The sequence below is a fragment of the Gymnodraco acuticeps genome, unplaced genomic scaffold (assembly GCF_902827175.1).
Source record: "Gymnodraco acuticeps unplaced genomic scaffold, fGymAcu1.1, whole genome shotgun sequence".
Lineage (NCBI taxonomy): Eukaryota > Metazoa > Chordata > Actinopteri > Perciformes > Bathydraconidae > Gymnodraco > Gymnodraco acuticeps.
Window position 1 is genome coordinate 165220 of NW_022992237.1, and position 144179 is coordinate 309398.

Genomic DNA, 144179 nt, shown 5'->3' on the forward strand with positions numbered 1-144179 from the left:
ACGCAGCATTAAAGTGAGCCGGGCCTAATAAGGCCTAACCAAACCGAGCGAGGCCGAGCGAGGCTTGCAGTGGAAACGCGCCATAAACACAGTTCTGTACTGTTACGCTGTTGTGTTCAGTCATTGTTCTTATGTTGAACATGAATACATTTACTTTGTAAGTGATTATGGGACGTATTTCTTCTTTATATACATTTTCCTTCATACTTTATTGCCGTGAAATAGGTCTTAAATTCTATTCAAAGTGGTCTTAAAAAGGTGTTAAAAAGTCTTAAATTTGAGTTGGCGAAACCTGCAGGAACCCTGTACAATAAAAAGTCCTGCATTCAAAATGTTACAAGTAAAAGTACAAAAGTATTAGCATCAAAATATAGTTAAAGTACCACCTGCAGAGGGATCTAGATGCAGGTGTTCTTTTCCCCATAGAGACCGCCTGGCTGCACATTATCCCTTGCATAAAGATAGATTGTGGGTCCCTTATAACATGTTGTACACAGTGGAAATAAACATTCTGGTTACCTCAACATCAGGGATCTTATCCATTAAACTCCTTCTGAATCAAACCGTCACGGTAGCCTTACCTTACTGATCCCTCTTAAATTAGAAAAACACACGTTACTTTACCAGCAGAGAGAAAATGGATTATTAAATTATTAATGTGACTAATAAAGAGCAATTTGATTATTAAGTATTATTCTGTTGATCGATGTCATTACATTTGGTGAAAAACACATAATGACTTGTTTATGACTCGTTTTGTCAAAGTTTAGGACTTGACTTGACTTGAACTTGCAAAACAAAGACTTGAGACTTGACTCGGACTTGCAAAACAATGACTTGGTCCCACCTCTGCTACATACTGATATACACCTGAACATCAGCAGGAGACGACTCTTTAAAGTAGAGACACTACATACTGATATACACCTGAACATCAGCAGGAGAGGACTCTTTAAAGTAGAGACACTACATACTGATATACACCTGAACATCAGCAGGAGAGGACTCTTTAAAGAAGAGACATTACATACTGAAATACACCTGAACATCAGCAGGAGAGGACTCTTTAAAGTAGAGACTCTACATACTGATATACACCTGAACATCAGCAGGAGAGGACTCTTTAAAGTAGAGACACTACATACTGATATACACCTGAATATCAGCAGGAGAGGACTCTTTAAAGTAGAGACACTACATACTGATATACACCTGAACATCATCAGGAGAGGACTCTTTAAAGTAGAGACACTACATACTGATATACACCTGAACATCAGCAGGAGAGGACTCATTTGGTGAAAAACACATAATGACTTGTTTATGACTCGTTTTGTCAAAGTTTAGGACTTGTCTTGAACTTGCCCATCCTGACTTGAGACTTGGACTTGCAAATCAATGACTTGGTCCCACCTCTACCCTGCAGTATACAAAGTACTTCAAACTAGCTGCTCCTTCACCAGCTTTGAGAACACTTTCATGATCAATCATTATAAAACATATCATATATATTATTCTGAATGGACCAATCTGCACAACGACTACTTTTACTGTCTTTCACTATATTTTGATGATAATACTTTTCTACTTCACTTGAGGAACATTTTGAATGCAGGACTTTTACTGTAACAGAGTATTCCTACACTCTGGTACTTCTACTTTTACTAAGTACAAGATCTGAGTACTTCTACTTTTACTCAAGTACAAGATCTGAGTACTTCTACTTTTACTCAAGTACAAGATCTGAGTACTTCTACTTTTACTCAAGTACAAGACCTGAGTACTTCTACTTTTACTCAAGTACCAGATCTGAGTATTTCTACTTTTACTCAAGTACCAGATCTGAGTATTTCTACTTTTACTAAAGTACCAGATCTAAGTACTTCTCCCTCCTCTGGTCATTTGTTATATAAATACGTCCCTATTTCTATCTGTGAAGATTAGCTGTTTTTCTTTGTCTCATATCATATGATAGAAAATCGATTACCTTTGCTAAAAAACTGCAATTACTTTCATATGATTTGGTCTGAAAAGATCCCCTTCACAGTTTCTCAAAGTCTTGGTGCGTTCACACCTGCCTTTTATAGTCCGGTTGAATCGAACCCTGGTGCGTTTAGCCGCTTGGTGCGGTTCATTTGGGTCGGTGTGAACGCAGTCCGAGACCTCTTGAGTGAACTAAACAACCGGACTCTGGTCCGCTAAAATAGGTGGTCTCGGAGCGCTTGCTTGCGAACTCTGGAGCGGTTCATTGCTGGTGTGAACGCAGTCCGCACCAAAACATAGGAAGCGTATATTTACGTGTCACAAGAACGCGGATGTCTTCAAAATCTTTAGCGAAAGAGTCTTTCAAGACATCCGCGGTTGTTAGTTAAAGAGTGAAGCAGAATTAAGTGTTGAACAGTGTCGTGTAAAGTAACAATTCTCCGTCAGCTACATAAAAGTAAGAACACCTGTCGTCGGTGAAACGCCCTCCTGACTGCAGAACGTCTCTCATTGTGTTATAATGTTTTTTAACGGATGCTGTCTGATTGTATAATCATATGCGCGGGCCGCTAGTGTCTGTTGATCTCCAGATTAACAGCTGCATGAGAATAACCTGCCGATGCTCCATGGCGGAGGCCCCGGTAGAAATTGCCGGGATTTGCGTTTTTACCCCTTAATGTCTCACCAATGGTTGAACAGCATTTCCGTGCACATGACTTGTGTTTAAAGTTTATAGTCCGTTTGAGTTTTGCCCGAACGCAAACCGAACCTTCTGGAAAATGAAACAATGTAACAAACTGTGGTCTGGTGCGCACCAGAGAGCGCACTATTAGGTGTGAATGCACCCTTAATGTATGTATTTAAATAAAGTATTCCCTTTATTTTGATATAAAACAGAGAAAAACCAAGGACATCTTCATAATTGAGACATTTCTGCATTTTAAAAACGACTTTAGTGATTAGTTGATAATCAAATTAGATGTCCATTTCGTTTTCTTCTGATCGACTTATTGATTCCTCAATCCGTTATAAAGCTAAAATTAACATTTTAAATGGAAACATATTCAGATTCATCAATAACACAAAACATCTGTATATACTGAATGTGTGCATCTCTCTTCATCAGTCACTCGTTTGATCCTTGGTCCTTTATTAAAGAAACAATAAAGCACATTAATGCAGTGATCATCATCATCATCATCATCATCATCATGAAAACACATTCAAGTACTGGAGGTTAAAATCGGCAAAACCTAAATCTCATTTTTCTACGTTTTCACTCTGGAATAATACTTTTTAAAAATTGTTTACGCTGACCGACGAGTCATAACGGGTTGTTTGTCCAAGTGTCTGATAACGTCTCGTTGGAGAAATAACGTTATTGTGGCCCCAAAGCAGAGGAAATACACCGTGATTTACTTTAGAGCGAGTTAATGATGTACCTTCATGTTTTATTTGTATATTATGCTCACTTTCATCTAGTTAACGTGACATATCTAAAAGGTAGTTCTGGTGTTGAAAGCTGCAACGTGAAGGTTTGTATTTTCTTTAACGTTAGGAAACAGTGTCATTGAATGCAGCACAGCTTGAATTAGCACTAAACTCCTGTTAGCTTACAACTCACCTTGAGATCTGATAAATATGTAGAGGCAATGAGAAGTGCAGTAAACAGCAGAAAAACACCTGTAATCAGATTATTACAGAATTCTAATTACTCAATCGTCTCAATTTGCTTTCTTCTGTTTTGAGTGCATTCAAATCCAAAGTTTGGCAAAAGTCAGTGGACTTGAGTACCTGAAGAAGCTCTCATAATGGTCAAAAATGTTGAACGCTGGACACTTCTAACACTCAACAGCCGCCATATTTGATACGCAACAGAAGTGCAAATAAAACGTATTAGTGTGTTTTCACTATATAGCAAATATACACTGCACTAGACTCGTAAAAAAGCCACCGATGATTTTCTGGGGTTGATTAAGCGGTCTGTAATGATTTGGATCCCTAACTATGCTAACTAGCTAGCTAATAGCAGCCATCGTCACTTCCTGTGAGGACAAGTGTTCACAGTTTACGACATACAGAGTAGTAAGAGAAGTGTCTGAATTGAGACAACACTAGTACCCATTTATTCTGTGCACCAGTCGACCCTAAAATTAAATTCGGAGTTTAATCTCGGATCAAACGTACGTTGAAGGGTTTTCAACATGTTGTCTTTAGTGGTTGTAATGATCTGTTAAATGTCTGTTTCCTTGTTCCTTGTGTTCATGTGTCCTTGTTGATATTGCAAATGGAGCTGCTGTGATGCAAGAGACATTTCATACTTGATCTGACAATAAAGTATCATAGTATCGTATCATATAATGAGTCCCAGTGCATGTCTCAAAGGGTCTGACCGTGGTTGTAATGTAATAATAAATGTCTGTTTCCTTGTTCCTTGAGTTGATATGTGTTGATATATTGACCCAGGATCCTTCTCAGTGTCCCTGTTGGAGCTGTTTTGACTTTAACAGGATTATTATCGTCTGATTTATTTGTCGGATGTGTTGGAATACTTTCACTTCACGTCTTATCTAGCGTTCTACACATGTGTTGCTTTTAAACGGTCCATTAGTTGTTGTTGTTGTACAGCGTCGTTTGGAAACTAAAATGTTGTGATACGAGACATTTCATACTCAATCTGACATCAAATCCGATCATATAGCCTTACAAGACATATTCAAAGACACAATACCTCTAGAGATGAAAGATTTTATACTTTGGGAATTTGCCACAGACCTGGTGGAGAAATACTTATTGAACTTTCTGATCATAAATATCACACATCGGAGCAATTTACTACAAACTGGGAGAAGTGGACTCGGTTGTAAAGACATGTCCACTCCCTAATTGTTCACTGTTCTTTTATTTGATCTTAATTTCTTTCTCATCTGTTTTTTGTGTCATGATGTGTCATTGCTAGAAAGAACTATGAACAGATGTATGTCCTTCGTGTGAAGATGCAATGTACAATATGCGGTGACAATGTTTGACACTCAATGCCAATAAAAAGTCAATTCAATCCTACGATATAACTGGTCCCGGTGCATGTGAGCGTCTCTAAGCGTTCCCTCTGAGCAGCAGGTAGACGGCCGACACGGTGATGGCGGTGGCGCTGAACGTAAACACGGCGTTATAAACATTATTTGTCCTGATCCGTTCCCCCAGAGTTCTCTGAGTCTCCTCCAGACGCCTCACCAGCACCTCAGACTCCCATCGGTCCTTTTTCTCCGTTTCCTTTGTTGTTTCTAACAGCGGCTGTGGTTCGGTGTGTGGTTCAGTCTGTGGTTCAGCCTGTGGTTTGGTGTGTGTCTCAGTGTGTTTGTCCTCCAGGAGCTTCTTCACCACCATCATCCCCCCCTCCATCCTCCCCATCCCTTCCTCCATGTTCCCCAGTTGAGGCAGCAGCTTCTCCAGCAGTGTCTCTGTCCTCTTGCTGCTGATGTGGAGCTCCTTCAGGGCCGAGAGAGGCACGGAGGGAGGGTCTGATGTCGTGCGTTTGCTGTCCTGCAGGAGGACGACGTCGCGCGGAGAGAAAGCGTCGCTCAGAGCGAGTCTCAGGCTGTCGATGAGCGAGCGAAACTCGTCCTGCTGCAGGCGGTGATTTCCTGCCTGGACTTTGAGAGCTTCCTGAAGACTCTCCGGACCTTTCTGAGCCTCCAGCAGCAGGTTCTTCAGCTCCTGAAGACCAGAGGAGAGGAGGAAGAAGTGTCAGTGGAAACAACAAATACAAAGTCCTTGAGATCTGCTTTACTAATGATGCACCACTCAATCAGTCTCAAGCCGTTTTCTAGGGATGCCCCCAGATAGTCCACTAAACATTAGTTGAAAAAAAAGAAGGGAATCGGCAGATAAGCATAATAATCCTTATTACAGCGTATTTCTGGCATATTCATTAAGGTCACATGGTATTCCATATGATGTGTTACTGAGTTAGGTCACACACAGTTAGAGAGGCAATGGTCGTTCTGAATTATCAATAGATGTATTCATTTGAAGTGAGCTGACACCGAGGGTAGAGGAAGTTCAGAGAAGGTCTCAGGTTATAAAAACAGTTAACCTTTGTTAGTTAACTACTCCTAAGGATGTCATGACGATGACGTTTAAACAAGTATAGCTTTCAGAGAGACAAACATGTGACCTTTGTGTGGTAGGCTCACTAGGCTGCATGATCAAATGTGTGTGCGTTAAACATGGTTAGGGAAAATGTGTGTGTGTTCATTGCATTGGCTATATGTGCTGTATGATTGTTGCTACTGTTGGGGGGCATTTCCGCGATTGGCAGGTGATGTTGTACTCCAGATTATTACTGAATAATAATTAATCTCAACCAATGTCTGTTACATTTGGTGAGCCATAAATTGCACTAACAAGATTTAAAAAAAATCAGTGCATCTCTAGCTGATACATCTCTAAATACAAGCATATTTAATACAGAAACATATCAAAATGTATGCAAAAGGAAACAATCCTGTCATAAAGTAAATAAATCAGAACAATCTGTGAGCCAAGCCTGGACTCTGAGTGAATCAAAAAGACACAGCGAGCAGGTCTTCCCTCCCTTGCTCACAGTATGTCCGGGAGTTCATATCATAGAATACACAGCGTTTGAAGAAATAGATATTCAAGGTCCCCTATTATACTGTGTTTCATCAATATATCACAGGTCTCAGATATATACAGAGCCTGTCTCTGATTGGCTGAAACACCAAACAGATCATTCCAGCATTACCCATAATCCCCTCTGTTTCAGCACTGTTTCCAAAGTGCTGATTCTCTGCCTGTTACTTCAGATGAAAATAAGGAGCCCCTCCCCACGCCCCTCTGAGAGACATTTGGTTAAAAATAACACAATGGTGCTCTAGAGGAGATTCAGGTGATAAGGGGGGGGGGGGGTTACCTTGGTTGCTGATTGGCTAATGGTTACACAAGACAAAACATCGTGATGACATCATCAAGTGGCCAAAATCTGATCAGCTCATTTTCAGACAGGTTTTTATAGAAATGGATCAAAAAGAGAGTGAATCTTTGTTCCTGAAACTTTCAGAGTCTCTTTCCACAGAGGGGACACATGTTGATGTAGAAGAGACATGAAGAAGAGGGGACACATTTTGATGTAGAAGAGACATGAAGAAGAGGGGACACATGTTGATGTAGAAGAGACATGAAGAAGAGGGGACACATGTTGATGTAGAAGAGACATGAAGAAGAGGGGACACGTGTTGATGTAGAAGAGACATGAAGAAGAGGGGACACATGTTGATGTAGAAGAGACATGAAGAAGAGGGGACACATGTTGATGTAGAAGAGACATGAAGAAGAGGGGACACGTGTTGATGTAGAAGAGACATGAGGGAAGAGGGGACACATGTTTGATGTAGAAGAGACATGAGAAGAGGGGACACATGTTGATGTAGAGAGACATGAAGAAGAGGGGACACATGTTGATGTAGAAGAGACATGAGAAGAGGGGACACATGTTGATGTAGAAGAGACATGAAGAAGAGGGGACACATGTTGATGTAGAAGAGACATGGAGAAGAGGGGACACATGTTGATGTAGAAGAGACATGAAGAAGAGGGGACACATGTTGATGTAGAAGAGACATGAGAAGAGGGGACACATGTTGATGTAGAAGAGACATGAAGAAGGGGACACATGTTGATGTAGAAGAGACAGGAAGAAGAGGGAGACCCATGTTGATGTAGAAGAGACATGAGAAGAGGGGACACATGTTGATGTAGAAGAGACATGAAGAAGAGGGGGGACACATTTTGATGTAAGAAGAGACATGAAGAAGAGGGGACACATGTTGATGTAGAAGAGACAGAAGAAGAGGGGACACTGTTGATGTAGAAGAGACATGTAAGAAGAGGGACACATGTTGATGTAGAAGAGACATGGAAGAAGAGGAGGACACATGTTGATGTAGAAGAGACATGAAGAAGAGGGGACCATGTTGATGTAGAAAGAGACATGAAGAAGAGGGGACACATGTTGATGTAGAAGAGACATGAAGAAGAGGGGACACATGTTGATGTAGAAGAGACATGAAGAAGAGGGGACACATGTTGATGTAAGAAGAGACATGAAGAAGAGGGGGACACATGTTGATGTAGAAAGAGACATGAAGAAGAGGGGACACATGTTGATGTAGAAGAGACATGAAGAAGAGGGGACACATGTTGATGTAGAAGAGACATGAAGAAGAGGGGACACATGTTGATGTAGAAGAGACATGAAGAAGAGGGGGACACATGTTGATGTAGAAGAGACTGAAAGCAAGACATGAAGAAGAAGAGGGGACACATGTTGATGTAGAAGAGACATGAAGAAGAGGGGACACATGTTGATGTAGAAGAGACATGAAGAAGAGGGGACACATGTTGATGTAGAAGAGACATGAAGAAGAGGGGACACATGTTGATGTAAAAGAGACATGAAGAAGAGGGGACACATGTTGATGTAGAAGAGACATGAAGAAGAGGGGACACATGTTGATGTAGAAGAGACATGAAGAAGAGGGGACACATGTTGATGAAGAAGAGACATGAAGAAGAGGGGACACATGTTGATGTAGAAGAGACATGAAGAAGAGGGGACACATGTTGATGAAGAAGAGACATGAAGAAGAGGGGACACATGTTGATGTAGGGAGACATGAAGAAGAGGGGACACATGTTGATGCAGAAGAGACATGAAGAAGAGGGGACACATGTTGATGTAGAAGAGACATGAAGAAGAGGGGACACATGTTGATGCAGAAGAGACATGAAGAAGAGGGGACACATGTTGATGTAGAAGAGACATGAAGAAGAGGGGACACATGTTGATGTAGGAGAGACATGAAGAAGAGGGGACACATGTTGATGTAGAAGAGACATGAAGAAGAGGGGACACATGTTGATGTAGGAGAGACATGAAGAAGAGGGGACACATGTTGATGTAGAAGAGACATGAAGAAGAGAGGACACATGTTGATGTAGGAGAGACATGAAGAAGAGAGGACACATGTTGATGTAGGAGAGACATGGAGAAGAGGATTTTGCGTAACAGGTGACCTTTAAACAAATAGATTTTAACAATACATTTTGCTCCTCACCTGCAGGCGGACTCTGTTGATGTACGTTGACCCCATGACCCCGATCAGCGCTCCGAGCACCGACCCGATGATGGACCAGTTCTTGGTTCTCTCCGCTCTCGTTCTCTCCTTCTCGTGACTCGCCCGAACGCCCGCAGAGAACAAGGCGAACTTTTCCCGCTCCGACCCCTCTGCGTTCTCGTACGCCGTTCGGAGACGACGCTCCTCCTATCGGGGAGAAGGGGACATTATTAACAAGCTTAAAAAATGGGTTTAAAAAAATTGTAAACATGTATTTATTGATGTTTTACATTTATCACATTACACAAACGAACATTCCCCAACATTAGCCATATGGCAGATAACAAGATCATGCAAAAAAAATAAAATGGTGCAGAAATGCTAGAAATCAGTTTTAAGTACAGACCAAGAATATAATTAATAATGAATTAATAATGCAAATTAACAAATTCAACAAAAATACAATAAAAGCACAAGCAGATAAATTAACCATATTCAAAATGTTAGTAATTTAGTTTTTGGGAGAAGGGGTGGAATTAAATAAGTGTAAACTTCTTCCCACGCCTTTTCGGATGTGTAATTATGTAGATCATTTGTTTATATATCATTTGTATCAATTTGACTCTACGTACAGTATCATAATTCTCTTGTTTAATTGTATTATTATTTTTTGTATTATTGTATTACCCGTTCGAAATAAATCAAATCAAGCTTAAAAAACGACTACCTTTTTGGTTAGTCTCCAGCTGTGTTTATTTGCACGTTCAGCTCACCTGCAGCAGTCTGTGCTCCTGCGTGGCGAGCTCCAGGTAGTGAGCCTCTTCTCTGGAGACCCGGTCCAGGCGGTCTCGGACCTCTTTCAGACGGACCTGCAGAACCTCCAGGCTGCCATGAGCCTCGCGCACCATCCCTCTGGACACCATGAACGCTGACTCCGCCTGGACAAACACACGTCGTCGTACACTCAGGACCTTTCTGTTGGAGCTGTATTGTTCCCATGTCTATTATGCAAGATTAGTTTTATGTTGAGCGTTTACGTTTGAACACTGCACGTCTGAAACTGAAATGCAACCTCAATATGAAGGGATGCAGCGTTACAGCATTGTTTGGGAAAGAAAATGAAGTGAGTCAGAAGCCACAGCACCGGAGTAAGATCAGGGATTATTTGGATAAAACAGACTAAAACACCACGATGCCATAATTTGTCCATAATAACTGTAAGAAATTTGAATGAAGCTCATATAGATGAGAGCAACACCTACGTCACTTCCGGGCAAAAATGACGGCCCCGCCCACTTTTGGGGGAAAACAAAGCAGTCATTTGAACGGCGGTCAATTCAAATTCTCAAGTTTTTGTCAATCCGATCAGAAATGTAAGAAAACCGTGGATGTTTGGATCTTCAAAGAGCCCGGTTACGATGGCCAGACAGGCAAACAATTACATTAAATCATTTGAAATCGACAATCGGGCTCGATATATGGTTACATTCAAATCAGTAGGCGAGGCTGTAATTTCTCCAGCTGTTACTCTCATGAGCGAGGCGGAAAATAATAGTTGTATCATGCCAACAAGCTGCTGTGTCGTTTATTGCACCTCAAACTTTAAAACAAATCCAGAGTTCAGTGTTTCTGAACTTCCTCTAAGAAGAAAGGACAGTGACAGAAGATCTCTGTGGCTTCAGGCTCGATCGCCGTTCAAATGAAAGTGTTGTTTCCCCCAAAAGTGCGCGGGGCAGTAAAGTGACGTAGATGTTACTCTCATCTATGGACATCAATAGCCTACTGCTATATTTAACCATATATCGAGTCCAATCGTCGATTTCCAATGACTTAATGTAATTGTTTCCCTGACTGGCCATCGTAATCGGGCTCTTTGAAGATCCACAAATCCACGGTTTTCTTACATTTCTAATCGGATTGGCAAAAACTTCAGAATTTGAATTGACCGCCGTTCAAATGACAGCGTTGTTTTCCCCCAAAAGTGGGTGGAGCCGTACTTTTTGCCCGGCAGTGACGTATGTGTTACTCTCATCTAGTTACGTTGAGCTTTTCACAATTGTGTGTCGCAGTCCTATTACTTAGGGCTGAAGGTATTTCAGGTGTGTGTTTTCACCTGATTGGGACAGACCCCAGGTCATATGGTTTTTGCTTTAGCTCAAGTGTGAGTAACGCAATGTCTGTATGATCAGGCAGTGAGTTAACGTGTAGATGTGTATTCATTCTGCAGCTGATAACGAGCCTACCGATTCATCGCTGAAAATAACAATAATAAATAACTAACACCTCACCGGAGTTAAAAAAAAACACAGCAGCTTTAGTTTGAGGCTAAAGCTGCTGCCTTTTTCAGCTCTAAAACCACCGGACTCAGAGACAGCTTCATCCCACAAGACGATTAAACACCTGAACTCTTTACAGGGTAAATGCAGGAATCCTGAAGTCACATGTAAAACCTTTTAAGACCTTTTTTAAGACCCTTTCCATACATTTTAAGACCTCATCGCCACTTTGAGTTCTAACCGGTTACCTTGGCGACACACTTTACCTCACATTGACTATATACAGTATTGATTGTCCTTCCTCCTTATCTTCCAACCATTTGGACGCAGACTTGCATTTCCCCATAACGATGTTGTTTAACAACCGGCGTAAACGGGCCTTCGCGCGCTATCACGCAGTGAGCGTGCGATGTCCTGTTCAGATGACGTCAAATCCAACGGGATGCCATCAATAAACTACACAGAATCACACTACACACCTACAATGATTACATTCAGGCAGACTGTAGAATACAACCTCTTTGGACCATTGATATACTTACTGAAAACAAGCTACACAATGTAATATCTTGGAAAATGCTGTTTAATACTTTTTAATAACCTTCATTTTTGCTAAATTGATTTATCAACTTCAATACTTTTTAAGACCCCGGGGTCACCCTGCTTTAAAGAACATCCATAACATTCTGTTTGCAACTTACACATTATTTATCTAATATATCACATTCAATTTACTTGTATAAAGACTCTCCTTGCACTATTTCTATTTTATTTGTATTCTCTTGCACTATTTTATCTGTCTTATTTACTCTATGTCCTCCATATATTCATGTTGCTCTGTTGGAGGAGCCTGAGACTTCAGCTGTGCATTGCCACACCTACACTGTAGCTGCTGAGCACATGACGATAAAGCCGTGAATTGAATAAGTCTAAAACGCAGGGCAGCAATAAGACACGCACGCTGGGAGTGTTTCCCGACAGCTTCACACTGACCTCATTGACTCTGGTTTGAGCCACTCGGACCTCGTTGATCCCGACAAACTCCTCATATCTTTCCCACCAATAGTTCAGAGAGGAGCTGGCAGCCTGAGCCGACCTTTGACCCCACTGATGACCCAACTCACCTGCATGCTGGAGGAGAGAGAGAAGAGAGAGAAAGAAGACAGTTGTTTAGTTTCGTGTCATATTTTTCCGTTTCAGATGATAATGCTGTGTTTATAACAAAACTGTTAAAATAGTTTTAATACAGGCTTTCTGCAGGTTTCAACAAGAAACATTTTAAACAATTAAGGCCACATTGATTGACATTTAATACCAGGGGTGTTGAAATTAACCGTTTCTACGATGCGGACGTGGACGATTCTGCATCGATGCAGTGACAGAACATAATCGATTATAGCGTAGTAACGTTGCTTCCTGATTTTACGGCCGTGGCTTTACAATAACGTTTTCTTTTCTGTCACTTGAATATCAAATCGGTCGGTGCCGCAGAGATCAGGGAACAGACGTGACAGCGACTCCAAACACGGAGCAGTCGGCTTTATCCACCAACACAAGAACACCAGTCCAGAACCAACAGCAGAAGGACCCGCTCTGGATCACTCCGTGTCGCTGCGGCTCAGACACACAGGGATTTGTGTTTTAAAAAGATATTCGCGTTACAATCATGTCAGGTTTTTGGTGGATTTAGTCAAGTCTTGGATAGCGGAGTATGAATGTCCTCTTGCTATTTTCAGACGATACGTGTGTAAAGTTTGTGAAGGCAGGAGGAAAAAGCTTCCGCGATCTCCGTCTCCTCTGTTCCTCTAAGCCCCGCCCCCTCCCTGAAAATAATGAGTGACAGGCTGATAGTAACCTGATAGAAACTTTATTATTCACTTAATCACTGATTGAGATATGAAGCTAACTTAATCTCCTACAATAATAATAATTCCTTACATTTATTATAGCACTTTTCCAGATGCTCAAAGCGCTTTACAAATACACATTACACATATCATACATGCAATGGTCATGTACTGTGGACAATACCCACAGGAGCAAGTTCAGGTGAAGAGTCTTGCCCAAGGACACAATCATGGGATTTATGTAACAGTAAGACAGAGAATGTAAGTGTGCACCCACAAGCACTATTTTAGTTTGTATGCTGTTGTAATACTCCTGTTGTCTGCTGTGTTCAGACTCAAGTCATGTGATGCCACATTCAGGACCTTCAGTGTCCTTCTTTGAGCAGAAGACGTTGCTGGAAGCTGCAGAAGCATTCGTTTTTGAGGATGGAGCAATTTCACACAGATATAGGGAGGCTAGAGCTATACAATTGATTTAATTTGGTTTATAATTGAATGTCAAGACATTTATGTTATTGATTTCTGACACACTTTCTAAATAATAAAAAGGGAGTTCATATTTATCTGAGTGCATGTATTCATAGATGAAAAAAAAGCCCTGTGCAGTAATATAGAAAATTGAGGATGCAACGCATTGTTATGAATTGCTATTCAAAGGTCAACTCAAAGAACGGTTGAGAAACAAACAGACGTGCAATCACCGCTAAGTGCACTTTAACACAGGGGGATCTTTATGTAGCACTTCCATCTGCTTTTGCACTTCACACGTCGTAGCTGCTATATTGTACCCCCATGTGGTAAATACTTGTGTATGCTGCTATTTTGCACTTTTGCATATCATGTATTTTGTTTTTGCTATGTTTGTAAAATGTAAATGTCTTAAATGTTTTATGTGAGGGACTGCGGACGGAAAGTAGCTCAAAGCTAAATCTGGCACTGTTACGCTTGACACATTTGAATGTTTAAGTGTTCACTACAGAGCATTGTCCCTGCGGAATAAACGATTACATGAAAAAAATCGTGATGCATCGGGATATCGAATCGTGAGACCAGTGAAGATGCACAACCCTATTTAATACCCCGTTGTATTTTGCAACCTGGCAGAGGTCTGAAGGGGAATCAGTGTGAATGAAATAAGACAATGCAATGGTAATATGCAACAGCAGCCTGAAATATAAACTAGCTTAACCTATAATCTAAATGTTAGGGAAGATGTGAGGGTAGCTCGACAAATACATTCTGACAGGGGCGTACATTTAATTAAATATAGACAAAAACTTCAACAACCATCTTGATTATAAACAGTTAAAGAAGAACATTCATTTTAACACCAATACATTTTCAACCTTTTTAGGTGATATATTTATATACTTAAGACGAAGCAATCAGTTGATGTTGTATATGGTCCATAAAATATGTTTAAATCAGTTGTAATATATTAGTTTGTACCTGTAACGCAGCCAGGGCGCGCTCCTTTACTACCTCAGCGTTGCCCTTCCCATCAGGAGGGGTGGGGTTAATTGGTGGGGTTTGTGGAGGGGTGGGAGGAGAGCCAGGCTGATGGTGAGCGCTGTAGGTCCGGATCAGAGAGATTCTGCCGGGCAGGAAGAGGCGAGAAAGACAACAAGCGCCACGAGTCCGGAGGCAGATCTGAGCTCCTCTGTACCTGGAACAGTGAAGGCAGTTGCTAAATATGTCCCCAGTCTCTTTTTAATAATACAGCTGATAAGAGTCTGAAAAGTTGCTAAATATGGTGAGAAGATTCTGCAACATTTAAAATGTGACCTACTCAGAACCTGCTATATCTGAAGCCCAAAAACAATTAAGTAAGACATGGGATTTACACAAAAGCGGCAACTAACTGGAAGGACATCACGATTTGGAAACATTACTAATTAAGAAATTAAAAGAATGGCATCAAGAGAGTGCATCAATATCAATCAGCAGTTAATGTCTTCTCTGTAATTGTTATACTTAGCAAGATAAGATAAGAAGTACAGCATAAAAAGACATGGCATTATACAATAATGCCAGTTTATCTCTAACATATTCAACTGCCTGCGTCATCAATCTGTTCCCTCTGCCAAGGACAAGCGGCAAGAGGAATCAAAACAGGAGAAAGACACAACACATCGCTCAGAAAACCCTGAAGAATTATCACTGCACCCGCCTGAGGAATGTTCTGATTATTGGAGACACATGGAGGAGTCTCCACTGCCCGTCAACCCCCCCCTGTCAACGCCTTTGAGGATACTCCGTTCACCCTTTCACCCTCGCCCACCCTCCTGGGGATCGTTTGAACACATGAAGGAGATACAGAGGGTTGGCACCGATTCCTTTCCTGGAGTTCAAAGACCAAACGAAGGCGATACGCAGGGCTGGCAAGCATGTCCCTTTACCCCCGCTCCTCAACGACGCCCACCAAAATCACCGCGGAGACGCGCACCATCTCCCCCGTCTTCATCACCGTGCCTACGTCAACCACCTGCCCCCCCAGGCAGCATGTCCTCTACCCCCGCACCATCTCCCACGTCTCCATCACCGTGCCTGCGTCGGCCGCCTCCCCTCCCTTCGAGGGGGCATCTGCAGTCTCCGAAGCCTGATAAGGATGTGTGTGTACTAAACGCTGCAAACTGATATGTGCTGGGTCCAGGCTCAAGGGCGTATGGCACTCTCAACTCTTTCCAGGACATGCCGGGGCCCTGCCTGCCTGTAGCTTTGCCGATATCTGTGTTGATAGGTAATAGATTGAGAGCGGTGAATCATAGAAACAGGAAGCGCTCAAACGTTTGTGTGAGTGTATCTAATTTAGCAGTGATTCCATGTCAGCCACAGCTTGTTACAAAAAACATGACTGATAGTGTGTTTAACAAACTTAAACTAGCTTTATTAAATGTCAGGTCTTTGGCAGGAAAAACATTTTTAATCAATGATTTTATCACTGAGCACAATCTCAATTTTATGTTTTTAACAGAAACTTGGATTGAACAAAATAACAGTGCAGCTGTTCTTATCGAATCAACCCCTCCCAACTTTAGTTTTATGAGTCAGGAAAGAATGCATAAGAAAGGGGGTGGAGTTGTTATTCTGTTCAATGATTCCCTTCAATGCAGGAAGACATCTTATGGAAACTTTGATTCTTTTGAATATGTGGCCCTTCAGCTGAAATGCTCCTCTCGAGCTCTGTTCCTAAATATCTATAGACCACCCAAATACTGTGCAAGCTTTTTTGATGACTTTACTGAACTGCTGTCTATAGTGTGTATTGACTTTGACCGTCTAGTCATTGTTGGTGATTTTAACATCCATGTTGACAACCCCCAGGACAGAGGGGCTAAAGAACTGTTTTGTGTTCTTGATAGCTATGGACTGACTCAGCATGTGACGGAGCCCACGCACAATAAGGGGCACACTCTGGACTTAATTATCTCAAAGGGTCTGAATATCTCTGAGGTTGTGGTGACTGATGTTGCACTCTCTGACCATTGCTGTGTTTTCTTTGAGAGCTCTATTTCTGTTCACAAAAATGTTCAAAAAGAGGTAACCACAAAGCGATATTTAACTGAAAATACTAGGGAAATGTTTACTCAGAATTTCTCTTCCACACTTGCCCCTGCTAACATCTCAGTAAATGAGCTAGTAGATCATTTTAATTCAAAAATAAAAAATGTTATAGATGCCATTGCTCCAACTAGGTTAAAGGAAGTGTCTGGCAAGAAAATATCTCCATGGAGAAAGGCCATGACCGTGAGAGCAGAGAAAAGAGTGTCGAAAAGCTGAACGCAGGTGGCGAAAAACAAATCTCCAGGTTCACTTTGAAATCTATAAAGAGAGACTTGGCCTTTATAATTTGGAATTGAAAAACGCACGACAATCGTTCTCTGACATCATTACCAAAAACAACGCACGTGCCTTGTTTGCTACCGTCGACAGACTAACTAACCCCCCAGTGTCAGTAGCCTCTGAATTTCTATCCACCAGGGCGTGCAATGACTTTGCCTTCTTCACTGACAACATTCAGAAAATCAGACAAGCAGTCAGTGCCTCTGCATCCGGTACAGCAAATGTGTTGTCCCTATCTCCACTTAACATCAATTCAAACACCATGACACAATTCCATCAGATTAATGATAAAAACCTAGAGGACATTATTCAACTTCTGAAATCCTCCTCTTGCTGCCTTGATATTATTCCAACAGGATTTTTCAAAGATGTTTTGCCTTGCATGGCCTCAGATCTACTTCATATAGTAAACAAATCTCTTCACTCAGGTATTTTTCCACAGGCCCTGAAAACTGCAGTCATTAAACCGCTCTTAAAAAAGAATAATCTAGATGCTTCAGTAATGAACAATTACAGGCCCATATCAAACCTGCCATTTCTAGGTAAAATCATTGAAACAGTTGTTTTTCAACAGTTGAGTAATTTCTTGCATTTAAATAACTGTTTCGATGTGTTCCAGTCAGGCTTTCGTCCAAACCACAGCACTGAGACTGCTCTTGTAAAGGTCTTTAATGACATCCACTTAAACACAGACAGTGGCAGAACTTCAGTGTTAGTATTATTAGATCTCAGTGCTGCGTTTGACACTGTTGACCACCGCATATTACTAGACCGACTGGAAAACTGGGTGGGACTTTCGGAAACAGTTCTGAATTGGTTTGAATCCTACTTAAAGGACAGAAACAACTTTGTTTCTAAAAGGTAAATACACATCTGAGTTGACAAATATGACATGTGGGGTTCCTCAAGGCTCCATCTTGGGGCCTCTTCTCTTTAACATCTACATGCTACCACTGGCTCAGATAATGAAAAACAACAAAATAAGTTACCATAGCTATGCAGATGACACACAAATGTACGTAACAATTTCACCAGGAGACTATGCTCCAATTCAAACACTGAGTAAGTGCATTGAACAAATCAATGACTGGATGTGTCAGAACTTTCTCCAATTAAACAAAGATAAAACTGAGGTAAAGGTTTTTGGAGCCAAGTCAGAACGTATAAAAGTTAGCGCTGAGCTTCAGTCTGCAATGTTCAAAACAACAGATAAAGCCAGAAATCTAGGTGTAGTCATGGACTCTGACCTGAGTTTCAACAGTCACATTAAAACTGTTACTAAATCAGCCTACTATCACATAAAGAACATATCTAGGATTAAAAGACTAATGTCACAGCAGGATCTGGAAAAACTTGTCCATGCTTTTATCTTCAGTAGACTCGACTACTGCAATGGTGTCTTCACAGGTCTCACTAAAACATCTATTAGGAAGCTGCAGCTGATTCAGAACGCCGCTGCTCGAGTCCTCACTAACACTAAGAAAGTGGATCACATCACTCCTGTTCTGAAGTCTTTACACTGGCTTCCTGTGTGTCAAAGAATAGATTTCTAAATACTGCTGCTGGTTTATAAAGCACTGAATGGTTTAGGCCCAAAATACATTTCTGACCTCCTGCTAAATTATGAACCATCCAGATCTCTCAGGTCTTCAGGGACTGGTCAGCTTTCTGTCCCCAGAGTCAGAACTAAACATGGAGAAGCAGCGTTCAGTTATTATGCTCCAAATATCTGGAACAAACTCCCAGAAACCTGCAGGTGCAACTCAGACTACTTTTAAATCCAGCAAGAAGACTTTTCTTTTTGTCGCTGCTTTTAATTGAACTATTCATATCTTAGACTGCACTGTAACTTTTATCCATGTACTTTTTCTTTTAATGTTTATTTTATTAGCTTTTCTTTTTAATGACTGATTTTAAATGCCTTTTTCTTAATGTCTTTCATTTTTTGTAAAGCACTTTGAATTGCCTTGTGTTGAAAAGTGCTATATAAATAAACTTGCCTTGCCTTGCCTTACAATAAAAATTCAAAGACTAGAAAATAAACAATCCAAAATGTAAACATCTCAATAGAAATCAAATAGCATTAAAAAAACTAGAAAATATACATGTTGAATTACAAATTTGCAGTAACAAAATATAAAGCAGGATATTATATATACATAAGTATGTGAGGAATGGAATATTACATAATTAGATTGAATATAAATGTAAAATGTGCAGTGTGATTTTAAGTCCAGTAATGTTGTTAATCCTCAAATTCAGCCGTCAGATAAATCAGCTTTTTCCGATGGACGACATTTAGTAGAAGTACCTCATTGCAGCAGTCAGGAGTGCAGCTTGAAAACTGTCAACGCTTCTGTTTCACTGCTATTGAACATAATCTGGAACATGAACCTGGGAGAAAACAGTTAAATATTACACATTTATTCAGTATTTATTCAGTATTTTCTTAATATTGTATATTTTTTTAAATACTCCAGTGATAAATGTATTTACTTTAATATGTCTATATTTGCTGTTAATGTTGATTTTTTTTTTTATTATTGTATTTGTATCTTATTCTATATTTTAAATACTTTTAACTCATGTCTAATGCTTGACAACACTGCTGCTTAATTTCCCAATTTGGGATGAATACATTATTTATCTATCTACATGGCTGAGGACTTCTTATCCTACTTATCCTTATCCTATATACATATTTTAAACCAACTTTTTGACTAATTAAATATATGTTTTGGGAACATTAAGGGTTACATAAGTTTAGTTTATTTGATAAGTGTTGGATTTCAACTTTATATGTGGGAGAAAATTCCACAATTCCACAAATATGCAATTTCTTATTCATATTTTTAACTAAAAGAGAAAACCTGATTAATATGCATTTTGCACTCAAAACATGATGAAAGACTTCCCACATGGTGACCTATCATCATCAAACCACTAATACTGACTGATAAACCAACTCAATAACCAGTTATAGGATAATAATGATGTTTAAAGGGTGTAACATAATTCATATAACTTGAATAGCGATTTTCCTCCAAGGTTATCTGTCACTTCTGTGTATTTCCTGCTTCATCCCCAGCTAGCCTTTAGCTCCACGTTGTTACCAGTTACTCGCTTTAAAGTATTATACACAGAATATGTGATGGTTTCCCTCACATTACAAGGAAGTAAAGCATATACCTGTTGTCCTCAGTGTTGTCAGAGCATACATGTCACAAGGACGCCGTTTATTTGGGCTAACTCGTTAGCATTATGGATGTATAAAGAGCGGTGACGTTCATTCCTATGACAGTTGCTCGGTGGCGCGTGAAGCCAGAAATGCATCATCAGCATCCGGGTCGTTTTGCTTATGGAGCATGCGCAGTTGAGTTTCCATTGAGCCCCACCCCCGATATCCCCGCTCTCGGCTCAGTCAAGGCGAAATAACTCTTGATTCAGCTTTTAGCGCATTTTTTAAATGTTATACCCTATTGATTTAAATAACGGCGATAAAAGCGTTCGTGCTGGGTAGTTAATTTATCTAAAAAAAAATAAGACGCTGATCTACAGATGTCTCTTCCCCCAATGTAGGTCAACGGGGAAAAGTCATTTTTGGCCAACGTGACGTCACTGGGGCTGTAGTACCACAGTTTGGCCACTACGACCGTTTTCAAAAATCTGCTTCAACGGTCGGCGCTGGTGACGGTTGATTTTCATTCAGGCATATAACGGTCCTTCTTCTTCCAGTTTATAGTTCACTGTGGGGTCCTGAGAGCGCGCATTAACAACTGGCAGCAGAACACAAAACATATTTTTCTCTCCTTAAAAACTACTGCGAATCCGATTTAAAATGTCCGGAAGAGAAGGTGAGAAGTGATTTTTATCTGATAGTCATCATAAAATATATATGTATGTGTTTCTGTCAGCAGGCAGCGTATTTTACTGGGTGGGTTAGCTTGGCATGCTAACGAGAGCATGAGTCTCATGACGTCATTGCTTGCACCAAACCACGTTTAGAATATGCCGCAGTGATTAATTATGTGCTTGTTAGTCAGTGTATACATTGAAACATATATGTTTTTAGATCATATTAGAACCACTGAGATTGTCTGCAACATTCGGCTCATACATTGTGGTGTTATAGGAAATATTAATAAAACATTAAGTGGATTTTTCCTCTTTTTCTTATCGTGTTAAAATGTTGCTTTCATCTAAAATGTGTAACTCTCGCGATACTTTAAGGCAAAAGCATGAGTTGACTTCTTTCTTCACCAAACCACGTTCGAAATCTTAACACTTTAATATGTTTCTGCTTGTCAGGAAGGGTATGCATAAATTAAATGATGTATATATTTGAATCATGGCCATCGTCTGTAACATTTAGCTCATAAATAGTCTTAGAATAGTGAATTTAAACCAAATATTAAGTGTATTTCCCTCGTTTCTTATTGTGTTAACTGGCAACAGACAATTTTAATTAAAATGTAATATGTGGAACAATCGTGATATTTTAAGGCTCTGGATTCATGTCATATTAAATAGCAGGTCTTATCTATGTGTTTGTTTAACACTCAGCATTTTCTGATTCATCAGAGGACTGCAGCCGTGACAATATCTATTTATTATTCATCTTTTATAACATGTATTATCTTTGTTCCACAGGAGGCAAAAAGAAGCCCCTGAAGGCGCCCAAGAAACAGAACAAGGAAATGGATGATGTAAGTATGAGAATATAGACATTTGCATAGTTACAGCAATAGTAAAGTCAGAGACAACAAATACAACACTATTAGATAAAGGCATGCTCATAATAACATATATGTTGTGTGTGTAGGATGAAGTTGCCTTCAAGCAGAAGCAGAAGGAGGAACAGAAGGCGTTGGAAGCGTTGAAGACCAAAGCTTCAGGAAAAGGACCTATGTGTAAGACTAGAAACACATCGATGCACTACATGTGTTGCTTATTTAAGGAACCGTTTCACATAGTTTCAGTGTCTTTTACACAGTGTTTCTGCCAGACCAGGGCTGAGGGCGTCCACCCGAGAGCCGGGGGGGCGGGTGCGTCACGTGTTTTGAATTGAGCCGTCCCTTAAGTTATAGATACTATCTCTTTACGTATTAGTGATGGGAATTCCGGCTCTTTTTAGTAAGCCGGATCATTTGGCTCGGCTCACTAAGAGGAACCGGCTCCCAAGCGGCGCTTCATGTTACCACAGTTTACCACGGAGCCTCAGTTTCGCCGCTGCGAGGTTCCGGTGCTCGCAGTTCACGCGCGTGCTCCAATAGCATCCCCGGTCAAGGCTCGCCGGCGGTACACTTTCCGTCACAGGAACACGCTTTGCTGGTAGCGAAAATAATCCCACCAGAGTCCTTTGCCCCTCCAACAGAGGGATGTCCTTGCCCTTTTTCCTTTTCGTCATATCAAGCGATAAAAACTCTCGATCTTCTCTCGAATTATTTATTTTTTGGACGCCATCGGCTCGAGTTCAGGGCGTTCCGAGTTGAATAAGAGCGTCGCATGACGGCAAGAAGCCCCCCTGGCGGAAACGCTGCTTTTACAACAATACTAACATGCCATAAATACATTTAAAGTCATGTTGATGCTTAATGCCAGGGGTACACGGGATTACTCCTCTAGTTACTAGGAGTGTACAACATATCTAAACACTTACGACAATAGTGTTTTACGTTTTGTGACACTGTAGTTTCTAGATGCACTGTTAATTTATTTGGTAGTTTAATTGTGAAGATGTGTGGCAGACAGTGGCTCAGATCGAACAAAAACTAATTCTAAATATCTAATTAAACCTGTGAGAATAAACACATAATATCCCCAGATGTATGCCGCTACGTAGTCCTAATGGAAAGTACTTATTTATGTTTTAGTTACCTTTCATATTACGATTATACATACAAAATCTAAATTAGCATATTATTCATAATGTGTTATTAAGCCACCAAGAGGTAAAGACATTTTAAATAAGCTCCATCTTAACATTCTGCAATATTGAAGTAATGTTCCCATAATTCATGGGTAAAAGTAACCCTATAATGTGAGATAAATACTTACATTATCTGCTAAATTAGTTCTGTTACTGTTAAGACATATTGTCCACAATACTGTACATATACACACGTTTTAATATACGTTAGTAAGAAAGCTTAAAATGTGTTTTATGCACGATATTTCTACACCGGTTTAAAGCTAATTTGACTCTTAAAAACCTCAAATTACCTTTTTATTATGAAAACAAAATGTCTACTTTCAGCAATGTATGTACAAACTAGGGATGGGAATGATTATTCAGGTGTTCGAATATGAATCTTTTTATTGTAGTAATTTTTTTTTGGGAGCGGTGTCTAGGTTGATTACATATTATCAAATGGAATAATTCAATGTATACGACAGTGCCATAGCTAAGTGTGTTGGGTCTAGGTCTGTGTGTTGCTCCGCTCACCGGCCCCTCACAGCGGGCAGAGCTGCAGATCTCTCTCTCGCGTCCGGTTAGACTTCACTCGCGTTTATGTCCAAATCCATCAGAAAAGCAAGTTATGTTTGAAGCATGAAAGCTGTAGCCCAATAGCTGTCAACTGTTCAAACTGATCACCAGTTCAATACATTTGACAAATTCAACATGTATTTATTTATTTTTCAAAATTAAAAAACATTTTTGTAAAAATGTTTCTCTCACTTTTTTTATTTTTTATAGGATATGTACATTTCGGTTAAACGTTTTTTTTTAGGGGTCGAATATTCGAATATACATTTGCTTTCAAATTCCCATCCCTAGTAAACATAAAAATCAGCCACCATTCTTACCACTTGATCCATCGGTCATGTTAGAAGTTTTCTTACGCGCACAAATATTAACCTTTCGTTTTTTACATTTTCTTGGTTCAGAGGAAGACAGAAGATTAACCTTTATTTAACTCGAGGGGGAAATTCAGTTTCCACTCTGTTTTTATATACACACACACACCCCAAGTGTATCTAGCTGAACATGCAGCTTTTTGTTATACAACACAAATACATCCATTCATGTTCTGTAAAAAGACAGCATCCCTTATCGTATACCTTTTTTAATTGACCTGTTTTCCTGTTGTGTTTTCCCTGCAGGCGGCACTGGCATCAAGAAATCTGGCAAGAAGTAACATGTGAATCTGACGACGATGTGTGTGTGCTCCCTGTGTCGCGCCATGTGTTCGACCCGCTGAGAAGACTCCATTTTGTTTAGCTATGTAACTCAAAAACCCCCAATAAATGAAGACCTGCTTTAAATAGTGAACAGGATGAAAGTACACACTTGTTAACTCTCCAACAGCATGTAGAGTTCCTCAGTCACACACTGACCAACATCTTTACATACAGTTTAGAAATGAAGGCGTGCCGTTTAAGAAATGTTGGGGAAATGCTGATTTCCACATGAAACTAAAGCAGAAACACACACACACCACCAAGTTGTTATCTTTTTGATTTGTGTTGTATTGTAAAGAGGGAGATCCTAATAAAGTTTTTGTAATAACTACTGTGTCATTTTCATTTGTGGTGTGATGGATATCATGGGGTTTAAAGAAACATTGATATTATAAAAGCTATCAACCGGATCAATCGGCTTTCTCTACAATGATCGTTTTTATTTATAAAAGAATATATAAAAGCTTTACTTACAACATGACCTCAAGGAGAGAGTGAGCAACCACTTTTGTTTACAGTCATAAAAGATTGAATACGTATTTCAAAAGAATAATTTCTTAAAATTAATAACAAATAAAACAACTTGATATATTGATTCAGTCAAAAACTCCTGCTGATGTTCAGGTGTATATCAGTATGTAGTGTCTCTACTTTAAAGAGTCCTCTCCTGCTGATGTTCAGGTGTATATCAGTACGTAGTGTCTCTACTTTAAAGAGTCCTCTCCTGCTGATGTTCAGGTGTGTATCAGTATGTAGTGTCTCTACTTTAAAGAGTCCTCTCCTGCTGATGTTCAGGTGTATATCAGTATGTAGTGTCTCTACTTTAAAGAGTCCTCTCCTGCTGATGTTCAGGTGTATATCAGTATGTAGTGTCTCTACTTTAAAGAGTCCTCTCCTGCTGATGTTCAGGTGTATATCAGTATATAGTGTCTCTACTTTAAAGAGTCCTCTCCTGCTGATGTTCAGGTGTATATCAGTATGTAGTGTCTCTACTTTAAAGAGTCCTCTCCTGCTGATGTTCAGGTGTATATCAGTATGTAGTGTCTCTACTTTAAAGAGTCCTCTCCTGCTGATGTTCAGGTGTATATCAGTATGTAGTGTCTCTACTTTAAAGAGTCCTCTCCTGCTGATGTTCAGGTGTATATCAGTATATAGTGTCTCTACTTTAAAGAGTCCTCTCCTGCTGATGTTCAGGTGTATATCAGTATGTAGTGTCTCTACTTTAAAGAGTCCTCTCCTGCTGATGTTCAGGTGTATATCAGTATGTAGTGTCTCTACTTTAAAGAGTCCTCTCCTGCTGATGTTCAGGTGTATATCAGTATGTAGTGTCTCTACTTTAAAGAGTCCTCTCCTGCTGATGTTCAGGTGTATATCAGTATGTAGTGTCTCTACTTTAAAGAGTTCTCTCCTGCTGATGTTCAGGTGTATATCAGTATGTAGTGTCTCTACTTTAAAGAGTCCTCTCCTGCTGATGTTCAGGTGTATATCAGTATGTAGTGTCTCTACATGCTTTAATGTTCAAAAAGCTCTTTACTCATACTGCCTGTGCTGCAGCACCTCTTTTCACCCTCTGTCTGAAACCAGAGCCCAGTCTGCTCTGATTGGTTAGCTGGCCGGCTCTGTTGTGATTGGTCAACCGCTTAATCACGTACAGTATGTTGGAGCATGAGAGTTACAGATGGATGTGACCAGTGGCGGCCGCCCCACCTCTTCCCACATACAAAATAAAAAATATATTACAAAAAATATTCTTTTATTTTATTTTTAATAAACAAGGTAAATATTATATAATTGGTATCAGTAAAATGTATAATCTACAATAAAATCTCGTTTAAAATTGTGTTACGACGATGTCTAAAGTTACTGATAAGTCACATGTTTCCTGCCTGGCCTTGCCCATGTGTCATTACCTTCATATATACAGTCTATGGTCATTACCCTCTCTCGTCTGGGCGGTAAGAAAAGAGCCCTCAACCAGTGCAGCAGCAGCCACTAGCAGCTGACTGTTGCTATCTGTAAACTATGATGCCGAAACATAATTTCAGCCAATCAGCGTCGTCAAATCTGATGATCACCGGGCGCCAATGTCAGCGCCCGGTCCAGTCTGTGAGTAGTTTGGACAATAGTGACTCGTATCCGGTGGGGTGACGCAGTACGGCAGTAGTTGATGAGGATGGCTTCATGTGCAGGTGGAGTCTCCGGACCTCGGTCCCCGCCCAATTCCGTTCAAGAGCTAATCTCCAATCCTTTCGAAAGGAGAAGTTTGGGAGATAAACTGTTGCTTAAAGACCTTGGACCGCACCAACCCGATTTGTATATATGGCAGCAAGCTCGTGAAAAAGACAAAACGTATCAACGAGGCTTCTCACGTAGCTGGTACACCAGAAAGGCATGGCTAGCTGGATGCAAACAGGTAAATGCTGTCTTTTGTTTCCCATGCTTGCTCTTCAAACAGCCGGGGACAGATACGATCTGTTCAGAAACTAGACAAAAGTTAAACAAGTACAAACCACAGACTGCCTGTGTCATGGAGAATACAGTCGCTGGTTTATTTATGTCTGTATAGGCCGTTGTTGTGAGTGTGGACGGTCGGAGCATATATAACGTTAGCTTAGCCAAGCTCCATTCAGAAAACACGCATTTTAAAAAGGGTTTTTCGCCTGCCGTCTGTCTGCAGACTTGTCAAAGCATTAATTCATGGTTCTTACTAACCGGTATCAGTGTGTTGTTACTTCGGCATCATTTTGAAACGTGTATTACAATTAAATCACGGTCAAATATGTTCATCTTGTTGTAGTTGTAGCCCCCTTGCCAGCGATTCTCTCTCTCTAGTTTAGCATACTCAGCCCGACTCAGCCTGGTTGTTCCTGGCCCTAGTACCACCATTTTATGGGGCCAGAAAAACTGTGAATTAGGACCCGCTAGCCGGTACTAGGCCAAGTGGAAACGCAACCAAAAACGGGACCCGCACGGCTCGGCACGCTTAAAGCGAGCTCCGCGCTGCAGTGGAAACTCGCCATTACATCACCAGAAGTCCTAATTTAAGGGGTAATTTCTCCCAAAAAAAAATGTTTTACTCACTATATCAACAGCCCCACCAAAAATATTTTCCACCAGCCGCCACTAGATGTGACTATGTTGAGGAAGTAAAACAAAGAAGTCCAATGGAGATAACATTTTAACCTTTGTAGACCATTTACATTCACAAAAAACATAATAAGGCCTCTTTAAAGGAGTTCTCAGTTCATATTAGTGAGGGATGTGAGCAGCAGTCCAGTAAAAAGCCAACTTAAATCAGGGTCAACTTAAATTGCTTTCTTCTGGTAATGTGTGGTTTTGTTTGTTTAAATCTCATTCCCGCGGTTCATCTTGGCCACCTTCATGCGGAGGATCTGGATCTCCAGGCTGAGCTTCTCTCTCTCCAGCATCAGGTTTCCTCTCTGAAGCTCCAGCAGACCCTCGTCCTGCGAAGGAGTCAAGGGAAACAGCGGGAACACACCTGCAGAGAGAAACCAGGTGAGGAAGGGCTTGGAAGGACTTTAAAAGGTCAAAAGAGTTCATCTTCACTTAAAATCCTTCTCGTAAAATATAAGGACTGTAGAATGCTGCAGGAATGAGTCCCAACAAAACTGATATGACTCAATATTTAGCACTTCTACTCAAATTCATTGTTTGTTTTCAATGTGTTGTTTTGGTTGTTACCCTGAAATAAGTCTGTGGTTCTCACGGCATTTCGTGTTATAGTCACGAAATGTAATCTATTGATTCGTGTTCACAAACACGACTTCCCCATTTTTTTTCGTGTCACACGAAAGATTTTTAAAGCAATGTAAATGATAATAAATTAGAAGAAAAAAAAGATTTTAAAAAATACAGATTTCAGTATTCTGACAGAACGATTTTTAGACGCAATGTATTTCTATTAGTAGTATGTTTCGTGCCTGCACCAAATAACAAAAAAGATTAAAACAAATACAGATTTCAGTATTCTGAGGCTCTGAGCCATTTATTTTCCTCGCGGACGGCAAAAAAAGTCGGACATTATACTATTTAAAATAAAAACAATAATCGTGGCTTGATATTGAGTAAGAACATGTTTTTATGAACCCCACAGCTTCCGGTCTTCCAAGACCCGACCGGACAAAAAGACGTGGTGCAGGCACGAAACATACTACCAATAGAAATACATTGCTTTTAAAATCGTTCCGTGTGACACGAATCAATAGATTACATTTATTTCGTGACTCTAACACGAAATGCCGTGAGACTGGGTTGGGTAAACTGTTAACACAAGCTGAAGAGACTTTAGCTTAGTGGTGGTGACGTGAAGTCATGTGCCCGTGCTGTAGTTCCTTTATAGCCCAACATTAGCCTCCTTTAGCTTAGCAGTGGTGACGTGAAGTCATGTGACCGTGCTGTAGTTCCTTTATAGCACAACATTAGCCTCCTTTAGCTTAGTGGTGGTGACGTGAAGTCATGTGCCCGTGCTGTAGTTCCTTTATAGCCCAACATTAGCCTCCTTTAGCTTAGCAGTGGTGACGTGAAGTCATGTGACCGTGCTGTAGTTCCTTTATAGCACAACATTAGCCTCCTTTAGCTTAGCGGTGGTGAGGTGAAGTCATGTGACCGTGCTGTAGTTCCTTTATAGCCCAACATTAGCCTCCTTTAGCTTAGCAGTGGTGACGTGAAGTCATGTGACCGTGCTGTAGTTCCTTTATAGCCCATCATTAGCCACCTTTAGCTTAGCGGTGGTGACGTGAAGTCATGTGTAGGGATGGGTATCGTTTGAAATGTATCGATTCCGATTTTGATTCCGGTTCTGCTTATCGATTCCGGTTCTTATCGATTCCCCGTTTCGATTCCAAAATTGTAAAATAAAGAGGTCAAACGTTTAGATAACAAAAATATATTTATTCTTAAAAGCTTTAACTTAAATTGTTACTAAAAAATATACATGCAATACAAATGTATTGCACAATAGCTGTGCTTTATTTTAACTGAGCTATGCCTGTGGCAAGCTATTAACAGGCATTAGACTTTGCCTTTTCTTTTTCTTTTTTAGTGTAGTGGAGCCTCACTTCAGAGTGTTTACCGCTACCTATCTTTGGTGTTATGAAGTGACTGAGCTCGTGAAATGTCTACGGGAGGGCGGGGGAGCATCGCTGCGGGGCAACTGTGGACCTCTGTCGCCTGTCAGCGCAATTTATATGATGCCGTTTAAAAAAATGAAGGGCGGTGCCGGCCGTCAGCGTACCGAGCCGGCCGTCAACGGCCCGCTGACGACCGGCCGTTCTGTGATTCTCCAGGTCCGCCCTGTATTCCACCGGGTCACCGCAGCACCGCGGTGCAGACGGACCCGCTGGAATACAGGGTCTACCGCGTTTAGGAACCGTTAAGCAGAACCGAAATTGTGTATTTTGTATGGGTACCCGGTACCCGGCATTTTCTTATCGGTTCTCATCTGGAACCGAGTTTCGGTTCCCAACCCTAGTCATGTGACCGTGCTGTAGTTCCTTTATAGCCCAACATTAGCCTCCTTTAGCTTAGCGGTGGTGACGTGAAGTCATGTGACCGTGCTGTAGCTCCTTTATAGCCCATCATTAGCCACCTTTAGCTAAGCGGTGGTGACGTGAAGTCATGTGACCGTGCTGTAGTTCCTTTATAGCACAACATTAGCCTCCTTTAGCTTAGCGGTGGTGAGGTGAAGTCATGTGACCGTGCTGTAGTTCCTTTATAGCCCATCATTAGCCACCTTTAGCTAAGCGGTGGTGACGTGAAGTCATGTGACCGTGCTGTAGTTCCTTTATAGCACAACATTAGCCACCTTTAGCTTAGCGGTGGTGACGTGAAGTCATGTGACCGTGCTGTAGTTCCTTTATAGCCCAACATTAGCCACCTTTAGCTTAGCGGTGGTGACGTGAAGTCATGTGACCGTGCTGTAGCTCCTTTATAGCCCAACATTAGCCTCCTTTAGCTTAGCGGTGGTGAGGTGAAGTCATGTGACCGTGCTGTAGTTCCTTTATAGCCCAACATTAGCCTCCTTTAGCTTAGCGGTGGTGACGTGAAGTCATGTGACCGTGCTGTAGCTCCTTTATAGCCCAACATTAGCCTCCTTTAGCTTAGCGGTGGTGACGTGAAGTCATGTGACCGTGCTGTAGCTCCTTTATAGCCCAACATTAGCCTCCTTTAGCTTAGCGGTGGTGACGTGAAGTCATGTGACCGTGCTGTAGTTCCTTTATAGCCCAACATTAGCCTCCTTTAGCTTAGCGGTGGTGACGTGAAGTCATGTGACCGTGCTGTAGTTCCTTTATAGCCCAACATTAGCTTCATACAGCGATTAATTATTGCTTTCAACTTATAGCCATCATTTTGCTTTTGTGTCTATTAGTTACAAGATAATTTATATAATAAACTTCACAGATATCTTTGTAAAGCACCCTGAGGGAGGCTCTGCACCAAAACACGTCGGCAAAACAAAGAACATTTTCTAGTCCTCAAGTTGTTTTATTCACACAACAAAACAAGAAACATTAACTTAACAAATATTGTACACTTATTATTACCAGTAGTAGTATTAAAGGTACATAATAAGTATAATTGTGTGGGTTACCATCGTCTTCATCCTCCTCTTCCTCTGAAGTGTTGTTGATGGACTTCAGTCTCACCTCCACTGGGTAATGGTCGCTCACCTTCAGAGTCTGAAGATTTAATAATTGACAATAAGAAGCTGCTGCTGGATTTGGATTAACCTGCCAATACATTGCATTGAATGTCAAGTGAATGAGCATTCCTGAATATCTTTTATTGATAACCTTTCAACACGTTTTTTTGAATATTTCTGAATTGTACGACCAACTTCCTGCCTGTTCTCTAATGCCAAACTGAGGTAAGTAATTAAAAACAGCACAATAAGTAATATAAGATGATGTAATGACAAAGATAAACTCAGACCTGCTCCACGGTGAGTCTGTAAGCCTTCTGGAAGTTGAAAGGTTTTGCAGAGTTTGGAACGACGGCCTGCAGCATGTCGTCTCCGTACACCACGATCCTGCAGGACACGGAAACAAATAAACAAAAATATCAACAGGAAGGTTCCCGGGTTGTTCACTGACACTAAGATGATTCTTTTTTTAAATACATGTCAGATATGTTTTTGTCTCAATTAGCAAATGAGGCATTTTGTTATTAAATAATGTGTTTATCTGAATTTGCAGAAAATATATTTTGTGCATTTTTATTCCGTTTGTGTGTGTGTGATACTTGCTTTTCAGTGTGTGTGTGTGTGTGTGTGTGTGTGTTGTTACATGTGTGTGTATTTTGTGTGTGTTTGAATGAGTGTTACCTGTCGTGTGTATCTGTGGTACGTGTGTTGGTGTGATACCTGTCTTTTTCCTGTGTGTGTGTGTCTCTGTGTGAGTGTGTTACCCGTCTTATTTATGTGTGTGTGTGTGTTTTAACTGTCTTTTATATGTGTGTGTAACATGTCCTGAGCTAGTGAGTGATACCTGTTTGTGTGTGTGTGTGTGTGTGTGTGTGTGTGTGTGTGTGTGTGTGTGTAACATGTCTTGAGCTAGTGAGTGATACCTGTTTGTTTGTGTGTGTGTGTGTGTGTAACATGTCCTGAGCTAGTGAGTGATACCTGTTTGTGTGTGTGTGTGTGTGTAACATGTCCTGAGCTAGTGAGTGATACCTGTTTGTTTGTGTGTGTGTGTGTGTAACATGTCCTGAGCTAGTGAGTGATACCTGTTTGTGTGTGTGTGTGTGTGTAACATGTCCTGAGCTAGTGAGTGATACCTGTTTGTGTGTGTGCGTGTGCGTGCGTGCGTGTGCGTGTGTGTGTGTGTGTGTAACATGTCCTGAGCTAGTGAGTGATACCTGTTTGTGTGTGTGTGTGTGCGTGTGTGTGTGCGTGCGTGTGTGTGTGTGTAACATGTCCTGCGCTAGTGAGTGCAACCTGTCATATGCATGTGTGTGTGTTACCTGTCGTATGTGTGGTCGTTGTTGTTGCTTGCTGTGGTGTCCACGTCGTCTGCGATCAACCAGTGGAAGTTTTTGTCGCTGCGGATTCTGATTCCCTTCATTTCTCTCTTAGTGACGTAGAGCCCGTCAGCGTTAAAATCGCCGAGGATCATCACGTTCTGCAGGAACATCAACACAATGCATAATGTGGAGGAGGAGTGAGTCCTAAACCCAGAAATGAGTCAGCTTTTAGCACTTCCTGTTCCTTCTTCTGGAAGTCTTTTGTTATTACGTTTTCTATCCTGAGAAAAAGTCAGAATTCTGAAAAAACGTCCCAATTCTCAGAAATACAGAATTCTGAGAATTATTTGGAAAAAGTCAGAATGTTAGAATATTCAAAAATCTCAAAATACTAAATTCTGTTGTAAAAAAAATTATTCTGGGAAAGTCAACATTTTCAGGAAAAAAATCTATTCTAAGTAAAAATTCAAAATTGCAGAAAGTCTGAGAAATGTTTGGGAAAAAAGTCAGAATTATCAGAAAAAGTAAAAAATGTAAGAAAAATAAATAATTCAAATAATTCTGCAGATGTCTGAATATCATCAAAATGTTGATAGAAATATTCTAAATATTTGTTTCACACCGAGTTTTAATTTCTGCAATAATCCAAAGGAAAAATCCCATTGATTTATTGTGGAGGGAACCAGGAAGGTCTCTGCACCGCTCTCATGTTTATCCTAATAACTGAAACTCCACCATTGTTTGTATTGTTTTATAAACACTGTTCTGCAGTATTCAGATATTATTGATCCTCACATCAGTCCTCCACTTCTTCTTCACGTTCAGGAAAACATCGTACAGTTCGTCGAGCTCCTTCTCAGAATCGTCAGGTTTGGTGTGAACTGGGATCATCACCAGGTCCTTCAGCACTGAGAAAACAAACTATTTAGAACGACTTAAGGTCCCTTATTATACTGTTCTTCATCAATATATCACAGGTCTCAGATATACACAGAGCCTGTCTCTGATTGGCTGAAACACCAAACAGATCATTGCAGCATTACATTAAAAATATGTTTATATATATTTAATTATATCTGCAATCTTTCAAGCTTCTCTTCTTAATCCAGGTTCTGTGAATTCAAATGTAAGTAAATAAACCGTATCTATTTATTTATGTACTTTTTCATAGTCTGATAATATTATTGATTTAATTTAACATATAATAAAACCCTGAGCACTAACTTTCACTAATGAAAGCTTTCTAAAGATAATCAATGTCATATTTATAGCTTTTACTCAAACCACCACGGGCATGTTTGTCTATGATCGTACATAGGCATAAACAATACTGAGAATAAACCAAATAAAACAACAAACAAGGCAAAACAATACCCTAAAAACACACATTTCCCTAAATTCATGGATAACTTCTCTAAAAACTCTGCGTCTTGTTACCTGTGTTCAAACACCTGAACCTCAGGATGTACGGATCTCTGGCGAAAACGTCTCCTCCCTCAGTCACCTGGTCATCAAACTGATAGGAGCCTACAAGGTCAACAAGGTCATCCCTACACACACACACACACACACACGTAAATCAGCACATACTAATTATTTTCATTTTGCAACTTCAGAGATTTAGCTGGTTTCTGCCCGTGTAACTTCAAATATCTGTAGATCGCAATTTATTTCCTTTTCTAGTGTGTGCATTTAACATTTTATTCTAGATGTAATGGCTCAACCCAGTCTCACGGCATTTCGTGTTCACCAACACGATTTTTAATCTATTGATTCGTGTTCACCAACACGATTTTCCCCTTTTTTCGTGTTGCACAGCACGATTTGAAAAGCAATGTATTTCTACTGGTAATGTATTTCTACTGCCTGCAGCACGCCTTTTTCTCCGGTCGGGTCGTGGAAGATCGGAAGCTGTGTGGTTCATAAAAACATGTTCTTACTCAATATCAAGCCACAGTTATTGCTTTTATTTTAAATCGTATAATTTCGTACTTTTGTTTCCGTCTGTGAGGAAAATAAATGGCTCAGAGCCTCAGAATACGGAAATCTGTATATTTTAAATCTTTTTTTCCTTCAGTATTCTGAGGCTCTGAGCCCCATTTATTTTCCTCACAGACGGAAACAAAAGTACGAAATTATACGATTTAAAATAAAAGCAATAATTGTGGCTTGATATTGAGTAAGAACATGTTTTTATGAACCACACAGCTTCCGGTCTTCCACGACCCGACCGGAGAAAAAGACGTGCTGCAGGCACAAAACACATTACCAGTAGAAATACATTGCTTTTCAAATCATGCTGTGCAACACGAAAAAAAGGGGAAAATCGTGTTGGTGAACACGAATCAATAGATTAAAAATCGTGTTGGTGAACACGAAATGCCGTGAGACTGGGTTGAATGGAACATAATAATAATGGGTTCTGGTTACATCACATGTCACTTGTTAGACGCTTTCATCCAAAGCGACTCACTTACTCAGTACTGTGGGCAATCCCCACAGGAGCACTTTGGGGTGAAGTGTCTCAGGGACACAACGACATGCTGACTGCAGTGGGGTTTGAACCTGTGACCCCCTGATCTACAACGCACAACCCACTGCACCACACGCCTCCATACATAGAGTATGTTTCAAGTCTCACCTGTACAGGAACATGAACTGCTCTTTGTATCGTGTTCGACCCAGACGGCTACTGATCTTCAGAGTGTAGTGATGCTTCCTGTTCGCTCTGCACACACAAACCATGTTTACATCACTTCAGGGGACATTACATTGACTTACATGCATTTCCTTGAGACTTATCCTAACCTTAAAGGTGGGGTAGGCAATTTTTGAGAAACCAGCTCGAGTGCGCTAGAATTAGAAAATACACAGCCGGAACAAATCGCCACTTCCTCACAGAGCCCCTCCTCCAACACACAAGAACGCGCACATGACCAATGAGGGCACGATGAGTTTGTGCCCCGATGGAAGGCTGACAGGCAGGTCGGCCATCCAGTTACTTTAGCCGGGCCGGCTCAGATGATTGGTCGTGCTTTTTATAGTACTACGGCTTCTAGTGATGATTTTTTAATGGATTTATTGTCAAAGCACTTCAGATATTCATTGCTGTCGGGACGTTAAGAGCATTCCATGGAATATAACAACAAGTGTATCTTGAGCCAGTTTCTCAAACTTACCTACCCCACCTTTAAATCAACACATGCCCAACCCTAACCAAGTCTTCACCCTAAAATTAATGATGCCCCTCATGGGGACCTCCATTTTGTCCCCATAAGGGAGGCGAGTCCCCACACGTGACTGTGTAAACAGATTTAGGTCCCCACAAGTATAGTAATGCTAGACCACACACACACTTAATTTCTACAATTTATTTTTAACGTGTATGTGTTCTGTAGCTACTGTTGTCATATCACATATGTTTAGATTCACATTCAAAACTAACATATCATTTTTAAAGGGACAGTGTGTGGGATTTGGCGGTATCTAGTGTTGAGTTTGCAGATTGCAACAAAATGTAAATCGTTGGTGTGTTGATGAGTTGTGAAATGTAATGTGTTTTTTATTTAGTTCTCAGAGCGTTTTAAACACATTTATATCTGCTGTTCTGAAGGGGGCTTTCACATGGGTTTTGCCACTTTCTTAACTTATTTTTAAAACTGATTATTACAACAGCAAATGAACATATCTGGCAATTAAAACGAGAGTGAAATATAATTTGAGTTTTAGGGATTTAGGTAATCAATCTGCTCCAAAAAGTTATGAGTTCACCCATGGCTCACAATTAACAAATATATATGTTTTAATCCTAACAACAAACCAAGCTGTAATCATAACAATAATACATATAATATTAGTAAATATAATAATACTATGAATACATATAATAAATATAATGATAATAATAATAATAATACAAATAAATATAATAATAATAAATACAATAATAATAAATGTGATCATAATACATATACAATACAACAATTTAAAAAATACATATAAAAATAAAATAATAATACTCACTTGTTGAGAGCATCCAGGAAGGTTTTCACAGAGTCTCCGCTGATGTCCACGACCTCCAAAATCAGAACGATGTCGTATCGAGAAACGATCTGCGGAGGAAAACAGGAGGGACAGGTTTCTCTTTAAACTATTTCATTATAACATTTTACTTTCATCCAAAGTTACGACAATTTCAACCAAACTATGAAGAAACAAATCAGAACAGCAAGAATTCTGCAGGTACATTTTCTCCAAATGACCCAAACCCTTTAAAGTGCTATATATAGTATTGTGTTAATAAAAACATATTTGAAAAAGGAGAATTGTCTTAAATGGTGGGAATCTTGATTTGTTGTCACCTTGGTCAGGACTTTGAGGACATCCGGGTCGGACACTTTGTTTCTTCCAAACTTCTGGATGTTAAAAGCTGCTATTTTCATGATGGCTGCAGAGGGAGACAGAAAAAAGACAAAAAGATCAATAACGAGATATATTTGGTACTTTAGTCTGTTGGTGTTTGAACATGCACAGGCATGTTAGGATTTACTGTGTGTGTGTGTGTGTCTACCTCACATAAACCTGGCACCTCCCATATAAATGTACAATAGACAAAAATGTAAGATATGCCTGTCGTGGTTTCAGTACACGCTGTTAATATGAAATACTTCTAGGCACCAAGTTTTATGAGTCTGACTTCAAACAGCAGGTGTCTTTAATGTTTTAATGGAAGTCGTCACAGCCACCCTTAAAGTCAGTGTCCGGCATACTAAAAACCAGACTGTATATGACTAAAGCAAAGTCGAAAATAAAAAATAAATAGTTAACACACGATTGTTGAAGCAAAACTGCCCAATTGTATTTGTACCAGATTTTATACAGAATGTATTTTATACACTTTTTGTTGGATACAACTCTTTGAGCATGCTGACTTAAACACTAGTGAATTATAATAATGATCTGTTTCCCCAGGAGTATCTGAGCTTTAAAACTTGAATGTATTAATCAAGAGAAGATTAAAAACAAATGAAAGAAAATTGGCTGTGCATTTTGGACATTAACACTTGCAACGCCCTGGCTCAAGGACGGACAAATGTAGGAGACCACACATCATTCATATCCAATTAAAGTATATTTATTTAAAGAAACTAAGTTAATTATGAAGCCAGCTAATCAGTAATGTGTGTAGTGTGTGAACATGTATCAGTATATAAAGCAAAGACAAACAAACCCAGGTCCAGTAGAGCCAAGCAACCCGAGAGGAGAGAGATGCCTGCTCAGGCACCCATACTTGCAGCTGAGCAGTCAACCTAAATCAGGTGTCGGCAATCTCTCCTGATTGGGGGAGTGGCTACCAGGGACTTGAGTCTAAGGGGCCGTCACACAACTGAGCTCTTTTAAGCAGTGTAAAGCGCATTTACTCTGTCTTTACTCAAATGGTTTCACTCCTATCTGAATCCTCTCTAAACCAACTCCTGTAGAGATGAATGCTCCAACAGGTGGGAACATGTCGGACTCGTCCCAACAGGTTCACTACCCCCCCCCCCCCCCCCGTCTGCAGCACACGCTTTGCCTAAAACAGGAAAACATTCACCGACAATATTTACAGAGTCTGTGGGATATCTAACTTACAATCAGTGGGGGGAACTAAGTCATTGCATTTACTCAAGTACAAGGGATTGCTCTGACACAGTAGAGAGACATTTAAATGTAAAATAAGAGCACATAAAGAAATATATATATTTTTTACAACATTTGAGAAATACACGAAATTGTCCAAAAGGAGCACATATGAAAATATTCTTTAAAAAAAAGAAATGTTTTCAAACTGTTTAAATATATTAAAACAAAGTTTAAAAAAGGAGCAACTCAAGAAATATATATTAAACAAATGTTTATAAACAATCTAAATATACAAAAATAAATTAAATAAGAAGCATATAAAGAAATGTATATTTGTTATATATAACTTAGAATCAGTAATATTTTTGTATATCAATTTGACACTGCTTAATTTTGTATTGTATAATAATTCTCATGTTACATTTTTGTATTATTGTTTTACACATTCAAAATAAATCTAATCAAATAAAAAACAATCAATATAAACATTTGTTTTATACGTCAAAATACATTGTATTGATCACTAATCATCTATTGCAAAACTAAAAACCACTCTACTATATCTCTCTATTATTTAGTGTTGTATCAGAGTGTATTCCCTTAATCAAGACACTGACAGAATACACAGCTCACTTTCCATTTAATAAAGTCATTACCCTCACTCCGAACAGCATGAAACAACAGCCTGAGGACAGCAGCGTGACTCACTGTAATCACTGTCATGTAATGTAATGTCATGTAACATAATGAATGTGGTTAGCTTGTAAATGCTGTCGTTAATCAAAGAGGAGAAACACACTTTAAGTAGATCACACACACAGCTGGCAGCATGCAGTCTCTACTTTAAAGAGTCCTCTCCTGCTGATGTTCAGGTGTATATCAGTATGTAGTGTCTCTACTTTAAAGAGTCCTCTCCTGCTGATGTTCAGGTGTATATCAGTATGTAGTGTCTCTACTTTAAAGAGTCCTCTCCTGCAGATGTTCAGGTGTATATCAGTATGTAGTGTCTCTACTTTAAAGAGTCCTCTCCTGCTGATGTTCAGGTGTATATCAGTATGTAGTGTCTCTACTTTAAAGAGTCCTCTCCTGCTGATGTTCAGGTGTGTATCAGTATGTAGTGTCTCTACTTTAAAGAGTCCTCTCCTGCTGATGTTCAGGTGTATATCAGTATGTAGTGTCTCTAATTTAAAGAGTCCTCTCCTGCTGATGTCCAGGTGTATATCAGTATGTAGTGTCTCTACTTTAAAGAGTCCTCTCCTGCTGATGTTCAGGTGTATATCAGTATGTAGTGTCTCTACTTTAAAGAGTCCTCTCCTGCTGATGTTCAGGTGTATATCAGTATGTAGTGTATCTACTTTAAAGAGTCCTCTCCTGCTGATGTTCAGGTGTATATCAGTATGTAGTGTCTCTACTTTAAAGAGTCCTCTCCTGCTGATGTTCAGGTGTATATCAGTATGTAGTGTCTCTACTTTAAAGAGTCCTCTCCTGTTGATGTTCAGGTGTATATCAGTATGTAGTGTCTCCACTTTAAAGAGTCCTCTCCTGCTGATGTTCAGTTGTATATCAGTATGTAGTGTCTCTACTTTAAAGAGTCCTCTCCTGCTGATGTTCAGGTGTATATCAGTATGTAGTGTCTCTACATGTCTCCGTGCTTTAATGTTCAAAAAGCTCTTTATTGTTCTCATACTGTGTTGCAGCACCTCTTTTCACCCCCTGTCTGAAACCAGAGCCCAGTCTGCTCTGATTGGTTAGCTGGCCGGCTCGGCTTTGTTGTGATAACCCTTATAAAAACTATTTTTGAAATAACTTTACAAAATGCTAAACATTTTCAGTTCACTATGGAATTATTTGACAAAAAGTGTATTATTTTAATTACAGAATAACAGCCAGTAATTATGTAGGCTACACGTCTTTATAGAGGCTCTTTTATTGCTACAAATATATAGCTTAGCGGTGGTAACGTTGAAGTCATGTGACCGTGCTGTAGTTCTTTTATAGCCCAACATTAGCCTCCTTTAGCTTAGCGGTGGTGACGTGAAGTCATGTGACCGTGCTGTAGTTCCTTTATAGCCCAACATTAGCCTCCTTTAGCTTAGCGGTGGTGAAGTCATGTGACCGTGCTGTAGTTCCTTTATAGCCCAACATTAGCCACCTTTAGCTTAGCGGTGGTGACGTGAAGTCATGTGACCGTGCTGTAGTTCCTTTATAGCCCAACATTAGCCTCCTTTAGCTTAGCGGTGGTGACGTGAAGTCATGTGACCATGCTGTAGTTCCTTTATAGCCCAACATTAGCCTCCTTTAGCTTAGCGGTGGTGAAGTGAAGTCATATGACCGTGCTGTAGTTCCTTTATAGCCCAACATTAGCCTCCTTTAGCTTAGCGGTGGTGAAGTGAAGTCATGTGACCTTGCTGTTGTTCCTTCATAGCCCAACATTAGCCTCCTTTAGCTTAGCGGTGGTGAAGTGAAGTCATGTGACCGTGCTATCAGTATGTAGTGTCTCTACTTTAAAGAGTCCTCTCCTGCTGATGTTCAGGTGTATATCAGTGTCTCTACTTTAAAGAGTCCTCTCCTGCTGATGTTCAGGTGTATATCAGTGTCTCTACTTTAAAGAGTCCTCTCCTGCTGATGTTCAGGTGTATATCAGTATGTAGTGTCTCTACTTTAAAGAGTCCTCTCCTGCTGATGTTCAGGTGTATATCAGTATGAAGTGTCTCTACTTTAAAGAGTCCTCTCCTAACCTTAAAAATGGTTATTCCATGTATGGGTAGAGGGCGATCGTGTCCTTTATATTCAGTCAATCAGATTTCTGTATTATTTTTAAGGAGGACGAATTAATGAAGTTGTAAAAAAGGGAAGAAAAAATCCCCTCTTTTGCAACTTTTCATTCATAAATGAATCATGAACTGCCTGGTGTAGTTTGACAGGTATCTAATTGTTTAATACCTAAATATGTTGTAGAACGTGTCTGCGCATGTTGTTTGGAAGTCGTCCAACTAGTTTGTATTCAGCCAGGTGATTAGTGGACACACACACACACACACACACACACACACACACACACACACACACACACACACACACACACACACACACACACACACACACACACACACACACACACACACACACACACACACACACACACATACACACACACACACACACACACACACACACACACACACACACACACACACACTCTCTCTCTGGGCTCAGATTTCAGTGTTGTTCCTAACAGTTTTATCTTTCATGAATCTTTAAAAGTCATTTTGTACCTGCTGCTCTCACTGAAAACACTGTGACACATTTAAAAGTATAAATAACACCCTTTGAAAATACTCCACTACATCACTTTGTGACGATGCATTATCTAGCTTATCCAAATGGCTTTTTAAAGACTTTATTTCACTTTAGGAAGGAGGAGAATGTTCTCAACACATCAAGAAAAACTTCACTATTCAGATGATCAGAAAACATGTGATTTATTTGATTTCATTATAACATCATAGTGAAAACCGTAATGTGAAAACTTAAGTAGTTATAGCTGACAGACAAATACCTCGACTTGTATTAGTATTAGTATTGCAGTATTAAGTACGTCCTTTCTCATCTGTACTCATACTGTGTTAAACAAAAATAAATACAAAAAGAATAAATAATTCTTTACAGAAAGTATTTACACTTGTCTAGTTTTGTTATTGTAAACAAATGCTTATCTGTTATAATTCTGTGTATAATAAATAGTTCAAGTTGAACTACAAGTAGTAAAGCTGGCATGAAATACCACAGCTGTTCTTTATTGCCTACAGATGTTAACATGCCTTTCATTGTTGAAAGACGTGTAAAACCTCTCAGGTATTCCGCTCAGCCTGAGGAGGAAAAATAACAACAAATGAAGTTGTTTCTCACCTTTAGGACGAGGAGAGTCTGCAGTGAAAATCAGGCTGGAAGAAGTGAATCACTAGGATCTGCTGGTGGTGTTTTTAGGTTGTATGGTGTGCGACCACAGGCGACGTGATTGGTCGACAGCCGGCCAATAGCAGGACAGGAAACAGAACAACAAAACAAAAGATGTCCGGCCCTCTTTTATGTTTCCTGTGTGTTTGTGAGAGAGGATATAATCTGGTCTTTATTCTGAAAAGAAACCATAAACAGGACCATTAAAATGTGTGTGTGTGTGTGTGTGTGTGTGTGTGTGTGTGTTTGTTTGTGTGTGTGTGTTTGACTTTAAAAATGTGCAGGAATTTTAGGGCTTACACAATTGCAATCTATTGCTTTGCATTGTTCCTCTTTCTACAGGGATTTCTACACGGACCACTATTGCGGTAAGCAATAACTTCCGGTTGTTGTTGTTGTCACCTCCGGGTATCCTGTGTGCCTGTTCTGCTGCTGATAGCTTATTATCTTAACTTAATCGATCGTTTTAAAACTCTTGATCACGGCAACTGCTTGACGTTTTAATCACACGTTACTACAGCTTAAGCACTCACAACTCTCCTTCTCTTAGCGACTGTAACTCCACAGTTGCCTACACTCTTTTCTATGGGCTCAGAACAGTCTCATAATACACACATGCACACAGAAGGATTCACACTTGTATTTCATGATCCACACTTTTCAATGCACACACAAATGCGTTCCGTTTCATATACATGTAAATAAAATCCAAATACAGAAAAAAGTTTTACATATGTATTTTTGATCCTCACATATTTGTTTTCCGTTTAAAAGTTGAAGCTGCAAACACAAACCGCTTTCTGTGCACGGATCGCTGTGCATTCGTGTGTGGGTTTTTTGAGACTCCCCTGACGGTCAGCCGATTCGTACTTGTAATTTTTTCTATCTATAGCCAATCAGATGTCTCCTCAATTCTAAGCCAATCACATGAGCGCGCCCCCACGAGGGTAGATTTATTGCGTTTGATACTATCGACCATGATATCTTATTGCAAAGACTAGAGCAATTAGTTGGCATAAAGGGAACTGCTTTAGGCTGGTTTAGGTCCTATCTATCTGAACGCTCTCAGTTTGTACGTGTCAATGATGAATCTTCCACGCAAACCAAAGTTAGCCATGGAGTGCCACAGGGCTCAGTGCTCGGACCTATTTTGTTCACATTATATATGCTTCCGTTAGGCAATATTATAAGGAATCATTCTGTACATTTTCATTGTTATGCGGATGATACTCAACTATATTTATCAATCAAGCCTGATGAAATTAATCATCTAAATACAATTCAAGACTGCCTCAAGGACTTAAAAACGTGGATGAGCTTAAACTTTTTGATGTTAAACACGACCAAAACTGAAGTTATTGTACTTGGCCCGAAGAATCTACGAAACAAATTATCTAAAGATATACTAACTATGGATGGCATTCATTTGGCCTCCAGTGAGACTGTAAGGAATCTTGGTGTTATATTTGATCAGGATTTATCCTTTAACGCCCACATAAAATCAATTTCAAGGACCGCCTACTTCCATCTACGTAACATTGCAAAAATCAGGCATATCTTGCCTCAAAACGATGCAGAGAAACGAGTCCATGCATTTGTTACTTCATGGCTGGATTATTGTAACTTCTTATTATCAGGGTGTACCAAGAAGTCAGTCAAGTCGCTTCAGCTGATTCAAAATGCTGCAGCTCGTGTACTAACCAGAGTTAGGAAAAGGGACCACATTACTCCTGTTCTGGCTGCCTTACACTGGCTCCCTATAGAACACAGGATATCATTTAAAATTATTCTTCTCGCCTACAAAGCCCTTAATGGGCAGGTGCCATCTTACCTTAAATAACTCATTATACCCTACTGTCCTACTAGGGCAGGGGTGGCCAACCAGTCAGAGGTTAAGAGCCACATTTTTTCTATGTTACTGCAAAGAGCCACATCAAACACACAGTCACTGATACCGCTTGTTTCAGTTTTTTGTTTTCTGGAGACAAGATTTCAACCACGTCACTGATGCATTTTTGTGGCATTGGGATATATATTTTTTAAATCCTCTGGAGCAGAGAGAGGAGCTGTGGATTATTGTTATTGATTAATGCATCAGTGTTTCTTAGGGTCAAAAACACTAAACTCACAACTTCAAATGAAAGCGTTTAGTTTATTTAATAAAAGAGCACATGTTCAATGTGAAAAGTGACAGTAGTTATAGATTATTTGCAATTTGGTGCGATATATATATTTAAAAAAAAATTATATATATTTTTTAAACACCTTGAATTTCAGGGGGGGGCGCGGGGCTCCGTTGGCGGGGTGCAGCGCCCTTCCAAGACAATGGTAGGGGAAACACTGGATAGTAGTGTTTAATCAACGATAGGTTTTCCACCCCTCAAAAAGTGATTGGTTCACTGCATCGCAGGTATTATTGTGATTGGCTCTTGGGCCACATCAAAATTAGACGCGCTGTCATCCTCTCATACTGACACCTGACACCACACATACACACGTAGGGAGAGCCGGGACGAAAGTAACACGGGACAAAAGTAACACGGAACGAAAGTAACGGAGCAATTTTATCCCAGCCCAAACAACTTTGACCGGCCAAATTACGTCAGAATTATCAGCATTCAATACTTAACAGACCTACTAAATATCAGGTTTAACTGTCGTGTTGTCACGATACCAACATTTTGGTTTCGATACCAAGTCAAGAATTGCGATTCCGATTCTTTTTCGATACTTTTCTTAAAAAAAGGGAAACAGTCTTAAATGTAATTATTGTGCTTTATTTCAGACCAGAACCAGAACCATAACACAACCTTTAAACAATGAGAACAATAAATACAATAAATGACAAGAATTCGTATTAAATAAAATTAATACATTTCTTACAGACAGGCCTCGTGGTGTCCGTAGGCTTGCCCTCACTGTCAGAGATATAGCTAAAATACTTCCACATTTCGCTTCTGGCGTCTTTTTTGTCAACAAGCCGAGGCGCAGCGGCAGTTGCACTCCCACTTGCAGCCATGCTTCTCGTTTTCTCACATGCTCTGGCAGCTAGCGCGTGCACGAGAGCGGGGAGGCACTTGAGCGTGCTTTAGAGGGGCGGGACTTAGAGCGTGCTTGAGAGGGGAGGGACTGTAGGCACGGCTGCAGAGCAGGGAGTGGAAGCAGAGCGCTGAACACACACAGCTCTTATTTAAACGGCGCTTTCTCACCGGAGTACTTTCCGCCGTCATTCTTAAACGGAGGAATCGTAACGTTTTTAACGGCAGGGTATCGCGGTATACCTTTCAAGTATCGGTACACCATGCAACACTAGTCAGGAGTCAGTGTCTCTCCCCCAAACTCACACATATAAAATTCAATATGAACTGAAGAGCCGCATGAAACTAGGCAAAGAGCCGCATGCGGCTCGAGAGCCGCAGGTTGGCCACCCCTGTACTAGGGCATTGCGTTCCAAGAATGCAGGGTTGTTGGTTGTTCCTAGAGCAGAGGCGCGGGAAGGTATTTTGAGTGGGGGTGCTGAGGTGCTGGACTCCAGTGAACACTATTACGGGCACTATAGAGCACGCACAAAAGCACTCCCCACACGCAAACACACAGTACACCCGCGACTGTTACAATCCAATCCAATCCACTTTATTTATATAGCACAGTTTAAAAACAGAGGGTTTGCCAAAGTGCTTCACAATGAACATAACATTATAATAAAATATAATATTACACGAATAGATAAAAAGCACACATAAGAAAAGATAAAAAAGCACACATAAGAATAAATACAAGGCACATAAAGGCTATGGACAGACAGTAAAAGCATACAAATAGGTAAGACATAGCTCAGACTGACTGGTAAGCAAGGGAAAAGAGGTGGGTTTTTAGGCTCAATGAAGGCTCGATAATCAGCTCACGGCATATAGGCAGGGGTAAAGTGCTATTTTTTACGAGTGGGGAGCGGACCTCACCTCCTCTAGGGGGGTCCGGGGGGATGCTCACCCGGAAGTTGAAGGCATCAATCTGGTGCACTTTAAGAGCAACATTAAGAGATCTATGGATACATCTCTCAACACCCAGATGAAACACAACTGTAAGCAGATTTTCTTTTTCTTTATGGATATTTTACAAATCACTCCCCTTTCAAACTGTATTCTTGTTTTACTGCCATATAGTATTTCATAACTGTTTTTCCTTTATTCTCTTATTTGTTTTATAACTATAATGATCATATGAAGGTGTGCCGCGGAAATAATCTTTTGAATAATTTGTGACCAAAACGTTTGAGACCCACTGAGATAACTTAGACTAAAGTTAACTATCTAAGCACTCAGAGAGTCCTTTAGCTCACCTGAGCCTCTCAGTCTGAGAGGAGAGCTCTCCTCCAGCTTGTTGTGGAACCAACAGCTCCGTATGTCCGTTAGTGCAGCTAGCTAACCAGATGCTAACAACACAGTCCCTGCTGCTGGCACTCGTCCCTCTCTCTCTCTCCCTCTCTCACACACACTAAATGCGCTATTTCCGCACTCTTTTATTTCCATGCAACTCTCTGATTGGTCTGGTGTCTTGCCTCTGTTGCATTCACTGAACACGGGAAATTACGGTTCTGTCGTCCTCTAGTGTCTTGATGAGGTTCACGTAAAGCACGGTTAATGTATATATAACAATATCAATAACCGTCAAATAATAATTCAGACAGGGGAGCTCCGCACCCCCTGCCTGCCGCTAAGGGGTGCTGCAGCGCCCTCAGCACCCCCCTTCCCGCGCCCATGTCCTAGAGTCTCTAAAAGTACAATGGGAGCCAGAGCCTTTTCTTATCAAGCTCCACTTTTGTGGAATCAGCTTCCAGTTTGTGTTCGGGCGGCAGACACCCTATCCGTTTTTAAGAGTGCGCTTAAGACCTTCCTTTTTGATAAAGCTTATAGTTAGGGCTGATTAGATTCAGCCCCTAGTTTTGCTGATATAGGCTTAGTTTGTCGGGGGACATCTTACTTCTTCCTTCTCTCTGTCTATACCTGTGTACTCTCATATTCCGATTAACCCAGCTCCCCCAAATGTCTTTCTTTTTGGTGTCTATATACGCCGGGATCCGGAGTCATGGATGATCCTGCGGTCCTGTGTCCTAGATCGCGAGCCCTGGATCTTGAGTCGTGGCTGTGGTCCTGGATCATAGGTCCTGGATGGATATCCTCGTGGATTCATCTTCCTATTATACACACATGCATTTCCAAACATTTGGACTACCTATGTTGCAAATGTATTATCTTTTCAATTTACACACGGCATCTATTGCACGTCTGTCCGTCCTGGGAGAGGGATCCCTCCTCTGTTGCTCTCCCTGAGGTTTCTCCCATGTTCCCTTAAACTGTGGGTTTTCTCCAGAAGTTTTTCCTTGTACGATGTGAGGGTCTAAGGACAGAGGGTCAAAGGACAGAGGGTCTAAGGACAGAGGGTGTCGTATTGTCATACTGATATTCTGTACAAACTGTGAAGTCCACTGAGACAAATGTAACATTTGTGATATACCTCCTTTTCCCCTCTCTCTCCAAGTGAGGTTCTTACCCTCATTACCTCTGCCCGCCCTACCACCTGTCCTCTGGACCCCATCCCTTCAAACCTCCTTCAGACTATCGCTCCTGATATTCAACCGTTTCTCACCCATTTCATCAACACTTCTCTAACTTCTGGTCACTTTCCAAACAGTCTCAAGGAGGCAAGAGTAAACCCTCTCCTAAAGAAACCCACTCTCAACCCGTCTGATGTTATAAACTACAGGCCTGTCTCTCTACTCCCGTTCCTGTCTAAAACACTTGAACGCGCTGTCTTTAAACAACTCTCCTGTTATCTCCATCAGAACAACCTTCTGGATCCGCACCAGTCTGGTTTCAAGGCAGGTCACTCCACAGAAACTGCTCTCATTGCTGTCACGGAGGAACTGCACACTGCCAAAGCAGCCTCCCTCTCCTCTGTCATCATCCTGTTGGACCTGTCTGCTGCATTCGACACAGTGAATCATCAGATCCTCCTTCGCACTCTCCAAAAACTTGGAGTTTCTGGCTCTGCACTTTCCCTCCTCACCTCATACCTGAAAGACCGTACCTACAGGGTGACTTGGAGAGGGTCTGAGTCCGACCCTTGTCAATTAACTACAGGGGTCCCTCAGGGCTCTGTTCTTGGTCCCCTCCTCTTCTCCCTGTACACAAACTCGCTCGGATCAGTCATTAGCCCGCATGGTTTTTCATACCACTGCTACGCTGACGACACCCAATTAATTCTGTCCTTTCCCCGCTCAGAGACCCAGGTCGTCGCACGCATCTCTGCTTGTCTAGCTGACATCTCTCAGTGGATGTCTGCTCATCACCTCAAGCTCAACCTTGACAAAACTGAGCTGCTCTTCCTTCCGGGAAAAGATTGTCCCACTCTTGACCTAACAATCAACATCGGCACCTCAGTTGTTTCCCCGACTCAGACTGCAAGGAATCTGGGTGTGACCCTAGATAACAACCTGTCCTTCACTGCAAACATCGCTGCTACAACCCGCTGCTGCAGATACACGCTTTACAACATCAGGAAGATACGTCCCCAGCTGACCCAGAAAGCGACGCAGGTTCTGGTCCAGGCTCTCGTCATCTCACGCCTAGACTACTGCAACTCCCTCCTGGCTGGTCTACCTGCATGTGCCATCCGACCTCTGCAGCTCATCCAGAATGCAGCGGCTCGTCTGGTCTTCAACCTTCCTAAATTTTCCCACACCACTCTGCTCCTCCGCTCCCTTCACTGGCTTCCGGTAACTGCTAGAATCCACTTCAAGACACTGGTACTTGCTTACCGTGCTGCGAATGGATCTGGCCCTTCCTACATCCAGGACATGGTTAAACCGTACACCCCAGCGCGTGCACTACGCTCTGCATCAGCCAAACGACTCGTTGCGCCCTCGCTGCGAGGGGGACCCAAGTTCCCATCAGCAAAAACACGTGGGTTTGCTGTCCTAGCTCCAAGACGGTGGAATGAGCTCCCCATTGATATCAGGACAGCAGATAGCTTACACACCTTCCGGCGCAAACTGAAAACTCATCTCTTTCGACTCCACTTCGAGCGATAGAACTATTAACGAAGCACTTATATACTAATAAAGGGCTGGCTTACCTAAAGCCAGTGGAGTAGCACTTGAAATGTTTGGCTCTATGAAACCTGATGTACTTATATGATTCTGTTTTCTTCAAGGTTGTGTCTTCCTGGTCGAATGTACTTATTGTAAGTCGCTTTGGACAAAAGCGTCAGCTAAATGCAATGTAATGTAATATTGGGCTATATAAATAAACATTGATTGATTGATTCCTCCTCATGTTGTAGTTTTGTTCCATGTTCTCATGTTTTATAATGTATTATTATCAGTATATATTATTTATTATTGTGTGTCACTCCTGATTTGTGTTCTCCCTTTTGCACAAAAAAAGTCCTCAATTATTTTGTCTTTTTGTCCTGGGGTAAACACAAGAAAAAAGGTACAAACCATCAGTTTGTGCAGCTGTTCTCTCTTAAAGAAACTAAAATGGATTCATCTTAACTCTCAGATGCAAGAAGGAAAGGAGAGGAAGGAAGGAAGGAAACACCAATGACAATGTTTGTGTGATAAAAACTGAAAACAGCACTGCAGAACATCCCAGTAATTCCAGTAAGAGCACTGCAAAGTGTCCTTTTAATTTAATTTACCTCAATGCGAACAAATCTTGGTAATTTGAAAAACTGCAGGATTTTTCTGTCAATTTGATTAACTGTACCGCTTAACGTCCTGCTTGTGTTTAGCATCGCACTGCAGAACATCCTGTTAATGTCTTAGTTGCAAAATCACAATATTATTCATCATTAATTCTAATTCATATTTCCCATTCCTACATTTTGTTCCTGATTTTTTACTCACCTGTTTCTCATTCAATACTCATAATGTTGTGTATGAGAGCGAGGTGATTTGTATTTTATGTTACATCACATGTCACTTGTTAGACGGTTTTATCCAAAGCGACTTACATACTCAATACTGTGGGCAATCCCCACAGGAGCAATTTGGGGTGAAGTGTCTCAGGGACACAACGACATGCTGACTACAGTGGGGTTTGAACCTGTGCTCCCCTGATCCGAACGCCAACGCACTATCCACTGCGCCACACACCGCCTATGTGTATATGTTGTTTTAAATGCAATAAGTCTACTTTACAGAATATTTTTCCATATTTCTTGTTGTGTTTCCCTGATGATGAAACACAAAGCAAAGTTTAGTCTCATTTGTTTTCCCCTTCAAACACGGCCAGCACAAGACTGAACTGGCCGTGTTTTCTTATCGCTCTTCTCTGGAAAGCTGTGTTTACTCAAGCATTTCAAAGCAGTGTGACGGTTGGGATTCATCACATGAGTTATTCACTGTCTTCAAAACGCAGACGCCCTGACAGAGCTCCAAACAGGATTTATGTTCTCCACGCCTACAAATCCCTTAATGCATGGGTGTCAAGCTCAAGGCCTGGTGACCTCATGTCATGTGAAGCTTGCAAAGAATATTATACAATTGGTGTAATTGTTGATTAATTGCTTTCAATTATTTGCCCTAGACTTCTGCTTTCAGACGTAGTTATTTATGAGGTTATTACGAGAACTGATAATAATCCAATGCAGAGCCAATAATGTGATATAATACATTATTTCATATATATTATATATGTATATAGAGAAGCCAGGAGTCATCAAGGCAAAGGGGGCTCATTGGAAGAATCTGAAATATAAAAATGTTAACACTTTTTTCTTTACTAGATAATTCCATGTGTTCTTTTATAGTTTTGATGTCTTCAGTATTAATCTACAATTTAGACATTTAAAAAAAACAACAACCTTCGAATGAGAAGGTGTCCAAACGTTTGACTGGTGCTGTATATTTATATAGTTACAACCGGCCCTTTGAGTGTAACCATAATGCTGACGTGGCCCGCCATGACATTGAGTTTGACCCACCTTAATGCGAAGGCACCACCCGTCGTAACGAGCCAATTATATCCAACTGTCCCATTAGGTCATTGCTTTCCCAGAATGCAGCAGGATTATTGGTTATTCCCAGAGTCTCTAAAAGTAAAATGGGAGTCAGAGCATTTTGTGGAATCAGCTTTCAGTGTATGTCCGGCTGCAGACACCATATCCGTTTAGGTATAAGACCTTCCTTCTGATGATAATAATAATAATAATAATAATAATAATAATACATGGGATTTTTATAGCGCTTTTCCTAATGCTCAAAGACGCTTTACATCAAATCTAAAAAACGTTTGATAAAGCTCATAGTTAGGCGTGGTTCAGGCTTTGGTAATTTAATATACGAAATATAAATTCTCCCTTTTGACTTCATCTCTGCATTTTACAGGTTGTATGTATGTCAGTCTGCAACACACAACAACACAGACTATGCTATAACACCCCTTGTTGTGAAATACAAATTATGTGCAATATATAAATATATATATATATGCCGTTAATAACTGTGCTATATATATACCTGGCTGCTAAATCATCAGAACTGTTACAGGATGTGTATTTTGTAAATTGTGTAATTCTTTTAAAACTGTTTATCTTAAATATTTATTTTATGCATGCTTCTTCTTAGGGAACATTACGCCGTCTGTAATGGCCATTTTAATGTTCCATTGTCCTATATCCTTTGCCATTACTTCACAGGAGGAGTGATCCAGACGCAGACACAAACATTACATTACATTTAGCTGACGCTTTTATCCAAAGCGACTTACAATAAGTACATTCGACCAAGAAGACACAAACTTGAAGAAAACAGAATCATAAAGTACATCAGGTTTCATAGAGCCAAACATTTCAAGTGCTACTCAACTGGCTTTAGATAAGCCAGTCCTTTGTTAGTATATAAGTGCTCTGTTAGTCATTTTATTGCTCGAAGTGGAGTCGAAACAGATGATTTTCCGGTCCTTTGGTGCAGTTTAGAATAATGTTTATTTAGCTTTGCATACTAAGGGTTAATTATACTGTGTCAAGGGTTGTGGTATGAGCATCTGCCGGGCTCTTTCCTCCTGTGTCCTCGTCCTCTCCGGTCACCTATGACCTCCTTTTATACACCCAGTGCGGCTAACCCCCGCCACCAAGTGTCCAAAATAATATTGCAGTATAAATATAAATAAAGTAAACTGACAAGTCAACAACACCCATAAAATGGCTCCTACACTGTCTTTGGCTCTTTTCTGCTGGAACAAAGGTAACATTTTAATTCTGCTGTAGTTGCATCATATAAACACACGATGGCGCCACAAACTCTCAAGTGGAAAAAACCTGCTGTGAAAAAAAACTTCATTGCAGTTATTAAGTATATTGTACATGTCGATGAGTTAATGTACTGAGGTTTATTTATATTGATATATTATATTGGTATTAAATTGAATTGAATAAATAACATGACTTTACACTTTTTACTGCGTCATGTTTTTAATAATCAATGCATTTTGTTTTCCGTTACTAAGTTGTACGGTTTAATCTTATCTTTCCAACATAACTCTTCTCTTCTCACTATGGACAATAACATCAATTAGGAGCAATTGTTTTCTGCTCTGTTGTCATTGGGTGCTACTTGGTTCCAAACACAGTTAGATTAGTCTAAAAGAACTGGCTCTCCTTTCTGTCAAATCATGAGTTTCATTTCCTTGCTCTGTGTGTGTGTGTGTGTGTGTGTGTGTGTGTGTGTGTGTGTGTGTGTGGTGTGTGTGTGTGTGTGTTGTGTGTGTGTGTGTGTGTGTGTGTGTGTGTGTGTGTGTGTGTGTGTGTGTGTGTGTGTGTGTGTGTGTGTGTGTGTGTGTGTGTGTGTGTGTGTGTGTGACCTCTAATAAGAAGTCTTTATCTGTTCACCAAAAGAGGAAATCTCGTCTTTTCATCGCAGCTCCAAATCCACGCCGGTGAGAAAGACAACTTTGCTGGTGAGTAAAATAATATAAAATATAATACATTTAATATAATATTAAAATAAATAACACTCAATACTCACAGCATTAGTCAACAGCAATATAACAAAACTCAGTCATTTTATAGTTTATTATTTTAAATTGATTATCCATTTGCATGAATGTTTCCTTTAAGATTAATTAGTTTGAATTAGTTTCAGTTCATTTTTACGAAAACCATCTTGCAGAAGCTTGAACTTTGCTGCAGGTATTAAGCATCTTAATTAACATGTAATGAACCGTTATCTTTAAATCATGTAATGTGTGCTGTATGTAAGATTTTGTCTATAACAAAAAGTCAAACTTCTTCTTCTTCTTCTTCTCCTTCTTCATCTTCTTCTATTATTTGTTTTGTTCTTGTTTAGAGGAAGGTTAGAAAAGTGTCAAAATAACTATAATTTCACAGGAAGATTAGGGCTAGAGGAATGTGAGAATTTGGTTCGGGATATTTCCAAATATCTGGAACAACCTCCCAGAAACCTGCAGGTCCGCTGCAACTCTGACTACTCTTAAATCCAGGCTGAAGACTTTTCTTTTTGCCGCTGCTTTAATTTAACTTTTCACATCTCACACTGCACTGTAACTTTTATCCATGTACCTTTTTGTTATTCATGTTTTATTATCTTTGCTTTTTAATGTTTCTAATGTGTTTTATGCTCTTAATGTCTTTCATTTTTGTGAAGCCCTTTGAATTGCCTTGTGTTGAAAGGTGCTGTATAAATAAACTTGCCTTGTTCTTCTCCAGTGTTTTGGATCATGGGAGGTTATTATGGTCTGGTGTTTCTGGTGGTCTTCACCCTGATTCCTGCCCGATGTGATGAGAGTTGTGGGGAGAGAGACGGCCGGGCGGGGGAGGCAGGAGCTCCAGGGAGAGATGGATATCCAGGAGCCAAGGGAGAGGAAGGAGAGAAAGGTATATTTGTATTTAGTTTTGTCTTTTCATGCAATCACCCTCAGGTTCAAACATTTAAATAACAAATTAATTATGAAGCTATATTTTGTTAAAAAATAAAGTAATTAAAGTTAGCTCCACCTTAACCAGCTGCAAAATTGTACTAGTACATATTATCATCCATAATAGATATATGACCGTATTGACCCGAATATAAGATGACCCTGATTATAAGACGACCCCTCTTTTTTCAAGAATCATTTTTGGAAAAATATATTTTTGGAAGACCAAATGTTGTTCCGGACGCCGAACATTTTATTTTCTCTGACTGTTTTAAGGCGGTCTTTTTGGGCTCGCCATCTTCTAATGAACACTCAGTAACACCATATTTCTTTGCTGCTCGACAGTTGTTTGATGACTCTGCTTCGTTGATCACCATTATCTTAAAATTGGCATCGTAACTTCGCCTCTGTGGTTTATTAACTTTCCCTAATTTTGATCCACTTCATCGGAGTTGGTCTCTGTGTCTCTCCATCTCTATCTCTCCTGTTGCTGTTACCGTACTTTAAGACGGTTTCTCGCTTGGGAGAACACTCGTTTGGCGCGATCTGTTGTTGTGACTGTGTAATTACATTGAAAAGTCTAGACCCAGAATATAAGACGAACCCTCTTTTTCAGATCTTGAGGTCTTGTATTCGGGTCAATACGCTATTATGAAAATTGTCATTCTGTATAAGGAGTACTTTTAGTTTTAGTACCGATCAAATATCTGCTACTTCTAACCCCTAACCCACTTATAATAATGTAATATCTATTAAATTGACCTAGGTTTACTAAAAGATAATTAATTGGTTCTCATCTTGTTTCTGACGCCCCCTAGTGGCCACAGAGTGAGTTACTGCAGTTTAATCGTTAACGTGTGTGTGTTTCAGCGGTGATGTTGGAGGGTCCGGTGGATGAGGCGGTCCTGAGGAGGCTGAAGGGGGAGGCGGGTGGGCGAGGCCAGCAGGGGGTCATGGGTCCTAAAGGGTACCGAGGACATCTGGGAGCCGCGGGACAACCTGGAGAGCCCGGTCGCCCCGGAGCCGAGGGGAAGGGCATCATCTCTGGTAAGGATACGACTTAAAGTATAAACCATACTAGATAATACACAAAAGAGTGGTGCAGGAATCAGAATCAGAATACTTGTATTAGTCATTTACATTGTTACAGCAGAAAAGGGGCCAAAGACAGCTTAATGTTACCTAAGAAGCATGCATTAAAACTAGGGCTGTCAAGTTAACGCGTTAATAACGCGTTAACGCAAAAAAAAATTAATGCCACTAATTATTTTAACGCGATTAATGCATGTGTATTTTTTTTCCTCGACCACCCCGTAGTTTCAGAGCGCATCGAGTTTAAAATACCATCTACAAGCTGATGCTGACAGCCCCGCTCCTGCCGCCCGCTTGCTGCAGACCACACTTCCACGCTCACCGGCAGGCACCGACTGGCCATTGGGAGGACCGGGAGGGTGTGTGTATGTGTGGCCCGAGCGAGCGAGAGTGCATTGTTGTTGTTAGCATCTGGTGCTAGCTAGCTGCGCTAACGGATATAAGGAGCTGTTTCGATGAAAACAGAGGAGCGACATTTCGCCACAACTGCGCCGAGCACTTGACTTTATGCAGGAAGCCAGACAGTGGGACATTGGACGAGAAGTCAGCACACTCAGCACGGATAGTGTGCAACATGATTGCAGCGTCCAGGCAGCTCCGGTTCGAGCATATGCCTTGAGTTGCACATAGCTCCAATGATCCATCACACACACACACACACACACACACACACACACACACACACACACACACACACACACACACACACACACACACACACACACACACACACACACACACACACACACACACACACACACACACACACACACACCACACACACACACACACACACACACACACAGGTTGTTGTGTTTAATATTCATGAAAATATTTGTCATCGTTCAAATGATAATAAACATTAGCATAAAGCATATTTGTCCACTCATATGTTGATAAGAGTATTAAAAACTTGAAAAATATTCCTCTAAGGTACATTTAGAACAGATCAAAAATGTGCGATTAATTTGCGATTAATCGCGATTAACTATTTTAATCGAATGACAGCCCTAGTTTAAACATTTAAATTAAATGAGGAATGAGTCCTAAAACCCGGAAATGAGTCAGCATATTTTCACTTCCTGCTCCCTTGTTTGTGTGTGTGTGTGTGTGTGTGTGTGTGTGTGTGTGTGTGTGTGTGTGTGTGTGTGTGTGTGTGTGTGTGTGTGTGTGTGTGTGTGTGTGTGTGTGTGTGTGTGTGTGTGTGTGTGTGTGTGTGTGTGTGTGTGTGTGTGTGTGTTTCAGGAGGACAGGGGGCTCAGATGGCTCGATCAGCCTTCTCAGCGATTCGGACTCACAACAGTTATCCTGGCTTTGGACAGGTGCAGTCTCTTAAATGTTTTAAAATCTGCAGAGTATCTTAATTAACAACATAATCATTCACCTGTGACTTAACCTGTGTGTGCGTGTGCGTGTGTGTGTTTGTGTGTGTGTTACAGCCGATAACATACGAGCCTGCCGTGGTAAACACACCTGAGGGCGGCGATAAGGACTTTAACGAGGCCACAGGTCACTTCACCTGCAGAATCCCCGGAGTTTATTACTTCACCTTCCACTCTATGGCCAAGGTAAAGTGTTTTTTAATCTGCTGCAGATCTTCGAATGAAAATAAATGTTTAATATACATTATCAGACATTCATTGGACAAAAGAACAGGTTTCTTTATGTAATCTGCAGTGGTGGAATGTGATCTTATTTTAAATACTGTGGTTCAAAAGTAAAAATGTTACCACATTATTTTGTCAATGAATTATATATATGTGTATATCTGAACTTTATTGCAACAGTAATACTTTCCTTGATGCAACAATATTAACCATCTAATAAGGTCATATATTTAGTAATATACCACATATGGACACCATTTTTCTGTAGAATGAGTATTTACTTGTATTGCATTCTTTTCACAGAGCAGTATTAGTACTTTAACGGCAGTAAAGGATCTGAATACTTCTCACACTACTTGTGATAAGATTGTACATTACATTGTAATCTGCACTTCCATTCTTCAAACTCCTTTACAGTTGTTTTGTTTGTCTGTTTTAGGTGAGCATGTGTCTGAATATAGCGAGCCCAGCTTTGACCAACAGCCTGGGATTCTGTGATTACAACAGGAACACTGATCAGGTCAGTTTCAGAGCCACTTTTAAACATGTTCCTTTAAAGAGTCCTCTCCTGCTGATGTTCAGGTGTATATCAGTATGTTGTGTCTCTACTTTAAAGAGTCCTCTCCTGCTGATGTTCAGGTGTATATCAGTATGTTGTGTCTCTACTTTAAAGAGTCCTCTCCTGCTGATGTTCAGGTGTATATCAGTATGTAGTGTCTCTACTTTAAAGAGTCCTCTCCTGCTGATGTTCATCTGTATATCAGTATGTAGTGTCTCTACTTTAAAGAGTCCTCTCCTGCTGATGTTCAGGTGTGTATCAGTATGTAGTGTCTCTACTTTAAAGAGTCCTCTCCTGCTGATGTTCATCTGTATATCAGTATGTAGTGTCTCTACTTTAAAGAGTCCTCTCCTGCTGATGTTCAGGTGTATATCAGTATGTAGTGTCTCTACTTTAAAGAGTCCTCTCCTGCTGATGTTCAGGTGTATATCAGTATGTAGTGTCTCTACTTTAAAGAGTCCTCTCCTGCTGATGTTCAGGTGTATATCAGTATGTAGTGCCTCTACTTTAAAGAGTCCTCTCCTGCTGATGTTCAGGTGTATATCAGTATGTAGTGTCTCTGCTTTAAAGAGTCCTCTCTTGCTGATGTTCAGGTGTGTATCAGTATGTAGTGTCTCTACTTTAAAGAGTCCTCTCCTGCTGATGTTCAGGTGTATATCAGTATGTAGTGTCTCTACTTTAAAGAGTCCTCCTCCTGCTGATGTTCAGGTGTATATCAGTATGTAGTGTCTCTACTTTAAAGAGTCCTCTCCTGCTGATGTTCAGGTGTATATCAGTATGTAGTGCCTCTACTTTAAAGAGTCCTCTCCTGCTGATGTTCAGGTGTATATCAGTATGTAGTGTCTCTACTTTAAAGAGTCCTCTCCTGCTGATGTTCAGGTGTATATCAGTATGTAGTGTCTCTACTTTAAAGAGTCCTCTCCTGATGATGTTGAAGTGTATATCAGTATGTAGTGTCTCTACTTTAAAGAGTCCTCTCCTGCTGATGTTCAGGTGTATATCAGTATGTAGTGTCTCTACTTTAAAGAGTCCTCTCCTGCTGATGTTCAGGTGTATATCAGTATGTAGTATCTCAACATGTCTCCATGCTTTAATGTTCAAAAAGCTCTTTAGTTTTCTCATACTGTCTGTGCTGCAGCACCTCTTTTCACCCTCTGTCTGAAAGCAGAGCCCAGTCTGCTCTGATTGGTTAGCTGGCCGGCTCGGCTTTGTTGTGATAACCCTTATAAAAACTATTTTTGAAATAACTTTACAAAATGCTAAACATTTTCAGTTCACTATGGAATCATTTGACAAAAAGTGTATTATTTTAATTACAGAATAACAGCCAGTAATTATGTAGGCTACACGTCTTTATAGAGGCTCTTTTATTGCTACAAATATATAGCTTAGCGGTGGTAACGTTGAAGTCATGTGACCGTGCTGCAGTTCCTTTATAGCCCAACATTAGCCACCTTTAGCTTAGCGGTGGTGACGTGAAGTCATGTGACCGTGCTGTAGTTCCTTTATAGCCCAACATTAGCCACCTTAGCTTAGCAGTGGTGACGTGAAGTCATGTGACCGTGCTGTAGTTCCTTTATAGCCCAACATTAGCCTCCTTTAGCTTAGCGGTGGTGACGTGAAGTCATGTGACCGTGCTGTAGTTCCTTTATAGCCCAACATTAGCCTCCTTTAGCTTAGCGGTGGTGACGTGAAGTCATGTGACCGTGCTGTAGTTCTTTTATAGCCCAACATTAGCCTCCTTTAGCTTAGCGGTGGTGACGTGAAGTCATGTGACCGTGCTGTAGTTCCTTTATAGCCCAACATTAGCCACCTTTAGCTTAGCGGTGGTGAAGTCATGTGACTGTGCTGTTGTTCCTTTATAGCCTAACATTAGCCTCCTTTAGCTTAGCGGTGGTGACGTGAAGTCATGTGACTGTGCTGTAGTTCCTTTATAGCCCAACATTAGCCTCCTTTAGCTTAGCGGTGGTGACGTGAAGTCATGAGACCGTGCTGTAGTTCCTTTATAGCCCAACATTAGCCTCCTTTAGCTTAGCGGTGGTGATGTGAAGTCATGAGACCGTGCTGTAGTTCCTTTATAGCCCAACATTAGCCACCTTTAGCTTAGCGGTGGTGATGTGAAGTCATGTGACCATGCTGTAGTTCCTTTATAGCCCAACATTAGCCACCTCTAGCTTAGCGGTGGTGACGTGAAGTCATGTGACCGTGCTGTAGTTCTTTTATGTCCTAGCGTTTTACTACTGGAGATTACATTTCTAAACGTCCAAATGTGCCATCCCTCCACCACTCATGTGTAATTACCTGATTTTCTGTGTCGTGTTGTGTTCAGGTGCTGTCGGGTGGCGTAGTTCTTCAGCTGACGGCTGGACAGAAGGTTTGGCTCGAGTCCTTCAGAGACCAGCAGAAACCCACTGAATATAGAGACAGTCAAGCCAAACAGATCATCTTCAGCGGCTTCCTGCTCTTCTGAAATCTAGAATAAAGTGCAATCATTTACACAGGAATTCCCCAAATCTGAGACCACATAAAGCAGTTTTCAGAAGGGGGAATTCTCCATAAAACAGTAGAGGAATATCTCTGAACCCTTCGTACATGCAACTAAAATAAAAGAAGATTTTATTATTGATGGTGTGTGTGTGTGTGTGTTAATATTAAATGTTTTCCAAATGTTGTTGGTGCAATGTCGTCTCAGGTAGAATTAAAATTGGAGGGGGAAGAATAAAACTCACCAAAGCATATTTATGCTGATCAAGAAAGTGTAGACAATTAAAACAATCTTTTTACATCACTTATTTGTTACAATACTTCTGAACTGAAACCCTTCAGAACAGGTCAGGTACACAGGTGCAATAACATGCTTAATCTGCACAAAAGTGAATGTTACCTTTGTCACTTTCTGATCTTGAAAATAAGAATTTGTTCTTAATTGATTTTCCTGGCTAAATAAAGGTTCTACTACTTATTAAATTATCTTATCCAACCTGACACAAAGTGCTCTTCTGCAAGGTACATTTCCCCAATGAGATAAAAACAATGAACCAAACTAAGAAGATCTGCAGAGCTAGGCTAGCAGTTTCCCTTTACTTCCATTCTTTGTGCTAAGCTAGGCTAACCACATTCTGGATGTCATCCATCTTTGCAAGGAAATTACTGTTAAGTGGTGGAGAGTGAAGGATGTCTGTTGTAAGCCCAATGTCATTTTTTTCCACCATAAACTTTATTTTGTACAGTTTCATGCGACCCCTGTAAGTTATGGAAGTGAAACCGTTTTTTTTGCACACTTCTTCTTTTTGGTAAACTTTTAACACTTTCTAACCCCCTCAGTTGACCTCATGTTGCTCCATCAGCACATCATTGTGATATTCTGTATTTTTGTTATTGTCAACGAATTCAAGGAAAGGAAGAAAACAAAGACGTTTAAAAAAAGTTTGTGCCTTAATAACTTTCTCAGCCTGAAGTCACAAAGTCACACCTTCAAGTTCCTCGGCGTCCTCATCACCAACAACCTTTCCTGGAAGGACAACACCACAGCTGTCATCAAGAAGGCCCAGCAGCGTCTGCACTTCCTGAGGGTGCTCAGGAAGAACAACTTGGCCACTAAGCTGCTGGTGACCTTCTACCGCTCTACCATCGAGAGCCTACTGACATACTGCATCACAGTGTGGTACGCCAGCCGCACTGAGGCCGACAGGATGAGGCTCCAGAGAGTCGTAAAAGCAGCACAGAGGATCATCGGCTGCCCTCTCCCCTCCCTGATGGACATGTCCACCTCCCGCTGCCTCAGAAGAGCCAAAAACATTATCAAGGACAGCTCACACCCCGGCTTTCACCTGTTCAACCTGCTGCCCTCCGGCAGGCGCTACAGGTGTATCACATCCAAAACAAACTGACTCAAAAACAGTTTTTTCCCAAGAGCCATCATTGATCTTAACACCTGACATGTGAATCAATGTGACTCTGTACATATACATATATATCATTACTATTATTATTATTATTATTATTATTATTATTATAAATACACACTATTATTATTATTATTATTATTATTATTTATTACATTACAGATTTTATTTTTATACTCCTGGAAATAATTACTGCACTTTACTCTTTATTCCTTTATCCCTTATTCCTAAGTATGTATGCTGCGTGTATTTTGTTGTCTTATGTTGTGATGTTTTGTTTTTGATTTGATGGCAGGGAGAAGCATTTATCTCATTGTACATGTATAATGACATTAAACTATTCTATTCTATTCTAAATATATAGTTTCGTCTTTCTCTCTTCTATAATTCAATTTTTTTGTATTTTTTATAATATTAGTTTTAGTGGAACTTAAGCATGTTGTTGCCAAAGCCTTCAACAAAAGATACATTGCTTTATTGGCATAAACAAAGTGACATGCAGTAAAAGCATTGTATGAATAATGACAAGATCGAGAGACACCAATACATAAACATTTTGAATTTACCATTGTGTAATGTACATTTTGATGGAAGAAATAACATGTTTTCTTTACAAGGATAACAGAAACGAAACCAAAAAGCTCCCTAGCCCTATTCCTCAAGCCTGTAATGTGACTACAAAATAAATGGTCAAAATAAATCATATCGTTTATTGTTGTGCACAGTAGTGGACAAGTACTATTTTGTCGTTCTTTATACTTATTCTACTCCACTACAGTTATTAAACACATCATAGTTACCATCTACTGTTTACATATAAAAACACATGACATTTGTATATGATATGATGCAATATTGTAATGCCAATGCATAAGAAAGAAAAACTAGAATTGTCTAAATATAAACAAACTATAACATTTAAATGCTCTTACATGTATTTGTAAATTATTATATATAATAATATAATACCTTGAAAACGACCACTGTGCATAAGTGGTACTTATACTTCTGATACCTAAAGTACATTTAGATGACAATACTTCTATACTTCTACTTAAGTAACATTTTGAATCCAGGACTTTCACTTGTAGTGGAGTATTTTCAGAAAAAAACATTTCTACTTTTACTTAAGCAAAGGATCTACACAGAACAAAAATATAAACGCAACACTTTTGTTTTTGCTCCCATTTTTCATGAGATGAACTCAAAGATCTAAAACATTTTCTATAAACACAAAATAACCATTTCTCTCAAATATTGTTCACAAATCTGAAAGAATCTGTGATAGTGAGCACTTCTCCTTTGCCGAGATAATCCATCCCACCTCACAGGTGTGGCATATCAAGATGCTGATTAGACAGCATGATTATTGCACAGGTGAGCCTTAGGCTGGCCACAATAAAAGGCCACTCTGAAACGTGCAGTTTTGCTTTATTGGGAGGGTCTGGGGGGGTCCGAAAACCAGTCAGTATCTGGTGTGAGGGGTAGGGGTAGGGGTAGGGTTAGGGTTAGGTTAATGTTGTGAATCGAGTGGCCTGTGTTCGTCATCCATAACATACGCCTGCCCATACCATAACCCCACCACCACCATGGGCCACTCGATTCACAACATTACCCTAACCCTAACCCTACCCCTACCCCTACCCCTACCCCCTCACACCAGATACTGACTGGTTTTCGGACCCCCCCAGACCCCCCCCAATAAAGCAAAACTGCACGTTTCAGAGTGGCCTTTTATTGTGGCCAGCCTAAGGCACACCTGTGCAATAATCATGCTGTCTAATCAGCATCTTGATATGCACACCTGTGAGGTGGGATGGATTATCTCGGCAAAGGAGAAGTGCTCACTATCACAGATTTTTTCAGATTTGTGAACAATATTTGAGAGAAATGGTTATTTTGTGTATATAGAAAATGTTTTAGATCTTTGAGTTCATCTCATGAAAAATGGGAGCAAAAACAAAAGTGTTGCGTTTATATTTTTGTTCAGTGTAAGTACTTATTCCACCTCTGGTTGTGCAGGATATACTATAGCTGATAAGTAGTTAAATACAAAGAAGAAACACAAAATAAATGTAAGGACTGATTCCCTCGTGTTGTGGCAAGCAGAGAAAATCTGTGTCTCTAAAACTCTCAATAACTTCCCACAATTGCAGAACTGAATGCTAAGGTCTCTGAATAAATGATTCTCGACCTAAAGCTGCTGAATCGTGTTTTCTGTCGGCTTCCTCCTCAGGCTGCGGCTTCACTTCAGTTTTCTAGAAACTACCCGAGGTGCTTTTGATTCTTCTATCTATCTGTTCTCTACGGTGAGTTTTAACTTTTATATTTGCAATGTTTATGTGTTGATTACTTGCTTGAAGTCAATTACATGTATTATGGAAAGTGAATCTGGGAATCATTATGATTGTGTACTTTTGGGTAACTAACTGGGTTAGGGTTAAGGATGGAACTTTTATTTTCATCATAATCTGAACAATTAAGCGAATTATTAAATCAGAATCAGAAACAGGTTTAGTACCAGGTCGGTTTACACGTACGAGGAATTTGACTTGATGTCATAACATATATAAAAAATAACATAAAAGAATATTCGCAATAATTGAAAATATAGTAAAATATGGCAGTATTTCAATAGAAATAGAATAAAAAGGAATAAAATATGGAATTAAATGTGGCAGTAATATAAACGTTATAAAGCGTCATTAGTTGAGATTTAACACGCCTTGATCATTGATGTTCCTTTTTTCTTCTGTCCTTTATTAATGCAAAAATATTTAAGATATATCTATGTACGAAAATAAAAAAATCTGCTGATAATTAACTGAAATAAGGTCGACTTTCCCGTCCTGTTTGTCTCCTAACGTCTATTCCTTTATTCCTTTCATCCCATTCCCTAGCTCACCTCCCAATTTCCCATCATATTCAGTTTTATCATCTCCTCTCATGTCTCCTTGGTGCCTTGTCTCCTTGTCAGGTTCCTCATCATGCTCCATCGTTCGTTTATCGTGATCGGTGCCTTGCTGTCATTCGCCATTTCCTCGCTGGTGGCCAAAGAGTGCTGCCCGGCTGCATCGATGCCTGGGATGCCAGGTATGAGCATGAATGTTTGTTTATGTACAGTATATTGAGCAAAGACTGTATTCAAGAAGTCTCCTTGGAAGTCACTGATTGGTTTGAGGACTACAGTATATTTTTTATTTTTTATCGACACAATTCTCTTACAAACCATCAAGGCTCATTATAACAGTCAACAATTTAAATTGGTGTTGATACAGTGCAAAAATACAAACAACATACAGCAAACTAAAACTAAAACCGAATACAAAATGTATGTTTTTGCTTTACGAAAGTGTGCGAGTCCTATTCAAGCAACATACATAAGTCCAATAATGACAAAAGTTTCTGGGCGTTATTGTCCGTCACGTATTTGAGCGATTTCGCAAAAACTTTGAATGAATTCTTCCATCCGTTGATATGAGGTTTAGCTCTCAAATATTTACATTAATGAATAGAGTGTTTACTCAACAAAATCAAGTTGTTTAATAGAAAGTCCACGTTTTTATCCTTCATAAGTACTGTGGCTTTAATCAACATCACATTTATAGGGTGTACCAATATATCTTTAGATTTGAGCCAGCTCGGAAAAATGAGCCAACATTCTTGTACCGGTTCACACTGGAAGAAAATATGTTCTACAGTCTCAATATCTCTCTTGCAGAATCCACATTATTTGTTGACTACAGTTTTAACGGCTGGAATTTGACCTTTTGGTCGTCGCCATCTTGCTTTATTGCAATTTACGCAACCACATTTAAAGGGCACCAAAATATTATGTTTCCTGAACTGAAAACTCACTGTGAAGAGAGAGATTCCATGTGGACAACATTGAGTTGAAACCTGTCAATCACAAGGCACCACGATATATAGGTGTACCCCGTTTTATAAAAGCTAACCCTAACCCTAACCCTAATCTGCTTTAACATTACATTTGGCATTTTGGCAATGGCCATCTTCGTTTATTGCAACCAACGCAACCCCATTTAAAGGGGACCAACATATTATTTTTCATGAACTGAAAACTCATTGTGAAGAAAAAGAATGAATGTGCACAACATTGAGATGCAACCTGTCATTCACAAGGTTCAACAATCTGTTGGTATACCCCAATTTATAACCCTAAACCCTAATCCTAACCCTAATGTTCTTTATCATTCAATTTGGCATATTGGCAATGGCCATCTTGTTGTTTTGCAACTAAATGTGACAAGAGGGTGGACCTAAGTCTGAACAAGACCTTTTTAGATGACCAAAGAGTTACAATAACCTTGGATGAACTCAAAACACTTAAAAGGGTTGAGACGTACACATCAACTGATAATTACAGGGTAGCCCCACCATAAAGTATTCGTGCTTTATCATCTATTTTACTCTAAATTAGACCATCATTTAATATATGAACATCATGCTGTGTTGAAACTAGAGATGAGACCATGGACTCATACGAAAAATGTTTACGGAGGCGATAAATTAAGTGAGTAGGAGGGTCATTTTCTCACAAACTTCTATACAATCTTGATAACTTATGCATTAAGTGAAGATGGCAACATGGTGGCTCATTTAGAAACGTCCTCTCATATTACGACAATAGTTGACATATCAGCTCATTGTAGATCTTTAAAGGTTAGTTTAAAAGTTTTACGGTGGTTTCCAGAGACAACTATTCACCAAAATTGTCCACAGTCTTGTATCTTTCCCTTTTTTTATTTCTCCAGTTTTCTCCAATGTTTTATGATCACAATTCATCTCATAGTTGATGGCTTGGTTCCAATAACACTTATTATTGTTTTGAAAAGCCATGCAGATAATTAAAAGGAAATTAACTTCTGAAACCAGAGTCGTTAAAAAAGTTGGCGGTCACTGTTGAGGTATGTTGGTTAAGATTGTTTTATGTTATTATTTGCTCTGTCTTCCATCCTCAGGTATTCCTGGGCTGCCGGGCAGAGACGGTCGTGACGGACAGAAAGGACTGAAAGGAGTCTCAGGTAATTCAAATAAAAAACATTTATCCATCTTAATTTGACAAGCTGGGACAATGCTGACTTGTTTAGCTCGAACTATTTTTCATACATATGATCGATAGACAGATAGATAGATAGACAGAGAGACAGACAGACAGACAGACAGACAGACAGACAGAGACAGAGAGACAGACGGACAGACAGACAGACAGACGGACAGACGGACAGACGGACGGACGGACGGACGGACGGACGGACGGACGGACGGACGGACGGACGGACGGACGGACAGACAGAAACAATATACAATATTCTGGATAATTAAAATCAAAAGTCAAAAGTACAACAGGATCCAAAATACTACAGGTCATTAATAAGAAATGAGAAACTAAAACTGTGTAGCAGGCCAGAGGTGAGCTGTTGAAAAGTGTTATTGCAGAAGACAGGAATGTTTTCCTCTACCTCTCTTTGTACATACATACACATATATACATTTTTAATTAGATTATGCATTCCTGGGTTGGCGACGCAAGTGTTGTGTTTCTGTGGTTGTTTACAATGTTCAGCCCATTGTCAAAGTCAAAGTCTTTATAGTCAATCTTTCAGTTTGTGTGTACAGACAGAGAGATCGAAATACCGTTTCCCACAATCCCAAATACAAAAATACAAATACATATAAAAATATGTATACAAATATGTAAATACCCATATATCGTGTGGCGCAGTGGGTAGAGCGTAGGTGTTCGGATCAAGGGGTCACAGGTTCAAACCAAACGTTGTGTCCCTGAGACACTTCACCCCAAATTGCTCCTGTGGGGATTGCCCACAGTATTGAGTATGTAAGTCGCTTTGGATAAAAGCGTCTAACAAGTGACATGTAATGAAATACAGACACAATCAACAGACACATTCATACATATGCACACATTAAGATATTGATGGTGTTTACAGGAGCTGCGTTGCACGGTGCTCTCAAGCCTCAGAAGGGAGAAAAGGGGGATCCGGGGCAGATTGGGTTTGCTGGGAAACGAGGACAGAGCGGAGAACCTGGAGAACCCGGAGTCCCCGGGCACGGTGGACCTCCAGGAGAACTCGGAGAACCAGGGTGAGTAATCAGGGCAAGGCACAAAGAAGAAAGAGAAATGGAGTTTAGTTTTTTCTTAATTAACTTTACATTGAATTAAAATAACGTTCAGGGCTGTTGGGGTCCAGCAGCAGGCGGCCTTCAGTGTTGCTCGAGGAACCAATACACACCCGGAGCAAGCCAGCGTGATCCGGTTCACCAACGTCATCACCAACATCAACGACGACTACAACACAGAGACCGGACGCTTCAGGTGGGAAGAATTCCTGTTTGCGTACAATGTCCGACGCAGTGCAAGATTTAGTTTCGATCATTAAACTTTTTCTGAAGTGTTTTTACATAAGGTAAGGTAAGGTGCGTTTATTTATATAGTACATTTTCAGACACAGAGGCAATTCAAAGTGCTTTACATCAGCATTAACACTTAACAAGAAGACAACAGAAAGGAACACAATACATAAACATATTGGAATAACAGATTCATAAAAACCATGCATAAAAGAGATACAGAATAGTTTAAAAACAACATTGTAAATACGGTAGGTGCTAAAACAAGTTAAAAGACTTCTGGATAGGCCGCTGAAAAAAGTAATGTTTTTAGCCTCGACTTAAAAGAACTCAGCGTGGGAGAAGACCTCAGGTTCTCTGGAAGTTTGTTCCATTTGTGGGGAGCATAACAACTAAAAGCAGCTTTGGTGTGTTTGGTTCTGAGTCGGGGTGTAATTAGTAAGCCCGCCCCCGATGATCTCAGAGCTCTGAGTGGCTCGTAACAGCCTTTTGGTAACATAAATCAGTTTTATCTCTACTTTTAATTTATTTGTTATGTTTTATTGTTCGGTTTTGTTTTTTTATTAACATTTCCAGTACGATGCATGTTTTTATTTGATTGTATTTACTTGTTTAAAATGAAACTTGTCTTTAGGTTGACTTACAAAATCTGTCCAGGGACTACAGATGAAAACTATCCTCTTGCTCATTTAAAGAAATGTTGATTAATTTGCACTGTCCCTGTTAAATAAATCAATACGACAAATGCAATTGAGTAACCCTAACCCTCACCCAAACGATAACCATCAATGTCTGAATCAAATGCAATTGAGTAACCCTAACCCTCACCCAAACGATAACCATCAATGTCTGAATCAAATGCAATTGAGTAACCCTAACCCTCACCCAAACGATAACCCTCAATGTCTGAATCAAATGCAATTGAGTAACCCTAACCCTCACCCAAACGATAACCCTCAATGTCTGAATCAAATGCAATTGCAATCCCTCTGAGCATTGTTAGGACTTTTTATACAAAAGTAAACAAATATCAACTTCATGGTGGCACTACAGAAGGAGTCAGGAGTAAATAGGATTCATCGTATAGGGAACATTTCTGTGAAAGATTCTTGACATTTAATTACTGTTGACATTCAGTCTAGACCAAAAAATAAATGTTGGTCCAAACGTTGCTGTTGGTACGCATTTCCAAGCTGCGAAACCAGATTAAAAAAACAACCAGTCTTTAGTGAGTTAATCAAGTTTGTGTGTTTGAGGTGTCAGGAATTTACTACAGCTGTTTTGGGAAAATCCCAGTCAGGAACCGAATTCTGATTAATCTAAGACCCTTTTGTCTTGGTTCAAAATGTAATGGGTGCTTCCTTGGACTAAGCTTCTCCCTTTTAACAAGTTTCATGAAATTGGACTCGTAGTCTTCCAGTAATCCTACCTACAAACAAACAAACCTACCCCAATCCTCATTGGAGTGCAAGCCATTTTTCAAGCTTGCAGGGTTAAAATGTTCCATAAGTTTAATCAAGTTTGTGTGTTTTAGGTGTCGGGTGTCAGGGACGTACTACTTTGTGTATCACGCCTCCTTGGATGACAAACTGTGTGTGCTGATGAAGCGCGACCAAGTTCTGCTGGCATCGTTCTGTGATCATCGCCGCACGAGGAGACAGGTATAAAACAATATATATATAATATAATATATTACAGATTTATACAACGTTTTGAGGTTTTCAAAGAGTTCCCACCTACTGTTAAAACGACATACAAGTTGCTCACAGGGCATCTTAGACTCAGAGAATAAGGGATGAACATTTAATAGAGTTTGTTAAGCAAAGGAAAAAAATTACTTGTTTTCTTGTTTCAGATTTTGGGTCAACCAATCACACCCTATTCAAAAAATGGTTATAAGTAGCAGCAATGTTGACCTCATAAGATAAGATAAGATGAGAGCAACAGTTCGTCAACATCTTGTTAAAGTACAGAACATTAGTGAATGTAATTAGTGGCGGTACGTTCATTTTTTTGGTGTCAAGCTCTGCAAAAATATGTATCCTGTGATTCTAAATACAGAGATGGCAAAAGTACACACATCCTTTCCTTGAGTAGAAGTACAGATACTCGTGTTTAAAAATACTCTGGTGAAAGTAGAAGTACTGACTAAACTTCTTTACTCAAGTCAAAGTAAAGAGGCTTTGAAATATACTTCAGTAAAAAGTACCCATAACTAGCAGCTGTTTTAAAGAGTACCTGACCTCCCTTTATATTAATAGAACAATAATGTCATTGTTAGCTAATGAATGTTTCCATGCTGAACAACGGCAACATGACAACGTTTCCATTGGTCCCTCTTCTTTAGAGAAGACCAGGAAATGATGGATACACGGATCGTGTTCAAATCAATAGGCAATGACTCTAAAGAATAATGATCACGCACCAAACACACATTCAGACTAAAGGAACCAGCTGTTTGGAAAATGAGAGAAGTAGAAAGTACAAGTATTTGAGTTCAACATGTAAGAAGTAGAAAGTACAGGTATTTGAGTTCAACATGTAAGAAGTAGAAAGTACAGGTATTTGAGTTCAACATGTAAGAAGTAGAAAGTACAGGTATTTGTGTTCAACATGTAAGAAGTAGAAAGTACAGGTATTTGAGTTCAACATGTAAGAAGTAGAAAGTACAGGTATTTGAGTTCAACATGTAAGAAGTAGAAAGTACAGGTATTAGTGTTCAACATGTAAGAAGTAGAAAGTACAGGTATTTGAGTTCAACATGTAAGAAGTAGAAAGTACAGGTATTTGTGTTCAACATGTAAGAAGTAGAAAGTACAGGTATTTGTGTTCAACATGTAAGAACTAGAAAGTAAAAAGTCATCAGAAAAATAAGTAGTGGAGTAAAGTACTGATACCAGAAAAAGTAGTATTTGTAATCCCCACCTCTGTCTAAATACATTAAAGTACTTCCTGATTTGCCCTTCAGGTGACGGCGGGCAGCTTGGCGGTCTACCTGTCGAGGGATCAGGAGGTTTGGCTGGAGACTAAAGACTACAGAGGGATGACAGGAAAACAGCAAGGATACAGCATCTTCTCCGGCTTCCTGCTGCACTCCTACTGACCTGCAGGACGGACATACAAACAGCCCTTTTCCTCATTATTAACTGATTTAAACTCCAAGGCTGAAACGTGATGCATTTTCAAGTCTAATGTCTATCCTATTTGAAATAAAAGAACATATTTGACATTTGCCCGCTTCCTTTTCTTTAATCTATAGTCCCGATGTCGTTCAAAACAATGTATCAGATTGTCAATCGAAACTTGCGCAAAAATAAAACATAACATTTACAAAATGCAAGAAAATTAAAGAGGATCTGAGAATGAAGAATTGGTATATTTGACAGGATGTCACTATAATACATTTACTGTAGATCAGCTCTTTGTTGATGGGCACGTTGACAACATTTCATATTTTGTGGAACAGATACTGACATGTAGATTCGGGTAAAGAGCCTTAAAAAACACTGCCAGGAAAACAGAGATAGAAACAGGAAGTTCAGATTAAAAATCAGAACAAAATGTTAATATGAGAACATGTTTTTTTAATCAGAAAGATTCAACAATGCTGCATCATCACTTCTTCATCATGGGAGATTTTCCTGACTTCTTGTGTCAGTGTTTCACTTCCTCTGATGGATGATTTGCTTGTCAGACTAATTAAATATGTGTAATTACAGGTTAACAGGAACAGAAAGTGAAGTTTAACCAAAAATACAGCAAAATAACAATAAATGTGAACAAGTACAAGTTTCTAAATTTGTATGAAACCTCTTATTTCTAATCTACATTTCAGCGCTAAATACATGTCACTGCATTCCAAATTAGTTGGAAAATCAATTACATATTGAATCTTCCTCAATGATGTTACTCTTAAGTTGAATGTAATGCATTAGAAAAGGTAAACTATAATTTATAGTGTGATATGAACTCCACCTTAACCAGCTACAATATACACATATATCTTAAAGCATGAACACAACTAGTGGAATAACAATAATGTAACCCTTTAACTTGCCATTAGGTAGCCTATATTTACACTGTGCTATATCGTACCATTTGTTTATTACCCCAGATGCACCAATAAGCATTTAACCTATTTAGATGGTCAAAGTTGAGCAAAACTGAACGATTTTATGTTTTCTTTATGTTTTTTAATGCATATTTTACAACATATTTCTTGTGTGAAATATCCTAATCTTCAAAGTATTACACACTTCAGAAACATTTGTGTCAGTGTAAAGTATATTACCTAAAAAACTGTGGAGTATGAAATACGCAAATACCTGAAACTTACATACATATGAACTTTTTGTCATTTTATTACTAGAAGTATAGCATCCTAAAAAAATATAAATTCCAACAGAGCATGCGCCATTGAACTGTTTCACTTCCTGTTTATTTCTCCGGACTGAAGCTGAAACATCTCCGCTCTCCGTCAGCGTATCACTCCACCACAAGACGAGGGACTGCTTTATCTACAAATGGTGAGACTTTTGCGTTCTATAAAATAAAATAAAAACATTTGCATGTAGACAAAAAGCGAGAAAATCACTTATTCAGACAGCAGCATTGGTGATAGAGAAGTGGACAGTTTTACGTCATGGTATTTTGAACAAAGTATTATTTGTTTTGTTGTAGAAGCAGATTTAGAACCGTTGTCTATGTCTTATCTAGTATTAATCTAATTTGTACCATATGAAGAAATCTATTTTCTTTAGCAATTAATTTATTTTAAAATTACATGTATGATATCTTGTAGGCACTTCAGATACCCAAATGTAATTGCACGACCACAAAAATATGTAATTATGAAATACCAGGTTTTGACCCCAAATAACAACTTGAGGTCACTTATTTCACAACGTGTGGGTTTGTAGGCTCTTCAGATACCCAAATCTAATGTCAAAACCACTGAAAAAATATTTTCATTACACGTTCCCATATTTTCGGTAGTCCTGCTAAGTAGCAAAAACAAGTGTGTGTGTGTGTGTGTGTGTGTGTGTGTGTGTGTGTGTGTTCAGGCCCCCCGGTGGCTGAGCTGCGGCACTGCAGTGTTTCTGCTCCTGCTCCACATCTCTCTGGTCGTCTCACAGTCCTGCTCCAATGGGATCCCGGGGATACCGGGCAGCCATGGGCCCAACGGCATGGACGGGCCAATGGGAGAAAAGGGAGACGCTGGTGAGCTGAGACAGAGACTTCAGAAACATTTGATGTTAATTATTGTTTTTCTTCTGGAGATCTGACTCTATACGTTTACTGAAATGTTTTCTTACATTTTACTGAGCTGGTACATTTTCACTCATTGTTTTAAAATTTGACAAATAAACTTTATATTTAAGTTGCAATTTGGGAGAGATTTAAACACATGACTTATCAGTATATTAAAGTTTTCTGGAAAAAATTAAGAATAGTTTTCAATATCTTTTTTTCACATTTTTATTGCTAAATGTTTCTTAAAAAAACCATAAGTATTTTGACTGAATAAAGCCTTGAAATTCGAAACTTGACCGACGTTTCTCTGGAGGATCAGGTGAGGCAGGACAGGCTATCAGGGGCCAGAAGGGGTTCCTGGGTCTCGGGGGCCCCCCAGGACGCCCCGGCCTGAAGGGGGACGCGGGTCTTTCTGGACATTCCGGAAACCCAGGCCGACACGGGGAGAAAGGAAGACCCTTCAACCCTTCCAACCAGCAGATATCTTTCTTCTCCTACAAACGGGTGATATCTCAAACTCCAGAACTCGACAATAACATCGACTTCAACCGGTCAGTGCTGCTAACGTTTACATTCAGGGAAATAAATGTTATGTAATGTAATTATAGTGAAACAAGTTTATGAGGCAGACTGTGATTAATAGTTTTTTATTCGCTTAAAGGCCACCTTTTTAACTAAAGTAAGGATACAAAGAGTGGTCAAATCCTTAATAGGAAAATGTAACAGCTAAACTCTTCCCACAGCCAGATTTTGCCTGAGCTGGATGAGCAGTTTCGTGGAGAGGAATTGAACAACGGGACGTTCACATGCGCCATCAAAGGAATCTATTTCTTCAGTTATCACTTCTCAGCAAAGAGCAGAGTGAGTTCTTTTAATTTGCTTCATTTTGTCCTCAAGAGCCGCGAAAGTGTTTGAAAAACATTTTAAAGTTGTAGTACTTTTTCGTTTTCATACTTCTTCAATACTGCTTTTTATACTTTCAATCCATTATATTATGGTTGCCAATATTTTAGGTTTAGGTCCTACCGTGGCTCTATTTCTGCAATGTTTTGAATACTTGGTCCAACTCTATCCTATTATAATCGGTTAAAATCGATATGAGGTCCTGACATCCTTGAAAAATCTGTGTCATCTTAAGGAGCACTCTTTATCCACCCATTGTTGCACACTTTAAAGGTCTCCTATAATGCAAAATGCACTTTATGATGTATTTTATACATAGATATGTGTCCTGGTGTGTCAGGGAACTCACAGTGTCAGAAAATAAAACCCTCCGTACACAAATCTCTAAAAACGGGGCTACCACGGAGCTGATCCAGATTTGCGTCCGATATGACGTAATATCTGAAATGTGGGCTGGCTTGAAACCCACGGCCCTATCAGGAACGCTGCTATCAGAAACAATGCACCCAATTTAACTTAGGAAAATGTATATGAGAAGGCTTTGTTTTGAGTACTTCTTCCACCACTTGTATGATCACTTGTAGGTGTGTGTGAAAATGATGAAGAACAGTGAGGATCACATGACGCTGTGCGACACGTCCGAGGGTTTCCTGGTGACCTCCGGCTCTGCGGTGCTGGACCTGGAGGTCGGAGACACCGTGTCTCTGCAGGCGACCAGGTACAACAGCTTGGTGACGAAGATGGACAGCACCAGCCACACCTTCACCGGATTCCTGATCTCCCCCACCGGCATCTGAGCCACAACATTTATAAAATATCAAACTTCTAATAGAGGACATTTACAGCTATTACATGAAATGTGTGCAAAGATCAGCAGAATTAATAAAGGTACTGTTGTTTTAAATAATATTTTTGTGTGTGTGTTTTAGCACTTAACTACAAATGATGTGTGTTGTTGTTGTAATACCCATTGGATCTTCCTTTCTAATAGCTAAAGGTAAAATCCTCCATCATTTCCTACATTCATCGTACATTTTCATGATTTTAAGGGGTTACAGTTATCTTTGGTTTGTATTCATTTCTAAGGAGAAAAGTCGATTAAATTATACTTTTTAGAATTTAGTTTACTATTCTATAAATAAATGTTATAATTATATCACATATAAGAACGTTTTAAAGACCTGAACACAAGCTTTATATTTACAGAGCCTTGTCCTGCATTAGTGGTTAAAAAGTAAAATAAACACTTTATTTTGTAAATAAATAAAACAGGCAGAAGCGTAAGGAGGATACGACAGATCAGTGATAAAATATTCATTGTTGTGGTGTGTAGCATTTCCTCGAGTGGCTAATTAAAAACTCAGAGGGATCAGGTGTTCTTCTCTCTGACTGATTCGAGGCCAGCAGCTCGTTAATTATCCATCACACAGGATCAGGTGAGAGGACGTTAACCTTACAGCCGTGTGGTCGAACACAAACAGAAACAGGAAGTAGAGGATCGTCTCTACCACAAGGATATGTAATTGTTAAGTTGTTAACAGTAGTCTTTTTGAATTGTATCAATCATACATCAAATAAATAATCTTATGAAGTTTAAAAAGCTTGGTAAAACAAACAAGAAAACTGTTGAATGTTAGTACAATTTTAATACACTGTAGCTGAAAAAGCCTACTTCATTAATTCTATAGTTATTTAGTTAAAATCAGGATTTTTCTGACATTCTAAACTTCATTTGGAAACCCAAATAGAGGCTTTATATTCATTTTATGAAACCGTACTTTAAATATCCCAAAACAATACTTTGTTTTTCTGTGCAAAACAACAGTTAATGATTTGATCTGTAAAGCAGGGTTGGTCTTTATTTACCTTTTCAGTCATTCAAAAGCATATACAGCATGTTTATACATTCACTAGCTAGCATAGCATAAAGGTGCTAACGTTAGATAATAATATGCTAACATACTCTGCTAACGTTTGCCCCAGAAGTTTTTAGGTATTAAAGTCTTCACCTAACCTCTCTGGGTATCAAGTAACACTTTTACGTTATGTTTAACCTCAACATTTGTATTTCAACTAACTTAAAATCCACAAAACAAGCCTCAAAGTAAATAGTAATAGGGAAATGTAGTTGTCGGACCCTCGGAGCTGACTAATGCAGCGTTTTGATTGGCCAGTCTGCATTCGAGGGGCGGGACTTAATGGAAGGTCAATTCTCACAGATAACATGCAATTTAGCCCCGAAGAACATGCCATGATCTTGAAATGGCTAACAATACCCCAAATCACAAAATGATATGAACTGTGGGAACATGGGGTTTATAACATAAAAGCATGTCCTCTCTCATTAAAGAGCGCCCCCTGGTGTCTGGAGGCTGAACTTCAGCCCAGTGAGTCGCTGGCTGACGGGCTGCTGAACACACCGTTCCTGGCGTAGAAGGTGCTCTTCACCACGGAGGATTTGGCGCGGGATGGAGTTTTGTAATCCAGAGTGTAGTCGCCTGCAGGAAGTCAGACAGCGTTAATGTGGAGGGAATATCTAAGAGGATACAGAGAACATGTGGTGACTGCTCGATATAAACACTGCCATATGCTTTTCATTCTTACCAGTGCTTGAATTGGAATGAAAAAGGTGCCAGTACTCTAAAATCAGCAACTTTTTCAAGTCAATTTTATATATACAGCCCACAAACAAGAATTTGGCTACTATAATGCTGGTGGGTTTGTCTCTTTACTACTGTATATTTTAGAAAGGTTCACTGTACTTAACATTTGTTATGATAGGCAGCGGATATGGCTAAAGCTCAGTAAGGTCAATATTAACTGAAAATATAGCAATCAAAGTCTAGATCTTCTGCTGAAGACACATGAAGCAGAGACCTTTCAGGTGAGAGCCCCTCTGGTGGTGTTCAACATTAATGACAAGGAAACAAAGCTCTGGTCAGAAGCATTTTTTATAAAAAGCTTTAACAAAATTAAGTATTTCTGTACATTTTGAATGCAATCTAACTTTCCAACTCAGAAAACGAAAAACGAAAAAGTGCCAAAAGTCTTCTCACATGGCTGAGCTGCTTTGCAATATACTTCACCACTGAAGAATACAAATATGTATAAAGTAAACTATGATGCAATCTAACTTTCCAACTCAGAAAAATGATAAAGAGCATGAACAAAGAACATGTAAAAACAAATGCTAAATGTGCACAATCTAAAATGAGAAACTGTAACTGCAAGTAACAAAGTCTGAGCCATGGTAAAGAGTTACATTGAACACCAAGCTGATCAGATAACTCCCTGGGTGGTCTGAAGTCCTTCTATCTCCAGGATCTGTACAAATCGGCACATTATGCCAAAAGTCTTCTCACTGGGTGAGCTGCTTTGCAATATACTTCACATTGTTAGAAAAGGCTCCAGAAGGCCTTGGGGACATCAGTATCAGGGGCTGGAGCTGGACAGGCTCTTTCATCAGCACTTCTCCTTCCCTTTGCCAGCCAGGACCTCACATACTGTTCCGGATTGAACTGTCCTAGTGATGGTCCATTACATTTAATGAAAACCAGGCTGGACAGTCGGCTGACAGAGAGAGCATTCCTTTTTGCAGTAAGGATATCGTTCATGCAGCTGAATGCCCGCTCACACTCACTAGTGGAGACAGCGATGGTTCGGACTGCTTTCAGTAGAGGCTCCATGGCAGCAGGTGTACGGGATGCCCTGGTTTCCTTGTATTCGCGAAAGCCCTGAACAGTCTCTCTTCTGTCCACTTTCAGCACTTCGCACAAACGTAGCACCTCTACGTCCCCATACTGTACGTCTAACTCCTCTTCAGGCCAACTTCCAGGATGGATAACTTTCATGTCCTGGATTAGCTGATTGTCCCGGGCCTCCCGGCCATGTAATGGGATTTCTCTTGTGCTGACATGAGAGGAGGTTGTGGAAGTCATTCTGTGTCTCAGATTCTCTACCATACTGCGGAAAAACTGACCTGCATGAATCTGTACAAGCCTGCCATTCTCACGCAGGGCAACACCCTTGAAGGACTTCTCAGCTAGAGCTGTATGAACTGTAGTCATGTGTGGGCCAGGCATGGTGACCATGGATTCAAAAACTCGTATTTCTCGAGTTAAGAGCCTATCTGCTGTAGGCAGTGTCATCTCTCTTTTTTGGAGTTGCCGAGAGAGGTCGCTGAGCTCTGTGAGCGCATCGTACATCAGTCCCAGATTGCTGACAAACGTTGCGGATGTGAGCACATCATCCAGGCCCTTGTACTTTGCTCTGTCTCTGGAATCCCTGCTCGTGTCGTTTGCAGCATTTGTGAAGTGATCATGAAGCACTCGGTAGTTTTCCCAGACTGCTCTGACGCTCCTTTCACTTGAAGCCACCCAGCGGATGGACAAAACACGCCCTATCACCAGGAGACGCTGTCCGACTGCTTGCGCACACTGCGCTAACTGCCTCTGATTTTTGGGGGAGGCATGGAACAAGGAATAGAATTTGTCAAAAAAGATCTGGAAATGATTGAGCCCTGAGACCTCCTTGACCACATCCCCAACTGCCAGCTCTAGACGATGATTGGAGCAGTGCCACACAAACAGGCTTGGGAATTTACTACACAACTGGGTAGCAACGCCTGTTCTCTTCCCTAGCATGACTGAAGCCCCATCACATGCAAAAGAAACGAAACACTGACCTAAAAAGTCCTCGTTAAAATCTCTTCCAAGACACTCCAGTAACGCCTTTGTGATGTCATCAGCCGTTGTTCCATCCAACTCGATCAGCTCCCAAAAAAACGTTTCGGGCTCAGCATCAACTAATGCTGAGCGTAGACACACAACAAGCACCGTTTTACCACTAATAGTGGTAGATTCATCGACCAAAACACAGAGTTTTCTTTGGTTTTCTGTAATGTCTTTTGCCATTTTTTTCTTCAGCTCATGAGCTATGTGGTCGATGATTTCGCCACAGGTTTTATTGGAGTGCAAAACCCTGCCCACGTTCAGCCCATTCAGTTTCTGTACATTCAAATCAATTGGCATGTCTGTGAATGGCCGGCTATGTTTGCCAATTTTATATGCCGTTCGAAAAACTCTGATAGTGGTGTCTAATTCAGATGTATGCATAGACTGCACTTGATGTTGAATAGTTTCACGTGAAGCAGATGTAAGGATGTCAGCAGCTTTTACATGGGCTTGTGATTCTTTATGTTCTTTGATTTTTTTTCTCAGGCTAGCTTGTTGTTTGCCCTTGTCAACACCGAAATGAGACACTGCACACTCACCCCATTCAGTTGACAGTTTCAGTCCTTGTCCAGTGTGTATTCCCAAAGATTTGACATCTCTGCATATCCGACATCCTAGCTTCTTATCTTTAAGGAGGAGCCATGCATTGGTCTTGCAAAAATATTGCACCTGGTCCGTTGTCCAGCAGTCAGGTGCATCGCTTTGCCCGGTGTTGGTGGTGGCAGTTGCGCCAGCAGCAGCTAACGTTAGAGGCTCTGGAGGAGGCGGCGGAGCTAGTGCTAATGCACTAGAACTTGGAGCAGGAGGATCAACCAAAGAAAGCTCCCCATCAGACACAATTTCCAACACAGGCACAGCATTCTCTGTATTTGAAGTTTCTTCCGGCGACAACCGCTGTCTTTTTGCACTTTTATTAATCCACGCTAACATTTTAGAAATGCTCATTTGTGACGTGACTTGCTTTCCTTCTCTCGGGGGCGTGCCTGCTCTGTTCTATCACTCTACATAGCCACCCACTGGGTGGGAGTTGCACTGCATAAACACAACACACGTGCATCTAGGTATGTAAATTGTAAAGCATTAAAACATGGTTTTACTAACAGTTTTCAGTATGTTGTTACTTCGGCATTATTATTATTATTATTATTATTTTGAAACGTGTATTACTATTAAATCACGGTCAAATAGGTTAATTTTGACATAGTCGTTTCCACCACAGTATTTACATGGAGAAGATAAGCCCCGCCCCCTCTCCAGCACGTTCTGTTTGAATGACAGGAGTAAACAGCTGACAGCCGCTGTGAAACTCCAGCGGTTAGAGCGATGAGAATGTCCGTTCGGCACCTCATGACGCACCTACTGAGTACCGGGCGGCTGTATATATATATATGGATGTATAATAAGAACGGCGGGAGAGTGTTGAGTACTGGCACGGTGCATGAGTACCGGAGTACCGCCAGCATGCCGGTACTGAGCAAGAAGTGCCGGTACTCCATGGGTCAGAACCAGAAGTGCCGGTACTGCGTACCGGTGAGTACCGGCCCAATTCCAGCACTGATTCTTACCCTGTTGCTGTTTAAACTCCTGAGTTTCCCCACAGGGATTAATACATCTCCATGTTATCTTATTTTATCCTAATATGTGTTCCTAAGTTTAATGTATATTGGTTTCAACTCAAATAAACACAGATATAAACTTAGATTTGGACAGTTTCATCCATATTAATGTGTTTTTAATCTGTAGCATCAATATGTTTTTTAAATGTCTTTCATTGAACAATATCTTTACATGCATTTTCTCTTCAACCCTCCTTCTGAGGAATAAGCAAATTCCCGGAAAGTGTGCCAGGGTTTGGAGCAACATTTTCATAGTGGTCAAACTGTCAGCATAACAACTACTGAATTTCCCCACGTGGATTAATAAAGGTCCATCTTATCTTATTTTACTTTGACGGTCATTTGATGCCATAGAGCACATGCTTTTTGGGGCTGTCCCTTCCCTGTATTGTGTTATAAAGGCGTTTGTGCATGTAAATGGAGTGCAAAGGCTAAAGTCATACTGTATCAGACACTGATATACACCTGAACATCAGCAGGATATGTCCTCGTTAACTCACCCAGCCTCCAGCCGTACTCCCAGGACGAGAGCAGAGGAAAGTCAAACTTCTCCTCGGGTCGGATGTTTCCTCGTCTCTGCAGGTACAGGCGGCGCCCTTTACCCTGCGGAGGACACCAACGTTACAGAATAACACAAACTAACCTTCTATTTTATTTGTATTTACTATTTCATCTGTTGTATCTGTTCGATGTCCTATATATATGTTGCACTGTTTGAGGAGCCTGTGAACTAAGATTTTCATTGACATATCTACACTGTAGCTAATGTACAAATGACAATAAAGCCTTGAATCTTGGATCTTGAATCCCTCTGTCCTGCAAGGTCAAATGACAGTTTCTCTCCATGGAGCACGGTTGATTTGAATAGAGCATACAGTAGATAACAAAGTCCATTATTTTAAGGTAAAGAGGGGACATTTCCTATAAGTATAACGTTCACTTGAACTGCTTTAGGAGTCTAAAATATACCCACAGCAGAACATGGCTCAACCTCATACACTGACTATGGAGAAAAACCTAATTTAACCACTCTTGAAACACCCAAACTTGTATTCATACGTGGTGCGATGAGTCCTGGTAGAGAGCGTTTCTGGTCTTTGGAGAGACTGGCCTCATGAGGGGGGAGACATTGGGAAGACCCTCCCCCTCCGGAGAGATCTCAGGAGGAGGGAGATGAGGAGGAGGAGGAAGAGGAGGAAGAGGAAGGCCGCTCTGCTTCTTGTTTGTCCTGGTGACAGGAGGCAGGACAGCTCTAGTAAATGAAGCAGAAACACGAGAGGTTTAACCAAGAAGTGTCCATTATACATCTGCAATTAACAATTTTCAGGACTGGCCCACTAAAACATAAAACCCGAAAATGAAAAAGCATTTTAGCAATTTGGGTTCCTTTGTCTGAGCCTAAAATAAGGTCTGTGGTTAACACGGGCTGAAGAGATTTTTTGCAAAGTTACCCAGTCACATCTCTACCTCTAAACTGTTTGAAAACCCAAAGCTTTATATCCATTTTATGAAACCATACTTTTTTAGTGAAACAGTTAACGATTTGATCTGTAAAGCAGAGTTGGACTTTATTTACCATTTTAGTCATTACAAAGCATATACAGCATGTTTATACATTCAGTAGCTAGCATAGCATAAAAGTGCTAATGTTAGATAATAGTGTGCTAACATACGCTGCTAATGTTTGCCCCAGAAGTTTCGAGGTGTTAGAAACCTAGAAATCTTCATCCAACCTCTCTAAGTATCAAGTGACACTTTTACACAATGCTTAACTTCAATGTGTTTTTCAATCACCCATGTTGAGCTCACTCAAATATAAAACCCGAAAATGAAAAAAACATTTTAGCACTTTGGGTTCCTTTGTCTGAGCCTGAAATAAGGTCTGTGGTTAACACGGGCTGAAGAGATTTGGAAAGTTTCCCAGTCAAATCTCTGAATCCCATTCTGTGGATGAACCAGGGAGATGCTGCCTTCAGGGTCAACCTACTAAAATACTCCTCCATTGAAAAACACTAAAAACTATGTTTATAATGTTCCTGTATTTAAGTATGTGTAATGTGTCCTTGAGAGAGGAGGATCTTCACATTGTAGATTTGAGGATTAAAAAAACACTTGACCTGAGGTTATGTTTCTGTTGTTGTATTTTATACTGATATGTATCAAATTGCACTGTACCTATGTAATAAACAATGTACATATGTCCAACATTAACTAGATCAGTTTTAAATAATTCAAAGCTCACTGTGTGTTGCCGGGCAGATTAGTCCCCTCGGTGCTGATGTTTTGGGGATCGTTGGAGGGGTACAGGTGGCTGTAGCGTTTCTTCCAGGACAAACGGGTCAACATCTCCTTCTGGATCTGCTCTCTGTAGCAGTTCTGGCTCTGTGTCGTCAGCATCTCCTGCCAGAAAGCTTCACTTAGCAACTCTGTGTGACATTTAGACACCATTTGATATCTACTTCCATCTTTATGAGACTACATTTAAAGGCGTGTTGGGATTGGTGGACATTGTTTACCAATCCCAACATCCATGAATCCATCCATTACATTACACGTTACTTGTTAGACGCTTTTATCCAGAGCGACTTACATACTCAATACTGTGGACAATCCCCACAGGAGCAATTTGGGGTGAAGTGTCTCAGGGACACAACAACATGCTGACTGCAGTGGGGTTTGAACCTGTGACCCCCTGATCCGAACACCTACGCACCATACACTGCGCCACACGCCTCCGTTCATATGCTCAATGCTTTTTTATTATAGTTTTCTTCAAATAGTTTTCCATCTCTGTTTTTAATTTTTGTTTTATTTTTATGTATGCACCATAACACCAAGTCAAATGGTGTGGTGCAGGGACGCGTCCTAAAACCCGGGAATAAGCTGCGCATGAGTTCCCTCGACAAAAAAGCAATGGGATTTATATTTTGGAAGATAGCTCGAAATAAGGTCTGTGGAAAACTAACCTGTTTGATAAATGCACGTTTTGTTCAGCCGGATAATCTCTGCATGTCTACCCTACTTTTATAATTTTCTAATCATAAATCTAATAGCCAGAAGCAAAAGGCTAACGTTATGCTATAAAGGAACTACAGCCGAGTCCAGCAGCACGACTTCAACGTCACGCCAACTTAAGATCGATATTCAAACATACAGATTCAAATGGTTGAAGCGTTTGTTTGAACACTCTGCAGGAGGCAGGGACTTGCTTTCAAGCAGAACAGAAACTAACTCAGAGGAGAGTTTACGTGTTCGGCGTAATGACGTACAACGTCCTCCACAACTTCTGTAGTCCTATTCAGCCACTTGGTAACAACCATCGTTTTTCAGACACGTAAACTCTTCAAAAATCACCAGTGGGGTCACTGCTGATGGATTTAATGCCGTAGAACAAAATGTGATCCGTCTCTTAAACGTGTCAACCACAGATTATTATTATTAATATTCCAGCTATTTTCTAAAATCTTATGGAGAAATCCCATTGACTCTGAGACGAGGGAACCGGACGTGGTAAAATGCTAACTCACTTCCTGGTTTTAGGACTCGTCACATGACTTCACGTCACCACCGCTAAGCTAAAGGTGGCTAATGTTGGGCTATAATGGAACTGAAGCACGGTCACATGACTTCACGGCACCACCGCTAAGCTAAAGGAGGCTAATGGAACTGTAGTAGATCGCGTTCACACCGGAATAAGTCCCTGAGGGAGGATTACGCAAATGAAACTCCCCCGGAGTTGGGAACTGGGCCAGTCCGACTGGCTTCTACTGAAGCCTTCCGAGTAAATCGCCAGAAGCGCCGACACCTCCTCATCTCCACCGCTCCCATCAGTGGCGGAACAAGGTTGTGATTGGCCCCTGTGCAAATATTGTTTTGGTGCCCCCCCCCATCGCCCCAAACATAAGCGCACACTGATGCGCTCACACACGCACAGACATACCCTCTCTCTTGTCCTTTCTCTTTTGAGCGCTGCTCTTGTGCTTTGGTTTGCTGTACATTATAAATGCTAGCTATTACATTTTTCATAATGTAGTTAGCAGCAGCAAGTTTGCTGCTGCTAACTACAGTACAGTACAGGTTGATTAAACGGTTCGCTCGTCACGCAAGGTATCACGTGACATTAAAGGGAGCAAAGTCATTGGACAGACACATTACAAATGAATTTAGGTTGCTTGGTTACTTTGAAGACTGCGTGAACCGGTCAATGCCATTGGGCACCTGACCGGCTCTGGGCCCCGGTGCGTTGCAAAGGCTGCACCGTCGAGTTACGCCACTGGCTCCCATGTTTTATTTTGTGTTGCCATAAGTTAGTCTCTCTCCGTTGGTGCGCTGGGCTAATGCTAATAATGCTAATGCGAGCAAATAAAATGGCGGCTTCACAAAACTTTTCTGAGTTTTACGGGGCGTGGTTTGCAATTCGCCCAGCCAATCAGAAATTGGAACCTTTTTCTCCCAATGAAAGTACCTGCTCTCTAGCAGGGACTGAAAGGGGGTGAAAAGGTTTGCAAAAACTAGGTTCTAGTTCCAGATCTTTTTGGTGTGAATGCAAAATCCCAAGAACTATCGGAACTATTGCTGGGAAAAGTACTCCGGTGTGAAAGCGCCTATTGACTTGACAGATATATGAGTTTGGTTTGTGAAACACTACGTGAGCCTACTTCACCTACAAGTTTACATACAATAAATCAGTTTATATTTGAACTCAAACACCACTTCAACCTTTGATCCAGCAGGATCCACCCAGGAAACAGTTTGTTATTCTCCCTCACTGCAGAGAGACAGACAGACTGAAAAACAGACGCTCACATTCACCTTCAGACCAAACTAACAACTTAGGAAACTACAACACTGCTGCTTCAACCTGCGGACCCTCCACCCCCTGAAGGTGAGTCTGACTCCAATGAATTTCAGTGAAGTCAGTAGAGGAGGGGGAGGGAGCCATGACTGACTGTACTTCCTGTCTGCTGTGTTTTAGCTTCACTCAGAGACAACATGGCTTCCAGGTTATAGGAAGATCTCTGCTTTTATCCAAGTAACATCATGTACATCAAATATGCTGAACTGCTTCCTTTAGAGGAAATAAGAGATATATTTATTCTTTACATTTTATGTAAATGATCTCACCCAGATTCAGACCTTTATGTCAGGTGATAGTTCAACCTTCTCTGTTTTTATTTATGTCATTATAAATTGTTCATTTGTGATTTGTGCATGATGGGAAAATAAATAAATAATATGTTTAATCCAACTGCAAGTTTGAGCGGCGAATAATTTATCAGACTCAAAATAAAATGCATTTTGATTTCCATTCCAGACAATATTGTTTTTAAAACGTTGAAATCAGAGTTTTATTACATGCAATTTTTACATTTTAAACTTGTATAATCATATGAAACATACAGAGTTACTGGGTTTAAGTGAAAACTGCAGTCATTAAACCGCTCTTAAAAAAGAATAATCTAGATGCTTCAGTAATGAACAATTACAGGCCCATATCAAACCTCCCATTTCTAGGTAAAATCATTGAAAAAGTTGTTTTTCAACAGTTGAGTAATTTCTTGCATTTAAATAACTGTTTCAATGTGTTCCAGTCAGGCTTTCGTCCAAACCACAGCACTGAGACTGCTCTTGTAAAGGTCTTAATGACATCCACTTAAACACAGACAGTGGCAGAACTTCAGTGTTAGTATTATTAGATCTCAGTGCTGCGTTTGACACTGTTGACCACAACATATTACTAGACCGACTGGAAAACTGGGTGGGACTTTCGGAAACAGTTCTAAATTGGTTTGAATCCTACTTAAAGGACAGAAACAACTTTGTTGACAAATATGACATGTGGGGTTCCTCAAGGCTCCATCTTGGGGCCTCTTCTCTTTAACATCTACATGCTACCACTGGCTCAGATAATGAAGAACAACAAAATAAGTTACCATAGCTATGCAGATGACACACAAATGTACGTAACAATTTCACCAGGAGACTATGCTCCAATTCAAACACTGAGTAAGTGCATTGAACAAATCAATGACTGGATGTGTCAGAACTTTCTCCAATTAAACAAAGATAAAACTGAGGTAATTGTTTTTGGAGCCAAGTCAGAACGTATAAAAGTTAGCGCTGAGCTTCAGTCTGCAATGTTCAAAACAACAGATAAAGCCAGAAATCTAGGTGTAGTCATGGACTCTGACCTGAGTTTCAACAGTCACATTAAAACAGTTACTAAATCAGCCTACTATCACCTAAAGAATATATCTAGGATTAAAAGACTAATGTCACAGCAGGATTTGGAAAAACTTGTCCATGCTTCTATCTTCAGTAGACTCGACTACTGCAATGGTGTCTTCACAGGTCTCACTAAAAAATCTATTAGGAAGCTGCAGCTGATTCAGAACGCCGCTGCTCGAGTCCTCACTAACACTAAGAAAGTGGATCACATCACTCCTGTTCTGAAGTCTTTACACTGGCTTCCTGTGTGTCAAAGAATAGATTTCAAAATACTGCTGCTGGTTTATAAAGCACTGAATGGTTTTGGCCCAAAATACATTTCTGACCTCCTGCTAAATTATGAACCATCCAGATCTCTCAGGTCTTCAGGGACTGGTCAGCTTTCTGTCCCCAGAGTCAGAACTAAACATGGTGAAGCAGCGTTCAGTTATTATGCTCCAAATATCTGGAACAAACTCCCAGAAACCTGCAGGTCTGCTGCAACTCTGACTACTTTTAAATCCAGCAAGAAGACTTTTCTTTTTGTCGCTGCTTTTAATTGAACTATTCATATCTTAGACTGCACTGTAACTTGTATCCATGTATTTTTTCTTTTAATGTTTATTTTATTAGCTTTTCTTTTTAATGACTGATTTTAAATGCCTTTTTCTTAATCTCTTTCATTTTTTGTAAAGCACTTTGAATTGCCTTGTGTTGAAAAGTGCTATATAAATAAACTTGCCTTGCCTTGCCTTTAAGTGAACTCCCTGACAGACCTCTTCGTCAGGGAATAAAATAAATGTTTCAGGACAGCAGGAACTCTGCATATCTTCCCTCACAAACTGAAAACTGTTTCCATTGTATCTTGGCAATTCAATTCTTGGATAAAAAAGCACTTTAAAGAGTTATTTTAGGCTTAGGGTGTCAAAGAATTTCTTAACCTGATAATAAACCTGATTCTGAGTCTGATTGACAATGTCATCATCCTAACATTTACACTGTAAAACATTACCATGATTTCACAATATGTAGCTCTAATATTTTACAATAAATTACTGTTTTACCACTTTACAGTCTTTACCTGTGATGTTCACAATATAATACTGTAATTTTGAATTTCACAGTGAAATCAATACATTCACAGTTAATTACTGTGAATGTACAGGATCAATGATTACCAGGATTTCACAATATGTTACTGTATTTTTTCATAGTAAAATACTGTATTCAGACCATCCTCTGTGATAACACAACACATTAAGTGATTTTCTTGCTTTCATCGCTCTTGCTTGGCTTTAAATACTAATTTATTTCTTTGGTGCAGGTTTTACTTAAATTGAAAGGGGCACCGCTGCATGTGCCTTAAAATAAACTATGCAACATATCAATCTATGTAAAATCGTTGTCTTGGCTTATTGCTTTCAGGTGCCTCCTGGGCCTTAACCCTGAGATGGGCTCGAAAGTCAAAAAGAGGCATGGCAATTTAAACCCCCATGTCAGCACATTCTTCAGAAAAATGGTTGACTTCGAGTGGATGTCTGTGTAGACATGCGTTACGTGCTCCCCTCCTTGTTTTCTTTTCTGTCTCCCTGCTGCCCAGGTGCACCTGGTCTGCCGCTGGCTCCGCCTCTGCCCAGGTGCACCTGGGCCTTTTCTCATTTCATCAAATCCCCCTCCTCGACTCCTCGGTCCTCCGGTAGTGACCCGGAAATGAATTTTAGCGTGCCATGTTGAAGGACATCTAATTTCTCTAAATGCACTTCGAGGACCGAGGATCGAGCGTCGAGGAGGCTCTCTGGAGGAGCTATAACCGAGGAGACACTGATGGGTCCTCCACGGCTCCTTCGCGGATGCATTTCCGGGAACAGAGATGTTTCAAAAAGTCGTGACGCACGGCCGGACTTATCTCAGCCAATGATATCTCTGCATGCATCCCCTGGATATTATTTTATTAACTGCTTTCATCGCGTCGCAATGTTTCCAGAGAGAACAGCTGAGAGGTCCATGCAGAAAGCAGAGCAGTATGTAAAATATATATCACTCAGTATAACAGGCCTACTCTCTTTATTTGCTTTAGTTTAGTAGATATCTACAAACAAAGAGTCCAGATTTTTCTAAGACCATTTAGTGCTTCACATAATAAAATACACAACGGCTGAAGCCTGATTATGCTTTAGGAGCTGCAGGTGTGTGTGTGGTACAGTGTGTAGGTGTGTGTGTGGTACATTGTGTAGGTGTGTGTTGTACAGTGTGTACGTAGATGTAAATACAACTTTTGGCCGGTAATTTATTTTCCTCATTGTAGCGACCAGAGAGGGGAGAGGGGGGAGGGATATATCCAGTCTCTGATAGTGTTACGTTATTATGAGAGTGCTCTGTTTGATTCTGAAATTGTACATATTTATATAAATATATACATATATGTATATATGTGTGTGTGTGTGTGTGTGTGTGTGTGTGTGTGTGTGTGTGTGTGTGTGTGTGTGTGTGTGTGTGTGTGTGTGTGTGTGTCCGCATCTGTAGCCTGTTATTGTCTCATTATACCGCACTGTGAATGAATCAAAGTAAATATATAAGTGGTCATGAACATCTGTCCATCAGGCTGCTGTGCCTCCTGTCATCATTAATGTCTCTTTAAAATGACCGCTCAGAGGAGAGGAGTTCTCATTTCTCTAACCGCCTGCTGCTTCCCCTCCTCTCTCCTCGGTTCCCCTCCTCGGCTCCTCCGCTCGCATCTCCTGTGGGCGGGACTAAGTCTCGAGAATAGGAGTCGAGGATAGGAGTCGAGGAGGGGAGTTAGAGAAATGAGAAAGGGCCCTGGTCTGCCCCTGGCTCCGCCTCTGCCCAGGTGTTCCAAATTCCACTCAGCCGTGTATATAAAGAGAAGCTGGAGGAGAAGGATGTCTCGCCTATCCTAATGCCGGGAGACACTCTCCTTAGAATACCTCTTTGCCATTTTGAGCTGTACGCCATATTTTTGCAGATGTGTTTATGTTTAGCCTGGAGGACCTGGTAGTCCAGTTTTCGCAGCTTTATTTTGTTTCCCATAGGGTTTATAATTGATTTCTGGTTAGGGGGGAGCTCTGGGTCCTATGGCCCGTGGTGTGGCTGGCTCGGGTTCCCTCCTTCTGTTTGTTCCTTTTGGCCAGTCCTCCAGACCTCTTTTTGTTTCCCATTTCGCTTGTGTGAGCAAACGGCTGATTATCAATAAATGCTCGTTACCAAGTACCGGTTATTGCATGTATTCTTTCATGTTGCGGGTCTCAGCGTGAGCCACTACCGCGGAGTAGAGGTAGGGGCCGTAACAACATGTCCAAGACACTGTGAAATGTACTTTGCACTTCAATGGAGTAATACAAAGTTAAAATAGGCATTTTCTTTGTTGATTGAGCTGATTGAATTGTGTATGGTAAAATCCCAGTTAGTCAAATTTACAATATATTATCATATTATTTACATTTTTATATTTACAGTAAATTACTGGCTACTGTGTTGCATTACTCCTACAGTAAAAGTGTGAAAATAGAGGTAATTACTGTAATGTATGTACAGCAAGGTACCATAATACCACAGCTCTGTACTGCTATATCACAGTAATTCCATGGGCATGGCAACTGCAAAGTCACAGTATTTAGTTGTACTTTTATTCAAATTTACTGTAAAATATCTACAGTAAATTACTGTGAAATATTTACAGTAAATTACTGTGAAATCCATGTAACTAGTAGCCAGCAATTTACTGTAATTTTACAGCCAAACATTTTACAGTGTAGATAACAGGATTGTTTTCTTTGCATCTAAAGTAAATGACATTCAATTATTAGTTAAAGGTGGGGTAGGTAATTTTGGAGAAACCAGCTCGAGTGCGCTAGAATTTGAAAATACACAGCCAGAACAAATCTGCCACTTCCTTACAGAGCCCCTCCTCCAACACACACGAACGCGCACATGACCAATGAGGGCACGAGATGAGTTTGTGCCCAGATGGAAGGCTGACAGGCAGGTAGGCCATCCAGTTACTTTAGCCGGGCCGACTCAGATGATTGGTCGTGCTTTTTACAGTGCTACGGCTTCCACAGATGACTTTTTTGTATGGATTTTTTGTCAAAGCACTTAAAGGTCCCATGTCATGCCATATTCCACTGATCATAATTCCATTGTTGTGGTCTACTAGAATAGATTTATACTGTGCAATTTTCCAAACTCACATTGGTTGCGCATACAGCATCTCTGTAAAGTATGTGTATTCAGCATTATTCACTCTCTCCACTAAACGGCTCGTTGCAGCTCTTGCCCCCCCCCCCCCCCCCCCCCCCCCCCCTCCCTCCCTCCCTGTGAGCCCAGTGTGCTCCGATTGGTCGGGACCCGTCGGGACCCGTCGGGACGTTGTGAATCGCGCTGAGCTCCGTGGAGGTGTGATTTCCTTGTTTAGCGATACACAGCCAAACTCATCCTGAGCACACACAAAGTCACAGCCGAAGTACAAACAATAAGTGTGGCTTGATATTGAGTAAGAAAAAGGTTGATAAACGCAGAGAGAATGGGTCTGCAGGGAGAATTTTGCCGCGATCCCAACTGTCTGTTATCAGCCTGCAGCCAGGGAGGAGAAATCAGCAGAGCTGCCTGCAGCACTGAGTGTGTGAGGAAGTCCGTGGATTGGTCAATTTGGACCAATCAGCGGGGGCTTAACGTAACGGCTCCGCGGAAGTAACGTAACGGCTCCACGGATTGGTCCATTTAGTTCCGGGACGACATGACATCATGATGTACCCGGAAGAATCAAATGGACAGTGACGTTTCTCCAACGAGGCGTTTTGGGGAGGTATTTTCTGTGTTAGAGTTTTACTCGCTACAGGGTGTACTTTGAGGGTTTTGACTCTGCACACCATTTACATGCAGAAAAACCTTCATAACACAAGGGGACGGGTAATAACCGGAAAAGCATGACATGTCACCTTTAAGATATTCATTGCTATCGGGATGTTAAGAGCATTCCATGGAATATAACAACAAGTGTATCTCGAGCTGGTTTCTCAAACTTACCTACCCCACCTTTAATTAGAGATAACAAGAAAGCAATGTTTCAGAAAGCAAACATAATATGTGAAGGTCTTCATCTTGTAATCTCATAAACAAGGAGATCTTTAGAAAACTAATACAACAAAAACGCCTTCACTGGAAAATGGAAAAAAATAACACACTGATCTCTTTCATGATTAAAAGAACAATAAGTACAATAAGCAAAAACGTAACTAGTGAAAACAGGTGTAGCGCTGCGGCTACAATCCCATTAAAGAACAATTTAATAAAATAACTGTTAAATATCTTCATTTACCTCTGTTGTTCCTGCTGCTGAGCTGCTTCTCACGGAGGAAAAGAGAAGAGGATCAGATAACTCACTGTAACGTAAGGAAACACACACACACACACACACACACACACACACACACACACACACACACACACACACACACACACACACACACACACACACACACACACACACACACACACACACCCCCACCCTGTAACCCTAACCCTTTGTCTATGCCTTGACCTTTGCTGATGAGCGCCCCCTGTGGCCACAAATGGCATCTATGCAATATTCAATATTATCATCACATAATTGATTATAAGAGAATCAGTATCTTATTTTACAAAGACTTAAAGCAATATGGCACCACTATTAAAAACATTAGGAATACAAAGGCAACTAAACGCAACTTTGTATAATTTCAAATATGTTATTTCAAATGATACCGTTTGCTTTTTTGTTTTCTTCTTTATTTGTATGTTTACCTGTGTACCCAAAGTGATGGAAAGTTGATTTACTCAAGGACTTTTCTTAGGTACATCTTTGAGGTACATGACTTTACTTGAGTATTATATATATAATAGAAGTAGAGTAAATATACTCATTTGTGGGTAAAGGACTAAAGGATATTTAGCTGGCCGTAAATAATGTTATCTTACCCTTTACCAGCTGCAACATTAAAAGAATAGACACATGAATGCATCAATAGTTATAAGACAGTCATATAATATATAATTAAGCAATAGCTCACGACAGGCCGTGGTATATGGTCATTATACCTAATTAAAAACGGCCATTGCTTTTATAAAACGGTTAACAAAGTATGGCAATATGAAATAAAAATACATACTCCAATTTAAATAGCTTTTATTAGTAAATAATGATGTTCAAAATAAAATAGTGCGAGGTGGTTGCTATGCAACAACACTAACAGCTAGCGAACATATTAGACAGAGAACAATGATCGATTATTTAGCTATTTATTTAAATTCATGTGTATGTTGCCGTTTATTGTGCACCCACTGAAAAACTGTCCAGCGTCAGTAGCATGGCTTACGTGGTTACTTGTATAGGTTGAGGTTGTTCTAGGCCAGGGGTGTCAAACTCAAGGCCCGGGAGCCAAACCCGGCCCGCCACTTCATTTTATGTGGCCCACAAGAGCTTGCAAAGAATATCATAAGTTTATTATAATGTTACGTGCCGCTTTACAGGAGAACGTTGCCCATAAACTACATGTCCCACAATACATCTAATTTTGTGACATGCACAATGAAGAGACTTGCAATGATTTGCCCTAGACTTCTGCTTTCAGACGTAGTTAATTATGAAGTTATTACCCTATCCGATAATAATCTAATGCAGAGGCAATATTGCAAAAATATACATTATTTCATATTTATTATGTATATTTATCTAAGTATATTTATATAGTCTTAAAGTTACCACCGGCCCTTTGAGTGCAACCATAATTCTAATGTGGCCCGCGATGAAATAGAGTTTGACACCGCTGTTCTAGGCTGTTGCTTGGCGTGGCAAGAATATTGCTCCACTTTCTCCGGTCCCCGAGATTGGGCTTCCAGTAGCTCTGGAGAGGGCTTTCGCACCTGTGGCCACTAACGGTCATCATTTCTCTGCTTTGTTTCAAGACCCGCGTCAGAAAGCTTTTGAATGGCGCTACTTTTCCAGTTGGTCTACCTGCTCTTCACGTAGCTCTGCATGTCGTCGTTTAGGTGCTTTCTGGAGATAGGCACTGCTCAATCCACTCCTCCATAGTAAGACCCCCCGGAGGTCGAAGTTAACCTTAAAGGGGACCTATCATGCAAAATGTACTTTTGTACGTCTTTTATACATGAATATGTGTCCCCGGTGTGTCAGGGAACTCACCAAGTGTCAGAAAACACAACCCTCTCTCTTTTCCTCCATACCCAAATCTCTAAAAACGGGGCTGCAATGGAGCTGATACAGATTTGAATCTGACGTCAGAAAAGGGGTGCTCCTATCAGGGGAATGAGAGACCGCTCGAAAGCGCTGGAGACGCTGTTGTACACATGCCAGGCCTGTAAGTGGCGCTGTAGTCTGCCACAAAAGCAGCGAAGAAGACTTCCCGTGCACGGTTGCCATGGTTGCCCTTCTGTTTATTCTCCGCTCTGGCTCTTTTTCTCCCTCCCCGAGGCAAGCGTTTGCTCCTGCTGTTGTTATTCATTGCAATCCCTCCCTCGCTGTAATTCTCTCCGGTAGTCCACCAGCAGATGAAAAACACTCACCTCTCCGCCTCTTCCAAGGAACGAGGGGACCGTGCGGCAGAGTTTCAGTTAGATTTTTTTTCGCCGGTCAATATGTCTGTAGCATTTCCCTCCGAATAATGGTCGTAGGCTTTACTTTACTGATTAATTAGAATGTATTTGTAACTCCAGACCCAACGTAAGAGCTTGAGCCTCTTCGGGGGGTGCTAACATTTAAATATAAAGTCCATTCTTCTCTATCTCCGCCGTTACATAGAACATATTACTTTCTCCGTCACCTTGTTTCCAATGCCACAACAACTTCCTGTCAGCCGCGTGAACTTGCCTTCAAAATAAAAGCATAAATGAAAAAAGAAGTTCACCTAAATTACATTATAAGATATATATAAAACTGCAACGAAAGCAACAAAAACAATGCAACATCCCCTTCAGTCTCAAATAACACAAATTGGGTTTTCTACAATGTCCGTTAAAGTTTAAATCTTCTGGACAAAACTAGAAAAGTGCCGGTCAAAGGTCTTCTTTGTTATTTATTGAGCTTTAAAACAAATGAATAACGACTCTATATAATCATATAAGAATAAAACACGGAGGATGGAGATCTCTTTTCCTCCCCCTCTTCTGACAGCCCAGCAGCTGATCTCAAAGCACGCTCCCCTCTCCTGCAGGGGGGCGTGGTCAGCTGCAGCTCATTTGCATTAAAGCCACGTCACAGAATCAGCCCTTGCAAAAACAGGTCTGGAACAGAGCATATAGAGCGAAATGAGGCATGGCTAAAATGCATGATCTGTTTGATATTTTCAAAGAAAAAACTTCACCGACATGTTTTATATAGGTATGGCCCTACAATATATTATTCAAATATAGCATGATAGGTCCACTTTAAATGTTTCCATCTAAGCTTTGTTAGTTAGTTAGTTAGTTAGTTTCGTAACGGACGTAATGTAACAGTTGTAACGGTTGTAGCTTTTCTACCTTTTTCTTTTACAGCAATATGCAACATTAAAAGCTTAATAACAACAGCATTTATTTTTGTAATTAATAAAAGATTAATTTCCCAGTAAAATCTCTATAAAAAGTAGAGACCTTTGACAGGAGAGGAAGACGAGTTGAATGCTAGAAAATGTACAATAGCACTTGATTTGTCAGAAAACTATTTACACGATAATCTTACTAAATATATTTTGACCTGACGAGAAGAACGACAAGCTTCTGTTTGTGAAGAACATTTAAAATGTTTGTTAATATTGTTTATATTTATTTGTGTGGTCAGAAGACACAGCTGGGTAAAATCTGAATACAGGACAATGCCAAATAATGTCAAATAAATGTATTTAAAGTGTTAAAGTTTACAATGTTCTATTGTGTCCTACATCACCTGTGCCACTGTGAAATACCTGAATTGAGTATTGGATTGTTTTGAACATTTTTATATCGTATTGGCCGAAATAAATTATGAGTTTTCTCAAAATTAAGCTTAGAAAAGTTGTGTTTTATTACAATAAGAGCAATAGCGTTTCTGAAATTCACAGCAGTGTAAATTATTTGTAGTGCTGCACTGAATTGTGGGATATCTGTAGCTTTAAAGGGATATTTCGGATGTTTTGTTGGGTTTTATGAAGCAGCAAAACGTATTTTTCACTCTTTGTAAGTGTGTACTATTTCTTTAAATATTGTCACTGTATTTCCTGTCACACAGCAGAGAGCGTGAGTCACACACTTTGTTCAAAATGTATGAAAACTCAACTACATTTTGACAAATGTGTAAATATATAAATGCAATCGTCATTATTCGTACAGTGCTACTGTTAAGCGGCATGTATAATAAACTGTTTATATTCTTTGCGAGCTGTTGCGGACCACATACAATGACTTTGACACACCTGGCTTAGGCCTTGTAACAAATTCAGCACTTACAATGGGATGACTTGCTTGAAGTGAATATATCTGCACTTTCCTTGTTATTCAGAGTTTAATTCACTATGTTTTTGTATTTAATGTAAGTCACTTTGGATCAAAGGCTCAGCAAATGAACATGTAATGTAACGTAGCTGGAGAGGGGCCAGTTTGACACTGCCGATGAGTCTTTGAGCAAGGCACCAAACCACTTGCTTTGTCACCTCTCCATAGGTCCTGTTTGTGCGTTGTAGGAGCAGACACAATAGTGGTGGCTCAAAGCCCACCTGTGCTCCGCGCCGTCCGTTAGATGAGCCTGGTCAGATTGATAAAAGAGGGAGTTCAACACACCGGCATAAAGTTATAACAATAATCAGATTTTAATGGTAAAAAACACCAATACAAGTTTACAGAGTACTCCGGACTCCCAGTTCTACTGCTGTGCGATACAGGTATCGGGACCAGCCAGTCAGAAACAGGGGGCCCTTTGCATGAAGAAACAACAGTATATATGGACATATTTGGAGGTGGAGATGTGTCGGCTCTTCCGTCCCATTTTACTCCTAAACGAATTAGAGTTCTGGTAAAAAGTATCTTTCTTCTGAACAGAGCGTGACAGCATCGGAACTATACAAGGTCAGAATCACTTTTTATCTTATACCTGGGTTAACTCCTTTAATTTCCCAGGGAAGGTTTCACACAAACTATTATTTTAAAACAATCAAACATTGTACACAGATATATTGGTATCAAACATTTTACACCGATATATTGGTGCTTGGGATTATTCGCCCCAGCAAGAATCCTTGGAAAAAGAACATGTGTGTGTGTTAGTGAGGGAAAGTGTGTGTGTGTGCATGCTGATAAGCAGAGGCATATGTGTGTGTGTGTTGCTGATATCTGGGTTAAGGAGTTTATGTGTGTGTGCTGCATGAAGACAGGAGGATATGTATGTGTGTGTGTCAGGGTCTCTGGGTCATGGAGTGTAAGTAAGAAGGTTTAGATATATAGGATTACTTTAAACAGTCCCAAATAATACATGTTCACTTCAATACAGTTCAAGATAATACCTGTTTACTTTAATACAGTTTAGAACAATATCTGGGTGCTTTAACCCCTCTTTTGAACTCACCTTCAGAGATCAATTGATACACAGCATTTGAAACATAACCTACTGTCTGTTCCCCAACATTTATATAAATCCATCAGAAGCTGGGATTTAGAGCACTGTTAAACCTTTAGAAACAGTCCATCATAACAACTTTTAATGACAGTGGAGGGAGACCAAAATATGTTAAAAAAACTCGTCCTTGTCGGCTGAGTCATCGTGCTCTTCCCCGTCCGACGCGTAAGCCAACAAGGGCATTTGGTACGAAGGGGAAGAGGCAGCTTTTCCTTCAATGATGGAACTGATGAGTCTAACACACAATGAGCGGATGCAAGGAACACAACAACAACCACATGTCACCAAAATGGCAATAAAAGTAGCCGCAGACATTAGAAGAGACATTATTAAACTTTTCCATTTACCAAACATGTTTGTCATCCATTCCTCCATAGGATTGTTGATCCCTGATTGTTCATGCATGGTTTTAGATAGGGCGCGTAGACCCTCTAAGGCTTTAGTCACGGAGCCGTCAGGCGCCGTGTTGTTGGGAATAAACGTGCAGCACATATCACCGAACATTGCGCAAACACCCCCTTTCTCTGCCAGAAGCATATCCAACGCCATTCTATTTTGTATAGCCATAAGGGAGGTAGGCTCTAACTGCTCAGCTAGGCCTTCTACTGCGTCCCTAGTGAGGTTTGCTAAACGGAGGACATTGTAATGTACAAAGTTAATCCTGTCTACATTTTTGTTAGGGGTAATGGGAATAATAGCTGAAATGATAGGAATATTTTCGAACCCTGCCGCGATCTGGTCAGCTAATTTGTACTCATTAGGGACCCCCCGAGGGACTCCTATGGAGTCAATGTAAGTAGGGGAGTTACTGGAAAGGTCAAAGTTGACCCCTGCGTCTCTTTTGTTTAAAACGTGTCTTCGCCGTCGGTTAGCTAACTGACCGTTCGAGACGTGTTTCGCATCGAGGGGAATTAACCTATCACCTAGTAATGTCAAAGGGGCATGGAGGCGGGTCATTGCACAAAGTCCTATTGATGCTTCCGGAATTCTGGTATACAACCGTCGGCCGCCACAATAATAGTAAAGTCCACCCCTGGCCCAATGGCCTACCATATTACCTGCTAGAGTGCTGTTGCACCAGTCAGAGGAAACATTACCCAGATTAAATTTAGGGGAGGCGCTGGTTAATTTGAAACAAGTGTATCCCCCTCTGCCTTTTCTTGGAGTAAAGGGTCCTGTTTTCGTGTCATTATTAATCGGTGGGAAAAGGCTGGCTAAGGTTGTACAGTTTGATGGGCTAGCCATTTGGGTAAGTTTTAACATACAGTTGTAACCCCAGGTATCTGAAGGGAAGAGAGGAGCTGGGTCAGTTATCAAGTGGGGACGAGCGGTCGCGCAAGCTAAACAATCACCTGCCATTTGTTCGTGAGCAGTCCCAGCCACCCATTTTAACCATAGGTTATCATCAGTAAAACCCGTGGCCATTTGAATTATGTCTAGTGGTTCAACTTCGCCAATTTCGCTAGTACATTGATCTCCGCAGATGATTTTGGACAGATAGTGTACCTCGGTTATAGTTGGGCGAGTTACTGCTGGTTTTGGAGTGACAACTATCTTAAACAGACCTTGGGGTGACTTGTTTCCTGCATGTGCTGCCAAAATATATAGACCTGCATCGCTGATCTCAACCCTTTTTAGGATAATTAAGACGGGGTTGCATCTTCCTGTAGAACAGGGAGAGGTAGGGTTCTTTCTAATGACTTTCATTCTACGTTTTTTGTGACGCAACAATCCTTGCTGATTTGAATTTAGGCATATATCCCCAGTCTGTGGGACCAGAGTTAACTAGTACATAAGATCAGGATTCGCATTTACATCCTCGGGTGTGAGTAATAGATCCCTTATCTTCCCTGTTAAAGGGAGAATCAGAGGCATAACTTGCACCTGTGGACCTTCGGTCGGTGAATATATTGCATACTGTTGGGGTGAGGCAGACATATTTAGCGAGACTTGAGTATGATTTGTCAGAGTTGGAACATGGGGCGATCGCGCACAGATCTATGTCCACTATTCCGTCGCTACCTTCTTGGAGAGTGACTGTTATTTTTGGGGACATAAGGCTGGTTACTCTAGTCCCTCTTTTGGTCCTTACTATCTCTTCCTCAGGGGCGGGTGTTGGAAAAAGAACATCATTAGTTTCACAGACAATGAAAATTGTCGTTACCATAATGGTAAAAAGGAGGCCCAGGCCTGCTAGCATTCTCCAGTGCCCGTCCATAATTATGCTGTTAGCTCCACTTCTTCTGGTATCTTTAAACCGTATATTACCAATGGTCAATGCGATCGTACCTTGGCTCCCCAAAATACAAAATGTGCCCCCTGAGGGAGATTGAGACCCAGATGTGCCAAAACCCTAAACAATGGGCTAAAAAATACACAAATCCCTTATATTATGGGATAAATCAAGTCCCTCAAATAATGGGTTATTAAACAAAGTCCCTCAAATAATGGGTTATTAAACAAAGTCCCTCAAAAAAATGGGATATTAAAACAGAGTCCCTCCAAACAATGGGATATTAAAACAAAGTCCCTCAAATAATGGGTTATTAAACAAAGTCCCTCAAAAAAATGGGATATTAAAACAGAGTTCCTCAAAATATGGGATAGTGAAGCAGAGTTCCTCAAAAATATGGGATAGTGAAACAAACTCCTCAAAAAATGGGATATTCAAACAAACTCCTCAAAAAATGGGATATTAAAACAAACTCCAATGGCTATATCAACCTGTTTCAGCGGAGAGTCGAATCCCCTGGCTTGCCGTGTCTTTGTCCCCCCCGATCCGCTGACGGCGGCTTCTGGGCTGCCTGCTAGAGCGATGTCTTCCTCCTCCTCCGGCCCGCTGATGACGGCTTCCGGGTCGATGCTGGAGAGATGTCTTCCCGATGCTCCGTCCCGCTGATGACGTCCTCCCGATGCTCCGGCCCGCCGATGACGTCCTCCCGATGCTCCGGCCCGTTGATGACGTCCTCCCGATGCTCCGGCCCGTTGATGACGTCCTCCCGATGCTCCGGCCCGTTGATGACGTCCTCCCGATGCTCCGGCCCGTGTCCTCCCGATGCTCCGTCCCGATGTCGTCTTCCCGATGCTCCGTCCCGATGTCGTCTTCCCGATGCTCCGTCCCGATGTCGTCTGGGGTCCTCGCAGGTGTTTTCCCGACCGCACACTGGCTCCAGTGGTACCAGTTGTCCCCCTTTCCTTCTAGGCGGACGGCATGGGATGTCCTCTGGGTCACTCGGTAGGGGCCGGAAAACCTGGGGTTGAGCCACTTAGGCCTGATGACTTTCAGCCAGACGAACTCTGCTGTGTTGGCCTCGTGCTTCTCGGGTCCCCCTTTGGCGTCCGTAACCTGTGTGGAGAAACCTGATACCAAGCCCTTAAGTTGCCGGTAGTATGGTTTTGAACACATGACCTCTACTTCCTTTCCTACGCTCAAGGCTCCAGGGCCCGGGAATTGATGGCCATGTGTCAGCTCAAATGGGGAGAAACCTGTCCCTCTGTTAATGGAGCTTCTGATTGACATGAGGGCTAGAGGCAAGGCATCTAGCCAGTTCATGCCTGTCTCTTCACATGCTTTGCTGAGTTTCTGTTTGATGTTCTGGTTCATTCTTTCTACCTTTCCCTGTGACTGTGGATGGTAGACTGCTCCAAAACTGTGTCTCAGTCCTAAGGACTGTTCTACTGTGCGTAGGTCATGGTTCTTGAAATGGCTGCCATTGTCTGACCTCACTTTCCTAGGAAACCCATGTAGTGGAATGTAATGTGTGACTAGGAATTTGATCACTGAGTCTGCATCCTCTCTCCTGCATGGCATAGCTTCTGGCCAACCTGTGTATGCATCTACCACAACTAGTAAGTACCTGAACCCTCTTACTTTGTCAATCATGTCAGTGTAATCAATGATGATTTCTTCTCCTGCCATCTTAGGTAAAGGGAACTTTCCCTGGTGTGGTTTTACAGTATCTCTGATGTTGTGGGTTAAGCAAATTACACATTCTTCCAGGTACTTAGCTATCATGTCCGGTAGGTAAGGGTGCCACCAGTGAGTCAGGTGTCTGCTCATCTGAGTTTTACCGCAATGTGTTGGGCCGTGTGCTTCTTTAAGCATTGATCTTATCCACCCTGGGGGTATCACTGGTCTCCCATCTGGGGAGTACCATATCCCGTCTTTGTCGGTAGCTCCTCTGTCTAACCATACTGTTCTATCTTGAGTCGACCCTTCTGCTTGAGCTTCTTTAAGAGTATCATCTGTTACTGCGGGCAGTAAGTCAGCAGATTTTGCAACTAACATTTGAAACCAGGGTGTATACCCTGCTTTGGCTTTAGCTGCTTTGTCTGCTGCATTGTTACCCCAAGTCAAGTAGTTGTCTGCCGTGCTGTGACCTTTACACTTGAGTAAAGCTAGCTTGTTGGGCAACATTACTGCTTCTGCAAGCCTTTTGATCTCTTTCTCGTGTTTGATGGGGGTATTGGTGGATGTTACAAATCCTGCTCTCATCCACTGGCGCATTTCCACATGTATGACACCATGAACATATGCTGAGTCAGTATAGATGTTTACATATTTTTCCTTTGATAGCTCTAATGCTGCAATGACTCCCATTACTTCTGCCAACTGTGCTGAGACTTTCCCTGTTACTTTTCCTGCTGCTCTTTCCTCAAACTGTCCCTCAGCTGTTTGACCTACCACTGCGTAGGCCGCTTGGAGCCCGTTAGTGGGGTGTCTGAAACAACAGCCGTCTGTGAACAGGTTTTCTGCATGTGGCATAGGCTCGTCTCTGAGATCTATTCTTATCTTCACATCTTGGATGATTATTTCCTCACACCTATGGGGTTCTCCGCTAACCATGGTGTCTGCGCTGTTAACCCCTTCATGTGTGTAGGTGATGTGTGCTTTTGTCAGAGTTTTCTCTAACCTGGTCTGTCTGGTGGAAGTCATTGTGAATGCACTTGAGTTCACAAAAGAGACAATGCTATGTGTTGTCAGTACTGTCAAAGGGTGTCTCATCACAATGTGTGAAATCTTGTTTAAGATACGTGCTGTACCGGCTGCATGTCTCGTGCATGGAGGTTCTCTGTTCTCCACTCTGTCCAGTGTGATACTAATGTACATCAGTATTGACCTACATCCCCCTTTTTTCTGAAATAGAATACCATTTACTGTGTTTTCATTTTCAGAAACATCAAGGAAAAATGGCAATGCATAGGATGCAGAGGCGAGAGAGGTGACCTGGGACATGGATTGTTTGAGAGAAATGAATGCAGCTTCTGCAGCTTGTGTCCAGTTCAGTGTGGCAGTGAGATTGCGCATGCCCTTCTCATTGATCAGTGTTCTGAGCTCAGCTGTTCTTGGGTTATACTCTGGGATGTAGTGTCTGCTGTAGCCTGTGAGACCCAGAAAAGATAGCATGTCTTTGACTGTCTTGGGTTTGGGGTGGTTTAAAATGTGTTCCTGGTGTGCTGCTGACATGCCTGTACCTGCTGGAGAGATTACTCTGCCCAAAAATGTCACCTCTTTACGGGTGCATTGTAGCTTTTTCTTAGAGACCTTGAACCCTGTTGCGTGGAGGCGAACCAGTAGGTTCCTGGTGGCCTCTAAACAAGAGGCTGCGGAGGGTGCTGCAATGAGAAGGTCATCTACATACTGGATCAATACCACCCCCTCTGGCAATGAAACGCCGTCTAGCTGTTCCCTGAGTATTTTGTTAAATATTCCTGGAGACAGACTGAAGCCTTGTGGTAGTCTTGTGTACTGCAGTTTTTCCCCGCCCATTGTAAATGAAAAAATAGGTCTCATACTCTCTGCTAGAGGTATGCAGAAGAAAGCGTTGGCCAGGTCAATACAGGTGAACCATGTATGTTCAGGTGTGACGTTACAGATAGCTGTGTATGGGTTAGGAACTGGTATCAGAGCTGTAGTCGTGATAGCATTAATGGTCCTCAAATCATGAGCCATTCTGTACTCCCCACTAGGTTTTGATACCGGGAGGATTGGAGTGTTCCACTCGCTTTGTGAGGGTTCCAACACCCCCGCTATCTTTAGTCCCTCAACTGCCTCGCTGATACCCCCTTTGGCCTGTGGTTTAACAGGGTAGTGTGATAGGTTTACAGGCATAGAGCTGCTCAACTCAAATGTTATTGGTGCAGCCTTTGAGCAGAAACCTACGTCATGAGAGTCAGATGACCACAGGTCAGGTGGGAGGTCACGCAACATGTCATCAGTGAATGAATGGTCAGTCTTCTCCCTACCATGATGTCTATCCACTTCGTGTCTTTCCATGAAGATGCATTCCTGAGTGCAGAGTTTTAGAGCATAAGCTTTGTGTGAAGGAGAGAATGTGAGTGCTGCTATCTGTGTTGGTTCCCAATCCTCAACTTCTAGCAGTGTTTTGACCATAGGACCAAGTTCTTTAGCTTCATAGCCCTTCCTGATAGCTAAAGAAATGTGTGGTGTAGCTTCAGCTGACATACGGTACCAATAGAGTTGTTCATCAGTGAGTTCAACAGATGCAGCCACCCCTGCTTCTCCTACAAATAAATTGGTTGTGGTTACATCCCAAATGGACATAGACACCTCTGCTTCATACGCATGTTCATAACTTTAGTCGTCTTTTCTATCATAATTCAGCGTCAGATGGGGAGGGTCTGGAGGGGAACCATAAGGCCTGAGGAGGTTAATCCACGGCTTCCATTGTTGAAAAATGGAAAATAGTCCTGGTTTATTGTCTTGGGGCCGGTCGAGCAACCCCCAGTATATAGTTGCATACTGAGTTGCTTCTGCTTCAGTGGATTGGGCCAACATCATTTGAGAACCTGACTTTATGGTGGATATTGAACAATTGAGGCGAGTGCCGTCTGGGAACGATATTATTACTCCGTCGGGGGAACAGAGGATGGAGGCGTTAGCTTTGACAAGAACATCCCTTCCCATGAGGTTAGCCGGGCTTTGGAGTGCCAGAATGTACTGATGGAAAAATATCTGGCCTGCTATTTTGGTGTTTAATGGCGTAGAGAGCGGTACTTGCTCTATTTCTCCCGAAAACCCTATGACTGAGACTGTATTCCTTGATTTGCACGTGTTGAAGATGGGGGAGTTGATAGTTGAATATCTAGCTCCTGAATCAACAAGGAATGGTAACTTCGAGTTTTTTACAGTCATGTCCATGTATGGATCCGCTAAGCCCATACATTCAGAGTTCTCTGGGCGACCTCATTGTGGTGGGTAATAGTCTTGTTCGTTCTGGACAAACTGGCCATAGGGGGCGGCCATCGCATTGGGTGCAACGTGACCTTGGTCCTGGTGCTGGGCCTGTGTGGCTGCCTCATGGGGCGTGTCTGATCTGTTCCCTTGTCCATGCCCTCTCTGTCCCCCTTGTCTCCGTCCTCTCTGTGGTGGGGGTCCCTGTTGGCACTGCTTGTACCAGTGGCCGGTCTGTCCACAGATGAAACACCCCCTTTGCTGATATTGGTTTACTCCAGGAGCTGTTCCAAACCCTCCTCTACCTTTAGCTGTGCCTCTGAACCCGCCCCTCTGTTGCTGAAAACCATTATTGTAGCCATTTTGGGGCTGGTTATATGACAGACCTGGGTGGGGAAAACCCCCTTGTGGGTTTTGTGGCTCCGGTGCCTGCTCTGCTGGCGCCATAGGATGAACAATCATCTGTTTGACACCTTTTTTTTCATTCTGAATTGTTTTTCGGGCTATTTCTAGCTGAGTACGGAGTAGTTGCACCCTCAACTCTTCTTCCTCGGTTTTATTCTTTGAGAGTTGTTTGTTAAATTTGCCTAAGTGATGGGCCAAATGACGCTCCCATGTCTGTGTGTTTATGTGATCTATTTCTGGGTTGTCCTCCATAAGAGTTTTAATCTCGGCAGGTATTGCTGCCATTATCGCTTTACGGAACATCTGCACATGTTGGTCATTATTATCAGGACTACAGTCAGTGGCCACTGTGTATTGTTGGCGTGACCTGAGCAACATGGTTGCTGCGGCCTCTCCAGGTGTGAATGTGAAGGACAGTGAGCCGTAACCTCCACCTGTCTGTGGGAAATGTTCTCTCATTGCCATGCTCAGCAAGCTGTGTATGTTGTTGGAAGAGATGGGCTTGTCATCATTCATTTTTTCTGTTCCTGCTCTTTTCTCAACTCTTTCTACCTCATAGTGAGAAGTCTGTTGTGCTAATATCCTCCTGAAATCTCCAAGGCAAATTGTTTGTCCTACTGACATATCAGCAAACCTACTCATCCAATGTCTCCCTCCCTCAGTAGGTAGGGGCATTTTGTCAACTATAGCATGTATGTCTCCTAGTGTGAAAGGATTGTAAACGATATTCCCACTGGGGAGAGCCACTAAAGGCGCCTGTAATGCTGGACCCATAAAGGCATGAGACGTGGGGTTTTCTGAGGTGTGTTGGGATCTTAACATCCTACGGGGAAGTGTAAGCACCTGTTCTTCAGGCAGTTCAGTGATTGTTCCTGTCAGAGATATATTCTTAACCTTGTTCCTACGCTTTCTGCAATTGTCCTCTTCCTGTTCTTTTAACCCATGCTGAACAGTGTCCTGATAGCTATCTCTGTGTCCTGTGTCTTCTGCTCCAGTGTAACACTTATCACTCTCATCTCCAGCTGCTCCTCCTCTGGGCTCCTCTACTTCTGAAAGGGTCACTTGACCCCCCCCCTTCAGAGCATCTGTCTTCTGTTCTGCCCTGGCTGTCTTGTCTATCTATGCTTCTCCTCTGATTCACTGGCTCCCTCTCAGCACCCTCCATTCCTCCTATTTGTTCACAGGCTTTTATATAAGCTATTGCTCCAGGGCTTCTACCCTCTCTGTCGCTTCCCTGTTTTTGTCTTTCCCTTTCTTCTAGTTTTTCTGCCATGTGGAGTACTTCTTCCTGTGTTGGGTCTGCGTGGCTTCTTGTAATATTTTCCAGAATGGAAACAAACCGCTCTCACTCTCTATCTGCCTTTATTTTGTCTGATGGGCTTTCCTCCTCTGAGGAAAAAAGCATCTGTTCTGGGGTGGTGCACGCTGTCTGTAGGGTTTCATTTATTTCCTCCCTTTGTCCTTCATTCCCTCCATATGAGGCAGAGTTCCTCTGACCTTCTGATCTTGTCTTTGTAGTGGGAGTGTTCCTTAAAGGAGTCAATGCTACATTTCCCACTATTTTAAAATGTCCCCCTCTTATAGCTGCTATTTCTTGTTCTGACTCGGATGATGTGCCTGCTACCATCATTTGTAAATTAGTCACGGGTGGCGCGCTTGGGGTAGGGAGAGCATAAGGGGGTGGGTTCTTAGATTGATCGGCCAGGTCCGGGTAAAGGAGGGTCGACAAGATGGGAGCAGACGGGTCCCCTATAGGTCCTGCTGGAGACCTCTCCTCTGAGCTAGCTTTCTGTGCCGTGCCCTCTTTATTTATATTCCTAAACAAATTGACACGTTCTGCAACATAGTCAAATATTTCTCCATCCGTAGGTGGAAGCGTTGAGACTGGTGTTTCTTTAATGTCTTGAGGGAGCAGGAGTGTGCCAACGTCACTAGAGCGTTGAAACTCCCCTCCCTGTGTTTGGGCTGCTATCATGGTTCGGGGATTTTTGGCTGGGAGGGTAGTAATATTTGCTCCCTTAACCTGTTAAACCCCGAGCCTGTTTTTCAGGTTTCAGGCTCGAAAATGACATTCCCAGAACAAATGACCATATCTTCCCTTCTAAAAAGGGTTAAATTAATAATCTTTTTTCTCAAAGTAATAATAAACCTGTGAGTTGGATGTAGAAAAGTCAGATTCAATATAGATGTTTTTTATTTTAAAGAAAATTCAGATTGAACATGGTAAAAAACTGTAAATTATAGTGTCCGTCCAAAAAATATGTTGTACTTATAGTGAAAACTAACCTTGGATGATGGGTTAGTAGACTAAAAGCTTTAGGAATCCAAAGTACAACATATAATAAGTACCCTGTATCAAGATTGATGCAAAACAAGTGATATTTGACCTTTTTAGACAGATTTAGCAAAAAAAAACCCTCTTCTGGGGCCACTTGGGTGGATTTTCCATATCTCTGGCCCCCCTTGCTCGATTTTGACATGTGACATCTCTTTCTGACCGTCAGAGCCAATGGAATCGAGGGAAACTCCCACATAGTCCTTATTTGGTCATGTGTATGTGTGAGACTGCTGCATCGCCGAGACCGGAAACAGCAGCTAGCTGTGGTGGCTACCATTAGCAACTAGCATTTACTCTCCGATTTTTACATAAAAATGGAATTATGGATTATAAATTCAATCAGTTTTTTATACATGGACGTTAAGAACCTATGGATTAACAGATTCAGCCGCGTTTTTTCTCATTGTAATGCCATTGAACACGTACTTTGATCAGATTGACAGCTACTTGTGAGACGATCTCCCTAGAAGCTTCGTAAAGGTACGTGTTGTGATGACTGTATTTGCTTCCCCTGTCGCGAGTCCGGATCACTCAGTGATGATACTATATACCTACATAATCTATGGAGTCTCAGCTTTAATCGGATATATTGTATGTGCAGCTATGATAAGTAATAAGGGTACTTTTATCTTGAGTTCTGTGCCAATGTCCGTTAGCATTTTTCGCTCAGGGGTAATTTAGATGCTTCTTATGAGATTTGTGTTTTCTTTTGGTAAACATGGTTTGTATCGTCAGTTAGCTGAGATTATTTCCGTTAATCTGGTATAACACATTAATAGGTTCTTAAATATTAAGATCCCCTGAGACACAGTATCGTGAAAAAAATACCCAGGGTCCCCGCCGGCGGGGACCTTCGGGCTTAACAGGTTAATGGCGAGTTCTGCGTTATGGCAAATCCTCCTTAATTTATCTACTTCCTCTTTCTTTTTGTTTAGTTTGTTACGCCCAAATAATCCGGGTTTTTGCCCGTTTAGGTTTCCGAGTTTCTTCACAAGCTGTCGCTCATAAACATTGAGCGCTGAGTTTAAACTTCCTAAAGTCTCATCTCCTCCTACCCTGTCCTCTTCCATCATTTTATTTTTTAGGAACCTCAGGTCTGCACAAGCCTTTTTATTCTCTCTCTGTTTGATTCCACTGAGAATCAATCTCTCAGTATGTTCCCATTGTTCGCGGAAGCTTCCGGGACTTGGAACGCCTAAATCACTCTTTTCACATTCTCCTTTCATTATGACTTCGTACTATTATCTGACTAAATTACTTGTATTTATTAATACACTGGACAAATCTTGTCGTCCTATATTCTATTCTGAATTCAGAGTTCCAATCCCAGAATATTGTTACACCCTGTTCGCCACCAGAGGGCAGTAGCTGACCACAAATGAGCTTCCTCTGTCTTGATGAAGCTCTCAGCTCTGCAATTGTCTTGTGTATCTCCTGCTCTGCTCTATTTTCTCAATTATTACACAGATTCGACGTAAAAAGATCACACAGAGTTTATTCCCTTATACATTCTGTCCGGCTTTTTTTTGTGCGATGTATATTTCAACAGATAATTCTGGTCTTTGCCGGTGCTTCGACACCCCTAGATGCGACCGACACAAGGAGATTAACCCAAACCAAAAAAAAATCCTTTATCGTCACGTTTAGCCGTTCAGATCACCCCCACAGCAAGAGTTTGCGAGATCCGGTCGTTTCAAATTGATTTTGAAAGTTGCGTATCTCCTCTTGAAAACCCACATATAATATTCAGTCTATAGTACATAATTTTCCCAGCGAGTCAGCCGTGCCGGACTAAACTACCTCACGCTCTCGCTGGTTGACTTTTTTTTCTTTTTAGTAAATTAAAGAGCCTGTGACAGCATCCCAACAACTGTTGTGCAATGAAATATTGGGCTACTAGTAATCTCGAACCGTCAGTTTAAAAAAGAAAAAGCGATACCGTTCCGTTAAATATCAATAATTTCGAACATCGCGGGGAAATTCCTTCGACTCATTTTGAAGTTTTGGGGGAAGCCGGAAGTGACGTCAATGCGGGAACGCTTCACTGTGCGGCGAGAGAGCCAAACACGGACAAAGTGTGTTGTCATGCGTAGAAATGGTGAATTACTGAGTTTAGGCACGTTAATAACGTTGTAATGAAGTTGACTACAGTATATTCATATTTGTCAGTGCTTTCATGTCAATTCGGCGAAGATGATGATTACATTAGGATTAAAAATCGGTAGTGAGAGCTACTGAATTTCCTCCCGTAGGATGTGATATAAAAACAAATCGATTATTTTTGTAGTTGTAAACTCAAGTGGATGAAACTACATTTATTAGTGCTTTCATGTCAATTCGGCGAACATATGATACATTAAATGATCGTGAGGATGATGATTACAAATTGTTTGTTTGAGCCGGTCTGCATTTCCTGATGAGAAAACAAACCGATGTTTTTTGTAGTTGTAGTACACCAACATGGATTAAACGTGTGGTTTTTTACCACAATGTTGGGGAAATTAATGGATAAAATAAACGGATTATTATTATTCCCACTCCGATCGGGACACTAGGTCCACCCGTTGACAGTTTACGTGGGCTGGGTGCAGTGGCGGACTGGCCATCGGGACGAATCCCGATGGGCCGGTACCGAAGTGGGCCGGTCGGATAAGTCACTAGCACATCCCCCATAGGCGGCGCGTGAGGCTCATGTTTGGGAAGGCTAAATAACTTTTTTTACCTGACGCTGCCCGCCTCCATTGTCTATAGAAAAGAGATCAACTCAGTGTGCGGAGTTTAAATCTCTCAAGTCATATTACAGGATAAAGGAAATACAGTTTAAACTGCCGTATGCAGAGAAGACGCCGACGTGTCGCACTTATCATTCATATTACATCATCAATCAGATCATCGATCATATAATATCATAATATATCATATATTTCCTTATCTGAGTCAGCTTCTCCAGCCGTATCTGGCCGTGCAACACTCACAGTGTCACATACTGTATGCAGAAGTATTATTTTAAGCAACACATTAAGTTGACGAAACACTCGAGTCAAATGTAATTAAAGTCAGATCCACTCGTGTCTTAGACGTGAACGCGCTCTCAGCTGGTGAGAGAAACCCTGGCTTGATTTACCGAGTTGATAACCAGCGTCGTAGGACCGCTTAGCGAGATCTCGTTTGTTAGTTTGTTGTTGTTAGTTTGTTTGTTACTCAAACATATCCAGGGTCTGTTGAACTGGCTTCGTAGGACAGGGCACAGGTGGCTAGCAGCGCTAATGTCAAAGACACAGACATTGCATTATATTTGTATTTTACCAGGATGCAGTGACACAAATATTTACATATTTACATTTACTATCTACAGCACCCGCCGCCCCTGACATCCCCCACTCCCCCCGTTGACAATTTACTAGCGGTACCGAAGTGGGCCGGTCGAGAGTCCCGGGATGATTTTTAGTCCCATTCCACCACTGGCTACATGACCGTATGATCGCCCATATTGACGCACCTAATTCCTAAACTTCTAACAGATACAACATAAAGCGATCCTTCAGCCTCATATGAGCCTCAGACACGTTCAACATTAAACTGTCATCGCTGTCTGAGCTTGCTGCTGTGTGCGCCATCGTGCGTTTACATGCAGATGCTGGGATCCTGAACGGTGCAGCTGGAGCGCTGTGCCCGCAATGACGTCACACATCATTTGGCGGGACTTGAAGAATCCCCGAGCAGATCCAGAAAATGGTCAACATTGAAGGACAGATTAATGGTTATCAAAGTACAAATATCCAAAATCAGTTCAGTAACGGTTTTCAAGGGGACAATATTTACTCAAATTGATGGGTTTGGATGATGGGGGAAACTCGTGTCACAGGCTCTTTAAGGTACGGGACTTATAGCCAGGGCTGCACATAACTGGTGCGCAGGTGCGCATGCGCACCTCCGCCAAAAAAAGAGCACCGGGTCATTTGAAACAAAGCGCATTTGCGTACCAACATTGAGAGAGGGAGAGAGATAAGGGAGAAGAGAAAAGAGAACATAGAGGAGAGATGAGAAGAGAGAGAGAGAAGAGAGAGAGAGAGAGAGAAAGATATTTGCGAGTTGCATATGAACCTATGATATGAACCCGGAGCCGGCCCGTAGCGCTGGCTAGATGTTCGCCTAGGGCGCCAGACCTGGGGAGGTGCTGCGCTGGCAGTTCTGGGAGGGAAAAAAACATTTTTGACCGTTGGGGCTCATCCTAATTTTCGGCCTTGATGTAACAATATTCATAATTAAGTAAATGTAACACCCTTTTCACCCCGGTTACACGTTTCATTTGCCCTGTACGATGGGCGCTGTAAGTGATGAAAATGGGGGATGTTGGCTTATCTGGCGCCCGCAGCTCACAGCCAAAATGCGAGGGAGAGAGGGAGAGAGGGAGGGTGCACCGGTACCAGCGCTGTTGTTATTAGAATCTGGTGCTAGCTGCTCTAACGGATATAAGAAGAAGATGTTTCTACAATAATGTGGAGGGAGAGTCCTCTCCAGTCAGACTGAGAGGCTGATAAGTTAACTACAGCTCAGTGAGGTAAAGCAGTGGTTCCCAAACTTTTTGTGCCCAAGGCACACCAAAGGACAAGTAAAAATCTCAAGGCACACCTAGCCCTTATAACACGTGTTATCACTCATATCATGTAAAATATCTGTAAATGTGCATAATTATTTACTAATGCCAAATAAAATGTGACAAAGACAACTATATTACTATTTATTAACGAAACATTTCAGAAATTAATTAAAAACGTTATCAAATTAGGCTTCATCAAAGCAGCAACACACTCATTTAAACCAGACATTTAAGCAATCAGCATTGAAACATGTGCTAATATTTTTGCCGACTTACAAATTAGTGAGAAACATGTGCCTGTCGGGGAGCGCAGAATTTTTTAATCCTTGGTGGCACTGAGGAGAGGGCCACTCGCAAGTCCTGTTCAACAGAGAGCCGTGACCTCCTGTTGTTCTTCATGTAAACCAGAGTAGAGAACGCCAACTCCAGAGATTGGGTCGTTTCTAATTTTTTTAAATATATGACATATTACTTTAAAAACAAATATATATATTACAATACTTCGTTACTATCTACATAAAGTAACTCGTTACTTTACTCGCCGAGCACGTACGAACTGCGCATGCGTGAGTGGCAACAACTCTCCTTACCAGCAGGCGGCGGTAGTGTGTATTTGTCATTCAAAACAGGCAACAACCGGAAGACAGAGAAGAAGAACAGACCACGTGATATAAACAAACAACAAATAGCTGTGCGGTAGCTTCACCTTAGCATGTGTTCTTTGCAGGTGTGTGTTGAGGTTTGACCACGTGGTGTTTCCAGCAGTGGATAACAGCTTCTGGCCTGGACACAGTTTGCACCTCACCGTCACATTCCTGTCTATTCTTCGGACGAACTCAAAATAATGGGCAGACCTCCACCCCTCGAGAGTTATCGCTGACTATTGCCCGAGGCACGGGCCGAGGAGGTGGAGTTGCAGCCATCTTTGACTCAAGTTTACTTATCAATACTAAACCAAAATTAAATTATACCTCCTTTGAAAGTCTCGTTTTTAGTCTTACGCATCCGACCTGGAAAACTTTGCAGCCAATCTTATTTGTTACAGTGTACCGTGCACCAGGTCCTTATTCAGAATTATTATCTGAATTCTCTGAGTTTTTATCAACTTTGGTTCTTAAAACAGATAAAGTAATTATCGTAGGTGACTTTAATATTCATGTTGACGATGATAAAAATAGCCTTACTGTTGCATTTAACTCTATATTAGATTCTGTTGGTTTTTGTCAGAGTGTAAATAAACCAACCCACTGCTATAATCACACTCTCGACCTTGTTCTGACTTATGGTATTGAAATTGAGCAACTATTAGTCGAACCGCATAATCCTGCTTTATCCGACCATTTCTTAGTAACTTTTGAAGTACTGTTACTAGACTACAAAGCATTAGTCAAAAGCTCCTGCAGCAGAAACCTATCTGTTAGTGCTATAGCCAAATGTAAGGAAGAGATTCCACCAATACTTAACTCGATAGCATGTCTGCATGTAAGGGAGGAAACTTATACAAAATGTACACCACCCCAAATTGATCATGTTGTTGATAGTGCTACAGATGCGCTGCGAATAAAATTAGACTCTGTTGCTCCTTTGAAAAAGAAGAAAATAAAACAACATAGATTAGCTCCATGGCATAATGCCATAATTAATGACCTCTTGCCTTTGACCAGTATAGTGTTATCAACAGCTCCCGGAAACGTAAGTTCTAATATTACACTAGATAGTAAACTAGAATGCTTTTCAGCCATAAACCTTGAACAATTAAATTCAATGATTCTCTCTTCTAAACCATCAACGTGCATGTTAGACCCAATTCCAACTAAGCTGTTGAAGGAAGTTTTTCCATTAATTAGCACTTATTTATTAAATATTATGAATATGTCTTTATTATCAGGCTATGTTCCACAATCATTCAAAGTAGCAGTGATAAAACCGCTTCTTAAAAAGCACAACCTCGATCCAGAGGTTTTAGCCAACTATAGACCTATTTCTAATCTTCCGTTCCTCTCAAAAATTATTGAGAAAGTGGTCGCAAAACAGTTGTGTGATTACTTAAAAAACAATCATTTATTTGAAGCTTTTCAGTCTGGCTTTAGAACACATCATAGCACAGAGACAGCTCTGGTTAAAGTCACAAATGACATTCTAATAGCCTCTGACAAGGGACGTGTCTCTATTCTTGTTTTGCTCGATCTCAGTGCTGCATTTGATACTATCGACCATGATATCTTATTGCAAAGACTAGAGCACTTAGTTGGCATACAGGGAACTGCTTTAGGCTGGTTTAGGTCCTATCTATCTGAACGCTCTCAGTTTGTACGTGTCAATGATGAATCTTCCACGCAAACCAAAGTTAGCCATGGAGTGCCACAGGGCTCAGTGCTCGGACCTATTTTGTTCACATTATATATGCTTCCGTTAGGCAATATTATAAGGAATCATTCTGTAAACTTTCATTGTTATGCGGATGATACTCAACTATATTTATCAATCAAGCCTGATGAAATTAATCATCTAAATAAAATTCAAGACTGCCTTAAGGACTTAAAAACGTGGATGACCTTAAACTTTTTGATGTTAAACACGACCAAAACTGAAGTTATTGTACTTGGCCCGAAGAATCTACGAAACAAATTATCTAAGGATATACTAACTATGGATGGCATTAATTTGGCCTCCAGTGAGACTGTAAGGAATCTTGGTGTTATATTTGATCAGGATTTATCCTTTAACGCCCACATAAAATCAATTTCAAGGACCGTCTACTTCCATCTACGTAACATTGCAAAAATCAGGCATATCTTGCCTCAAAACGATGCAGAGAAACTAGTCCATGCATTTGTTACTTCAAGGCTGGATTATTGTAACTCTTTATTATCAGGGTGTACCAAGAAGTCAGTCAAGTCGCTTCAGCTGATTCAAAATGCTGCGGCTCGTGTACTAACCAGAGTTAGGAAAAGGGACCACATTACTCCTGTTCTGGCTGCCTTACACTGGCTCCCTATAGAACACAGGATAGAATTTAAAATTCTTCTTCTCGCCTACAAAGCCCTTAATGGGCAGGCGCCATCTTACCTTAAAGAACTCATTATACCCTACTGTCCTACTAGGGCATTGCGTTCCAAGAATGCAGGGTTGTTGGTTGTTCCTAGAGTCTCTAAAAGTACAATGGGAGCCAGAGCCTTTTCTTATCAAGCTCCACATTTGTGGAATCAGCTTCCAGTTTGTGTTCGGGCGGCAGACACCCTATCCGTTTTTAAGAGTGCGCTTAAGACCTTCCTTTTTGATAAAGCTTATAGTTAGGGCTGATTAGATCCAGCCCCTAGTTTTGCTGATATAGGCTTAGTTTGTCGGGGGACATCTTACTTCTTCCTTCTCTCTGTCTATACCTGTGTACTCTCATGTTCCGATTAACCCAGCTTCCCCAAATGTCTTTCTTTTTGGTGTCTATATACGCCGGGATCCGGAGTCATGGATGATCCTGCGCTCCTCTGTCCTGGATCGCGAGCCCTGGATCTTGAGTCGTGGCTGTGGTCCTGGATCATAGGCCCTGGATGGATATCCTTGTGGATTCATCTTCCTATTATACACACATGCATTTCCAAACATTTGGACTACCTATGTTGCAAATGTATTATCTTTTCAATTTACACACGGCATCTATTGCACGTCTGTCCGTCCTGGGAGAGGGATCCCTCCTCTGTTGCTCTCCCTGAGGTTTCTCCCATTTTTCCCTTTAAACTGTGGGTTTTCTCCGGAAGTTTTTCCTTGTACGATGTGAGGGTCTAAGGACAGAGGGTGTCGTATTGTCATACTGATATTTTGTACAAACTGTAAAGTCCACTGAGACAAATGTAACATTTGTGATATTGGGCTATATAAATAAACATTGATTGATTGATTGACTCAGCCATGTTTATGCAGCACTGCACGTTGAGATGTGGACGCGCAAGTCGCGCAGATTACGTACATATAAACCTACAAAGTACTGATATAGTAAATTAAAAAATAATTATTTTTGTGTAGTTGTATATTGCAATAATAACGTATGGTTGTCACAAAATCCCACGGCACACCCGGACTTGTCTCACGGCATACCAGTGTGCCGCGGCACACCGTTTGGGAACCACTGCGGTAAAGGACTCTTGAGTGTTTAGATAGTTAACTTTAGTCTAAGTTCAAACGGTTTGGTCACAATTTATGTAAACACATATTTCCAAGGCACTCCTTTATAATTATTGGGATAAACAGGTTTCAAATCATTCCAATGTATACTATAGGACAGTAACCAAAAAGATCCTTTAAAACTGGAGAGATAAACAAAAATGCATAAATAAATAAATGTTAAGGTAAAATAAGATATGAATGAACAACACAAATACAATAAGTTACATTCATTTGTTATTGGCTATGGTAGGTTATTGGTTATGTTCACATACTTATTTGATTACATCCACTTGTCTAAGATGACAGAGACTTTCGACCCAAAACCAGCTGTTGACTTGTGGATGCAAGCAGCTAATCGCAGACTCAACCAGAGAGGAAGAAGTAGGCCTACATCATCAGCTACCATGTCTGACAGAGAGGAAGACAGTGAGGAGAACAGTCAGGAGGGTAGTGATGACAGCTTGTAGGATTACTGGTCGTGCTAATGTTGTCTTGTGTTCACCTCTGCATGTGTGTTCTGTGTTCACCTCTGCATGTGTGTTCTGTGTTCACCTCACGTGTGTTCAGTGCCGTGTGTCTGGCAAATAAAGTCAAGACCCCTCAAAAGTTACGGTTTATTTCATTTTAAGGATGAGCACCAAGCAACATCTCCAGGTGCTCCTTTGAGAACCAGGGCAAAAAAGTTATGTGCACCCCTGCTTATAGCTATTTACCCGACTCTTACAAACACTCAGTGCCTTAGCTGCAGGACTCTATACCTGACTAAGCACTTTAACTCGGTGCCTTAGGTCCGGACTGTTCTACCTGACTCTAAGCCCCTTCTTACTTTAGTGAGTTAAAGGTACTGGACTCTATACCAGACTCTTCAAACACTCAGTGCCTTAGCTGCAGGACTCTATACCTGACTAAGCACTTTATTCAGTATTGTATTTTTTACCATGACTAAGGACACTGAGAACGTCGCTGACAACTCTAAATGTGTTGTAGTATAGCCAATCACAGACTTTGACAATCAACAGGTGTCTGCTCACCTTTGTATCTGGACGTCCTGATTTAGTTGTCAACGGTGTGCAGGTGTCCTCCCCTGGACTGAAATTCGTCCGCTGGCTGTCGGTGGTACTCCTAGTGACCAGCACTCATCACGTCGGCAGGTCACCAGATTGTAGGAGCAGACACAATAGTGGTGGCTCAAAGCCCACCTGTGCTCCGCGCCGTCCGTTAGATGAGCCTGGTCAGATTGATAAAAGAGGGAGTTCAACACACCGGCATAAAGTTATAACAATAATCAGATTTTAATGGTAAAAAACACCAATACAAGTTTACAGAGTACTCCGGACTCCCAGTTCTACTGCTGTGCGATACAGGTATCGGGACCAGCCAGTCAGAAACAGGGGGCCCTTTGCATGAAGAAACAACAGTATATATGGACATATTTGGAGGTGGAGATGTGTCGGCTCTTCCGTCCCATTTTACTCCTAAACGAATTAGAGTTCTGGTAAAAAGTATCTTTCTTCTGAACAGAGCGTGACAGCATCGGAACTATACAAGGTCAGAATCACTTTTTATCTTATACCTGGGTTAACTCCTTTAATTTCCCAGGGAAGGTTTCACACAAACTATTATTTTAAAACAATCAAACATTGTACACAGATATATTGGTATCAAACATTGTACACAGATATATTGGTATCAAACATTTTACACCGATATATTGGTGCTTGGGATTATTCGCCCCAGCAAGAATCCTTGGAAAAAGAACATGTGTGTGTGTTAGTGAGGGAAAGTGTATGTGTGTGTGTGTGTGTGTGTGCATGCTGATAAGCAGAGGCATATGTGTGTGTGTGTTGCTGATATCTGGGTTAAGGAGTGTATGTGTGTGTGCTGCATGGAGACAGGAGGTGTATGTGTGTGTGTCAGGGTCTCTGGGTCATGGAGTGTAAGTAAGAAGGTTTAGATATATAGGATTACTTTAAACAGTCCCAAATAATACATGTTCACTTCAATACAGTTCAAGATAATACCTGTTTACTTTAATACAGTTTAGAACAATATCTGGGTGCTTTAACGTGCATGCATTTCTTCCTATAATTGTTAAGAACACCAGAGTGACTTTTGATTTCACCAATGTAAGTAGAATCTTCCTTGTATTTTGCACTTGAGTCACCTCAATGGTATTGTTGTTCAATGTAGTGATAAATATAATTTGGGTTCCAATTCAATATAAATGATGGCAGACATATTTGTTAACTTTAATGTGCAAATAATATAAGTATTATTTCAATGTGCAAATGCTGTAATCAGTGTTGTTCACCTTTCTACTAGAACCATTGGCAACAGCCATCTCAACAACTGAATACCCTGATGAATGAGGAAAATAAATTGCAACTCTTGTCTCCTGGTGGTTTGTGGCTCCGGTTTGAACATTTATCTCCAACAACATGTGCCATATCATTTCAACCACTCCACTACAACCTTTATCAGCAATGACACAGCCCTTTAGACTGAGACACTCCCTGAGTTACATGAGAGAGACAGAGTTCCTCCCTCAACTGACTCACTGGAAAGTGAAACCATGCAGTTTGTTCTTCTCCCTCACTGCAGAGAGACAGACGGACTGAAAAACAGACGATCACATTCACCTTCAGACCAAACAACTTCCTCTGAGTTCAGCTACAGGAGAGAAAAGTGGAAACTCCAACACTGCTGCTTCAACCTGCGGACACTCCACCCCCTGAAGGTGAGTCTCCAAAACAAAACTCAAATACCTCATTCACACCAACGCAACTCCGGTTCAAGCTCCGTGCTAGAGCTTTTCAGGTTCAGAACTGCTTCTTCGGTTTAGCTCCGACTCTTTTCACACCGCCCAGAGTCCGACTGGTGCTGCGTCATTGCGTCATCGTTTGCGTCATGACGTAACCGTTTGCGTGCCTGCTTCATAAAGCCAAACCGCGCTGAAACCCCTCACAGCTGACACCAACAACAACAACAATGGCCGATTGTGCTCCAGCTTCCTCTGTACCTCTTCGGAAGACCAGATTCCCAGCAGGTAGCTGGTCTCTTCAGTGGACCACTGCTGCTTGTTACGTTTCTCCATCGTTGTGTACAAGCTAGATAAAACGCGGGCTTCTTGTTGTTGTTCAGGAGTTGATCCCGCCCCTGCCCCCGCCTCGACGTAAGCGTGACGTATGCGGTGCTTTTGCTCTAGCTGGACAATTTGTTGGTGCTTGAAACGAACCGGATTCCGGAGATAAGAGTCTGCTCCGCTGCGGTGTGAAGGAAAACCCGGTGCTTTTCAAGCTCTAGCTCCGAACCGGCCCTGAAACACCGTTGGTGTGAATGAGGTCAAAGTTAATTTCAGTGAAGTCAGTAGAGGAGGGGGAGGGGAGCCATGACTGACTGAACTTCCTGTCTTCTGTGTTTCAGCTTCACTCAGAGACAACATGGCTTCCAGGTTAGAGGAAGATCTCGTCTGTCAGGACGTCTTTAGAGATCCTGTTCTTCTGTCCTGTAGCCACAGCTTCTGTAAAGCCTGTCTGCAGACCTGGTGGGCGGGGAAAGAAGTAAAGGAGTGTCCAGTTTGTCGGAGAAAATCCTCCAAAGATGAACCTCCCTGTAACCTGGTGTTAAAGAACATGAGTGAGACCTTCTTACTGGAGAGAGGTCAGAGATCTCCAGAGGCTCTCTGCAGTCTGCACTCTGAGAGACTCAATCTCTTCTGTCTGGACCATCAGCAGCCAATGTGTGTCGTCTGCAGAGATTCAAGAACACACACCAACCACAGATTCAGACCCATGGATGAAGCTGCTCAGGATCTCAGAGAGGAGCTCCAGAAAGCTCTGCAGCCTTTAAAGAATAAACTGAAGCTCTTTGAAGGAGTTAAAGTGAAGTTTGATCAAACAGCAGGACACATGAAGGTCCAGGCTCTACACACAGAGAAGCAGATTAAGGAGCAGTTCAAGAAGCTTCACCAGTTTCTAGAAGAGGAAGAGGAGGCCAGGATGGCTGCATTGAGGGAGGAAGAGGAGCAGAAGAGGAGGAGGATGGAGGAGAAGATGGAGGCTGTGAGCAGAGGGATAACAGCTCTTTCTCACACAGTCAGAGCCACAGAGGAGGAGCTGAGAGATGAAGATGTCTCCTTCCTGCACAACTACAAGGCTGCAGTGGAGAGGCTGCAGCGCCCCCTGCTGGAGGACCCACAGCTGCCCTCAGGTGCTCTGATAGAGCAGGCCAAACACCTGGGCAACCTCAGCTTCAACATCTGGAGCAAGATGAAGGACATGGTGTCCTACTCTCCTCTCATCCTGGACCCAAACACTGCTCATCCAGAACTCCTCCTGTCTGAAGATCTGACCAGTGTGAGAGGAGGAGAGAGACAGAAACTTCCTGATAATCCAGAGAGGTTTCATAAATACCCCTTTGTCCTGAGCTCTGAGGGCTTTAACTCAGGGACTCACAGCTGGGATGTCCAGGTTACAGACAGTACATTCTGGTCACTGGGTGTGTCAGCAGAGTCTGTCCAGAGGAAGGGAATCATACGGTCTGGAGTATGGAGAATATATTTCAAGTATAAAGGTGATGAAGTTGAATACTCAGCATATTCACCATCAGATCCACCCATTACTCTCAGCCTGAAGAAGGTGTTCCAGAGGGTCAAAGTGAATCTGGACTGGAACGGAGGAAAGTTGTCGTTCTCTGATCCTGACACTAACACACACATACACACCTTCACACACACTTTCACTGAGAAGATGTTTCCATACATTCTCACTTTTGACGAAGTGAAGATATTACCGCTGAAGGTGTGTGTGACAGTGGATCAGAGCAGGTAGAGATAAACAGGATCATTATATCTGTGATGTTCGTCTCTGAAAGGGATCGTTCACTGACCTCTGAACCTGTCCTCCTGCTGTCTCTTTATTCTAAACATGTTTTTATTCTTGTTGTTATTGAGTTTGATAATCTGCTCTTTGATCATACTGTCAACCTTTATTAAATTGAAACACGTGCATTTAGCTGACACTTGTATCCAAGTAACATCATGTTCATCAAATGTGCTGAACTGCTTCCTTTAGAGGAAATAAGAGATATATATTCTTCACATTTTAAATGATCTCACCCAGATTCAGATCTTTATGTCAGGCTATAGTTTAACCTTCTCTGTTTTATTGAAACTATGTCGTTATAAATTGTTCATTTGTGATTTGTGCATGATGGGAAAATAAATAAAAAATATGTTTAATCCAACTGGAAGTTTGAGCAGCGAATCATTTATCAGATCCAAAATAAAATGCATTTTAATTTCCAGTCCAGACAATATTGATTTTAAATAATTGAAATCAAGGTTTTATTACATTCCATTTTTAAATGTTAAACTTGTATAATCATATGAAACATACAGAGCTACTGGGTTTAAAGTAACTCTCTGACAGACTTCTTCGTCAGGGAATAAAATACATGTTTTAAAGAGATTTCTAAGTATTTAAATACAGAGTAAATGTTATACACAGTTTCCCAGGAGAAGCCTAAACAGAGAGGACGACCCATTGCTGTTCAGCGTGGATTATCAAATGCACACGTTTATAAACTCTAAAGGATTTCATCTCAATCTAAAATACTGATTTCTTGGCAGCGGTGTGTTATCGAGTTTTAACAACCTCTTAGACTTCTAATTTGACCAATCAGAGTTGAGTATTCAGCTAAGACGTTTAATACAATATAATAATATATAGTAAAGTGAAATATATAATGGAGAAGACAAAGTAATGTGTGCACTATGAATATATAAAAACATGTATGTCACAATAGAGCTGTGCATTAATATTAATAATGATATCACTCAGATTATTAAAGCAGCAACAATCACATGTAATGAGAGAAGAGCAAACAGATGTTACAATGCTGTCAAATAATAAACTAACTAACATTTCTGATTCAATCAGTTTCACAAGAACAGAGGTTTCTTCAGACTGAAAACAAGTTGCTTCTTTTCCTCATGTTATTCATGTTTATTTCCTCACTGACGCGTCTCAGAATAAAAAGTAGAAATAGTAGAGACTGTAGAAACTTGGCTTGGTCGTGATTGGTCTAAAATACAGAGAGTTGTCAAACGCCATCAGAATGCTACGGCTAATTCAGAATGCTGCAGCCAGACTGGTCTTCAACCTCCTCCACTTCTCCCTCTCCTCTCCTCCTCTCCTCCTCTCCTCCTCTCCTCCTCTCCTCCTCTCCTCCTCTCCTCCTCTCCTCCTCTCCTCCTCTCCTCCACTTCTCCACTAGCTGCCAGTCAGAGGTGGGAAGTGGTGGAGTACAAATACTTTGTTAATGTACTTAAGAACATTTTTCTGGAATCAGTACTTTACTCCACTACTTATTTTTCTGACAACTTTTTACTTTTACTTCTTACATTTTTAACACAGGCTGGTTACAGGGAGGTTAGGTACTCTTTAAAACAGCTGGTAGTTATGGGTACTTTTTACTTAAGTACATTTCAAAGCCCATACTTCTTTACTTTGACTTGAATAATGAAGTTTAGTCAGAACTTCTACTTTTACCAGAGTATTTTTAAACACGAGTATCTGTACTTCTACTTGAGTAAAGGATGTGTACTTTTGCCATCTCTGCTGCCAGTTAATGCAATAATCCAATTCAAGACACTGGCCTCCGTTAAACTCTAGCTTGTGCACATCGCTCAACGTCAGCCAATCAGATTGCTGCTCCCTCACTGTGAGTGTGACCCAGGTAACCCCCAAAACTCACCTGGTTGCTATCATGGCTCCTAAATAAGAATCAGAATCAGGTTTATCACCAGGTAGGCTGACACGTACGAGGAATTTGACTTGGTGTCGTGGTGCATACAACAAAAATGTAAAACAGAGAACTATTTTAAGAAAACTATAACAACATTAAAAATAATAATAAAATATAGTAAAATAAAAAAAACAGTATTTACATTGAAATAGAATGGAATAAAAAAATGTGCAGTAATAATAAAATACCTGATATTGTGTACATTGTGTGCATTAATGTAACGCAGAGAGTCTGCGTTGTGGCTGAGGGAAAGTGTCAGTGGGAATGAATGGTGGAACGAGCTCCTCATTGACATCAGGACAGCAGGAACTCTGCATATCTTCCCTCACAAACTGAAAACTGTTTCCATTGTATCTTGGCAATTCAATTCCTGCATTAAAAAAAAAGCACTTAAGAGTTATTTTAGGCTTGGGGTGTCAAACACAATTTCTCAACCTGATAATAAACATGAGTCTGAGTCTGATTGACCATGTCGTCATATTCAAATTGAGACAACAGGATTGTTTTCTTTACATCTAAAGTAAATGACATTCAATTATAAATCAATAAGAGATAAAAAGAAAGCAATGTTTCAGAAACCAAACATAATGTGTGAAGGTCTTCATCTTCTCGTCTCATAAACAAGGGGATCTTTAGAAAACTACAACAAAAACGCCTTCACTGGAAAATGGAAAAACTAACAAACTGATCTCTTTCATGATTACAAGAACAATAAGTAAAATATCAAACACTTAACTAGTGAAAACAGGTGTAGCGCTGCGGCTACAATCCCATTAAAGAACAATTTAATAAAATAAGTGTTAAATATCTTCATTTACCTCTGTTGTTCCTGCTGCTGAGCTGCTTCTCACGGAGGAAAAGAGAAGAGGATCAGATAACTCACTGTAACGTAAGGAAACACACACACACACACACACACACACACACACACACACACACACACACACACACACACACACACAACTTTCAACCCTCGCCCTAACCCTTTGTCTATGCTTTGACCTTTGCTAAACAGCGCCCTCTGTGGCCACAAATGGCATCTATGCAATATCATCAACACATTGGATTATAATACTTTTTATTTTACCAACAATTAAAGCAATATGGCTCCACTATTAAAAAAAATAGCAATAAAATGCAACTAAAAATAACTTTGTATTTGACAAATATGATATTTGAAATGATACCTTTTTTTTGTTTGCTTTTCTGTTTTGTTCTATATTTGTATGTGTACCTGTGTACCCAAAGTGATGGAAAGTTAATTTACTCAAGGACTGTGCTTAGGTAAATCTTTGAGGTATATTACTTTACTTGAGTATTATATATATATAATATTAGTAGAGTAAATATACTCATTTGTGGCCAGGTAAAGGACTAAAGGATATTTACCTGGCAGTAAATCATGTTATTTTACCAGCTGCAAAATTAAAATAATAGAGACATGAATGCATCAATAGTTATAATACAGTATATATATATATATATATATAATATTTAATTAAGCATGACATGCCATGGTAGGCGATATGGTCATTATATCACATTAAAAACAGCTATTGCTTTTATAAAACGGTTAACAAAGTATGGCAATATGAAAGAAAAAGACACACTCCAATTTAAATAGTTTTTATTAGTAAATAATTATGTTCAAAATAAAATAGTCCCTCTGTTGCCTTCTGCACAAAACATAGTGCGAGGTGGTTGCGCTTCAGATCAGGAGGTGAGGCCCCCTCATAACTGCATGAACCCATATGGCACAATACAACTCAGACTGGCTGACCTTTTTTCCCTTATTTTTTTTTTCAATGCCATGCGATCTACCCACACTACCTTTGTGATCGACCGGTCGATCGCGATCGACGTATTGGGCACCCCTGTATTAGACAGACAGCGTTGATCCATTATTTGGCTATTTATTTACAATAATTTGTATGTTGCCGTTTATTGTGCACCCACTGAAAACCTGTCCAGCATCAGTAGCATGGCTTACGTGGTCACTTGTATAGGTTGAGGTTGTTCTGGCTGTTGCTTGGCGTGGTCAGAATATTGCTCCACTTTCTCCGGTCCCCGAGATTGGGCTTCCAGTAGCTCTGGAGAGAGCTTTCGCACCTGTGGCCACTAACGGTCATCATGTCTCTGCTTTGTTTCTAGACCCGCGTGAGAAAGCTTTTGAATGGTGCAACTTCTCCAGTTGGTCTACCAGGGGGGGTATACTACGAAGCAGGATTTTCGCTTAGCCGGCTAAATTCAGGGAAAACTCCGGCTTTCCGGTCCTACGAAGCTGGTCCTCTTTTTAGCAGGCTAGATCTCCATGGTAACTTATGCTTAGCGGCTAACCTGGGGGGTATACTACGAAGCAGGATTTTCGTTTAGCAAAATAACTTCTGGGATTTCCGGTAGGCTACTACAAAGCTGGTTCACTTTTTAGCGGGCTAGATCTCCATGGTGACTTATCCTGGAACCTAGTCTGTGCTCCGAAGCAGGATATGTTCCATGATAAGAGATCAACTCAGCGAAAGCACCACGCCTGCTGACCAATCAGAGCTCAGTGTGCAGAGGAAATACAGTTTAAACTGCGGTTGCAGGAAAGACGGCCGGCCAAAATCACCGACTGCGTGAACGTGAAAATGAATAGAACATCACCTCCCATCTTCAGAGAAATCTGACTATTATAACTATTATACTATTAGGCTATGTTAAGAAAGCTTAATTAAATATCTGCCACAACATAAGTAACCGGAGCAAAGTAACATTACGTAGCCTACAGTCAGCGGCACTGTGAGTGCAGACGTCGATGTGTCCCATTATCATTCATATCACATCATATCACATCATAATGTATCATATATCTCCTTATCTGAGTCAGCTGAGCCGTATCTGGCCGTGCAACACTCACAGTGTCACATACTGTATGCATAAGTATTATTTTAAGCAACACATTAAGTTGACGAAACACTCGAGTCAAATGTAATTAAAGTCAGATTCACTCGTGTCTTAGACGGGGCAGTGATATCATAAACCTGTACGCATTGAAACACTTGTTCTGTTACCAGCTGTATTCACCTTGCAGGTGCAGCTCTGTGGCTTTTATCCTGGATAAAGTGTTTAAGTCATGGATGTTTAAAGTTTAACTTCTTCAAATGTCTAATATTATAGTTGACTTTTCATTCAGGAAGTATGATGCTGCGCTGTTAGTATGCTTCTCCATGTTTGTGATTGGTCGAATGCTCCAAATACCACCCCTTTCATGTGAACGCGCACCTAACTAGATAGGACACGGCTGGCTTGAGCGAACGAGTTGATAGCCAGCGTTGTAGGACAGTTTAGCGAGAGCGGCTTTGTTTTGGATTAAGTCAACCGGATAACTCAAAACATATCCAGGATAGGTTGAACTCGATTCGTAGTATAGGCCCCTGCTCTTCACGTAGTTCTGCATGTCGTCGTTTAGGTGCTTTTTTTCTGGAGACAGGCACTGCTCAATCCACTCCTCCATAGTAAGGCCACCCCGGAGGTCGAAGTTAACCTTAAATGTTTGCATCTTAAGCTTGGTTAGTTAGTCAGTTTCGTAACGGACGTAATGTAACACCGTTGTTGCTTTTCGCAGACGTGGAGGGATACTGACTTGTGAAAAGTAACTACATTTCTACCCGTGAAATACGCTCATTATATCAAGGCTAAGAACCAATCAGACTGCTTGATTCGACTTGTCCGTTTTATAAATATTATTATTTTTAATTCAGGACATTTACTTGTAACACAGTATTACTACACTCTGGTACTTCTACTTTTACTTAAGTACAAGATCCAAGTACTTCTCCCACCACTGTGTACCCTGATGTAATTTCTTTGTACGATGTTCATATAGTGTAGTAAATAAATACGGTTGAGAAACTAAGGTCAGTTTTCTACATCAACTAACAGCAGTACATTTGAGATTTTGAACGAGTTTCCAAAGTTAAGAATAAACTGAAATGTAAAAAATAATCAGGAATTATTTACCGAAAAAGTGCATTAAATGAAAAATGTGCCTAAATGAGGAAATGAAAATGTAGAAGTCAGAAACATGAACATTTAGTGATCAAAGTACATTTTAAGTAGAGACCTTTGACAGGAGAGGAAAACGAGTTGAATGCTAGAAAATGTACAATAGCACTTGATTTGTCAGAAAACTATTTACACGATAATCTTACGAAATATATTTTGACCTGATGAGAAGAACGACAAGCTTCTGTTTGTGAAGAACATTTAAAATGTTTGTTAATATTGTTTATATTTATTTGTGTGGTCAGAAGACACAGCTGGGTAAAATCTGAATACAAGACAATGCCAAATAATGTCAAATAAATGTATTTAAAGTGTTAAAGTTTACAATTTTCTATTGTGTCCTACATCACCTGTGCCACTGTGAAATACCTGAATTGAGTATTGGATTGTTTTGAACATTTTTATATCGTATTGGCCAAAATAAATTATGAGTTTTCTCAGAATTAAGCTTAGAAAAGTTGTGTTTTATTACAATAAGAGCAATAGCGTTTCTGAAATTCACAGCAGTGTAAATTATTTGTAGTGTTGCACTGAATTGTGGGATATCTGTAGCTTTAAAGGGATATTTCGGATGTTTTGTTGGGTTTTATGAAGCAGCAAAACGTATTTTTCACTCTTTGTAAGTGTGTACTATTTCTTTAAATATTGTCACTGTATTTCCTGTCACACAGCAGAGAGCGTGAGTCACACACTTTGTTCAAAATGTATGAAAACTCAACTACATTTTGACAAATGTGTAAATATATAAATGCAATCGTCATTATTCATACAGTGCTACTGTTAAGCGGCATGTATAATAAACTGTTTATATTCTTTGCGAGCTGTTGCGGACCACATACAATGACTTTGACACACCTGGCTTAGGCCTTGTAACAAATTCAGCACTTACAATGGGATGACTTGCTTGAAGTGAATATATCTGCACTTTCCTTGTTATTCAGAGTTTAATTCACTATGTTTTTGTACTTAATGTAAGTCACTTTGGATCAAAGGCTCAGCAAATGAACATGTAATGTAACGTAGCTGGAGAGGGGCCAGTTTGACACTGCCGATGAGTCTTTGAGCAAGGCACCAAACCACTTGCTTTGTCACCTCTCCATACAGATGAAGCACTCCAGATCAGACTCAGATGGGTGTGTCCCAGTCAAAAGCCCAGCGGATGCCAGTGGCTGGGGGTGTTGCCAAATTGCTAGAGGGCGTTGCCCAATTTCCCCATTTGTTCAATTACAGGATTTAACCATAAGATGGCGCTTCATTCACAAAATACACAAAGACAACTGGGTGTTGTTGAACTTAGTCTGTTTGCAATTATACAAATAATAATAATGAGAAACTATGAAATAAGAAATGAATAAAACTAAAATGTAATTATCATATCATATATTATAATGTATTGTATTATTAAGTAATATCATACATTAACCCCATTATAGCAGATGCCACATTGAATGGATGAACACATGTATGCATCAATAATTACAACAGAGTATTTCTAAATACAAGTTGTAAAAATACTTATATGTATTTAATATTAACCCTTTGGAGTCGACCGTCACGCCGGCGTGATCAAATCACATGACCTGTTTAAGCCGGTGTCGCATAAAAACAACAGTCCGGACAACATTGCCGTGTGTTTCTGTCGAAAGTACTGGCTTGAAACTATATCCCAGTCTTTGTTTCATGCAAAAAGACCCAGTAAACACGGAGATACGATGATATAAAGTTAATACATTTCAAAAGTATGAAAAATGGAAGCACATATTTTAATATCTTCGCCGTATTTTATCATTTTACGAAACGGAAAATACTGGAAACTGTAGATCCTGCTCAACAGGATGTATATGTGTATTTCTGTCGAAAGTACTGGCTTGAAACTATATGCCACTTTGTTTCATGCAAAAAGACCCAATAAACACGGACATACGATGATATCAAGTTAATACAGATATATTTCAGAAGTATGAATAATGGAAGCACATATTTTAATATCTTCGCCGTATTTTATCATTTTGCGAAACGGAAAATACTGGAAACTGTAGATTATGCTCAACAGGATGTATTTACCAGGGAGGGGTTGAGGTAATCAGGTAAACGGAGTGATACGAAACGAGACGAAGAGAGACGGCGGGAGACTGCGATTGAAGTAAAGTGACAGACAAACATTGAGAATTTAGATATAGTTAGATAGATTTAGAGTTTTGAAGATTCAACTATGATGAAGAGAACTCTGAACGTGAGCTTTAAGCTTGTTTTTTGACATGGAGGAGGAGGAACCTGTGATGTTGCCCTCTGTGTCGTATTGACAGAAACCGCTTTGAAGCGTGGCACAGATAAAGACAGAAAAAACGGATTTTTGTACATAATGTGTATATATATATTTGTATTATATTTATAAAGATTCCGAACGGGACATGTACCTGTGTTTTCAACCATAACAATTGACAAACGATGCATTAAATAACATCTACAGATCAATACGAAGCTAATTAAAGTACTCCCAGAGTAGCGTGTGAAAAGGTTTGGGAAAAGCGTATGCAAACGGATCAATGGCTGTGATGCTAGCTTTGCTGCTAGCGGTTAGCATTTTCAATGGAAATATACATTGAAAGAGCTCCCGTTAGCTTAGCAACTAGCAGTTAGCATAATATTAGCATTTCACACATTCACTGTTCACCCTGACATATATTATAATGTAACTAGGGCCGGGACTTTAACGCGTTAATTAAGATTAATTAATTACACAAAAATTAACGCGTTAAAAAAATTAACGCATTTTAATCGCACTTATTTTTGCACCACGGAACGTTTCTCACTGGATGAGTTTCAGGCGTACCCATTATACTGGAGCACCAACTAACGTTCATGACTTCAGACAACAACAAACCACAGTGAACAACAGTGGGAAATGTTGTTTTAAAAAACGGACGGATGGAAGCGTCGATAAGAGCACGGTTGTGTGCAAATTATGCAAAAAGGAATTTGCATATCACCGCAGCACATCAAGCCTCAAATATCACCTCAATGCAAAACATATAGCAGCTAGCGTGGAAGCTAGCGTGGACGTTAGCCTCTTTTATCGCGTTCACACCAAAAAGAGCCGGTACTAAAATTAGTTCACCCCACGAAACACGGCTCTCTTGTGAGAAGAGAGCTATATGTCTGATTGGCTGGGCGGATTGCAAACCACGCCCCGTAAAACTCCCAAAAAGTGTTGTGAAGCCGCCATTGTCGCCATATCCTCGCATTAGCATTATTAGCATTAGCCCAGCGCAGAAACGCAGAGAGACTAACTTATGGCAACACAAAATAAAACATGGGAGCGGTGGAGATGAGGAGGTGTCGGCGTTCTGGCGATTTACTCGGAAGTCCCCAACTCCGGGGACTTCCGGCCGGGGACTTTGGGCGGCAGTATACGCCGTGAAGTGGTTTGCGGCCTGCCAGTAAACCCAAAGCAGAAGAAGAAGAAGTGACGTCAGTGGCTTCATTTGCCTAATCCACCCCCAGGTTCAAAGAGTTCTCATGAACCTTTGTGGGAAAAGTACTGCAGTGTGAATGCGCCTAATGGTATACTAAAATCCATGTGAAAAAAATTGCTTCTCACTGTTCTCAGGTCAAATATTTATATGTGATTAAAAATGCGATTCATTTCGATTAATTAATTACAAAGCCTCTAATTAATTAGATTATTTTTTTTAATCGAGTCCCGGCCCTAAATGTAACCCATTATCCCTCTCTTAATTCAACACAATTGTTTTATATTTAATAATTCCATAATAAATAAACCTATAAACCTATAATACTAACTACTACTAACTATAATATAATCAACTTCAAATATGGAGAGTCTGAGAAGAGTTTCGAACCGGGGTCTCCCTTATCAAGGAGCAACGCTTATATATATCTTATATCTGAATGTTAAGAAGACAGTCTGTATGTTTTTTAGCAAGACCAACACTGTATCACACTGTGAACCCAAGGTCTATGTGTCTGGGGAGGTCATTCAAACAGTTACACATTTTAAATATCTAGGCATTATCCTATCCTTCAAAAAACAAGTGAGAAAGGTAATGCAAATAACTCAATACAATCTAGCAAACTTTAGATATATAAGGAACTGTTTGACAACACCTGTAGCAAAACTCTACATGACTGCCATGATCCTCCCCCACCTAACATACTGTATGAGCAGCTGGACCCAGGTGAACCAGCTGGACCCAGGCAAATAGCACAACATTAAGGCCTATCCTGTCACTTTACAAACAAGCTCTCAAAGTTTTGGACAGAAAGCCTAAGCTATACCACCATTGCAAAATCCTGGACAAACATAACCTGCTCAGCTGGGGACATATTTTAAAACACACTGATGCATGTCTCATTTTTAAAATTCTAAACGGCATGGCACCCCCACAACCGCTCTGCACTTTTATACAGCAGAAACACTCAAACAGCAGAACCACAAGGTCTGCCCTAGAGGGGACTGTGTAGACCCTCTTAGGTCCAGCTCCTTTGGTAAACAGTGTTTCTCTGTGAGGGCACCTACACTCAGGAACACAACACCAATGCAGATAAGGAATAACACCTCCTATCATACATTTAACCACAATCATAAGAACTGGCTTTTAAACAATCAAAAATGTGAACACTTTTAACTGCATCAAGGTATGATGATATTTCATCTGTTTGCATGTTTGTTTGTTCCTCTCTATTGTTGTACTGCTATTTATTTATTGTTGTACTGCTGTTGTCTGCTGTACTCTATTTAATTATGTTTTTGTTTTCTAGTCTTGTTGTGGTCATTTAACATCTTGCCAAGGACAACAGTTGAAAATTAGCCTGCTGGCTCATTTACAGCAATGTGGATTAATGTGCACTGTCCTTTAAATAAATAAACAAACAAATAATCAGGGGTGCACATAACTTTTTTGCCCTGGTTCTCAAAGGAGCACCTGGAGATGTTGCTTGGTGCTCATCCTTAAAATGAAATAAACCGTAACTTTTGAGGGGGTCTTGACTTTATTTGCCAGACACACGGCACTGAACACACATGCAGAGGTGGACACAGAACACACATGCAGAGGTGAACACCAGTGCTGGAATTGGGCCGGTACTCACCGGTACGCAGTACCGGCACTTCTGGTTCTGACCCATGGAGTACCGGCACTTCTTGCTCAGTACCGGCATGCTGGCGGTACTCCGGTACTCATGCACCGTGCCAGTACTCAACACTCTCCCGCCGTTCTTATTATACATCCATATATATATATATACAGCCGCCCGGTACTCAGTAGATGCGTCATGAGGTGCCGAACGGACATTCTCATCGCTCTAACCGCTGGAGTTTCACAGCGGCTGTCAGCTGTTTACTCATGTCATTCAAACAGAACGTGCTGGAGAGGGGGCGGGGCTTATCTTCTCCATGTAAATACTGTGGTGGAAACGACTATGTCAAAATTAACCTATTTGACCGTGATTTAATAGTAATACACGTTTCAAAATAATAATAATAATAATAATAATGCCGAAGTAACAACATACTGAAAACTGTTAGTAAAACCATGTTTTAATGCTTTACAATTTACATACCTAGATGCACGTGTGTTGTGTTTATGCAGTGCAACTCCCACCCAGTGGGTGGCTATGTAGAGTGATAGAACAGAGCAGGCACGCCCCCGAGAGAAGGAAAGCAAATCACGTCACAAATTAGCATTTCTAAAATGTTAGCGTGGATTAATAAAAGTGCAAAAAGACAGCGGTTGTCGCCGGAAGAAACTTCAAATACAGAGAATGCTGTGCCTGTGTTGGAAATTGTGTCTGATGGGGAGCTTTCTTTGGTTGATCCTCCTGCTCCAAGTTCTAGTGCATTAGCATTAGCACTAGCTCCGCCGCCTCCTCCAGAGCCTCTAACGTTAGCTGCTGCTGGCGCAACTGCCACCACCAACACCGGGCAAAGCGATGCACCTGACTGCTGGACAACGGACCAGGTGCAATATGTTTGCAAGACCAATACATGGCTCCTTCTTAAAGATAAGAAGCTAGGATGTCGGATATGCAGAGATGTCAAATCTTTGGGAATACACACTGGACAAGGACTGAAACTGTCAACTGAATGGGGTGAGTGTGCAGTGTCTCATTTCGGTGTTGACAAGGGCAAACAACAAGCTAGCCTGATAAAAAAAAATCAAAGAACATAAAGAATCACAAGCCCATGTAAAAGCTGCTGACATCCTTACATCTGCTTCACGTGAAACTATTCAACATCAAGTGCAGTCTATGCATAAATCTGAATTAGACACCACTATCAGAGTTTTTCGAACGGCATATAAAATTGGCAAACATAGCCGGCCATTCACAGACATGCCAATTGATTTGAATGTACAGAAACTGAATGGGCTGAACGTGGGCAGGGTTTGCACTCCAATAAAACCTGTGGCGAAATCATCGACCACATAGGTCATGAGCTGAAGAAAAAAATGGCAAAAGACATTACAGAAAACCAAAGAAAACTCTGTGTTTTGGTCGATGAATCTACCACTATTAGTGGTAAAACGGTGCTTGTTGTGTGTCTACGCTCAGCATTAGCTGATGCTGAGCCCGAAACGTTTTTTTGGGAGCTGATCGAGTTGGATGGAACAACGGCTGATGACATCACAAAGGCGTTAATGGAGTGTCTTGGAAGATATTTTAACGAGGACTTTTTAGGTCAGTGTTTCGTTTCTTTTGCATGTGATGGGGCTTCAGTCATGCTAGGGAAGAGAACAGGCGTTGCTACCCAGTTGTGTAGTAAATTCCCAAGCCTGTTTGTGTGGCACTGCTCCAATCATCGTCTAGAGCTGGCAGTTGGGGATGTGGTCAAGGAGGTCTCAGGGCTCAATCATTTCCAGATCTTTTTTGACAAACTCTATTCCTTGTTCCATGCCTCCCCCAAAAATCAGAGGCAGTTAGCGCAGTGTGCGCAAGCAGTCGGACAGCGTCTCCTGGTGATAGGGCGTGTTTTGTCCATCCGCTGGGTGGCTTCAAGTGAAAGGAGCGTCAGAGCAGTCTGGGAAAACTACCGAGTGCTTCATGATCACTTCACAAATGCTGCAAACGACACAAGCAGGGATTCCAGAGACAGAGCAAAGTACAAGGGCCTGGATGATGTGCTCACATCTGCAACGTTTGTCAGCAATCTGGGACTGATGTACGATGCGCTCACAGAGCTCAGCGACCTCTCTCGGCAACTCCAAAAAAGAGAGATGACACTGCCTACAGCAGATAGGCTCTTAACTCGAGAAATACGAGTTTTTGAATCCATGGTCACCATGCCTGGCCCACACATGATTACAGTTCATACAGCTCTAGCTGAGAAGTCCTTCAAGGGTGTTGCCCTGCGTGAGAATGGCAGGCTTGTACAGATTCATGCAGGTCAGTTTTTCCGCAGTATGGTAGAGAATCTGAGACACAGAATGACTTCCACAACCTCCTCTCATGTCAGCACAAGAGAAATCCCATTACATGGCCGGGAGGCCCGGGACAATCAGCTAATCCAGGACATGAAAGTTATCCATCCTGGAAGTTGGCCTGAAGAGGAGTTAGACGTACAGTATGGGGACGTAGAGGTGCTACGTTTGTGCGAAGTGCTGAAAGTGGACAGAAGAGAGACTGTTCAGGGCTTTCGCGAATACAAGGAAACCAGGGCATCCCGTACACCTGCTGCCATGGAGCCTCTACTGAAAGCAGTCCGAACCATCGCTGTCTCCACTAGTGAGTGTGAGCGGGCATTCAGCTGCCTGAACGATATCCTTACTGCAAAAAGGAATGCTCTCTCTGTCAGCCGACTGTCCAGCCTGGTTTTCATTAAATGTAATGGACCATCACTAGGACAGTTCAATCCGGAACAGTATGTGAGGTCCTGGCTGGCAAAGGGAAGGAGAAGTGCTGATGAAAGAGCCTGTCCAGCTCCAGCCCCTGATACTGATGTCCCCAAGGCCTTCTGGAGCCTTTTCTAACAATGTGAAGTATATTGCAAAGCAGCTCACCCAGTGAGAAGACTTTTGGCATAATGTGCCGATTTGTACAGATCCTGGAGATAGAAGGACTTCAGACCAACCAGGGAGTTATCTGATCAGCTTGGTGTTCAATGTAACTCTTTACCATGGCTCAGACTTTGTTACTTGCAGTTACAGTTTCTCATTTTAGATTGTGCACATTTTGCATTTGTTTTTACATGTTCTTTGTTCATGCTCTTTATCATTTTTCTGAGTTGGAAAGTTAGATTGCATCATAGTTTACTTTATACATATTTGTATTCTTCAGTGGTGAAGTATATTGCAAAGCAGCTCAGCCATGTGAGAAGACTTTTGGCACTTTTTCGTTTTTCGTTTTCTGAGTTGGAAAGTTAGATTGCATTCAAAATGTACAGAAATACTTAATTTTGTTAAAGCTTTTTATAAAAAATGCTTCTGACCAGAGCTTTGTTTCCTTGTCATTAATGTTGAACACCACCAGAGGGGCTCTCACCTGAAAGGTCTCTGCTTCATGTGTCTTCAGCAGAAGATCTAGACTTTGATTGCTATATTTTCAGTTAATATTGACCTTACTGAGCTTTAGCCATATCCGCTGCCTATCATAAAAAATGTTAAGTACAGTGAACCTTTCTAAAATATACAGTAGTAAAGAGACAAACCCACCAGCATTATAGTAGCCAAATTCTTGTTTGTGGGCTGTATATATAAAATTGACTTGAAAAAGTTGCTGATTTTAGAGTACTGGCACCTTTTTCATTCCAATTCAAGCACTGGTGAACACAGAACACACATGCAGAGGTGAACACAGAACACACATGCAGAGGTGAACACAGAACACACATGCAGAGGTGAACACAGAACACACATGCAGAGGTGAATGCATTTATTTATTTATGGATCTTTTTTTTATCTCTCCAGTTTTAAAAGGATATTTTTGGTTACTGTCCTATAGTATACATTGGAATGATTTCAAACCTGTTTATCCCAATAATTATAAAGGCGTGCCTTGGAAATATGTGTTTACATAAATTGTGACCAAACCGTTTGAACTTAGACTAAAGTGAACTATCTAAACACTCAGAGTCCTTACCTCACTGAGCTGTAGTTATCAGCCTCTCAGTCTGACTGGAGAGGACTCTCCCTCCACATTATTGTAGAAACATCTTCTTCTTATATCCGTTAGAGCAGCTAGCACCAGATTCTAATAACAACAGCGCTGGTACCGGTGCACCCTCCCTCTCTCCCACGCTCACTCGCACTTTAGCTGTGAGCTGCGGGCGCCAGATAAGCCAACATCCCCCATTTTCATCACTTACAGCGCCCATCGTACAGGGCAAATGAAACTTGTAACCGGGGTGAAAAGGGTGTTACATTTACTTAATTATGAATATTGTTACATCAAGGCCGAAAATTAGGATGAGCGCCAACGGTTACAAAAATTGTTTTCCCTCCCAGAGCTGTCAGCGCAGCGCCTCCACAGATCTGGCGCCCTATAGGCGAACATCTATAACGCCAGGGCTACGGGCCGGCCCTCAGTTAATATGCAACTCGCAAATATCTTTCTCTTTCTCTCTCTCTCTCTCTCTCTCTCTCTCTCTCTCTCTCTCTCTCTCTCTCTCTCTCTCTCTCTCTCTCTCTCTCTCTCTCTCTCTCTCTCTCTCTCTATCTCTCTCTCTCTCTATCTCTCTCTTCTCTCCTCTCTTCTATCTCCTCTCTTCTCTCTCTCCCTCTCTCTCAATGTTGGTGCGCAAATGCGCCGTTTTTCAAATGACCCGGTGCTCTTTTTTTGGCGGAGGTGCGCATGCGCACCTGTTATGTGCAGCCCTGTTTATAATAACACTTTTGCCTTATCAGAATGAAATCCCATGCTACCTCAATCAAACTTTCACATTATCATAGTGACATCCCATGTATATATTTCCAGCTTTTCAATGGTTTCGTTGTGTATGTTTGTGTGAAAAATATCATTTTCAAAATCTGTTTTTACGTTTTTTTGTTGTTGTGATTTTGGGTCCAAAATGTTCATATAGTAGAAGATCACTGCTCTAAACAAAGTCAAAAATCCTACATCCAAACGAAATAAATATAATTAATTATGATGAATACGTTAAGTCTTGTTCATTGTTTTTCACTTTTATTAAATGTTTGATATTTCCGGTGGAAATGGTGGACTATCGGACATTCAACATGCAGCATATTTTCACTCTTACACACATATATTCTCCTTTTACATACATACATTTTCACTCTCACACACGTATATATTTACACTCACACATTCATACATTTTGCTCTCATATTATCATATTTCAATGCACACATTCATATATTGTCACTCACACATTCATGCATGTTGTTCTCATATTCATATAATGTAATGCTCATATTTATACATTTTGCTCTCATGCGAAATCTACTAAAACAAAGTATGTCATGGTAGTGGTCAGCTGTTAAACACAAAAGTGTATATTAAGGGCTGTAAATATAATAAGCCTGTTGTCAATTTTAGACACAGGCTTATTATATTTACAGCCCTTAATAACATTCATTTTCTGGACTCAATGTGTGTCTTGGCCGTTTTCTTTGTTCCAAGCAAACGAGTGCTTTTTGTTTTGAAATCACTTCCGCGAGTTTCGCGGGCCTCCCCCCTCGCTCCACTGACCATTAGACATTAGACCATTTAGTAAGGTAACAAGCAAAAGGGCAAAAACGCCTCTCAGACGCTCTTTCGTTTACTTTTTTAATAAAGAAAAACAAATGGTCCGCAGATACACGGACTCATATAGCCTATGTATGTATACTGTAAGGAGAATGTATGTGCGTGAGAGGACCAGTATGAATTACGGCATATAAATATGCAAACACAAACCTACAGACTGGGGGATGGGAGATCACAGGAGTGGGGGGGGGGGGGGAGAGCTGTGGAATGTGACCCTTGGGAGAATTCCTCCACACATTCCGATGGCCAATTCGTTTTAAACAAAGAGTTCGCAACACAGGACAGCATAGGCAACATGGGGGGTGGGGGCTGGTGAACGGTCTGGTCAATGTTTGTAAACACAATCCCCAGGATGTGTCCTAATCAGGAGCCGGGTAAATGAGAGACTGAGGAGCCCCCGAAAAACAGATCCAGAAATAGCTCGTCCTGGTTTCCGCAGCAGATAGGCCTACAGTATGGTGTCTGTTATGTCAGTTATTTTAAATAAAACGTTGAAAACTGAACTTGAAAATGGTTTCCTCTTTTTATTTTATTTATCATTTTCGGGACGGGGAGACGTGTGTGATTAAAAATGTATTTGCAGAAATGTAAAGTGATCTAACTAAGGCAAGGCAAGGCAAGGCAAGGCAAGTTTATTTATATAGCACTTTTCAACACAAGGCAATTCAAAGTGCTTTACAAAAAATGAAAGAGATTAAGAAAATGGCATTTAAAATCAGTCATTAAAAAGAAAAGCTAATAAAATAAACATTAAAAGAAAAAATACATGGATAAAAGTTACAGTGCAATTAAACATTAAAAGAAAAAGTGCATGGATAAAAGTTACAGTGCAGTCTAAGATATGAATAGTTCAATTAAAAGCAGCGACAAAAAGAAAAGTCTTCAGCCTGGATTTAAAAGTAGTCAGAGTTGCAGCGGACCTGCAGGTTTCTGGGAGTTTGTTCCAGATATTTGGAGCATAATAACTGAACGCTGCTTTACCATGTTTAGTTCTGACTCTGGGGACAGAAAGCTGACCAGTCCCTGAAGACCTGAGAGATCTGGATGGTTCATCATTTAGCAGGAGGTCAGAAATGTATTTTGGGCCTAAACCATTCAGTGCTTTATAAACCAGCAGCAGTATTTTGAAATCTATTCTTTGACACACAGGAAGCCAGTGTAAAGACTTCAGAACAGGAGTGATGTGATCCACTTTCTTAGTGTTAGTGAGGACTCGAGCAGCAGCGTTCTGAATTAGCTGCAGCTTCCTAATAGATTTTTTAGTGAGACCTGTGAAGACACCATTGCAGTAGTCCGAGTCTACTGAAGATAAAAGCATGGACAAGTTTTTCCAAATCCTGCTGTGACATTAGTCTTTTAATCCTAGATATATTCTTTAGGTGATAGTAGGCTGATTTAGTAACAGTTTTAATGTGACTGTTGAAACTCAGGTCAGAGTCCATGACTACACCTAGATTTCTGGCTTTATCTGTTGTTTTGAACATTGCAGACTGAAGCTCAGCGCTAACTTTTATACGTTCTGACTTGGCTCCAAAAACCATTACCTCAGTTTTATCTTTATTTAATTGGAGAAAGTTCTGACACATCCAGTCATTGATTTGTTCAATGCACTTACTCAGTGTTTGAATTGGAGCATAGTCTCCTGGTGAAATTGTTACGTAAATGTTTGTGTCATCTGCATAGCTATGGTAACTTATTTTGTTGTTCTTCATTATCTGAGCCAGTGGTAGCATGTAGATGTTAAAGAGAAGAGGCCCCAAGATGGAGCCTTGAGGAACCCCACATGTCATATTTGTCAACTCAGATGTGTATTTACCTATAGAAACAAAGTTGTTTCTGTCCTTTAAGTAGGATTCAAACCAATTTAGAACTGTTTCCGAAAGTCCCACCCAGTTCTCCAGTCGGTCTAGTAATATGCTGTGGTCAACAGTGTCAAACGCAGCACTGAGATCTAATAATACTAACACTGAAGTTCTGCCACTGTCTGTGTTTAAGTGGATGTCATTAAAGACCTTTACAAGAGCAGTCTCAGTGCTGTGGTTTGGACGAAAGCCTGACTGGAACACATCAAAACAGTTATTTAAATGCAAGAAATTACTCAACTGTTGAAAAACAACTTTTTCAATGATTTTACCTAGAAATGGGAGGTTTGATATGGGCCTGTAATTGTTCATTACTGAAGCATCTAGATTATTCTTTTTTAAGAGCGGTTTAATGACTGCAGTTTTCAGGGCCTGTGGAAAAATACCTGAGTGAAGAGATTTGTTTACTATATGAAGTAGATCTGAGGCCATGCAAGGCAAAACATCTTTGAAAAATCCTGTTGGAATAATATCAAGGCAGCAAGAGGAGGATTTCAGAAGTTGAATAATGTCCTCTAGGTTTTTATCATTAATCTGATGGAATTGTGTCATGATGTCTGAATTGATGTTAAGTGGAGATAGGGACAACACATTTGCTGTTCCTGATGCAGAGGCACTGACTGCTTGTCTGATTTTCTGAATTTTGTCAGTGAAAAAGGAGGCAAAATCATTGCACGCCCTGGTGGATAGAAATTCAGAGGCTACTGACACTGGGGGGTTAGTTAGTCTGTCGACGGTAGCAAACAAGGCACGTGCGTTGTTTTTGTTTTTGGTAATGATGTCAGAGAAGAACGATTGTCGTGCGTTTTTCAATTCCAAATTATAAAGGCCAAGTCTCTCTTTATAGATTTCAAAGTGAACCTGGAGATTTGTTTTTCGCCACCTGCGTTCAGCTTTTCGACATTCTCTTTTTTCTGTTTTCACGGTCATGGCCTTTCTCCATGGAGATATTTTCTTGCCAGACACTTCCTTTACCTTAGTTGGAGCAATGGCATCTATAACATTTTTAATTTTTGAATTAAAATGATCTACTAGCTCATTTACTGAGATGTTGGCAGGGGCAAGTGTGGAAGAGAAATTCTGAGTAAACATTTCCCTAGTATTTTCAGTTAAATATCGCTTTGTGGTTACCTCTTTTTGAACATTTTTGTGAACAGAAATAGAGCTCTCAAAGAAAACACAGGAATGGTCAGAGAGTGCAACATCAGTCACCACAACCTTAGAGATATTCAGACCCTTTGAGATAATTAAGTCCAGAGTGTGCCCCTTATTGTGCGTGGGCTCCGTCACATGCTGAGTCAGTCCATAGCTATCAAGAACACAAAACAGTTCTTTAGCCCCTCTGTCCTGGGGGTTGTCAACATGGATGTTAAAATCACCAACAATGACTAGACGGTCAAAGTCAATACACACTATAGACAGCAGTGCAGTAAAGTCATCAAAAAAGCTTGCACAGTATTTGGGTGGTCTATAGATATTTAGGAACAGAGCTCGAGAGGAGCATTTCAGCCGAAGGGCCACATATTCAAAAGAATCAAAGTTTCCATACGATGTCTTCCTGCATTGAAGGGAATCATTGAACAGAATAGCAACTCCACCCCCTTTCTTATGCATTCTTTCCTGACTCATAAAACTAAAGTTGGGAGGGGTTGATTCGATAAGAACAGCTGCACTAAGTTCTATTCATATTCTTGACGGGAAGAGCAGTGTAAATGGGTGGCCATATGCATTTGAAAAGCAATATAAATCACACAGTTATTATACAATAGGCTATAAAAGCACCATCGATAACCATTACCTTTATCCAATTCAAACTTTGGACGGGAAAAAAGGAAGGTGTACATGGTTGGGCTATACTGTAGGCCCAGGGGCGGCGGGTGCTGTAGGCTATGAAGGCTAAGCCTTCCCAAATATTTGTGTGACTGCATCCTGGTAAAATAAAAATATAATGTCTTTGACATTAGCGCTGCTATGCAGCCACCTGTGCCCTGTACCACGAAGCCAGTTCAACAGACCCTGGATATGCTTGGGCTATCTTAACTAACCTTAACAAACGCGATCTCGCTAAACGGTCCTACGGCGCCGGTTATCAACTCGGTAAATCAAGCCAGGGTTTCTCTCTCCAGCTGAGAGCGTGTTCACGTGAAAGGGGCGGGGTTAGCTACATTTGACCAATCACAAACAGGGACAAGTGTACTGACAGCGCAACATCATACTTCATTAAGGAAAAGTAAACTAATATTAGACAAATATGAACTTTAAACATCCATGATGACTTAAACATATAATCCAGGATACAAGCCACAGAGTTGCACCTGCAAGGAGAATACAGAACAACTCGTTAAAAAATAAACTACAGAGTGTTTGAAAGCGTACAACAGTTTTATGATATCACTGTCCCATCTAAAACACGAGGGGATCTGACTTTATTACATTTGAGTTGAGTGTTTTCGTCAACTTAATGTGTTGCTTAAAATAATACGTCTGCATACAGTATGTGACAATGTAACTAAGTGTTGCACGGCCAGATACGGCTCGAGAAGCTGACTCAGATAAGGAAATATTGTGATATCGATGTGAGATCGATGATCTGATTGATGATGTGATGTCAGTGTGATATGAATGATAAGTGCGACACGTCGGCGTCTTCTCTGCATACGGCAGTTTAAACTGCATTTCCTTTTTCCTGTAATATGACTTGATAGATTTAAACTCCGCACACTGAGCTCTGATCGGTCAGCAGGCGGTGCTTTCACTGAGTTGATCTCTTTTCTATAGACGCCGGAGGCGGGCAGCGTAAGATGAAAAAAAAAGTTATTTAGCCTTCCCAAACCTGAGCCTCACGCGCCGCCTATGTGTAGGCCTACTGTATACATACAAAGGCCATTCAAGCTAGAGTTCTTCTGGAAATGTTCACATCAGGCACCTTCAAGTTAAATAATACTAAACAATTAACACAGTAGACCTAAATTATGTGGATTAAACCACATTTATTACGTTAAAAATAAACGAAATATGATTTTGTATGAATGATTAAATGTAGGGTGAATTGCCCTAATGTGGGACATTTTTGCATTTCAGACTTCGGGAATATATTGCGATATGAAGCCGATACAATAAATCAAAATCCAGTAGGCTACCATTCCGAAATCCCCAGTAATATTAGACACTAATAATACAGTAAACTATTAACACTGTACATATTATTGTTTGCCCGTGGGATTAGGATGATCGGTAGTGAGACCAGTGCTGCATTTTCCTCCGGTCGGATGTGATATAAAAACAAAGCGATTATTTTTGTTGTTGTAAACTCACGTGGATTAAATTTAGTGCATTCATTTCAACTCGCGAACATATGATACATTAAATGATCGTGAGGATGATGATTGAAAATCGTTTGTTTGAGCCTGGATGCATTTCCTGATCTAAAAACATAGCGATGGTTTTGTACTTACGCCAACGTGAATTAAACATTATTTTGTTAAATAAAAACATGGTGATGTTTTGTAAATGATTACATGTCTCTTATTTAGCACAGAATATGATCCTATCCGTGACATATGGATCTTAACAAATATCCGCGATATCAGATACCTGTAGATCAGCTGTTTATTTCACGAGTTCCAGTGTGGCAGCTTTTTAATCACGGCTCCCCCTGGTGGATCCATGATCCATTGCAGCTGGTTTCATTATAATTAAATGTATTTATCAAGGGGGCGTTTCAAGTCCTGCGGGGGGGTTTTCCTTTTCAGCAGGGGCCCACCCCGTGCCGATCACGGACCTGCACGGGTAGGCGTCTGAAATAGAGCGCTTCATCTGTAGGTCCTGTTTGTGCGTGCATGCATTTCTTCCTATAATTGTTAATAACACCAGAGTGACTTTTGATTTCACCAATGTCAGTAGAATCTTCCTTGTATTTTGTATTTTGCACTTGAGTCACCTCAATGGTATTGTTGTTCAATGTAGTGATAAATATAATTTCCCCCCGGGAAACAAACACAATACAGACAAACGTTTCACAGATTATTTTTCGGTATTTGGGTGCCGAAAGAAATCATGAAATCATGATCGCGATGTAACTAGGAGTCTAATGGACGGTATCAGCACTACAAGTAATTACGTTGTTGATAAATTCATCTCTGGGCCGCAAAAAGAGGAGGTGGGGGCCACATGCGGCCCCCGGGCCGACATTTGCCCATCCCTGCCTTACATGTATCTCATAGCAGGAGAATGTCTGCATTCACACACGAAATACTCATAGACAGTATACTCCGGGTGATTTACTGTACGGTCAGTCGCAAAACTTAATTACATTATAGTTGGCGTTCCTAGCGTGTATGCTACCGAGCTAAACAAGAAGGCTAAGAGCTAGACATGAGTTTGCTAGGGAAAACATTGTTTTTATGCCAGCTACAATGAATGACCGAACGTAGCAGACTACCCGTATAAGATTGCAATTAAATGTTCTTGCTAGCCTAATATGAGCCACTAGCTGTTGTTCTTAGTAGCTCCTTCCAGCACCTCGCTCTCCCACCCAGAGGACAGGCTGATTCACAGCAGAGTCACTGCTGTAAGCAGGGTCCCACAGGCACACAGGCAGAGATCCAGGGTGATGCACATGGCTTTCTTACCCAGGAATGAGTGTGTGAAAGCTGGGTAAAAGTTATGTGAACAGAGGGACACAGCAGCACAACAGAAGCTGCACAGATGAGCGCACACAGAGAGCTCCTTCCAGCACCTCGCTCTCCCACCCAGAGGACAGGCTGCTTCACAGCACTATGTAACCCAGGAAAGAAGCTTGAAACCTGTCCATTTCATCCACATTTGACTCATGAAATGTACAGCAGAGTCACTGCTGTAAGCAGGGTCCCACACTCACAGGCAGAGATCCAGGGTGATGCACATGGGTCAGAACAAGTCTAAGTTAACTTTCGGAAGAACCAGAGAAAAGGGGTGAAAATGGAGAAATTGTATCCCAAAATAGTGTCTCTTAAGGTGGGTAGAGTCCCCTGACAATTCTCCTTACATTTCTCCAGAGTCAGAAAAAGTCCAAGTTAACTTTTGGAAGAACCAGAGAAAAGGGGTGAAAATGGAAAAAATGTATCCGAAAATAGTGCTTCATATGTGGGTAGAATCTCCCCAAACTCCCCTCACATTCCTCCAGAGTCAGAAAAAGTCAAAGTTAACTTTTGGAAGAACCATAGAAAAGGGGTGAAAATGGAAAAAATGTATCCGAAAATAGTGCTTGATATCTGGGTAGAGTCTCCCCAAACTCCCCTCACATTCCTCCAGTGTCAGAAAAAGTCAAAGTTAACTTTAGGAAGAACCATAGAAAAGGGGTGAAATGGAAAAAATGTATCCGAAAATAGT

General features: G+C 40.9%; 8 protein-coding genes across 11 annotated transcripts; 5 read left to right on the forward strand and 3 right to left on the reverse strand.

The window, feature by feature from the left end:
• Window positions 1-3116: 3116 nt before the first annotated feature.
• Window positions 3117-20404, reverse strand: ccdc51 (coiled-coil domain containing 51). Its single transcript, XM_034206288.1, has 7 exons — window positions 20278-20404; window positions 19400-19482; window positions 14695-14911; window positions 12392-12529; window positions 9896-10060; window positions 9123-9329; window positions 3117-5700 (listed from the first exon to the last, which is right to left on the reverse strand). Exons 2-7 carry the CDS (start codon window positions 19402-19404, stop codon window positions 5080-5082), a joined length of 1353 nt encoding a protein of 450 aa, XP_034062179.1. The 5' UTR covers window positions 19405-19482; window positions 20278-20404; the 3' UTR covers window positions 3117-5079.
• A 313-nt stretch (window positions 20405-20717) lies between these two features.
• tma7 (translation machinery associated 7 homolog) lies at window positions 20718-24599 on the forward strand. Its single transcript, XM_034206256.1, has 4 exons — window positions 20718-20942; window positions 21739-21794; window positions 21911-21998; window positions 24193-24599. The coding sequence occupies exons 1-4, from the start codon at window positions 20927-20929 to the stop codon at window positions 24225-24227; spliced, it is 195 nt and encodes a 64-aa protein (XP_034062147.1). The 5' UTR covers window positions 20718-20926; the 3' UTR covers window positions 24228-24599.
• Window positions 24600-27430: 2831 nt separating this feature from the next.
• dnase1l4.1 (deoxyribonuclease 1 like 4, tandem duplicate 1) lies at window positions 27431-41944 on the reverse strand. 2 transcript variants are annotated; one of them, XM_034206262.1, is made up of 10 exons: window positions 41782-41944; window positions 36612-36697; window positions 36274-36362; window positions 34892-34978; window positions 33688-33800; window positions 33046-33158; window positions 32251-32408; window positions 31222-31318; window positions 30881-30968; window positions 27431-27769 (listed from the first exon to the last, which is right to left on the reverse strand). In XM_034206262.1, the coding sequence occupies exons 2-10, from the start codon at window positions 36690-36692 to the stop codon at window positions 27615-27617; spliced, it is 981 nt and encodes a 326-aa protein (XP_034062153.1). In that variant the 5' UTR covers window positions 36693-36697; window positions 41782-41944; the 3' UTR covers window positions 27431-27614. The 2 variants fall into 2 exon arrangements, with proteins under 2 accessions (XP_034062153.1, XP_034062154.1); XM_034206263.1 differs by lacking the exon at window positions 41782-41944 and adding an exon at window positions 37481-37612.
• A 10759-nt stretch (window positions 41945-52703) lies between these two features.
• On the forward strand, window positions 52704-59650 carry LOC117539920 (complement C1q subcomponent subunit A-like). Its single transcript, XM_034206275.1, has 7 exons — window positions 52704-52790; window positions 53560-53727; window positions 54639-54815; window positions 56106-56182; window positions 56300-56428; window positions 56907-56987; window positions 59356-59650. Exons 2-7 carry the CDS (start codon window positions 53571-53573, stop codon window positions 59494-59496), a joined length of 762 nt encoding a protein of 253 aa, XP_034062166.1. The 5' UTR covers window positions 52704-52790; window positions 53560-53570; the 3' UTR covers window positions 59497-59650.
• Window positions 59651-63025: 3375 nt separating this feature from the next.
• On the forward strand, window positions 63026-70556 carry LOC117539922 (complement C1q subcomponent subunit C-like). Its single transcript, XM_034206276.1, has 7 exons — window positions 63026-63240; window positions 63909-64024; window positions 65914-65976; window positions 66904-67057; window positions 67149-67289; window positions 68859-68985; window positions 70293-70556. The coding sequence occupies exons 2-7, from the start codon at window positions 63919-63921 to the stop codon at window positions 70425-70427; spliced, it is 726 nt and encodes a 241-aa protein (XP_034062167.1). The 5' UTR covers window positions 63026-63240; window positions 63909-63918; the 3' UTR covers window positions 70428-70556.
• A 1179-nt stretch (window positions 70557-71735) lies between these two features.
• Window positions 71736-74387, forward strand: LOC117539923 (complement C1q and tumor necrosis factor-related protein 9A-like). Its single transcript, XM_034206277.1, has 5 exons — window positions 71736-71850; window positions 72388-72544; window positions 72897-73128; window positions 73321-73438; window positions 74065-74387. The coding sequence occupies exons 1-5, from the start codon at window positions 71848-71850 to the stop codon at window positions 74275-74277; spliced, it is 723 nt and encodes a 240-aa protein (XP_034062168.1). The 5' UTR covers window positions 71736-71847; the 3' UTR covers window positions 74278-74387.
• Window positions 74388-75086: 699 nt separating this feature from the next.
• On the reverse strand, window positions 75087-93871 carry LOC117539924. Of its 3 annotated transcripts, none has more exons than XM_034206280.1 (6): window positions 93615-93871; window positions 91372-91393; window positions 82072-82229; window positions 80889-81081; window positions 80330-80432; window positions 75087-75978 (listed from the first exon to the last, which is right to left on the reverse strand). In XM_034206280.1, the coding sequence occupies exons 3-6, from the start codon at window positions 82224-82226 to the stop codon at window positions 75860-75862; spliced, it is 570 nt and encodes a 189-aa protein (XP_034062171.1). In that variant the 5' UTR covers window positions 82227-82229; window positions 91372-91393; window positions 93615-93871; the 3' UTR covers window positions 75087-75859. The 3 variants fall into 3 exon arrangements, with proteins under 3 accessions (XP_034062171.1, XP_034062172.1, XP_034062169.1); XM_034206281.1 differs by having other exon boundaries at window positions 82072-82255; XM_034206278.1 differs by having other exon boundaries at window positions 91372-91396.
• A 24102-nt stretch (window positions 93872-117973) lies between these two features.
• LOC117539928 (nuclear factor 7, brain-like) lies at window positions 117974-120621 on the forward strand. The gene is made up of 2 exons (XM_034206285.1): window positions 117974-118108; window positions 118795-120621. Exon 2 carries the CDS (start codon window positions 118812-118814, stop codon window positions 120198-120200), a length of 1389 nt encoding a protein of 462 aa, XP_034062176.1. The 5' UTR covers window positions 117974-118108; window positions 118795-118811; the 3' UTR covers window positions 120201-120621.
• The last annotated feature ends 23558 nt before the right edge of the window (window positions 120622-144179 follow it).

Coding starts and splice junctions, on each gene's coding strand:
- LOC117539920 (XM_034206275.1), top strand. CDS start 53,571: ATGGGAGGTTATTATGGTCTGGTGTTTCTGGTGGTCTTCACCCTGATT. Junction 56,183..56,299: donor GTTATCCTGGCTTTGGACAG/GTGCAGTCTCTT, acceptor TGTGTGTTACAG/CCGATAACATACGAGCCTGC. Junction 56,988..59,355: donor ACAACAGGAACACTGATCAG/GTCAGTTTCAGA, acceptor TGTTGTGTTCAG/GTGCTGTCGGGTGGCGTAGT.
- ccdc51 (XM_034206288.1), bottom strand. Junction 10,061..12,391: donor CTCAAACCAGAGTCAATGAG/GTCAGTGTGAAG, acceptor GTGTTTGTCCAG/GCGGAGTCAGCGTTCATGGT. Junction 9,330..9,895: donor AGGAGCACAGACTGCTGCAG/GTGAGCTGAACG, acceptor TCTCCCCGATAG/GAGGAGCGTCGTCTCCGAAC.
- dnase1l4.1 (XM_034206262.1), bottom strand. CDS start 36,692: ATGAAAATAGCAGCTTTTAACATCCAGAAGTTTGGAAGAAACAAAGTG. Junction 33,159..33,687: donor GTTCAGGTGTTTGAACACAG/GTAACAAGACGC, acceptor TTGTTTTCTCAG/TGCTGAAGGACCTGGTGATG. Junction 30,969..31,221: donor ACAGACTCACCGTGGAGCAG/GTCTGAGTTTAT, acceptor TTAAATCTTCAG/ACTCTGAAGGTGAGCGACCA.
- tma7 (XM_034206256.1), top strand. Junction 21,795..21,910: donor AGAACAAGGAAATGGATGAT/GTAAGTATGAGA, acceptor TTGTGTGTGTAG/GATGAAGTTGCCTTCAAGCA. Junction 21,999..24,192: donor TTCAGGAAAAGGACCTATGT/GTAAGACTAGAA, acceptor TTTTCCCTGCAG/GCGGCACTGGCATCAAGAAA.
- LOC117539928 (XM_034206285.1), top strand. CDS start 118,812: ATGGCTTCCAGGTTAGAGGAAGATCTCGTCTGTCAGGACGTCTTTAGA.
- LOC117539922 (XM_034206276.1), top strand. CDS start 63,919: ATGCTCCATCGTTCGTTTATCGTGATCGGTGCCTTGCTGTCATTCGCC. Junction 67,058..67,148: donor GGAGAACTCGGAGAACCAGG/GTGAGTAATCAG, acceptor AATAACGTTCAG/GGCTGTTGGGGTCCAGCAGC. Junction 68,986..70,292: donor ATCGCCGCACGAGGAGACAG/GTATAAAACAAT, acceptor TTTGCCCTTCAG/GTGACGGCGGGCAGCTTGGC.
- LOC117539924 (XM_034206280.1), bottom strand. CDS start 82,226: ATGCTGACGACACAGAGCCAGAACTGCTACAGAGAGCAGATCCAGAAG. Junction 81,082..82,071: donor AATCTGCCCGGCAACACACA/GTGAGCTTTGAA, acceptor TTCATTTACTAG/AGCTGTCCTGCCTCCTGTCA. Junction 75,979..80,329: donor GGAGTACGGCTGGAGGCTGG/GTGAGTTAACGA, acceptor GACTTCCTGCAG/GCGACTACACTCTGGATTAC.
- LOC117539923 (XM_034206277.1), top strand. Junction 72,545..72,896: donor GGGAGAAAAGGGAGACGCTG/GTGAGCTGAGAC, acceptor CTGGAGGATCAG/GTGAGGCAGGACAGGCTATC. Junction 73,439..74,064: donor ACTTCTCAGCAAAGAGCAGA/GTGAGTTCTTTT, acceptor GATCACTTGTAG/GTGTGTGTGAAAATGATGAA.